The following is a 141,004-nucleotide window of genomic DNA, read 5'->3' as shown; positions in this document are numbered from 1 at the left end:
CCCCCCTCACTCAGCCTCCCCTTGCGCACACAGTGCTCCCCTCACACAGATGAAATCCTCAGCTCACCGTCCCTTACGTAGCCCTCACACAGTGCTCCCACTCACTCAGCTCCCCTTCCCTTACACAGCCCTCGCACAATGCTCCCACTCACTCAGCTCAATTCACCTTCCCTTACACAGCCCTCCCCCCCCCCCCCCCCTCACTCAGCTCCCCCTCATTCGGAACACCCCCACAGCTCTCCCTACTCACTCAGCCACCCCCTCATACAGCTTTCCCCACTCAGTGAGATCTGTCCACACAGCGCTCTCTCCCTCCTCACAAAGATCTCCCCTCCTCACACACATCCAGCTCTTCCACTTAACATTGCTTCCGTCCCCTCCCTTCACACACACACACTAGCCCACCTTAGTTCTCCTCCCCCCTCTCACTGTTGCAGGGGACCGGGGATCAGCCATCAGATGGGGGGCGGATCATCTGCTACTAAGCAGAGCCTGCAGCACATAACCTCCATACTAGGGGTGTGGTGTGGGTGGAGCCACAGGTGTCGCTCTGCCCACACCATGCTTCCTGCCTGGAGGCACTGATCTTTTATGTGCTTAATGGTGCATAGACACTGTCACATGAACGATTTTACCAACGATTGAACGATTTCTAACTGCATTAAAATTAATAGAATCGTCCAAATCTGACTGCAAACACATCCGATGTCAGATATCGTTATCGGACAAGCAGGAACGCACATTGTTTATATGACAAACATGTCACATGTCATATTTTCCTTCAGATATGAACGATTTTTAAAATAGTTATTGCATACCTCCCAACTTTTCATCCTCCCAAGGAGGGATGTGGCCAAAAAGGGGGTGTGGCTTATGCAAAAGGGGTTCAGCCTACTGAAACCAGGCGGAGCCTCGCGGCTTCCCGTTTTCGGCACAATGGGGGCGTGCCCAGCACTGTCCGAGATGCTGGGCAGCCCCTCAGGCTCTCCCTACACGAGTGAACAGATGCCGTGTCTGTTCTCTCCCTGCACACCTGCTGCTCTGCTATGCAGAGCAGCAGTTTGTGCTCTACCCAACTCCCACCCCCCACCGCGGGACACTGCGGCCTGCGGGTGGGACAGAGGGACAGCCCCAGAAAAACGGGACTGTCCTGCCGGATGCAGGACAGTTGGGAGGTATGGTTATTGTACAGATCTGAAGGAGAATATGACCGTGTGTATGCACCATTAGGCTCTGCTCAACAGCAGGTGATCCACCCCCAGTCTGATCTCCGGTACCCTGGATGGAGCAGGAGCTCCACTGGAACCACCCTCACTACTCCCCTGGTAGGGCAACTGCCGATCCGTCGGCAGATGGATAGTGCTATCACCGCCGGCAATTGTGCGGTCCCCGCAGACCGTACAATATGCCGGCTTCCCCCTCCTTCATCTGATTGGGATCGTACATCGCATCCCAGATCAGATGGTTTTGCAGGAAGACCTGGGGATGCGATGTACGACCCTGCAGCACGATATCAGGTACGATATCGTGCCCATACATGGCATGATATAGCACCTATATCGTGCCGTGTATGGGGACCTTTACTCTGCAATATGTAAAGGGGTATAATCAGTGATTCTCAAACGCCGTCCTTGGGACCCCACACAGTTCACATTTTCCAGGTCACCTAGCAGGTGCACAGGTGTATTCATTACTCACTGACACATTTTAAAAGATCTACAGGTGGAGATAATTATTTCACTTGCGATTTTGTGATTATACCTGGAAAACATGCACTGTTTGGGGTCCTGAGGACAGAGTTTGAGAACATGTGTTCTAGATACATTGTCATCTTTGCTGTGCAGACCCACAGGTGCCACTTTTCTTCAAGTTAAGTATTTACTATGAAGTGATGTTATCCCTTGCCACAACAGCATGCTCTGACCTGTTTGGATTTCAGGCCCTAGAAAGGGGTGGAGTTTCAAATGTGCGTTTCTGGGTAGCATTAGATGAGGGGCTTATTTTGTCCTGATTTTGCATGTTTAAATGTTGGGAGTTATGCATCACCCCTACTGTCTATTTAATACCATAGGGCAGAGGTTCTCAAACTCGGTCCTCAGGACCCCACACAGGTCTTTTTTTTTCCAGGTCACCCAGCAGCTGCACAGGTGTATTCATTACTCACTGACACATTTTAAAAGATCCACAGGTGGAGCTAATTATTTCACTTGTGATTCTGTGAGGAGACATGGAAAACATGCACTGTTTGGGGTCCTGAGGCCCGAGTTTGAGAACCTGTGCCATAGGGGGTAATACTGCCCTTAAAATATTAGTCATTAATGCTTGTGTTCCACAAATAAGGGCACATACAAGATGTTCTTTCTTGGAACAAATAAGAAACTTGTGCTGGGTATACACTCAGCTGACCAATGTGCCACTCGAGCAGCCGATTTGTAAGCAATACACACCAATCGGCCACTCAATATGTCTAGCCTGATCTCACAACTAGGGAAGCATTTAAAATTTATAATATGGACCGTGTAAGGCGCAAATAGAATAAGGATATTTATTGGGTCATTTGTAAAGGGTAATAAAAAATTAGGAATTACATATATGTGGTAAAAATAATCCTATTGAAACAAGGATTAAAATTCAAACATAGGAATAATAAAACATTTGTATAGAATGATATTATGTCCCTCTTATATGAGGCCAGAATCCCTATATTAACAATGGTGTACTTGCACCCTTAATAGGTGGATGAGTTAAAACCTAAATGATAGCAATGTTAATTAAAATATTTAAATAGACACTCATCTGCTCATAATGCATAATACACAGTGATTTGGGTAAAAACTGTAAATAGGTGAATATAGTCCATGCCAATTACAGCAAACATAAAATTCATGAAATGCCTTTATACAAATAAGTTGTGGAAAATGGAGTCCACTCTAGTCAATGTCTCATGGGTCCTTGGTGAGTGGAAACACAGAAAAAATATTTTCCCAAAGTCTAAAAAAAAAACGTCGGTCGGTGCATGCACCTCCTATCTCCGTGCCGGTAAAGACAGTGATGTCGGTCTTTGCTGGTGTGTTGTTTCTTGCCTCCTTGCGGTTGCTTTCCGGGTCCTATTAAAGATGTTGGAGACCTATCCCAAGTGGGTCCCGTGATGTAGCAGCCGGGGCGATGGAAGTATTCGGCCGCTGTGGAGGGATGGTTACCAGCGGTGTGCGTGCACGTCTCAGTCACCGTTGGGTTCCCTCTTCCGGGTAGCGTTCTGTGCAGGGGGCGTGGCCTACGCGTTTCGCCCTTCCAATCAGATACGGGCTTCTTCAGGACTGTGTGTCGCAAAATCAGGTACATAAGTACCCAATACAAATCGTCTTGCATATCGGCTTACAGTTCAAGAGCGCACCGGACCACCTATAAACTATCCTAGGCATTTAAAATTGCCTGGCCAATTGTGATGTCTGTGTCGGCGGGTCTCCCGTACACACAGCATTGGCTGTGCTGCAGGGCCGACCTAATATGTCTGTGAACGACTGTGTACACCCCTGCTGATGCACTTGCGATATATATCGTTCATCGATCAAACAAAGGATATAATGCCAAGTGTTATATCATTGTTACAACATGTGTAACATGTTATTGGAGTGTATCTTCTGTAAACAAATATAGGCATGGGTCTGCCTTGTCATACTGGATCATGTTGGGTTACAAGGTGTGGTTTCCCTATCAATTGACACAACATAAAATTAAAATCCATGGGAGCCATCAGTTGTGAACAGTAATGTTTGTAAGGGATGATTTGTATGTAGCATTGAACCTTTACAAAGCTCTCAAACTCTCTCACATAGGGGCATATTCAATAGGCAGCGAGAATAGCAAAAAACCCGCACCTGCAAGGTTTTTCCTGCAGGTGCGGATTTTTTGCTATTCTATTAGGTGCGTGTTTTGTTTTAAAAGAAATGCGCCGGAATGTTTTTATTTACGCACCTCCTGAGCAAGCGCGATTTTTCATAAAATCGCTGATATTAGGAGAAATCACCGTGACTTGCTCTGACACCCCTGAGGACTAAATAAGCAATTGGAAGTATCTAATTAGCTTAATTACTTACTTCTGCAGCGCTGTCTTCTGCATCTTCTTCTTCATCCAGCGTCAGAAGCCGGCTCTTATGCAGCAGCGGTGAGTATGTCAGTGTGTGTGGTGTAAGTGTGTATGAGTGTGGTGTGTCGGTGTCACTGTGGTCCCCCCGGAATGGGCACTGGGAGAACGACATCTCCCAGCAGCCTTTGCCCCTCCCACCATTCCTCGGGACTCCCAGCAGCCCCCTCTCCAGTAAGAAGAGAGAGGGGAAGCCACCGGGAGCCGCGGAGAACCCTGCGCAGGTACGTTTTTTAAAATTAATTTTACACGGCGCAAGGTTTTCGATGATGAAAACCCCACATCCACTATTTTTTTTTAATTGAATCCCGTGGGATTCTGAAATTGAGCACAAGGATTTAGCCTCGCGCCCAATTGAATATGCCCCATAGATGCAAATGTGGCACAGTCTACTCTGGAGCGATCCAAACTAATTACCTGCAGACATCACTGACCACTAGGTCATTCTGATTTGCTTCGTTACAGAACTGTATGTGACAACTGCCCGAAACAAAAATAATTTTGTGAGTTTATTTACGTTAGATTTTGGTGGGGGTTGGTCAATGATGTACTCTGAAGCGAGTGTACAATATCAGTGCATAATAAGGAATGCAGAGTGACTTGTGGTTACACAGTTGTAGTATTGCGTCACAACACACAAAGATTTAGGTTATATGATCCACAGAGCCACTAATCGTTTGTTGTAGACTGCAGACTTCCTATGGCAATAGTGGATATACATATACAGCCTTTTGTGGCTACAGAATTTGAATTGAAACCAGCACACTTGTTTTCATATTCCTATAATATAGGGGTTACTTTATATAAAAAATAAAATAAAAAAAAAATTGTATTTATAAATTATATGGCTATGTATATGTAAATGCAAGTCTTTATTTATTTGCTAATGTCAGAAACACACGGATGTATTCATGAATAACTGCAGAAGTTATAACGTGTAGGCTGCCAGTGGTCTAATTAGTTCCACAGTCGCCACTGCTCTTCTCGTACTTTGGGCTTTCGTGCCAACTGTGGGTTGAACTGAGAATTGTATCGTCTCTTTCGGTCATCCATCTCCTGTTCTGGAGGTTCCTTCTTACCCGACAGTAAAGCTTTGGCACGGGCCTTCTCGGCAGCTTCTCTCTTCAAGCGCTCTTGCCTCAGCTGTTCAATGGATGGTGTGGATGCCCTACATCGAATACAAATAGTAAAGCCAGCATTCATCTTAACAGATTCCCAACATTAAATCTTCAAGGGCAGACATATTCCTTTCTTAGGTTTAAAGTAGGGATGTGCAGGCTCGGTTCTACTCGGTTCCGTTCGGTTTTTTATACCGAATCTTATTGGCTATCCAAAACTCGTGACAGCTGATACCCAATAAGATTCGGTAAAAAAAAACGAACGGAACCGAGTAGAACCGAGCCTGCACATCCCTAGTTTAAAGGTATGCATGGGACGCACATTATTGTCTTCTAAAACATGCACTACCACCTACATCAAATATTTAGCTAACATGCTCTTTTTTTTTTTGTTTGGGAAAAACAGATAAGCACCTGAAACTATGGCCATTGGTAGGTTAACCATCAATGCTACTATTGGTGGTTAACATCGATGATATGAACCATCAATGGTTTCACCCACCAATGTAATCATCCATGCTCAATTACTCACAAGACCAATCAGGTGGGGGTGGAGCTAAGCTCCATGTCCCAGCGCCAAGAAGAAAATAAAATAAAAATTTGGGGCTCTGTACCATTGATCGCAGAAAGACATTGGAGCCCTCATCAATAGTAAAACCATCTGCCATTGTTGGTTAGCCACTGCTGGTCGATGGCTATCTCTACCTGGCGCAGCTTCTGCAAGAGCTTGTGATAGGGAACATAGATTGTAAGCTCCACTGGGGCATGGACTGATGTGAGTGGCCAAATATTCTCTGTAAAGCGCTGCGGAATATGTGTGCGCTATATAAATAACTGGTAATAAATAAAAAATAAAAATAAAATATTTGTCTGTTGATGCTGGTACTACAGCTTAAAGAAACAGGCTCAACTAGAACACATTGGGCCCAGTGCATAGATGGAAGTAAAACGGGTGTACAAATGTGTATATGTGGAGTTGTACACATCTGTGCCTCTAGCCATCATCATCAGTGCGGACTGGCACCTGACCTAGAGGCAAAAGATAAGCCTCCAAACAGGTAGATTATCTGTTACATTCAGGACTGCATAGACCGCATCTGCAGGAACACACCCTCACTGCACTTTGCCTACGTGAGAAAAGCTTATTTGCTCATAAGTGTAGATGCGACAGAAACACGTAATGTACACTCAAACCTTTTTTGTACACAGCTTGTAAAGTATTGTTCACCTCTATTATAAAGCACTTCATGAACAATTGTGCACAGTTTTCTGTTGCGTTGTATTGCACATACCTCCGTTCCTCATTTCTTCTCTCTTTCGTTTTTTTATGTTCATTTCTTTCCGAGTATTTTCTTTTCTCCCCGGTTTTCTTTTGGAGGTATTTCTCCACTTCATTCATAGGATCCAGCTTTCCTTTCAGCTTCTCATCCTTTATAGTATCATCAGCTTCCTTCCTGGTACGGGACGGGGCCTCCTGGTACCAAGGCCGGCAGGTCTGGGCTTCTGATGCACTTTGTCCCAAGTATGTGAGAATTCCTAACGCTTTTTCCTGACGTTCCTGCAGAAAATGAATGTGGTTTTCTAGATCAATATTTCCTGCATACAGCTAACAGGAAAATACAGAATAACAGGTAGCAGAAATTACACCTTTTCTTTTTGCTTCTCTTCCTCATACTCTTTATTTCCTCGGTTGGTCCCTTTGCCTTCCTCCACATCTTGGAAGAAGTTAACATGGCCAGTGTCTTGTCTTACTTCCACCACCGATGTCCTACCGGATGCATCTGGTAATGAGAGCCGAGCCTTTTTACGCAGGAAATCAGTGCGTGCCTGAAATGTAATTGAAAAAAAAAACAAAAAAAACTTACAGCTCTCTATTAAAAAGGAAACCATTACTTTAAGGGGGCAATGCAATTGTTGTAGATGCCCCTGTTGGGCATCTAGATGAAAAGGTGCCCGAAGGAGCAATTCAATTGTTGGTCCATTCAAGTTGCGGGCGAAAGGGGGGAATACACATTTCTTCTTGCAGCCTCCTGAGATGTCGAGAAGAAATGTGTCCAAAGTCCGTTTTTTTGGGCGCCCTAACCACTGCTTTAGACGCGGTGCTTGGCTAAACCCGATGCTTGTAGACGCGATTAATACCAATGGGTGCCCAAATGGTGATGAACATCGAATTGCTCCATCAGGCACCAATTCGTAGAGATGCCGAGCAGGTTACGTCGGCAACATTTCAATCACGGCCTAAGAATATATATATTGGATTATTTTCCCACAGATAGGGTGTTTTATTCCTTAATTACTGTATCCAGCATTTTTAAGTCTCCTGACATTTGTGAACTAATCTTTTGTAAAAGATCACTGGTTCTAATGGACTTTCTTCTCAGAACCCGGAGCCCGAGGAATCAGCTTTATGACAGAAATGTATATGCACTGACTGTTAGTACCGCTTGAACATCTTTAGCACTGACCCGCAGAGAAGCAAGCAGCACTTTGTAAATAAAGGCCTTAGTATTTATACCAAATAATATAAAATGATTGTAAAAATAAATATACTAGTTGGTAGCACACAGTTTTGCAAAAGAGGAAATATGGGCCAAGAGACCGTTTTTTGGACTGTGTGCAGTAAAGCGCATTTCAAATGTCTAAATCTGCATTTTGCAAATGTAGGTATAATGTGAGTAGATGAATGCTACACAAACTGTGGGCCTGATTCAGCAAGCATCGTTATTCTGACAATACGTACGCACTGCAGTTGCTAATAGCAGTGTTATGCAAATGTTAGCAATCGCGATGCGATCACATCCTAACATAAGGACGTAGACTACCCCTTACACCCATCCGTATACCTGGGCAACATAGTGAATAAATGGGAACATCAAGTAACATCGGACCCATACACACAGTTAAGGCAGATCAGACCTCACTCAGGAATTGCTAACTTCAGTGCACGCTATGAGACCTCAGGCTGCGTATGGTATCGCAGTGTATAATTTATGCACGCCCCTGCAACGGCGTCCAAACGCACAGGCACGCCTGCGTTTGCCCGACCACCCCCCGTCACCAGCCACAAATGGCACTTCCTATCAGTCACTGTGCTCTGGGTCTGCGTAGCCTCTGCAAACGCAGTACCCATCGTAAGAGCTAGTTTGCATACGCAGAGCTACAACATCGGCCGAGTGCGTTCTCTCCTGTGCGTTCCTTGCGGAATCAGGCCCTGTGTACGTAGTTGAATTAAATGATGCCAACAGTCACTGCATCACAAAGTTAAAGTACATTCTCACAAGTGTGGATGCACTGGAATTTATCATGCCGTTTTAATCTGCAGTGTGTTTGCCAATGTGTGTTTTTGCTAGTTTTTGCAAGGTAACTTAAATCCCCCTGAAATTAAAGGAAACAAGATTTAATGTAATTGTGAGTGCGGTTTAGCACGGTACACCAAAATGTTAGCGCAGGTCACCCACCCTTCCAAGCCAGGTAACACCTTGATTAGCAATGGATAAAGGGTGAGACAATTCTAAAAACAATGCAGTATATAGTAATGTCCCCAGAGAAGTTCTGCTGGAAGCTTTAAAGGTAAAGCAAAACACATGCTGGGATCAGGTATTATTACTGCCAAGAATTTGTAAGGCTAGGGATTGTCAGATTCGAGAAAAGGGAGCATGACAAAGGGGGGGAGGCCTCAACTAAACCATTTTTATTATTACGTTTTCAGGCCATTTTCTTAACACACTGGCCAACCTGTGGCTCTCCAGCTGTGAAACTACAAGTTCCAGCATATCCTCACACCCACTAGCTGGTAAAGCATGCTGGGACTTGCAGTTTCACAACAGCTGGAGAGCCACAAGTTGGTCAGACATGCCTAACCCTAACTTTCCACTCCCTGCACCCTAAACCTTACATCCCCTCCCCGATGCCTAAACCTAACCCCCCCAGTGCCTAAAGCTAACCTAACCTGGGGGGGAATCGGTATGGGAGGAGTGGCCTGTTAGCCAAAATTACAGATATAAAGACAGTCCTGTTAAACAATGCCCCAACTCTCCCCCCAAAGTACCTGTGAGTGTGTGACTTTGCGCCTGTCTCTTTAAGGAGCATGCGCAGTTCTCACCTCCTGCTCAGCGAGCTCCGCCCTCTTCCTCCGCACCCGCTCCTCCTCCGCGGCCTGGGCCTCGTCCTTCCGCACCCGCGCGACGTTGTCCTTGTTGCGCACGTGCCAGCTCTTCTTGGGCAGAATGTTCATCCTTCTGGCGCAGGATCAGCAGCCCGTCAGTATGTGTGATGCTCCGCCCCTTCTCCGGCCGCAGCGATACTACGGCGTCGTGTATATGACTGCTATATGTGCACAGCGAGTAGGTCTGTCTCTCCGTCTCCTGCTTGTTGTTTACATACAGATGATTTCCTCACTAGCGACGTTCGAGATTGGCTGCGGGTTAGCACGTCATATTAATGCGCCTAGCTCTCGCGATTCGTGCAGATGTCTTATTGAGGTAGAATCACGTGAGGGGAAGTGATCACTTTGAATTCCATGAGCAGCCATTTTTGAAGCTGGAAAGCTGGAGTGTAATGATGATGCTAGCTGGGTTTCTGCCACCAGTAACAGTAACGAGATGCAGTGGGGATACGGGTTCTTGTGTCGGTGATTTGTGTTATACTCGTTTTATTCTACTTTGTGTTCAAATGGATGTCACACATTATCAGTGATAGTGCAGTTGCTAAGACAGTTACAGTCAGCTATATATACTGCATACTCCCGACATGACCCCTTCCAGGAGGGACAAAATACTGTAATCTTGGACTTAATTTATGATTGTCATTACATCACGCCCCATTTCATCGTGCCGATCCACTGGGGATGGTTGTTGCTAGATCCTATTTGGAGAAGGACCTCTGTGACATTGCATGTAACCACGTGACCACTGCAGGAGGACCGGACCACTCCAGTGTTACCATCCATGTGGGCATAGAGGGGGCATAAATTATTTGTCGAGCGCAGTGAGCCCCTGTGCCCGAAGCGTGGCGAGCGTAGCCCGTAGCGTTCTCATCCTTGTACCTCCCCCTTTGATCGCAAGTCACGTCGGTGTGACATCACAGGTGTATTGCAGCACTCTATGGCCATCGAAGGGGTCACCATCGATGGTCTCCACCAATGGTGCCATCAGTGCTTAGCATTGATGGCATGAAACCAACGATGGAAATCATTTAACGATTCAACCATCTGTGGGCATTCCTACTGGGGGCGGCAGACAAATCAGGAATGGGGGTGGGACTGAGCAGCGTTAAACTCCATATACCTGTGCCTGAAATAGAAATAAAATAGTTCTCCACCATTGATGGCAGACAGTGAAGCTATCAGATCTCTGCCATTAATGGTCATTCCGCCTCACCAATGTATGGATTATGCAATTAATTGTAAAATAAATCAAACAATTGTATTGCTTGCTCCATCTTTTTTCATGACAGTGCATAATTCCTAATCTAATTTACACATTGTTTGGTGGTGTTACTTTCCATATAATTATCTTACAGTACTTCGCACACATGTAGAAGGCAGTTTCAGAGTTGAAGGCAACTTTGGGCCTGATTCAGACCCACTCGCAAGCGGCTGTCCGCTCGCAAGTGGGTCGATGGTGTGCACTGCGCATGCGCCAGACGCGACGAGCGAAGGACTTTCCTTCGCTCGTTGTGTCTGATCAAAGGGGGCATGCTGTTGATGTTGATTGACAGCACGCCCCCTTTGGTGGGCGTGCCGGGGGCGTGCCTCCCAGACGGGGGCGTTCCCAAGGGAACGCCTACCGTCAGAAGCTGGCCCACTGACATCACTAGTGATGTCAGTGGGAGTGATTTTGGCTCTGATAGAGCCAAAATCACTGCGGGCCTTGCGGTTGAGAAACTCAACCGCAGACTCCGGCTCGCAGTGGTGATGGTCGCGATGGTCAAGACCATCGCGGCCTTCAACCTGCACGCTCGTATAGGCTGTGGGTGGTGACCCACAGCTATACGAGCGTCCAGGAGGACGCTCCATAATTATGGAGGACGGCCCTCATTCAGAGCGTGCGCTCTGCTCAGAGCGTCCGGCTCTGAATGAGGGCCTTTGTCTTGATCTTGATGATGGGTCTTACGATTTTTGCCAATGCGCATACATCAGAGCCTAGCGCTCATCTACAGGAGAGTCAGAGTAGTACACAACTCAGGGCCTAATTCAGAGATGTACACAAACCTGATGATTTATGTACATCTCCGATGGTGTAAGATCTGCACAGATGCCGCACTGCATGTATGCAGCTATCATTCTGCGAGATCGCTCAGTGAGCTGGAGGCCTCAGCAAGATTGACTGGCTGCAGCCAGTTGGGGGCTCAGCAGGGGCAGCAACAGACCGTGGCCCAGAAAATGGGGTTCCGGTCTATAGATAAACAGCAAAAAGGTTGACAATGTCTAGATATACAGCAGATGTTAGACAGTCAATAGGTCGACAGGGACAATAGGTCGATACACTAAAGGTCGACAGGTACAAAAGGTCAACACAAAAATAGGGTACTGATACGTATTGTATAGTGTGTACAAAGCTTAACACTAAAGATGAGTGAGGAATTCACTCTACTGAAGCCAGTGAAGTCACTGGCTTCAGCACACCCAGAAAACAGGGCCAACGCACCCTCATTTTCTGGGGTGTGGATTAACAGACAGTAAAAAGGTCGACAATGTCTAGATAGATGCCAGATGTTAGACAGTCAATACATCGTGTAGTGTTTACGTCCGACCTATTCACAACGATCGTTCATCGTTTCGTCCCATCTGCTGTTCTGCACAGCAGATGGGACGATGCAATGAATGACGCGGTGCAGTAACATAGAGCATGTAATGATATATAGCGCCGTCGTACACTGGATCATGCAGTGTGTACGGCGCACGCATCACACCGTTGACTCAGTCACACATTGTATAGCTGTACTCAGATGACCGGTGTTCACGCATATGATCCTATCCTGAATCCTCGGAGCCAGCAGCGGAACTCATCATGCCCATAGTCCAGAGGTTCCCAATCTTCTGTCATTACAGTCCAGGTTTTAAGGATATCCATGCTTTAGTCCAGATGGTTAAATCAAATTGACTGATGTACTAATTAAGCCACCTGGGCTCAAGCATGGATATCCTTAAAACTTGGACTGTAATGGCAAAGTTTGGAAGCCTCTGCTATACAAAATAACTGTCTGTATCACTCATCCATTCCATAGCCCTTTATATGTTTTCTTACACAAAGCAACTTACATATAATAAGGGTGCACTAACCTTGTTTAAATCTTAACCAGGGTGGACAAATAATGCAGAATCCAGACGTCTGTCAATCTTATCTAGAAGTCAGCGGGATGTTTTAGGCTGGTGGCCCACTGGTATTTGTTTTGCATTTAAAAACACCAATCTAATCCCATTGCAAATGCAAAAGTGTTTGTTATTTGGTTTTGAACCAGCATTATTATTTGTGTATGTGAGTTTATCTAGTGTCAATCCAGTGATTTTGATGCTTTTAACTTCTCTTGTTTAGAAAACACACCTGAACGCAAGTTAAAACACAAGTTGGTATGCTGACACTGGAAGCAATGGGTCAGACCCATTTCCATGCATTGAACTAGGTGTTAAATATGTTAGCATAAGTGACTCCAGAAAGTTATGTGTACTGGCTACCTGGCTCCTGGGATTTGTTCAGCCCTGAACTAATCTCAGACTGAGGAATGAGTGCAGAAAGTAATAAGGAGAATAATGCGGGATCGGTATGATTTACTGCCAGCCGCATGGCCGGCGGTTCAAATCCCGACAGCGGAAGCCTGGCAGAGGTGTAGATCCCGGTTGCGCTAACAGTAAGTATATACTAACCTACCCCCCCCTAACCCTCCCTTAGGGGTGCCTAACCCTATCCTCCCCTCCAAGTGCCTAACCCTAACCTTTCCCCAAAGTTCCTAACCCCCCTCTAAGTGCCCAAACGTAACCCCCCCTCCCCGCTGCCTAAACATAACCCTCCCGGGGGGCTGCCTGACCCTAAGCCCCCCCAGGAGCCCCTAACCTAACCCTCCCCCCCTGCGGATGTCCGCGCCCAGCTTACCTTCGATCGGGATGCCGGGCTCCCAGCGTAGGTAAAATGACAGGCGTCGGGATTTCGATGCCTGTCATTAGACCCTTGCCGGGATTAGACGGTCGGGATTTAGACCGTCGGCATCCCGACTGCATACCAATAATGCAGCCCGTTGCTTCACAAGTCACACCTGACACTCTAAAGACCTTTTCTGTTGAATCTTCCTATTGCAGAAACTGTACCAAGTTGGATCACAACTAGCATTTCAAACATTTGCAGATTTGTTTGAATATGCATTTAATAAATAATTAGAAATGTGAACAGTTTTGTAGTAAAATTAGCAAATATCTCCATAACTACTTATCATACTTGCCAAATTGTATGTTTGTGGAACCATCCTGGTATCTATGCAAATTAAGTGTATGAAAAATAGACATACTATAGTAATTCCTGGCATTTTTTTCATTGTTGATTATATATGTAGTCAGGATCCCGGCGGTAAGTATTAGGGGTAGGGTTGGGCACTAGGGTTAGACTGCGGGAAGGGGGGGTTTTAGGATTAGGCTGCGGAAGGCGTGGATTAGGGTTAGATTGTTACAGGAGGGGTGGGTTAGGGTTACAATACTTAAATTTGTTGCGATTCTGACCTCCAGATTCCGTACCCATCACATATATTTACACACACACACATATAAACTGCATGTTTGTATGACTTGTATGTTGGCTCGGTAAAGCATGACTCCCAAAATTTACTGTTGGGGAAATGGGGACACCTGCAGGTGCACCACCACCACTCAGGAAGAGGATCCATAACCAACAAAGCTGCAGTGAACAGACCATCTCTTCAAACCTAATTGGGACAACGCTTTCAAATTATAACCATTGGTTGGAGTGGGTACTTATTTCACTGGGTCAGCAAAAATACCATATGTTAAAGAATGGGAATAATGAAAACAGGAGCTTGTTGTTGAAGGCTGCCAGAACAGCCATTTACAATACATATAAATTAGCAAAGCACATGTTGGGATCAGGTATTATTACTGCCAAGGATTTGTAAGGGATTGTCAGATTCCAGAAAAGGGAGCATGACAATTCAACCATTTTATTGTTACGTTTTCAGACTATTTTCTTAACATTCTAGAGAGTAGGCCAGGCCAAGCCAATCTGTGGCTCTCCAGATGTTGTGAAACTACAAGCCCCAGCATAGCCTGCCACCAATCGGCAGGTAAAGCATGCTGGGACTTGTAGTTTCACAACAACTGGAGAGCCACCGGTTGGCCAGGACTGCTCTAGACATAGTATACATACAATATCGGATTACATCGAGCACTCACAGTTCAACTACCTTCGCATCCTTTAGTAGCAGGTGATGTATGCACATATCCAGCATATAAACATAGATAAGAAAAAGCAGGGCATTCACCAGTCTTGCAGTAAAAAAGAAAAGGAGTAGTTTATTCCATAAATATCATCTCACAAAAGATGGGTACACACCGACAGATGTATTGGCCGATCAATTGATCGGCTAATATATCGGGTGCCCCATGGCCACTGTGTACGAGCGATGTCACCGACATATCGCATCAGCTCTGTTGCACAGCCGATGGCAGACATATCTGTCCATCGGGCAGTGTGTACGGCTGGTCTGCCGACCATCCTTTACGCATGCAGCAGAGGCCGCAAGGGAGTGTGGGACACGCAGCCAGAGACAGATGATAAGGAAAAGACAGGGAGCGCTAGTATGTAATGCACTAGTGAACCTAGTAATTGATGGAGTCAAATGAAATCTGAATAAGAAACACATGATTTAATAAAAATTGATCTAAAGATTAATAAACATGATGTTTGTACAATAACTGATAAAAGAACAATTGTATCAACAAAATCAATAAATAATACTCATAAATGAATAATGAAACAAAATGTTGGTAAATAATGTAAGAATAATGGTTACCGTCCTGGTGTGAGCATCTGCTCTAAAATCACAATTCGTCCCTGCTGGGAAAAAATGATGGTGGTGAGTATGTAGAAAAAAAGGGTATACCTGTTTGGCAGCTTGTAACAATGACAAATCACTCAAGATGTATAAGATGATCAGAACAAATGCTGGCAGCTACTATGAGATAATCTTTCTCAATTGGAGCTAATCGTGATGGTGGTGAACAACCGATATCCCACAGGTGTCAGATATACTGCTGTATGCCAACAGTTAGGTGATAACACTGGAAGGCTGCCCCGTGTGTCCAGCAGGCCGCCCGGTGGACCGCGTCTCCCGCAGCGTGTGCATCGTCCGTGCAGATGCCCGGCAAGGTGGAGCGGTCTCCCGCAGCACGTGCACCGTCTGTGCAGATGCCCGGCAAGGTGTAACGGTCTCCAAGGTGCAAGTCCTGCAGTCGGGGGCAACTGCTATTTGTGGCAGGAATGACCGTGGTGTGGGGAAAGTCCAGCCGTGTCTGGCGGTCTCCCGGCACTCGTCTGAGTGCAGTGCTGCCCGAGGTGGCAGCGGAGACCTTGGTGTGTGGGATAGGGATGAATAAGGATTCGTCAATAGAAATGGTCTGGTAGTGAGAGTACTAACGCGTTTCTCGACCTAAAGCACTGGCCGTTTCCTCAGAGGCAATGTGTCTCACTTTGCCAGACCTGAGTTAAAATGACTGAAGGATTGTGCCTGACACCCTGCTGCTCCCTCCTGCAGTGGGGAGTGACTGACTGGACACGTGTTTCACCACAACGGGCTTGTTCACCATACATCCTCGAGAGACAGATGATGGTCATTCAGTGTACATGAACGACCATCTGCAAATATATATGTTCAATGTGCACCCAGCTAAAGTGTAAAAGACAGATGACGTTTCTGTCCTATCTAGAACCTTAATCATGGCAACCCATATCCCAGTATAAACCATACTATACTGGGATACAAAGCGGTGCTTTGGAAATCATAAAATGTAGGTACAGCTCACCTGTTATTTCCTGCTGTAACCAGATGTCCATGCAGGCCGTGACTTTAAGGGACAAGATAGTATTATTAGGTATTTAGGTCACATTAGCCTAAAAGTGGTCCGTAATTCCAATCAACGTTTGAATACAATTAATATGTCTATTGATCGGAACTCATGGAAAGTGTTGTCAGCTAATGACCAAGTTCTGCCAGTGTGTTTGTCATGGGGCAAAAAAAAAAAAAAAATGAACCCCTCCCCATATAATGCAGTGTCTTGTCAGGAGTGCAGATTTGACTCACACACACGCAGAGGGCAATATAACAGTTCAATAGTAATAGCTTGATAATAGAGAATGACGGTAAGGTGATATGTCTTGTCATTAGCATGGTATTACAGGTGTCACTCTGGGCCACCCAGGATTGAGTTTGCCTTTCTCCACCATCTTTCACCTTGCTTTGGAGTCCAGTGGTGGTGGGGAGTCAGGGGCTGCCCTACACAACTGCTAAAGCAGCATAGCTCACCGTGGGCAGAAGTAGGCTATGCAGAGTTGGTCCAGTCATCAGTGGGAGCTATCAGCACAGTCTCTTTCCTCCACATTGGTTGAGCTATGCTTTGTAGCCACTGTGGAAAGCAGGCCTCTGGCCCTCTAATCTACTAGATAACAAAAGCAAGAGAATAGCTGGTGGAGGAGGGTATAAGGGGGCTGCTCTGCACTACTGCTCACACAGCATGACTCCGTTTGAGTATATGCAGAGCAACAGTGATATCATTATAAGGCGCAGGCACAGTCTCCTTCACTTGAATGGAGTAGATGTGTAAGCTGATGTAAATGGTAGCTCCCTGAACCCTCCTATAGGACTCCAAAGCAAGGCAGGCGAGTGGCTTGGTGGGAAGGAATTCAAATATGTGTCAAAAGACTGGGGGGATTGTAGTATGGGTCAAAGGAAGGAGGGGTATTACAATATTTTAAAATGAAAGAGGGTGATTAAAATAAAAGGCAAAGAAAGAAAGAGAGAGAGCGGGAACAGTCTATTTCCCGATTTATTCTTTCTGTAATCAACTGTATTATATTACAGATACATTATTAAACTAGTTTAATTGAAATAACCATCACAATTGTCACAGATATTATTGAGATACTAATTAATATAACGGATACAATAACTCGCAGATATTTAAAAATGTCAGTGTTTTTCCTTCAGTATGAATCCCTCTGTATGAGATGCTCTGTATTGTAAAGAGTGGTATGCTTTCTGTATTGTACAGAGGTCCTAGAATGCTTTCTAAGCTGTATTGTAAAGGTTAAAAGAAATGCTCCCTGTATTATACAGAGATCACTAGAATGTTCTCTATTGTAAATGGGTCACTAGAATGCACTCTCTATTATAGAGCGTGCCTCACTCAGAGGTGTATGTAAACCCAATGGTTTGCGTACATCTCTGATGCTGGGGTGCCTGCGCATAACCCATTCTGAACGGGTCCTGCGTCGTTGTATGCAGTGCCTCTTGAACCACAAATAATTAATTAACCCAAGCGCTGAGCAAAAACAGACAAAATGACCAACAGCCGCTGAAAGATGGCTGCTACCACCATAAAGAAAGAAGAATCTAAAGAGAATCTAATTTTTTTTTACATTTTCTTTTGGTCATACAGGATTTGTTATGTCATTATATTGTCTGTTTTTATTAAATGTATAATTTTTTAATTATTATTTTTAGTTTTATAGTCTCTCACTTTGCAATTTGATAGAATATTATCTATAGGTTTAATAGACTAAGACTAAGCGCTGATGTATATGTTACTCTTTAGATTCCTCTTGAACCACAGCCTGATTGACAGGCTGAGGTCATTTTGGGGGCGGGGGAGGTGACAGTCCCCATTTTTTGGGAGTGCCAAGGCCAGGATCACTTCCTGCCAGCATGCAAAGTTGGTACCTGAAGACAGGTAATAAAGGCAGATAACAGAACTACTGTAATAATGACTCAGAAAAAACTCTTACCGATAATGAACCGGACAGACTGAAAAGCATAGAATCCTATAAAACATCCTAATAATATAATATGAAAGTAAACTAAAGAGTAAAAAGTAAAATTGAGCGACCAACTGTAGAATACCTAACAATGAAAAAGGATTACAGAAAACAACTCAGGGATAACATTTCATTTAGACCCCCAGGTTGAACAGTTTGTAAAGTGTGGATCCAGTTTTGCCAACATCTATATGTTCGGAGTAGAAGAAGAATTATTTTTCTCGGACCCCAATGTTGCTCAATACATCAGTGGTTATTCGAGATATATAGATGACATCTTTCTACTCTGGTCGGGCACTCCAGAAAGTTTTCTTAAGTTTATGACTAATTTGAATAATAAACAACATCCTATTAAATTTACATATGATTACAGTTATAGCACTATCCATTTTCTGGATGTGACTATTTCCCAGAGTGATCTTTATGAGCTCAATACCAGCATGTTTTTTAAACCTACAGACCGCAATACGATATTGCAAGCGGGTAGCCATCACCCTGCAGCTCTAAAATGGGGGACTCCCTTATTCTCAGTTTTTGAGAATCTTGAGAATTTGTAGTGATCGCACAGATGCGATCAACCAAATAGATAATATGTCCTGCAAATTTCTACAGCGTGGCTATCATTACAAGGTTTTGAAAAAGGCAAAAGAGAAGGTTTTGACTATGTCTAGATCACAGGCCCTAGCTACAATAGGACCTAAACTGAACTCAAATAGAGTGGTATGGACTCAACAGTTTACCACTGGCAGTAGTCGATTGATGCACACGGCCCGAGAAATATGGCCTATCGTCGCTAAAGACCCCAAACTTCCAGCTCTACAAGGTGCTACCATCTTAACGTCATACAAAAGGGGCAGAAACATTAAGGACATAGTCGTACACAATGATGTGAGCCATTTCTCTAAAACAACTTCAACACATTTCCTTACTCGCCCTGCATGCAACTACAAATGCATAGGCTGCATTACTTGCAGCTTTTTAGAGACAGGCAATACTTTCTGCCACCCGAGATCAGGCAAAAAATATTCGATCAAATATTCTCTGACTTGCTCTAGCCGTTACGTTGTATACATAGTTAGGTGTCCGTGTGGCCTTCTCTATGTGGGTAAAACCACCAGACAATTGAAGGAGAGAATGGCTTTACACCGTTCTAACATCTGGGCGGCTCTAGAGAGCAGAGAATAGGGCCTATTGTAGCTAGGGACTTTCATCATAATGTCTCTACCATCAAATATAAAATGATCGATTGGGTTCCCCCAAATTTGAGAGGTGGTGACAAGAATCGCAAGCTCCTTCAAAAAGAAGCCTACTGGATCCACACTTTACAAACTGTTCAACCTGGGGGTCTAAATTAAATGTTATCCCTGAGTTGTTTTCTGTAATCCTTTTTCATTGTTAGGTATTCTACAGTTGGTCGCTCAATTTTACTTTTTACTCTTTAGTTTACTTTCATATTATATTATTAGGATGTTTTACAGCACACCATAGTTTGAATGAAACAAAAGCAAATTGTATTGTGCATATAAAAAACAACGGCTTCCAGAGAGTTTCAATACCTTCAGTCACATATTAAAGTGCTTTAAGTGCATAACAGCAATACATTACAGACTGCATTAAGACACACAGAGCCATGGAAGTGTGGATAAAGCCCGACGGCCGTTTCGGTGCTCAGCGGCACCTTCATCACAGGGCACAAAACCAACTGCAGATATTGACCCAAAAGCCACCGAGATATAAAGGGCAAAAAGCCCGCTCAATGTGCAGACTTAATTAGCAGACAACACTCACCTGTCGTTATGCTTCCATGCTGTCTCGTGTCTGCAGCGTCACACTAACCGGAAAACCCGGAAGTGACGCATGCGTGTCACGAACAACACTATTAAGGAAATATACGCTCCAGCAGCCGGAAATAAAATGAAGGCTGCTGAACAGCAAAAGGTTATGGTATTAATCACTAGAAACAATTGAAATCAACCACTGGTTAATATTTTTTGAAAAAAACAGGTGAGTATAGTGATCCAACGAAGCTCTACACACAGCAAAATGAAAACATAAATTTAGTAACTAAATAATCACATAACCCATAAGGAAAATAATAAAAAATAAAAAAAACAAATGAAAAGCAAAAGCAACAAGTGATAAATTACAAAAAACACGTCAAATTAAGTTCTTCATTCAACCCTGCTGGTGCGAGACAGTTAAGGTCATAAATCTAGCGTGCTTCTTTTTGAAGTAATTATTCATGATTGCCTCCACGTTTAAGAGGGGCACTATGATCGATGGGGATAACTTTGAAATCAAGTATATTGTGTCCTTTTGCCACAAAGTGTCTTGCTACTGGAGGAGTATTGACATCACAGGTTATAAAGGCCTTTTTGATTGATGATCTGTGAAGAGCGATCTGCTCTTTTAACATTCTTATAGTCTTGCTGATGTAAATCTGTTTGCAAGGACAAATAATAGCATAGACCACGTATTTACTTTCACAAGTAAGACGATGTTTGATATTAAAGAAATGTCCAGACAAAGGATCACAAAATGTATCGCCAGTAAGCATAAAGCGGCAGTTTATACATCCACTACAGCGGAAAGAGACAGTTTTTAAGGATAACCAATTCTGTTGGATCTTTGTTCCAATATCAGAAGATGTAATTTCATCCTTAATGTTGTTGCTGCATTTAAAGCAGAATAATGGTAATCCATGGGTCAAAACTCCCAAGATTGGGTCCGTTTGGATGATATGCCAATGTTCTTTAAATGCACATTTGATAATATGTGACCCGATGGAGAAGGTACTTGAAAAAATAAATCTCTCTGATTTCTCATTTGTTGTTTTTTTTGTTAACAGCTCTTGTCTAGGACTAAACATTTCTTAATTGCCTCCTGGATATCAGTTTTATCATATCCACATGATAAGAATTTATTCCCCATATCGATCAAAGCTTGAGGTAAATTAGATCAATCCGAGATGATTCTCGTTACTCGGATCATATGGGAATATGGTAATCCAATCTTTAAAGATGCTGGGTGAAAGCTGTCGGCTGCCAGCAGGGTATTTTTACCAGTTGACTTAGTGTAGACAGTCGTAACAAACTGTCCAAGTGAAATTTCAACAGTAACGTCTAAATAATGAATCAACTTATTACTAAAATTTTACGTGAACTTGATATCATCACTGATGCTGTTTAATTCATCAAAAAAATTTAGTAACTGCTCTTGACCCCCGGTCCAAACCAGGAAAACATCATCGATGTATCTCACAAAAAATTAGATAAATAGAGCCAATGGGTGGGACATGATATATTGTTTTTCAAACACGTGCATAAAAATCTTTGCATATGAAGGGGCCATATTTGACTCCATCTCAGTACCATGGCGTTGTAAGAAAAAGGTATTGTCAAATACAAAGTAGTTCTTATGTAAGATCACGTCGATTAATAAAAGCAAATAATCAACAGGTGGACCTACATAATAAGAACTAGATGTACCAATTGTCTTATCGCCTCCAACCCTAAATTGTGAGGTATACTTGTGTATAAGTTAACTATATCGAGTGTAACTAATAAACAATCTGAGGGTGGAGGAGGCAATTTATTAAGTTTATTTAAAAAATCTGTCGTATCTTTAAGATAAAAGTCTGTGTTTTGTACCACTACTTGAAGAAGGAAATCAACATATTGGGATAATGTTTAACATAATGACCCTCTAGATGATATAATGGGTGGGCCTGGGGGGTTATGTAAGGTCTTATGTACCTTAGGCAATATATACATATATGGGACTATTGGGTGTTGTTGAATCAAAAAGCCTGCTGTATTTTCATCTATCCAAGAATTATTTAAACCCATTTGAATAATATTGTCGATTTCGTTCTTGTAGCCAGTGGTAGGATCATGCATAAGTTTTTGATAACAATGGCTATCAGATAACTGCCTGTAAATCTCCTTAAAATAAGAAGATTTATCTAAAATGACAATGCCACCGCCCTTATCAACGGGGGCGGATGACAATGTCATTATTCTTTCTCAAGCTAATAATAGCCTCATTTTGTTCTTTGGAAAGATTGCTAAAGGAGATTTTTTGCCGTTTGATCTTAGTCAAACAATCTCTCCTAACCAATTTCATAAAAGTATCAATGAAGTGATTATTTATAGTTGGAACAAAGGTGCTTTTAGATCTAAAGATGTTAGTATGTGTGTTAGCCATTGTTTTAGAACCAAAATGATATTTGAGTTTTAATTGTCTTTCAAATTTAAAGAGGTCCACCTCCAAAATCAAAAGCCTTCTGTTTAAATGTTTTAACAAAAGACAAACCTTTAGATAATACAGACAATTCGACAGGAGTGGGTTCATAAGTAGACAAATTAAATATAATAATTTCTTTTTGTCCTTCTCCTTCCTTTTGTTTTTACTTTCTTTTAGATTTGATTTTGCTACCTCCCCTTCTGCACGGTTTTCTCCTAAATGTTTGATTTTGCTGCGAGTCGCCACAGGTTCTTTTAAAAAAGGACGTCTGTTGTATGAACTATCAGAATCACTTTGTGACGTCTGTGAGTCAATGTCAGTATAAGACCTATTGACTATTTTTCTTAGGTCCCTGTGGGACTCACCAAGGACGTCAAGTATCATTCCCTAAAACCCATTGATACACTCTATGATCTTTATAATCATCACAGACACGTTTGTATTTGTTCTTTTTAAATGTCAAGAGATCAGCTCTAAAAGAAGATATATTGGTTTCGATTTTATTTAACCAATCAGCGTTAGTGTCTGCCTGTAACACCTGTAAGCCTGTGGTCTCACATGATTTTATTTCACTTTCTAATAATACAATGTCAGCGGTAACCTGTTTAATAACTAAAATCATTAAATCAAAGGAACATTGATTGAGAATCATACACCAGTCCCAACAAAAGTCCTTATTGCTACGTCCGATGGTAGGTTGGTTTCTGATTCTGAAACCTCGAGGAATAAGGTTCTCTTTGTGGTACTGTGAAAGAGTTAATCCATGGAGTGATAATTCTACATGACAGTTTTTCATTTTAATTAAATCATTATATATCTCTTTCGGAGAATCAATATCAAACTCCAATTGTTCAGTGTTCCTGAATAATATGTCAGAAATATCTTTTTCACAGAAGCGCTTGGTTCCTGTCAAATCACAGGAGTCTGGTAACGTATCCATCTTCACAATATAGAATAAGTGATCAAACAATCAAAAACTAATGTCAGTTCAAGCAGTGATCCAATCTCTAGATCAGAGGGCCTGATTCAGAGCCGAACGCTATTTGCGGTCGTTCGTTCTGAAAAAAGGGGTGGCTATTCAAATGAACCGTTCGCTCTTTGCGGTCTGTTCATGCCTCTATGTCTGAATGAGCGAACAAAACTTGCGGTCGTTTTTTTGGAAACTACGCCCCCTGGACGCTCACATCCTACGTCATGTCCGCTATTTATTAGATTAATCGAGTACATCGACCAGCGTATGAACTGCTCACTATTCTTGTGGTTAGTTTTTCCTACCGCAATCATGCGAGCAGTTCTGACTATAAAATAACCCAGTGACGTGGTCAATGACGCTGCTGTATTAATTATGCACACCCATAAAACGCCCGTTTTGACCTTTAAGCACGCCTGCGTTCTGATCTCCACTCCCCGTTTTCAAGCACCTTCCCCTGTTACCACCCACATACGCCTCCTCCTGTCACTCTAAAAATAGCGGGCAATCGCTATTTAGCAAACAAACGATTTTCGGCCGCACTGACTGGTTCGTGCATGCGTATTACGATCCGTACGCATGCGCAGTTGGGCAAACATCACTCGGAACGAACGAGCGGCAGCTTACGAGCGGCTCTGAATAAGGCCCAGAGACCACTGCATCAGAAATAAGGTGCAGATCACTTCTTAAAAAGTTATTATAAGGAAATGCAAGGATCGCACACTCACAGAAAATGGTGAATGGAGGGTGCTTGGTTATAAATATAATGTAGCAGCATATCCAGAATAGGAAAACCAGCACACCATAGTTTGAATGAAAAAAAATAACATTGTATTTTGCATATATAAACAACGGCTTCGAGAAAGTTTCAATACCTGCAGTCACATATTAAAGTGCTTTAAGTGCATAAGAGCAATACATTACAGACTGCATGAAGACACACGGAGCCATGATAGTGTGGATAAAGCCTGATGGCCGTTTCGGTGCTCAGCGGCACCTTCGTCACAGGGCACAAAACCAACTGCAGATATTGACCCAAAAGCCACCGAAATATAAGGGCATATATATGTATATATATATATATATATATATATACACACACACACATTCTTCACCAAAAATACATAGTACAAATAATGTAAAACCAGGGCAGCTGATGAATTTGTGTGTTATACAATATCTAGAAAAAAATGTGCAAATTGACATGTTGTACAAAATTTTCACAAAAGCATAAAACGCACAAACCTACCCTTTAGCAGCTCAGCTCTAACACGGGCCTGATTCAGAGTTGTACGCTAATGCCCTCGCAGCTGCAATCCTGTACGCAGCTGCTGTGTGAAATATGCAATGTGTCTCCAGACACGCAGAGGGCTCTTCTGCTGCAAACAAGGACGCAGTGGCTAATTTATAACCACCCCCAAACGCTGACTACCTGTCACTCACTTTGCGAATGACTCCTCTGTGTGAGCGTTATTGTAAAACAATTGCTGCCCGTGCGCAGTGGCAAACAATCGAACAATCTGCATAAATATCGGCATTGCTTCCACATCTCAATCAGGCCCAAAGACGGAACATCGGTCACAGATCATTTGATTATTGGTCTTCTGAATAACCCTTTGGTCATGCAGAATGGCCGCAGGACCTGAGACGCCGGAGCCATTTTTACTGCATACGGGATCGCAGATGCAGACTGAAATACGCAGCGACACGCCTGCATATTTTTGCCCCTACTCCCTGTTACCTCCCCTAAACGCTCACAGCCTGTTAATCACACTGCAAGTAGAAAGTTGCTGTGAGCAATTCGGTAATGTACCTTGATGCATGCACAGCAGTGTGACTTAGATGCATGCGTAGTTTAGGGATAATCGTTTAACTGCATTAATACTGGCACTGCGTACATCTCTGACTCAGGCCCACTATTGGGAGATCAGGGGGTAAATTTTAAACCAGATTCTACAGTAAACTTCCAATGCAAACATATTAACAACATAATAAAGTGCAGTAAAGCATGGTTTAGGCATTTAAATCACCATTGTCACTGCAGAACAAGGATCACAAAAATGAAAGACAAAAAAAACCAAAACGGCTGCATGATTTTTGCATTGTTTTCTCTCTTTGTTACTTTTATTTATGTTGCTTGTAAATTGTGTTCAATTTAACAATACACGCTAGATAACTATGCCCAGGGGTGGGTTAGGGTTAAAATACCAAATTCTGGGTTTTGACCGCCGGGATCCCGTACCCAACCCGTATAGAGTATCCATGCAGATGCGCAATTGTTGCAAATCACTCATTTTAAAGAGCTGTCCTTTCTTTGTAAAGACATATGTTGCATTTTAATTTTAAATTCACTTTACACTTTATTCCATCTAAGAGTTTAGGGATGGTCTGACCACTGGGTTCTTCCTTTCTAATTATACATTATTAGGCACTGCGGGGGATGGTGTTTCCCATCAGATGGAAATTTGGTTGCAGCCAATAGGGTGAACCCGTGTATAACACAGATAAATGTAGGCTTTAGTGTGACTGGGTCACCGTGAGTGCCTGGCAATGAGGCCTCTACTGTTCTACAATGGAAGGGAAGTTTATATTTTAGTGAAACTACAGCAGCTTTAGCGACTCCAGTGAAAAACATATAGAAGTAGAGTAGAATTAATTACATTTGTTGCAATTTCTCCTCGTATTGTATATTTATGTGTCATTATTTGGGAAGCCATTGCTGGCATTATTACACAATAAAGGCAGAATGCTCTAGGTGCACTTTGATTTGCCACCTCACAATAGCCATGTATGTTGTGCAGGTCAGATTATGTCACCTATGCAAGTGTCCAATCCGCAACATGTATGGCGGTCTCATTGGCTGGCAAATACAGCACAGTTATACACTAAAATAAAACATCTGATTTATAATCACTGTACGTTGTTTGCACAATATATCTCAATATACTGATTTATGATTGGTAACATTCAGTTTTTCAGTATATAATATCCTGTTACATATGTCACAGCATTGTGACTGCATGTGATTCTTTGTGGTTTACTGATATACCCGATTCAGAAATGTCTTCCTGCTTTTTTCCTAGGGACAAGGAGAAGCAGATAATATTAATACTTCAATAAGCATTTAATAATATAACTATTGTGGTTATTTACTAACACAGATCTAACGGCGGGCAATTCATAGCAACCAATCAGCTTTGATCTATCTAGTGCAACGGTGGGCAACAAGAAGAACGCAAGACTTCCCCTGCAATCACCAGTGCTGTGCCCTGCTCTGATTTTTCTGATGTTCCTTATAAAGCAGGGAGGAGAGTGAACCTCACATATACTCTTATTATCTGCTTTATAAGAATGCTGAGAACAAGTCAGAGCTGCTTCCGCATAATATGACCTCCTCGGCTCTATTCCTTTTCTGATTGGATCTGCTGTATGACATCACTGTAGTTTGCAATGTTCTCTGCACCACATGCTCTCTCTTTTCCCTGGTGCTCGCACCAGGATAAGGGCAAATGTTTAGACTAAAGGTCACTAAGTTAGCTTGTGAGTGGGCAAGTTTGAATGTCTTTTAAGAAGGTCTGGGTGGCATGTTGGGAGATGTGAGAGAGTAAGTGAGGGTAAGTGAGGAGGTCTGAGTTGTTTAGGCAGCGGTTGCATGTGAGGGAGATCTGGATTGCTTGTGGGGTCATTTTATGGAGTTTTGGAGCAAATGATGGGCATGAGAGGGCATTATGGGATGATTGATGAAGGTGTCTAGGTTTTTTGGGAGGCTCTTTTTAATTCTTGAAATTAAGGGTAATGTGCAACCCCTTTGAAGGTTGAAAGGCCTTGAAGTAGGGATGGTCATCGGAAGCCCACCATGAAATAACTGGTCTTCCGCCATCTAAACTTTCAATGCAATGGCAACAACCCATCACATCAAAAGAATTTGCTGGAAAAAAATGTCCTATTGTTTGCGAAAGCGCAAAGAAAATGTTTGCGCAATAGCAACCCGCAGTCATTTCCGATGTTAAACAGCTGAATATAGCTGTATTTTAACAGGCCATCGCTTACACACCATTTGATGGCAGCTTCCATCGAAATGCCGCCATCATTTGGTAAAAATACTACCATCAAAAGTTAAAAGTAAAACATTGATGGTTGTAAACCATCGGAAACCTATGTCCATCGCTCTCTTGAAGTATGTCACATTGCCTGTGAGACAATGACTGATAGGATACTAAATATTGACTTGGACTTTATTAATAAATTAACCATTATTTGCTGTTAATGTTCCTGCACAGCCTTTTGTTGCTTATATGTGTTTATATTTTAATGCCATATTTCATGTCTGTCGGGGATGTCCTTTAGTGACGAGTATGTATTTGGAAATGTAATACTTCAATGATGTAAAAGACATTAGGTAGAAGCTCTTAACGGAACTTTCAGAGGGGGAGACATTTATATTCATGGATATAAAGGAGGCTGGAGCAGTATGACACATCAAGAACAGCTCTTCAAAACCCTATACCCAGCTAGTGTAAGGATGGTTGAAGCGTCTTAGCATTTCTAGATGGCATTGTTAAGATGTATTTAAAATGTATATTTTGCCCCCCACATAAAGCCTATGTGGTTATTTTATTTTATTAAAAACAGTAAATACATATCTCTTCATTGTGTAATAAAGCAGAAAAAAAACCATTGTAAGTGCAATATCCTCTTCTTAGGTGCACAGTGGTGGGGAGACATTTTTTACACTACCAGTATGCTTGTTTTATCTGTTTCCTTCCTCTGATAGGAATAATGGCAGGTATACACTAGACGATATGTTGTCCGATTCCGCGGATCAGGCCGACATATCTGGCACATCGTCGAGTGTGTACCCACTATGCTTGCCCTCACTGGCTGACATCGGAGTTGTTCCGACATCCGTGCATGTACAGACGCCGGAATGACCCAGCGATGCCGGCAAGGTCAACGGTGAACAAAATATCGGACGTTCAATCGCCGGATCATGCAAGGTGTATCGCCCGCCTGATATATCGTTCATCGGCACCATAGACTGTCGCATCGGGCCGTCAACAAGTGTGTACCCATCTTAAGGAAGACATCTATAAAAATGATGGGAACAGAAAAGGAAAACTTTAGAACAAAAGGCTAACATAATGCTTTCTCAGTTTTAGTTGTACATTTGACAAAGCAAATGTACTGTATATCTAATGTTCATTAAAGTGTTTATGGTTATAGAGCTAATCATCAGTGTGCCTATCTCAGACTCAATATGTTCTCCTCAGGTCTGGATTAAAGAGGTTAAGTCAATAAAGCATGTGGTGGCCATTGCAACGACATGGAAACTGCAATGGGACCTTATCTGCCTTCCCCCCCATGCCCCTCACGATCCTATCTTGCCCTTGTCTCACAGATTTTTGTATGCAGGCCCCATGACATATAATACTAGCACCTTAGCACAATGCTATTCAGCTATGGAATTTTGTCCTGGAAGTGCTATTGGTGTGAAGACTATTCAAGATAGCTGAGGAACCACAGCCTTGAGAATTGTACAAAATTAATTTATGTTCTCCTAAGGGTATATTTACTAAAGTGCGGGTTTATAGAGGTGGAGACATTGCCCATAGCAACCAATCAGATTCTAGCTATTACCTTCTAAAAGGTGATAGATAAATAATATGTAGAATCTGATTGGTTGCTATGGGCAACATCTCCACTTCTATAAACTAACACTTTAATAAATATACCCCTTAGATTATAATACTATTACCCAAGCATATATAAAATGATGGCCTACACTGAACAACAATCTGGCAGATTAGCAAATGAAAAGACCTTTTTGAATGATTATCTATCAGTGTATGGACATGAAAATCCCCAAAAATGTTGACCTCTTGATTTGATTTTGTAGCATGTTTGATCTGCCTATCCATCTTTCAGCAGATCGTTTTCAAATCGTGCATGTGTATAGTACTCATTAGACATTCATGTACTAGCTACTGAATAGGATTTCTTGTTGACCCCCTGGGGTAACAGTATTTGCAGGTGAACCTTCATATGCAAGTAAGACAGGGGAAACTTACCATGTGCAGTTGGTTTTTCAGAGTTATCACTAGTTTTCTGTATGAGCTTCTCAGTGCCATGAGGTAGAACAAGAAGATGCTTTTGGGCCAGGAATAAGAGAAGACAAATGTTAGGTTATTAAATAGAGGCGTCTGATACACGCTTTGATTTGCATCAAGAACTCACCATGAAAGGAAGAACAGAGGGACAGCAAACGCCTGCGAGCCGATAAACTGAATGAAATTCCTTGCAACCCTCGGGAGGGACTGAACTGAAGTGGTGATAGTATCCCAAATAGACACCTGGCCTCTGAAGGGACCACATGCTTTTGATGGAGTCATACTGTTCAAAAAGGAAAATTAGCATAGCATTAAATATACTGTACAATTGGGAAAATGTTTCTTATGCAACATCAGGACTTTCACATAGAAATATAGGTATGTTAAAAGGTGTAGACAAATTATATATAAATATATATAAACTGCAGAGGAAATGGATGGTTTCCGTGAAACGTGTAGCACTGCAATTGGAGTGTGAGACTCAACAATCTTATTTTGTTTGATACTGTAAAGAAGACTTGCTACATTGTCTATTATTGCAGATCTCTGCAGGATGAGTGCTGTATTTAATTATCTCTCTTCTGGAAAACTGAAATTGTACTGTTTTATTAAAGAATTAATAAATTACATAGAAGTTCAAAACATTCTTATATGCTTTCAGCTCATTTGTATATTGAGTAAGGATTGAACTATCTGGAAATTTAGGTCAGACATTGATCCATTATTCTCCTATTCACGAGCACCACTTTGGTCTAAAAGCCCCCATACATGGTGCGATGGCACCGTGCAAGGCGACAGGGGATCCGTCGTCAGACATATCGGGCGGTCCGCACACATGGTGCGATCGGGTGCCCCCCCCTTGGCTCACCTGCATAGCAATGTATGGAATCGCACATCGCAACCCCTGATCCTATGATCCTGCAGAGAGATCAGGTGGTGCGATGTATGACCCCGCGGGTGTATGGCCGATATCAGGGCCATACACGGTGCGATATAGCAGGTAAATCGCACCAATCAGTTGGATCGCTGGCTTTATCGCCCCGTGTATGGGGATTTTAAGATTTGAACCTTAGAAACATATAAGTGGTTGTTTTACACCAAAGTATCTTTTATCCTAGTCAGCGCTGGAGAATATATATTAGAGATGAGCCGTTCGGTTTTGGCTCAGATCTTCCTGCCAAGTTCTGATGTCAATACAAGGTAAAACTTCATCTTTCATGGACATCACAGCACAGATGTCCATGAAAGATGACATTTTGCCTCGAGGTAATAGATGTAGTAGCAAGGAGTTCCGTGCGAGACTGCCTGATGTGTTAAAGTAGCAATCATTTAAAAGGCAGAACCAGGTTGATTTTTGCCTTTTAAATGATTGCTACTTTAAAACATCGGGCAGTATTGCACGGAACTTGCCTATGCCTGCAGTCTGCAGGCCATTACATTTACCCCATAATATGATTAGTTGCTATGGGCAACACCTCCACTTTTTCCTTTTTGAAAGGTTTGATAAGTTTGAGTTATATATCAGATCACATAATCAAATAAGTCAATCTTAATATGGAATAATGTTCCATTACCAGATGGTGATTCTATTTTATGGGACACACAACTCAAATGGTTTTGAGCTAGAGATGAGCGGTTCAGCTTTACTCGGTTATGTTCAGATCTCAAAAACAGCATCTTATTGGCTATCCAGCTACCACCTGTTTTGGATAGCCAATAAGATAATTCTGAACTTGCGGTGAGTCAAAACCAAACTGCTCATCTCTAGTTTTTAATAAAAGTTACAGTATAATTTAAAGTAATGGTTATTTTATCTAATTCATAGGCATAGGAATTCAACACAGTGTTATTAATGAAGACCAACTCCTGATTAGAGGAACGCAGAGCCTGGAGGATTAAAATAGGTGTTTAAAACTGCAGGTCACAGAGTGCAAAAAAGACATTAGGCTAAGCACAAGAAACATTAGCTTTAATGATGTTTGTCCTGTGGAGTCACAACCCACCAAAGATAATCTCCATTCTATCTAGACAGGTTCCCCATTGAGCCTATATTTAATAAAATAATTTTGTATTGCCAAATTTGAAACTCTTAAAATGTTAATATGTGTATCATTTTCTATAAGTAAATAAAAAAAATATTAGTAGATAATGATTCATTATACACTGGATCCTAAAATAAAGATTTAAAACTCCTAATGAAGAGACCACCTTTTGTTATTCGTCATGTATGACAATATGAAGCATATAATTTAATGTTTGACATTTTTTTCTTTTTGTTTCAAATACTTACGAAAATATACTATACAGGACTGGTACCCAAGATAAACCAAGACCCAGTAGCAGCACCAACAGGAAGAAAAAGTTTGCACTGGATGCTCTGAACGTTCGGTCAGCGGGACGGCAGTTGCTGAAAAGTGTTAGCTGCAGGAATAAAAAACAAAACAAACAAAATGCTATTAATTTTAAAAATTATAGTATAACAAAACGGATATTATATATAAAATGAATGATATTTTTAAGTTATGCTTCACTTTACGGTAGGATGTAAATGGCTTGAAAGCATATTCTGACCTTACCCTCTTCATGTAGAAAATGATGAAGTATTTTATTGTGTTGAGCAGTGGAAGCAACGGACAGAAAAATGTACCGATCCAGCAGACTGTTTGACCGTAGATAATATCCAGAACAAACTGTGGGACCAAAAATTCCTGCTGACCCCATAACTGGATGGGCTTACATGAGCAGTGGTCAACCATCATTCTGCAACAAGATATGAGACAAGATGCCTGATTGGAATGTATTTATAAAGAGAAATGAGCAAATGGGATGTGTGCACAAATATTTCCATCACTGACTGCAACAAATACATACCACGTTATACTTACACTGTACCAATAAGAACTCATAAAGCCCAAAGCGCAGCACAATATATGGAACATGTATCAAGCATTGGAGAGAGATAAAGTATAGTAGTTGGACAAAGTAACCAATCAGCTTCTTACTGTTATTTCATAGACTGTGCTAGATATGGGCGTTAGAAGCTGATTGGTTGCTTTGGACAAATCACTCTCCAACACTTGATACATCTCTCCCTATGCCAGTAAAACCTGCATAGGTTGCTGCAAATTAGAGAAGCTGTCATCAATAATAACTGTGTCAAATATAAATGGCATCTATCAGTAACTATGGAATAGATAGTATGTTGGACAGATTTGGTTAAATTGATTTATCAAAACACGTCAAAACTACAAAGACAGACAGACAAATCTATCAACATTTGGCAATACTAATGCATATGGAAATTATGGTCAAGAGGCGACACTTGTTCTCCATTGCTACTGCATTTCCAACTCTGCAAACCAATATCCTGAACTACATACCATGCCCTAGTATTAAGCTAGGACAATGTGATCAGGGCCGGATTAAGGTCTGTTGGGGCCCCTGGGCAACAAACTTGACGGGGGGCCCTATGAGTGATCCAAATATATATATATATATATATATATATAGGCAGGGGCGGGCGGCACTCGACGACACTCCGCAACCGCAATAATTCACAGCAATACTTTGCTAGTTGATGCCAACGTTTCAGTGTTGTACCACTTTTATCAAATCCTGATAAAAGTGGTACAATACTGAAATGTTGGCATCAACTAGCAAAGTATTGCTGTGCATTATTGTGGTTGCAGAGTCTCGTTGAGTGCCGCCCGCCCCTGCCTTGATACATGTTTACATTGGGAAGGCACCGGAGCATACAGAACCTATACAGTGAGCCGGGACTTTTTTGTTCATATATTTAGATGTATGTGTATATATATATAAAAATATATATATTATATACATATATATATATATATATATACATACACACACATATATACATATATATATATATACACACACACACTATATATATATATAAATATATATCATTTAATATTTTGCCCCCCCAACACCATAACCAGCAGCACCACACATATAAAAAAAAAACATTAATTGACTCACCCTCCCAGGCCAATCACACGGCAGCAGACTCGAGGCAGCAGCTGCAGCTACTGTATACTTTTTCCTCCACTGTCTTCAGATGCGGGCCATGCGGATGTTGAGGGCTGGCGTGGGGCTGCGCAGCGCGACTTTTGATGTCACGCCTGCATTGCTGTGCAGCCCCACCGCGCAGCCTGTCTGCTGGCCGGTGCAGCGCTGCGCTCTGAGCTAGTGCTCAGCGAGTGCTGCCCGGCTGCAGTCACCATAGAAACTATGGTGACTGCCGAGGAGGACCGCAGCAGAGACAGCTAAATGCTATACTCCGCCAGTCTTAGGAGAGGAAGGGCAAGGGCAGTAATGGCAGGGGACAGGGTGTGGGGGCCCCCTATGTGTGGGGGCTCCAGGACGACCGCCCCTGTCGCCCTGCCTATAATCCGTCCCTGAATGTGATTAGTTCAAAAGAGAATCTTGGCAAAACAATGTATTAGTATTGGTGCAGCTGCAGCACAGCATATTACATTCATACAATTTCATCTTCATGGATTAGAGGGTTTATGTACGATTGTTCATTTTTCTCCACTGGATATATCACAGCTATTGATAATTGTGATAATTGCTCTGACCTTCAGAGACAATTCATAATTATAACTGTTATGTTGCTATTGTGCAAAGGACCCTCTTCTTATATATTTCCTATTATATGCTCATTTAGTAAAAAGATGAGAAGATTAAAGTAAACATGCATAAAAGATGCTGCTACTTTACTGTTATTTTGAGTCATCAGTACCATGTAGCCTTCATCAGGTTAAGGGGAGGAAGATTATCATGGTGAAATGAGCCATGCAAATTCCATCGAACAAGCTCACAGAAGATGATATTATACACACACACACACATATATATATATATATATATATATATATATATATATAATATATATATATACACATACATATATATATAGCCAGGTGCATAAATATTGGGACATTGACAGAATTTTCATATTTTGGCCTCTATTCACCACCACAATGGCTTTGAAATGAAACAAACAAGATGTGATTTAACTGCAGACTTTCAGATTTAATTTGAAGGTAATTACATCCAAATCAGGTGAACGGTGTAGGAATTACAACGGTTTCTATATGTGCCTCACACTTTTTAAGGGGCCAAAAGTAATGGGACTATCACCTCAAAAGCTATTTCATGGACAGGTGTGGGCTATTCCCTCGTTATTTCATTATCAATTAAGCAGGTAAAAGGTCTGGAGTTGATTCTAGGTGTGACATTTGCATTTGGAATCAGTTGCTGTCGACTCTCAATATGAGATCCAAAGAGCTGTCACTATCAGTGAAGCAAGCCATCATTAGGCTGAAAAAACAAAACAAACCCATCAGAGAGATAGCAAAAACATTAGGTGTGGCCAAATCAACTGTTTGGAACATTCTTAAAAAGAAAGAACGTACCGGAGAGCTCAGCAACATCAAAAGACCCGGAAGACCACGGAAAACAACTGTGGTGGATGACAGAAGAATTATTTCCCTGGTGAAGACAAAAACCCCTTCACAACAGTTGGCCAAATCAAGAACACTCTCCAGGAGGTAGGTGTATATGTGTCAAAACAATACATAACATAAATACATGTTACTTACAACACATAACGTAAATACATATTAGGATCCTTTTAGATTCTTAGGTCCTATTACTCTTATAAATACACACTAATGCTTATTTTTGAGAAATAATCTCATAATAGAAATTGCTTAAACAACCTGAGATGTGAACATCAAAGGCTCTTATATATGGTATCCTTGCTGTTATATTTTTTCCTCAAAATGGCAAAATCTCACAGTCTTAGCTCTTCCTTAAACAACCTAAGGTGTAAACATTAAAAGGCTCTTATATATGATGATATCCTTGCTGCCTTTTAGAGGATAAACTCCAAAAGACAGATAAACAATAATCTCAGAGCATAGTTTCTTTCTCAAAACGGCAAAATGAAACAGTCTTGGCTCTTAATGATAGTCACAGCTTGTGCTTTAACACCAAAATCACAGGTATTTTTTATATGAGCGTTCATCCAGTTCATATGACCAATTTTGCTCTCAAAAAATGCTTAGTTCTTCAGCTTATCTATTTCAATATACCCATACTCATTTATAGTAAGATTCCATATCATGATAGAGTAGTTCTGAAAAGCACCTGTACGCATATGAAGAGATAATCTGTTTTTAATCACATACCCGTCGGTAGAGGTGATCAATGAGAGTCACCTGCTTCAATACAAGTGATCTACAGGATTTCCTGCATCTGCTGTCAGCTCCCAGAGATTGGAGCTGATGAGAGTACAGAAAGAAAAGTATACAGAGAGGGGATGTGTGCCTCTTATATTAGATATCACCATAAACAGGTTGTAAGATCCAAGGGTGAAATGAATATTCAATATACAGTGTATATATATATGGCAATTTAATAATCTCTTTTATATAGAATAATCATAGCCCTATACATCTGTATAAAGTAACATAACAGCAGCTTCTATATCATGACCTGTTATTCTCTTCTTAATTTTGCTCAATAATCACATTTGTATTTGCACATATGTCATAGGTACAATAATTGATGGTAATAATAGATAATAGGAAAATAAGAAAAGCCTCTTTTCCATGCAAAACCAGCAGAGTCCCTCTCGCATGTGCAACCATTAGGGATTGCAGTGAATGCTAAGTATACAGGGCTGGCTGCCCTACTGGGAGGTAAAGAATTAATAGCCCTCTTTCTGAAGATATGGGGGAGTGAATTTCTGACTCTAGGGTAGCACCACCGGTTAAAATAATTATTATATTTGTTTTAGGGAAATCTGCATCAAAAACATGAACTAATTATAGTTAACAATACTTAAAATACCACGCAGACTTAGCGGGGTAAATACCTGTGCCCAGACCATCCTCTTATATAATACTAAAGTATATGTGTCAAAGTCAACAATCAAGAGAAGACTTCACAAGAGTGAATATAGAGGGTTCACCACAAGATGCAAACCATTGCTGAGCCTCAAAAACAGGAAGACCAGATTAGAGTTTGCCAAACAACATCTAAAAAAGCCATTACAGTTCTGGAACAACATCCTATAGACAAATGAGCCAAAGATCAACTTGTACCAGAGTGATGGGAAGAGAAGAGTATGGAGAAGGAAAGGAACTGCTCATGATCCAAAACATACCATCTCATCAGTGAAGCATGGTGGTGGTAGTGTCATGGTGTGGGCATGTATGGCTGCCAATGGAACTGGTTCCCTTGTATTTATTGATGTGACTGCTGACAAAAGCAGCAGAATGAATTCTGAAGTGTTTCGGGCAATATTATATGCTCATATTCAGTCAAATGCTTCAGAACTCATTGGACGGCGCTTCACAGTGCAGATGGACAATGACCCGAAGCATACTGCAAAAGCAACCAAAGAGTTTTTTAAGGCTAAAAAGTGGAATGTTATGCAATGGCCAAGTCAATCCCCTGACCTGAATCCGATTGAGCGTGCATTTCACTTGATGAAGACAAAACTGAAGGGAAAATGCCCCAAGAACAAGCAGGAACTGAAGAAATTTGCAGTAGAGGCCTGGCAGAGCATCACCAGGGATGAAACCCAGCGTCTGGTGATGTCTATGCGTTCCAGACTTCAGGCTGTAATTGCCTGCAAAGGATTTGCAACAAAGTATTAAAAAGTGAAAGTTAGATTTAGGATTGTTTAGTTTGTCCCATTACTTTTGGCCCCTTAAGACGTGGGAGGCACATATAGAAACCGTTGTAATTCCTACACCGTTCACCTGATTTGGATGTAATTACCCTCAAATTAAATCTGAAAGTCTGCAGTTAAAGCACATCTTGTTTGTTTCATTTCAAAGCCACTGTGGTGGTGAATAGAGGCCAAAATATGAAAATTCTGTCAATGTCCCAATATTTATGCACCTGACTGTATATATATCTATTGTAACATGATGTATAGAAATGAGGACTCCAGACAGGCAGGTACTTGGTAAAGCATACGTGAACATAGGCCTGGACATACAGGCACATAACAGAAAATAAGCAAACAACATAAAAGTAAATGTCTCAGCACTCCTTGTGCTAATGTCTGTGGACCCTCCAGGTGCTGGCACCCTAATGCTAACCACCACCACCAGCCTATCGTCTGGCCAGTTTGTCTGGCATCAGGAGCAATGAGCAACAGGTGTGTGAGATTCTTAAACCTTTCCTGTGCTGCTGACTGCCTGTTGGCTCTGGGTGACCTAGAAAACAAGAAATTCCATATCTCCACTTTGAGCTGTGCAGCCCAGAAAACCCAGAATTCCAAACTTCTGTTGTAACTGCAGAATGTACTGGTCTTGTTTTCCTCTCCCTTGGAGGGAGCTTATCCCACCAGAATGTGGGCAATTCAGAAGAGAGACATCCCCTCTCACCACAATATATTTATATATTTATTCCATAGACAAAAAAGCTTACGGTTTCACATGTCCCATTAAGGATTCTTAGACATGATCTAAAATTTCACAAAACCTACTGAATTTCTGCCACTCAAACCTAAAAAAGCAATGAAATTCCGATCATTAAGGCTGACGCCTTGATGGACATGTTCCTTGCGCAATACAGATATGGTATGCAATCACAGTCTGTGTTTAACTGCAGATTCAGCACTCTGATAGAGTTAGATTGCTGTCACTCACAAAATGGTGGAGTTGCTAATTCACAGAATTGTGTGCTCATTGGAATACACAAATGCAGACTATGCAACTGAGGTCTGAGCAGAAGATGGAGCTGCGCAGATGGGATAAGAGTGGTGTGGACAGGGGGGAGGAGACAGAGCGGTGTAGATGGGCGAGACAGAAAGGCATGGAGAGTGGAAAGATTAAGCAGCACAGATGGGGGGGCAAAGTGATGCAGATGGGTGGGTGTACACATATATACTGTATATATATATATATTTATTTTTTTATTATTTTATTTTTAAAGGAAAAAATCATTTGTAATAAAACATCATTAAATGCAGACTTTTTCTTACTTTCGAGGGAAATCCACCAACAGTATCACTACTAAGACAGTTAGAAAATCAAAGATCATCAGCTTATACATCTCCTGGCCCACACGTGTCTCCCAGCACTGCAAGAGACAAGTTCACAATTAACTAATTGCAGTAGATAATTTCTAAAATAAAGTATTTTTTTTTCTTAACTTGCAACAGAATTAAAGTGTACCTGTAATCTACTCACAGAAAGAGGCAGCCATTTTGTGGAAAGAACAAACATTTATGTGGAACTTATGCTTGATCCCTTGACATTTAGGAAGAGTGCTCTGCTGACCAATGGCAGGGCTGCTTTGTAGGAAAGGGAGCTGGGAGTGGTCCAATCACATCCCTGTGTAACATGATCATGCACCATTCTCGTGAACGTAAATGTTGTCCCAATTACAAAAATCAAAAAGTTGGTAAGTGTGCAATGAGATTCATTGACAAATGTAACCGTCTGAAAACAGGCCTGTGCCATGAGAAAACAGGTACAAGAGGATTGCCTGATGAAGCACAGAGAGGAAGTGCCAGTTATCGTATGTCATGATGAATCTTGTTTTTGCGGATAAACATAATTCAGCTACTCTATTGGGTTGGGTATGAAATACCGGCAGTTGGGATGCCTTCTCTCAAAATGCCAACAGCAGCATCCCGATGCTCAGTATCCCAACAGGGGTCGGGTAAGTATACAGACCCTCCGCCTTTCTCCCCCTAACCCTAACTCTTCCTTCTTGGTGCCTAAACCTAACCCACCCCCCGTGGTGCCTAAACCAACAACTAAGACTTCGATCGGGATGCCGTCTGGCGGGATTCCGGCATCAGTATGTAGGCTGGCGTCTGGATTTAGCCGCCTATATTTAGTCTCGAGTCAGGATTCTGACGCCGGGATTTAAACAGATGGCTTCCCGGTCATCAGTATTATAACTTTATCCCACTCAATTATATGGAACTGGAAGCACCACCAAAGTTATGCAGAATTAGTCTGCTTCCCAGCACTGGGTTCTTTTTGGTCATATCAGAATTTCCTTGCCAAAAACTTTATTTTATCTCAGAAATAACAATGCAATACAAACCAATAAATACAGTTTGTAAAGTTCCTTAGCACAACCTGGCTCGCCAGGTCTCCAGTGTTGCTCTCTTCTCTGCTATTACCACATGTCTGTTTCAAATAGATAGCTATGTTGTTGATGCTCCTTCCCATTCATGATTACTCACATGGAAGTGCCATTAGTGTTACATGTGCCCTGATGGAGCTTCCACACCGTGGGGTCTATGTATGTACTAAGCCTTGGAGAGAGATAAAGTGGGGCGAGAAGAAGTACCAACCAATCAGCTCCCAACTGTCACTTTACAGACTGTGGGGCAGATGTATGAAGCTCTGGGAAGAGATAAAGTGGAGAGTGATGAATGACCAACCAATCAGCTCCACACTGTCATTTTTTAAACACCGCCTGTAACATGACAGTTAGGAGCTGAGTGGTCGGTCGTTTATCACTCTGCACTTTATCACTTTCCAGAGCTTCATACATCTGCCCCTGTGTTTGAAAAATGACAGTTAGCAACTGATTGGTTGGTACTTTATCTCCACCCACGTGATCTATCTCCAATGTTTAGTACAATGTGTGTTTGAAATAAGACGAGAGCAGTTCTGGATCATTGGGGCCATCGTGGGTCCCACCGAATTGCACACCCTAGATATTTTATCATAACTTGGTGAATCCCATGCAAAACTGAATATGTATTTCTTTAAATGTGATGTGTCTGTAATTTTACCTCAGAAATGACTTCTAAAAAGGCTGCATCAAATGTTTGAATTTAATAAATAAAAATATGTAACTCGTTGATAAACATTTTTATTTATCTGAAAATTTTATGGTGTTATGTATTAAGAAATCTGGTTGTAAACTTACGTGGTTGTCTTTATAATTATATCCACAATTTTTGCAGTTTTCGTCTTCTTTATCTCCATTGCAGGTGATATTGTTCCATAGCGAATATAGCAGCATTCCCAGACTGGCCAGGCGGAGGAATACACACCTATTAATAAAGCAACATAAAGTGTGAGGGAGAGTTGAAGGCCAATTTGCCAGACTGCACTATGAACATGGTATCCTGCTTGCATTTATGCAGATGACTAGTAAGGTATAAACAACAGGTGTCTCTAGGTAAAAAGCCTGCACACATTTTAAAGCCTGCACACACAGTCTTGGCCTGCCACTGTAGCCTGCATCTTAAGCATGCCATCTGAAGCATGGAGTTAGAACCGGAGCTGAGTTTTAATACCATCTTTCATCTTTCATCTCTTTCCAGGTAAACTAATGCCATCTTCCATATCTGATGCCTTTCACTGAAAGGATAGTCTGTTTTGAAAGTTTGTTTTCCAACTGTGAGGCTGCATCTTCCCCCACCATTAATAAGCTTGTTGAACAAACTGCTCAAAAACTCCCTCCCCCTGTACCAGCTGACCTAGCCTCTCCTGCAAAAGGGACTCATTTTAAAGCCTGCACACACAGGCTTGGCCTGCCACTGTAGCCTGCATATTAAGCATGCCATCTGAAGCATGGAGTTAGAACCGGAGATTGAACTGGATTTGGACTTTTGACTACTTTCTAACCAAAGTTGAAACAATTTCACGAACACACACGAATGCTGCCACTCCACCTTCATTTACACCCCCCTGAGAATGGGTTCGGCTGCTGTCTCATGCTGCAGCCAAATCGAACTCCACAAACTGCTGGATGCGACAAACCCACACACTCGAGTGAAGGAGGCGCTGTGGCTTTTTGCAGATCACTCTATAATTTTTTAATTTCTGAGTAAGTTTAGCATGGTTTTAACTTAAAATGCGGTCACCATTTATTCTTTTATATTTTTTTTTCTCCACCTGGACGTTATACTTCCGCTACTTGCACACCCTGCCAGATGTAACCTACGCAGTTCGCCCCAGATGGCTGCCTCGGATGGTTCATTCTTGGGCAGGATTAACAAACACGTGGATCTATTCATTCAGTGCATTTCATTTTTCAAATGTTTCAGTCACCCGTAAATCTCATACCCGAACTGCAGCGCTGTTTGCTGTATTTACTAATCCCTGTTTTGTAAAATGTACTTCTACCCCACTGTATGCTATACTGGTGTGCTATACATCCACTGTATGCTATACTGGTGTGCTATACATCCACTGTATGCTATACTGGTGTGCTATACATCCACTGTATGATATACTGGTGTGCTATACATACACTGTATGCTATACTGGTGTGCTATACATACACTGAAGTGCATCCTCCATGGGCAGGATGTACTTCATGTGGATCTATTCACAAATTGTATATCATACTGCCACACGTGTCACTTCTCCCATAAATATGCCTTGGGTCCTTGTATGGTTTATCACCCACAGTGTAACCTTCGTAGTGCGCCCACCATGGCTGCCTCACCTGGTACACTTGTGGATGGGATGAAAAATACATGGACCTGACTATTATGTTGGGACCCTACTCCTAGCATCACTCCTAGTAACCACCCATTTTGTGTCATCTCTTCAAGGCGTAACCTATTCCACCCAGGGTAATCCTACGTAGTGCGCCCAAGACGGCTGCCTCATCTGGTACCTTTGTGGGTGGAATATATAACCCATGGAAGTTATTTCCCAAAATGTCTGCATCAACCCTGCAATATGCTTATTGTACTCTCTAAGTTTCGGTTGATTTTAATTATCTCGGTGTGGTTTTCTATTTTTTGCAACACCAAATACTTGTACAATGTACCATGTTTTCTGATGTCTGTAAAGTAACTTTCAGTCCTATGGGACTAAAAATTATTATTATTATTATTATTATTATTATTATTGTTATTAATAAAACATTGCAGCTTGGGGAATCTACAACAAATACTGCTGCAGTGACACTTTTGACCCATAGATGGTGGAATAGAGCCAAACTGTGGGGCTATGTCGTTGGACAGATCATTCTAAACATTCTGTACAATACAAACCGACTCACTCTGGGAGAAGCTCGGAGAGGAGATGCAACTGACCACTTTGGAGGTGGGGCAGGTCTCTTCACGGCATTAGGCCCCGTTCCCATTGTGTCAAAATGCTACCAATCACTGGTCCGTGTGGAAGGAATGGGGCTAAGGAGCTGATTCAGACCCGCTCACTAGGATGCATTCGCTTGTAGCTGGCCGATATTTGCAATCTGCGCATGCTTATACATCGCAATGCGCGTGCGCAAACCACTGTGAAAGATCGAGAAGTGTTCGATTGCCCAGCATAGACAGCCCAGCTGAATGACTGACAGGAGAGGTCATTTGTGGGTGGTAACAGGGGCAGGCCACTAGAAACGAGGGAGTGGAGGTGTGAATGCAGGCGTGCCTGAGCGTCTCAACGTCGTTGCTGAGGCATGCATAATTAACAGGCAGGGTCATAATACACGTCACCTGGTTGAATTTCACACTGAAGTGATTGCAGTGCTTGTAGCAGCGCTGCGATCACATCTGATGGTGCTCGATGTAGCAATGTTTTCATGTACTTCCAGGAGATAACGTGCGCAAGTGGGCGTCTTATGAATGGCTGGTGGGTGTCTGCATGCACAAAGTGATCACACGCCAAGACATAGGGGGTGTGCTAATGCCTTGCCGTGCGATCGCCTGCCTTGCTGGGCAGGCGCTGGATTTGCATACGCTGGGTGCGAGCGAACGCATCTAGCGAGCGGGTCTGAATAAGCTCCTAAATGCAATTTGCAGTACTTTATCCCTGCACCTTTCTTATGGACTTGTGATTCACGGTTTGATGTCTTAACATTATAATTATTTATTTCTATAGCACTGCCATATTATGCAGCGCTGTACAGGCAACATTCAGTCACCCCCTGACGCTTCGTCCAACGTTCCTGATACACAGACATGCACACTAAGGTTCATTTTGTCAGAAAGATGAGAGATGCATGATTCTGTGCATTTTATATAATCACACAACAGTTTAATTAAACCTATGTCTATGTTTCAACTGCTGGCATTAATCAGCTCTGGTATTCTTATCATGTCAAATATATTTCCAATACTTCAAACGGATGCCTCTGAGGGAACAAGTTCATAACTCCTCACTCACTATTCACTCACACATCACTCATCCCTCATCACTCTCATTACTTACACATCACACTCTGACAAATGGTAATGTACAGGGCCTGATTCAGGGGTGGACGCATTGATGATGCCGGATGCAAGCAGCCAATGTATTTAGTTTGCACATGTGTCCAAGCCGCACAGAGTCCCGTTGGTTATCGCCGCGAGTCGCAGAACAAATTCAAACGCAGAAAGGGGCTATTTCGGTGGGTGTTCCTGGGAGGTAACGGGGCTGGCTAGTCAGATTCGGAGTGTTGCCGCCAGCGACTGCATCTTTTGTTGCAGTTACACTGGCGGCCATGTTCAAATGGACATTCTGTGCCTCCACATGGCTGGTGCAACATTCCACCTATACCTATACGCGAGCAATGGTTTGTCTTATTAAACACAGATCGGCGGATTAGAGCTGCAGCCAGCGGGCATCTCAGCAGCAAACCCTTCAGCTGCAGCATGTCGAAGCCGGATAATTGGCTGAGACAGAATCGGTTTAAAATTAAATCTGCACGACGCCATTTTGCAAATGGCAATAAGACGCCATTTTGCGACTGGCCGTCCAGCGCCATTTTAGCTAATTTCGCACATTATAAGTACATACGGCAATGCTATTATTTAGCGTTGTGCGATTGATTAAACAAATACAGACAGTCACTAAAACATATAAAATGATCAACCCTGCAAAACACGTACCATGGTATACTCCACAAACACGTAGTCGCACAAAACTAACTAGCGTCTTTTCTCAATACCCCAATACTTACACATTGCATACTTACATAAAAAGGTTCCCTAGCATTGAAGTGTAATATTCAAGGTTTATTCAGTATTAGTAATGTTGTGAAATAAATGTTATTTGATATCTAAAGTTTAGTACATAGTAAGCAGACCGTGTTTGGTGTCAATCTAAACCACTGTGTCTTTGCAGATTTCCGGTATCATCGGTGAGTAGATCGCAACATGTGTCTGCAAACTATGGATCATAGAGAATAAAAACATTAAAATGTACCCTGTAATGTAGCCAGCTTAGATTTATTATGCAGCTGGAAAATGGACACAAAGAGCTGTTGGAGGCTGGATTGTGACCATACGAACTGACCTATGAACTATACTGTAACAGAAGAACCAGGAAGAAGAACCAATGGAATCATGCCAAACTGTTCTATTGTATTGCCTATCTCTGTAGGGGTATATATGTGAGCTCTCTGAAACTGGATCTCAGTCTTCTTGCTTTGCTGTTGACGGAGGTTTCATCGGTGATGCCGGGATCTGGGTCCAGAGCGCATGCGTATGTAACGACTGTACCTTGGGTCTGTATAATTTATTTGCGCTAATTGTATTTAGATCACAGCGTGTAACTATCTGTTTTTATGTTGAATAATAACTTTTTGTGCTTTGGAACCACAATCAAAGTCTGAAAGCATTTATTTCTTGTGCAACTCATAATGCTAAGCAGCGACAATATTTTAGAGTGTATAGGTAGGTAGGAATCGATAGGTAGGAATCAATAAGCATTAGCGGAGTAGCGCTGTGCACAAGGACGCAGTTCCAGCTGCAGCTGTTCCACCTCTGAATCAGTCCCTCAGTTTGATTCTGACTTGTATTAATGGACAAGCTATGTGACTATGGGCCAGAATGTTTTACACAAACCTAACGGTTTGTGTAGAACTCTGATGGCGGGTGGAGTGCGCATGCGCCGGAGCTGCAGTGTTACAGTGTACATGTGCTACGTTGCAACTCCGGGCACAGTGTCAGGGAAGCTGCTGCAGCCTGATTGACAGGCTGCAGCCGTTTGGGGGCGGGGAGGGTGGCCATTCCAGAAAATGGGGGCATTATGGTCCTGTGTTTTGGGTGTGCCGAGGCCAGTTTTCTGACACAATTTTACTGGACTCGGCTGTGGAGATCGGATGGCAATTCTGAGTAAACTAAGGTGTATTCAACACCCTAGACAGACCGTTTAGGTTAAACATCTGTGGACAAATTAGGGGTGATGAATGACTTTTGATGGTGGTACAAAAGGGGGTCCCAGCTCATATTGGCAACAGATCTCAGGAGCATTTATTGTGTCAATGAGTTAGCAGAATTATATATAAAGTTATAAACACTTGTTGCGTAGTGCAGAAAACCTGTAGTTAGTGGGGTAGAGAACAAGCGCCTGGTAGTGTAGTAATTTAGGGTTTTATTTACTAAAATTCTGAAAATTAATATGCGTACAGGGTAGTAGCTAATTAATAGCACATCAGCAGAGGTCTTTATCTTCCATACACACGATGTCCTGGGTGATAATTCAGCAACCCCTGCTTGGCCCAGTCTCAGCTCACACCCACAAAAAATGTAAGAAGTCTCCATAGTGCAGTATATTTATAGGTTTTAAACATTTACAGTGCATCTGGAAAGTATTCACAGCTCTTCACTTTTTCCACATTATATGTATTAAAGGCTGTGAGTACTTACAGTATGTACATGTGATTTCTTAGGTTTTTTTTATTTAATTTGTAAAAATTGTAAAAAAAACTTTTTACACGTTGTCATTATGGGGTATTGTATGTAGAATGTTGAGGAAAAAAATAATTTATTCCATTTTGGAATAAGGCTGTAACATAACAAAATGTGGAAAAAGTGAAGCGCTGTGAATACTTTCCGGATGCACTGAAACAAAAGGAGGTGTTAAATTGTTTATCTGAGAAGGTCCGGTCACTGGATATGTCTGGAATTGAAATCTGGGGGGTAATGGGTCCCAAGAAGTCTCATACTGTACCAATGGAATAGGTAGAAGTGGATGCATGAGAAAGTGCAGTAATCTTCTTTACAGGAACAAGCAACAAGCTCCTGTCTGAGCTCTTGTCCCTATGTGTGCTTCCACCTCTGAGATCTAAAGCCCGATAACAAACATGCCCCTTAGTAAGGGCGTTTCTAGAGAGGAGGGGGCCCGTGTGCAGTCTCCGACATGGGCCCCCTCCTCTCTGCCCGGCGGCGCACTGAGCTGTGCGTGGCCAGCGCCGGAGTTATAGACTCTGGGCACTAGAGTGTGCCCAAAGTCTATAGTGCATGCACAGGTCACCGGGAAAATGGCCGCTGCGGCCATTTTCCCTGTACTGCGCATGCGCAACTCCGGAGAGATAAGTAATATTATGGGTGCAGGGTGTGCGGTGCGGGCCCCCCTGGACCCAGGGGCCCGTGTTCCCCTCACACCCTGCACCCATTATAGATACGCCCCTGCCCTTAGTATGACAGCACTAGAAGATAACGTTAGCTTGTGCAGACAGTTGTCAGTAATCTGAAGTATTAGAAAGCACCTATCTACAGACCTGATTAGCGTCAGTCTGATCTCCACACTAAGAAGGTACTTCTCCCACTTGATGCTGATATTGAAGAACATTGGAAGAAGGAAGTTGGCAGCAGTGATGACAATTGATGGTAGATACCCAGTCAGTAGCGCCAAGATAAAGTTATTTTTCACCGATTCCTGTCACATGATACATTGTATAAGTAAACTATTTTCAACAATTTTTAAAATAAAATAAACTATTATATTTTTTTCCAAACAATTTAGCGTGAGAAAAATTCCAAGCACTAGAAATTATATAATGACATAGATGTCAATATTAAACAATAATTTGCAGGGACACTTTACTAATGAGCAGATTATCTGTGAACATCACGCATGATGTTTAGGGGAACAATGGTGAACTACAAGCCCCAGCTTATCATGTTTACTGAACTTATTTTTAGTGGAAAATTTATTTTAAATTCAAATACACATCTTTATACATAAACTAATAAAACCCAGAAAACAAGAATTAATGGTGAGAGTTGCACTATTTATTCAGAATCAGAGCAGCTACACTATGCGCCCGTCATTATTGAAAAATAGGGACATTTCCAGGGATAAATTATTTCTAGGATCATTTTTCAAAGCCTATAGATGTGCCCACATGCACCTATACTCAAATCACGCCAAAACCGCCACATGTGGCTCGCCACGGACTTTGCCACTTAGAAGAGCTGTGCAACTTTTGTTTACAAAATGTGCACCTTAATCTGCAACTTTATAACAATTCCTTTGCAACAAAAATACTGTTCCTAAGTACTTAGGGCAGAGGATCCCAAACGTGGTCCTCAAGGCTCCCCAACAGTTTAGGTTTTGGAGATCTCCATGGTTGAGCATGGGGACCACTTTTGGGAACCTCTGACTTAAAGCCTGATTCAGCTTTGGGAACAGAGTAAGAGAGAGCAAGCAGGGCTAGGGTAGTGCGGCCGGTGCCATCGCACAGGGCACCACAGGTCAGGGGTCGCTGTTTGGGCCTGTCAAATTTCTGTTTATTATCATTATTGCTTGTAGCTTCCTCTTATTTCATCCCCAGCATCTCCTGGCCTCTCCTATCTCTTCCCTGGGCCTTCCCCATGAAGCCATGGCCCTTTTTTGGGTGCATTATGTCCCTTTGAAAAATGAGGGGGGCTCCAATGCTCTTTCTGGCACACGGCACCAAAAAGTCTAATTACGGCTCTGAGAGCAAGTAACTGTGCACCTTGGTAACACCATGCTGCACTGTAGGTGGGACAGATGTAAAATGTGCACAGAGATTTAGATTTGGGAGGGGTGTGTCCATACTGACATCTAATTTGCAGTGTAAAAATAGAGCTATCCAGCATTTGTGGGCTACATGCAAATGCTGACAGTATTTGCCCCAGATGCAAAACAAATAAATGTATGTATTTGCAGCCCTTGCAGTGCTTCATGGTTTGTCCAGGTACACAATTACTTGCTTTATCATACTCTATTCCCAAGTCTGAATCAGGCCCTTAGTACACTATAAGTGAATTTGTATGCAACTAAGACACAAATTCTAAAAGCAAGTATGCAAACATGACAGAGCACCTATGTCGCACCAGTCGTCTCTCGCCATCTGGTGCAAAATGGATATGTGAACGAGGACACATCTGTAGTACTGTAAATAGGGCAACTTTGTCATGTGACTATTATTAAATGTTTTATTTAATATAAGCTTCAGTTCTATAGACAGAAAGTCATATTTTATTGAAAGTTATTGCAGACATTTTTTATGTACTCAAGATGACAAGAATAAAATTCTGCTTCAGGTATAATAGTGATGACATGGCCTGTGCTGAGTGCACTTTTGTTGGGGGTGCCCCATGCTCTTCATCCCTCTATATTAGTGAAAACCAGTTCATATTATGAATCCTAGATAACTTTTTTATTTATTTAGTTAATTATTTATTTATTTATTTAGTTGGTTATTGGTGGTGGTGTGGGGTTATTTTTTATTTTCTATTTAAATAGAAATTAAAATGCCACACATCATTATCATGTTGATAAAAATAATGACTGGTGGCCTCTAGTATGCAATCCTATAAAGATATGCTTCAAGCAGATCTTGATGTGCTTTAAATATTCTTCCTGATGCATTTCGCATACTATCCCATCCTGTACTTATCTACATGAGGCCCATAGTTACCAAAATAATCACAGAGGGCCAGTACTACTTCACCATGCCATAACTTTTTCTGCGAGTTACTTCTCACCTCCTCAAGCAGTTTCTGAGATTCTACTGTAGACACGTAGATGCAGTAGAAAGCCGCCCCGATGAGGCAGACCACAATGAAGTTGAGGAAGATGCGGAGAGTGTAAATCCCAACACGTTGGCACATGGTGCGCTGAGCATGCAGACGCATCATTTTCTCCTCTTCTAGAAGAACCTGGAACAAATACAGTCAGGGGTAGTGAGGGAAAAGACATTGTAGGACTGATGTGTCAGCTGCAAACAAACACCAATGAACTGTGCAGAGGCGCGTTTACTTTAGTTCTAGAACTGATTAAAAGTGTTTGTTTAATATTCCTAACAATTTATAATATAGCCATTTTATTCATTTCTAACTAGTTCCTATACTGTAGCTCTCTATCTGGATACTTTTATAGAGCTAATGCCATGCGGATTCTCTTGGTACTCTGGGCCTGATTCAGAGCCGGACGCTATTTGCGGACGGTCGTTCCAAAAAAGGGGCCGGCTATTTAAATTGAGCGCTCGCTCTTTGCGGTTTGTTGACGCCTCTATGTCTGAGCGAGCGAACGAAAAATGCGCTCGCTATTTTGTAAAGATGCCCCTTTGCCGTTCGCACGTCATCTCCGGTATTTATTAGATTAATCGGGTACATCGAAAGGCATCTGAACTGCTCGCAGTGCTTGTGGTAGGTTTTTCTTACCGCTATCACTGCGAGCAGTTCAGGCTAAAAGACAACAAAGTGACGTGGTCGATGACGCTCCTTTACTAATTATGCACTCCCATTAAACGCCCTTTTGACCGTTAGGCACGCCTGCGTTCGGATCTCCACTCCCCCGTTTTCAAGCACCTTCCCCTGTTACCACTCACAAACGGTACATTCTGTCAATCAAATTAGCAGCCCCTCGCTGTTTTGCGAGTGCATGATTTCCGACCGCAATGACTGGTTTGCGCATGCGCATTACGACCCATACGCATGCGCAGTTATGCGAAGATCGCTCAGAGCGAACGAGCGGCCGCTTACGAGCGGCTCTGAATCAGGCCCTTAGTGTGCATTAAACATTCATACTGCATTATTTGAATATCATATGAGGGTGGTATAATGGTCTATTATGTAATTATAAATTGTCTTTTTTTATATGTGTTTAATAAATGTGCATTATATCTTTTTTACTGGCTACAAGTATCAGGGCCGTATTAAGGTCTGTGTGGGCCCCTGGGCAACAAATATGTGGTGCCCCTATTAAATATGGACGGAATGGGGGTATGCGCAACGGGGACCGTATCGATTATAAGCGTACATTGACAAACAGCGATAAGCTAAGCTTAGCGCCGTTTGTTAAATACTGAAAGGAGGAAATTTAACAATGGCATAACCCCTTTAGCACTGTCTCCCCAGAGAAATCAAACTTCAAGTACACACAAGAAAAAAATACAAATATACACCTACAGGAAAAAAAACACACACATAGGCACCCACATGAAATATTACTCACCAGTTGCACAATCTTACACCGCACATAGGGCCTGATTCAGGTGCCCTAGTGCGCATGCGGAGGGAGCTCCGTCGTGTGCATGCGCGAGACCTGCATAGCAGGAGGCCGCTCCAATTTTAGGTAGGAGGGCCCTGATTCAGAGCAAGCGCTCTTGTCAGAGCGTCCGGCTCTGAATCAGGCCCATAGTGCCCGATTCACATTACACCACATAGTACTAGTGCCCCTTATTCATGTTATGACACACAGTAGTGCCCCTTTTACACAATGCCCACAGTAGTGCCCCTTATACACAATGCTCACAGTAGTAGTGCCCCTAATACACATAATGCCCACAGTAGTGCCCCTTATACACAATGCCCACAGTAGTGCCCCTTATACACAATGCTCACAGTAGTAGGGCCCCTAATACACATAACGCCCACAGTAGTAGTGCCTCTTACACAATGCTCACAGCAGTAGTGCACCTTATGCGATGCCTCCAGTAATGGTGCCCCTTATGCTGTGTCCCCAGTAGTGGTAGTGTCCCTTATGCAGTGTCCCAGTAGTGGTGCCCCTTATGCAGTGCCCCCATTAGTGACAGTGCCCACAGTGATAGTGCCCCTTTTGCAGAGCCCACAGTAGTGGTGCCCCTTATGCAGTGCCCCATATGCAATGCCCCCAGTAGTAATGCCGCTTGTGGTAGTGTATTGTTATGTGCTCACTTTTTTACTGTTTTTTTTTTTATTTTGCTTCTATGGATACTTGAGACTATATATCACATTTTACACTATACCTCTCAACATGACATGATCATAATACCCTTCTTATTACTCTATGTACACATATAGGACACTGCACATCCCAACATAAGCGGACTGCTACATCAGTGATTCCCAAACCTTCTTGAATCTCGTCGCCCGAGAGTATCAGCATTCTGCAGCTCCTGTAGGCCAAAAGTTTCTTATTGAGCATTCAGCAAAAATGATTACATAGTAAGTAATTTGTGCCTATAAGGCTTCTTTAGTGTCAGTTATGTGGTTATGGACAGGGTTGCACTTCTGTTTGACCACAAGCTTGGCAGCCACCAGCACAGGTTCTGTCATTCACATTGACCATAAATAATTTGATTTGGTCCTGGACCACCAACCCATGGCACAACTGGAATTGCCCCACAGCACCCAAAAGAGCCACAGCACGTCGTTTGAGAACCACTGTGGTACATAATTATAATACAAATACATTACCCTCTATACAGACATAGGACGGTACATATCCCAACTTGACCTGGCCACTAGACATGAGCATGTTATAGTTATATCCAATAAATCCCAAATCTTATTAGTTTATTTAATAAGCAGTGGCCTGTAATAGTCGCCACTTCCCAGTATATTTAAGTCACAAATTTAAAAGGACAATGCTTTCAATAGCAAAACACAAGTTGTTTTGCTTTTAAAACCATTGCCCTTTTGAATTACAGGCTTAAACACACCAGGAAGAGGCAGCTTTTCTAATACAACGCTTAGTAAATAAACCCCAAAGAGCACAGAGAATAAGAACAGATAGTGGGCCTGATTCAGCATGGATCGCTATTCAGCTTATACGCACGCAACGCAGTTGCTAATATCAGCGGTGATATGTAAATGTTTGTATTCACATTGCGATCGCAGCCTGACATAAGGACGCCCACTTCCCCTACTCACATCCGTATACTTTGGTAACATCGTGTAACATCGGACACACACGCACAGTTTGGGCAGGTCAGACCTCACTCAGGAATTGCTAACTACAGTGCACGCTATGAGGCCTCAGGCTGCGTATGGTGTCGCAGTGGATAATTCAAGCATGCCCCTGCAACGTCGTACAAACGCACTGGCACGCCTGCGTTCGCCCGACCACCCCCCAGTCAACACCCACAAACGGCACTTCCAGTCAATCACTCTGCCATGCGTCTGTGTAGCCTTTGCGATCGCAGTCCTGATCGCAGTGGCTAGTTCGCGCACTGCTATGCGTACGCCTGCGCAGAAAGCAACAATTGGCCGATTGCATGCGTATATGCAACTGCGTTCCTTGCTGAATCAGGCCCCGTGAGAACTAAATCCAGACGATAAATACACAGAAGGTATCATGTAGCGTTGGATGCACTTTACGTAATAAGTACAGACATAAAATGCTTCCGACAAAAATAAACAAATCTAAGTGTATGCCGAGCTGGATGGAGCCAGTCTGAAACAATAACATATGCACCAGGTTTGCGCTAGGAGTTAAGAGTAGCATACTAACTATTGATGATATTAATGAGTTAATAATAATAAATAGCATATGTGCTTGACTTATGCCAGGAGTAACAAAAGTGTAGAAATGTGCCTTGGCAATGTTAATAGTAAATGGTAAAAGCACATTACTCAATTAATACATATATACATGAGAGAGTTGCATTTAACGGTATGTAGCCTGACTGTGAAATCCCGGCATCGGACTAATGATAGGCGTCTAAATACCGACACCTATCATCAGCCCCACGCCGAAATCCCGACGCCCAGCATACCGAACGTAGGTAAGCCGGGCGTCGGGACCTGTTAGCCACCGGTGAAGGGGGTTAGGTTTAGGGACTCCTGGGAGGACTTAGGGTTAGGCAACCCCCGGTTGGGTTAGGATTGGGCTAGGGGAAGGGGTCAGGCACCCCCCTGGGAGGGTTAGGTTTAGGTTGCGGAGAGGGGAGGTTAGGCTTAGGCACCCCTGGGGGGACGTTAGGGTTAGCAACTAGGGAGGGAGGTTAGGGTTAGGCACCCCTAAGGGAGAGTTAAGGCTAGGGGGGGGGGGGTGAGAGGGGAGGCACCGTCAGGATCTTCATCTGCCGGACTTCCGGCATTGGTATTTCATCCGCCGGGCTTAGGTCCGGCGGTATGTCATACCGATTCCCATTTAACATGTAAAATACAAATAGGTACAGACACAAACACAAAATAAATGTACACATTAAATTGAATTAAATACAAATATCCTCAGTCTTCCACTTTAAAAATCAAGTGGGAATATTATGAAATGTTGCGGTCTGAAGGCAAATATCAGTTAAGTAATGTGATGATTGTTTTGGGACACATGCCAATACTAAACCAATCTGGCTGACGTATAGCCTAATAGGGAGTCCTGACCTTCAGCTCATATTGGATACTCTTCTGTTTTAGCATAACGATTTTCTCATCTTTCATGCAGAAATCCCAGCCTGCAAAGACTTTATCAGTGTAATTGGTCATTGAAACATCCTGTGTTACCAGACTCTGTTTGAAACCCTGAACAGATCTGAAATGAGAAATTGAAAGCATATTGATTGAAATAAGTATCATATTGCTTTTCCTCTCCTAATACAATTAATCCATGCATTATAAAATAAAAAGATCAAAACACAGCTGGGCGCACACCCCTTTAATACATTAGGTCATTGTCTTATTAGCTGGAATGTTGTGATCTGCACCGAACCTACAGGCTACAAGATGTGTCGCCTGCTGTACATAGATCTCACCATCAGTGTTTTCGATAACACTGTAGAGTTTTGTGCCCCCCCCGCCCCCCCCCCAAAAAGAAACATTTAACAGGAAACATTAACTTATATTGGGTACACATTGAGACAACCGATCGGGCAGTAGACCGATCAGCCTTCAGAGCGGCCAATTGGTAAGCTATACATATTTACAAATCGGAGTGTATAGGAAAGGGTCCTAGACTGCACGCCCTGAATATATATATAATGGGAGGTGCTACCTGTTTTACTGTTTGTTTAATATATTTGTATTTTCACTTCTCCATCCTATAGATGCTGCCGTAGCTGCTCTTACCTATCTTACTTTACACTTCACCTTTATCATTAGAGCGATGCCCTGGGGTGGTTCGGCTGAGCTGGTTTGGGGGCATGAGACACCTTCAGCCTGGACTAGCACCCCTCCCTTATTGGTTTAAAGCATGGAGTCTGGCATTGTGAATGCACACTAGTAATAGGCACAATTTAGGTAAGTCCTACAAATTATATACTGTAGTGCAACTTTGGATTGATTTTTGGGGCGTGGGTCCCCTGGATTGCTTTGGTTGGTCTGCTTCAGGGCATCGCATTATAACACATTCTTCCTTTTTTGCACATTTTAACACTTTTACTGTTTGTTTATTATAATTATATTTTCACTTATCCATCCTATATATGCAGCCATAGCTACTCGTACCTATCTTACTTTGCACCTCACCTTTCTCATTAGAGAGATGCCCTGGGGTGGCTCGGCTGCGCTGATTTGGGGGTGTCCTGCACTCTGGATTTGAACCCTAGTATGTTAGGGACCTACCCTACAGAGGTTACCTGGATATGATGGGTAGGCCCATAACCTTGGCCATGATTATGCTAAAAACCTCTATTTATTTATTGAAAAGTTTTATTGCATAATGTATTTATATATAATCAGTCATTTGGAGTTGTGCACCTTTGATTTGTCTTTTTTACAAATTGACCACTCAATGTTTGGGCTGAGATGTCAGCGTTGGCTGTCCCTGCAGCAAGAGTACATGCAGTCGGCAGATCATTACAAAGCTGCCTCTTTGGGTGGCTGACAGAGTACAAGCTCAGTACTGCACCGTCTACTGTACTTGGAGCTCACCGTTCTTGTAAAATGGGCCACATATAGGGCCTCATTCAGAGGCGGTCGGAGGATGCAAGCGGTCGCTCAGAAACTGGGCGGCCGCTTGCATCCTGACCGCCCGCCTCTGTTTTGGTCGTTAGGCTGTGGGTTAACACCCACAGCTCTAACGACCGCTCGGGTGATGGTCGCGATGGTCATAGACCATCGCAACCATCAGGGCTTACGACGAGACCCTAGGGTAGGGTCTCACTTGTCGTAAGCCCCGGAGAGCTTCTGGCTCTGTCAGAGCCGGAAGCTCTCCACTGACATCACTAGTGATGTCAGTGGGGCCTCCCCCAAACGGTAGGCGTTCCCATGGGAACGCCTCCGTTTGGGCTGCCACCCCCCCGGCCCGCCTTCCAAACGGGGCGAGCTGTCAATCAACATCGACAGCTCGACCCCTTTGGAAAGAGACCCGCTACGACCGGCGCTGTCGGTCGTAGCGGGTCTCACGCATGCGCACGAGGGAGCCGGCTCCCTCGTGCGCATGCGCACTGGACAAACATCGAGGCGGCCGTGCGGTCGTAGACCGTACGGCCGCCTCTGAATTAAGCCCATAGTGTAAGGAATGAGTTCCCCTGGCCCAATGTAAGTGTAGTGTATCACATCAGTCATCCATTAGGCAATCGTTTGTTTGGACCCAGGCCCTTTTGTAGGCATCATATAAGACAAGATCGTACGATCTACTGTCCTTACAACATAAATTTTCAAGGCCCTAATGACATCTTATCTTCCTCCATACATACTAACCTAGTGTTAGAATTGCTTTGTCTGGATTTAAATGGAGCTTTGAACATTTGCTTTAAGTAGCATTACAAGTGCTTTGACGTACTGGTGTCTAAATTGTACTGTCTATATAGGCAGTGTTGACCTGTCATATGTATCCCAATGAAAGATTAAGTAATGCGATTTGCAAGATAAAGCTGCCAGTTCTGACACACACTGGGTACTAGGAATAGCCAAAGAAAAATTGTTTCCATGTGATAATCTGTAACACCACTGTATCAAGTAGTTTAAAAGGAGATTGTTCTTAACACTAAATTCAGGTCCCAGGGGACTAGTGTCCCAGGGGACAAATGTGTCACACCCTGAAAAAGGTCTGCGCTTCCAGAATGATTGCTACCAAATGGGAAGGGTAGAAAAATTAGTCTTCAAATATCTCAATTTTAATCTGTTATCTACACTGTCCTCTAAAAAGAGGAGTAAGCGAATTGGGAAAAAGTAGTTGAAAACTCGTTTCTCTTGCACAAACAGAGAATAGTTTACCAAATCTGTCCTGACGCCCCAAACCTGGTAAATGCAAGTTGTCATTTTCATGACCACAGTGCGACTTGGGGCGAAATATTTTTAAACAGAAATATGCGGATGTTGGTAAATGTGTACTGAATAATTTCTGTGCAAGTGGGGTGCCTGTGTGTTGCATACAAGTGACGTTGATGTGATTAAAGTTTATTTTAGTTAAAAAGGATGTACCAATATTAAGTCATACTTAGGCAGCTGTCTCAGGCATCAGGTTCTGGGGGCAAAATGATGTTACAAAAGAATTAGAATTTAGAATTGCTATAAGAGTTGATTCAGGAGTTTTTACCTGATTGATAGCCATGATAATGATGATTACAGTGTTTGTATTCCAAAATGAACATTACTCAATAAAAATGTTTAGTATTTGTATAAGGGGGTGAGAATGGCGTAATTTCAGTTTTGCGCCAGGCTGGTGAATGGCGAGCCTGCTGCTTTTCCTCACCTAACCACAGTCCACAGTAGGCTGAGCAGGAAGTAAATCAGGGTGGTTATGAGATAGGCCAGGGGGATATTGTAGTAGAAGGACGTTAAATTCACAGCTGTGTTCTTGTAGAAGCCGTAAAACATATACGTGAGCTCCATAAAGCCCTAGAAGGATGAACAGAACATTATACATGTAAAATGCATTCAAGTGGAAAAACATAAAGTTGCATGCATGAACTTTGGGGTCTATTTACTAAGCCTTGGATGGAGATACAGTACCAGCCAATCAGAACCTAATTGCCATGTCACAGGCTGTGTTTGAAAAATGACAGCTAGGAGCTGGTTGGTTGGCACTTTATCTCGATCCAAGGCTTAGTAAATAGACCCATTTGTGTCATATAGTGATGCCATTGACCATGGGTATAACTAAACATCTGTGGATGCCATTTACATATTATAAGAGCCCCAGTGTATAACCTAGTTGTGAAAAACTCATATACAAGGGATTGGGCCGTCTCAGCTGCGGGTGCCATAATAACTGTTCACTCTGCTGCTACTATTATTATACTGTACTTTATTTTTCAAGGTGCCACAAAAGTTTCCACAGCGCTGTACAGGGAATATACAAAGTAACAGTAAAGCATGATCTTTCAAAACTACAGTAACTGTACGGTGACACATCTTTGGAACTAGCAAAAAACTTACAAACTAGATAAGAGACGCACAAGAGGCCAGGATTGGGAAACTCACTGTAGCTTGACAGACAAGTGGAGCATACTTGCCAACTTTGAACTCTTTGCTCTTGGTAGAGTTCCTGGAGGGGACATGCAGCTGATCACTGATGGGGTGCGGCCAGGCACTAGTCATGATTAGGCTCCTGAGAATCATGTCATTGTGCCACCATCCTACCCATTTCACTGGGAAATGGGCTTAATGCTGGATGGTGACCTAATAAGCCGGAAGTGCTTGTGAATTCGGGAATACCCCTAGACAGTCCTAGAGAGTAGACAAGTATGAAATGGAGGTAAGTCAGAGGGAGCGAAAGACAGATCAGCACTCAGGGGGAGATGTATCGAGCAATGAAAAGAGTGGAGAAGTGGACCAGTGGAGACGCTGCCCATAGCAACCCACCAACTTCAATAATTTAATAGACTGTACTTGATAAATGCTACCTTGAAGCTGATTGGTTGTTATGGGCAACTTAATTTTTCCATTTTTTTCACTGCTTGATACATCTCCCACTCATTGAGCTTGTACCCAACGATGGGTGACCACACAGAGCCAGAATAGCTGAAAGGGCCTGTGAGACAGAAGCAATGAGCACTGGAAGCAAGGATAGTGCGAGGGACATACCTGAGGATGGAGGGCCTTGCCTATGAGAACTTACATGCATACTCTTACTGCTATGGTAATTATGCCTTTGCATTTGATACACAATATCCGTACACCAATAAGACAGTAACCGCACATCACTATTCTAGGACCTTACTTCTTTCTAACTCCCAGGCTGTGGCTTCCTGAAGGCCTACGTTCCGCTACTCACATCAAGACATAGGGTCTATCTACTAAACCTTGGTTGGAGATAAAGTCAAGGGAGATAAAGTACCAGTCAACCAGCTTCTAACTGTCATTTTTCAAATATAGCCTGTGACATGGCAGTTAGGAGCTGATTGGCTGGTACTTTATCTCCATCCACTTTATCTCCATCCAAGGCTTAGTAAATAGACCCCATAGACTTGTCACATGCAGCCGAGTCTTTAATAACATAACAACTGTCAAATTATGGCAACAGCTACAGACTGAGTATTGCTTATGCTATACCAAGTAAGCATTCACCTAATAAACCTGTAGCTCTCCAGCTACAAGCTCATCCACAGCTAGAGGTCCGAATGATGTCCAGCACAGATCTGTAAGGTACAGCTGTGGAAACTTGTATCAGGCTACCTTTGTGGAACTACAAACCCCAGCCAAAACCTGCTCTTGAGGGTTTATCTAAAAGTTTATTTAGAATGGTGCTGTAGATTGAGCACTAGTACATAAAAGGTATCATTACTCATGACTACTCTATGTCTTCCCATGCCCTGCTGGAATTGAAATATTTAGCTTAAAACTCATACTAATTTAGAACCAGATAGAGATGCACTGATTCTTGGAAAGACGACAAGCAATGTATTTTTTTTATCATGACAACCACTGCCAAAAATTCTTGTTCAGTGCACGCTCCTATTGTTAGTTTGGAAATAAGCATAGTTAGCATATCATTCCTGTTGTAGATGTACAACTTCATTCATGGCTTTTTGTTTTTCTATCACTGTTAGTGTGATCATTCCAACCTGGCACAGTAACAGACAAACAAGTTCCAACCAGCTGTTAGAAATCATTGACATAGAGTATAGGCATTAAAAAGTAAATATCACACATCAAATATACATTCATTAAGATCCACTTAGATGCTCACCGTTCCCATCAGAATGTTCATGATGAAGATGTAGAATCTTTCTAGTCCCTGAGGATTTGGATTGTACATGTAACATCCTATTGCAAAGAAATAATAGCCATTATGGACAATGCATGTGATTGAGGTTACGGGCAAAATTTACTAAGCGGCGGATTCTAAACCCTGGTGGTTTGGCGGCGGTTTTGCTATCCACAGATTTACCAAGGTCAAAACCGCTGCAAAACCACCGTCAAAACAAATTTTAGAATAGAATAGCACAGGGCTGTCATTTAGAAACTGCAGCCAAACTGCCACCAAACCCCCTGGCTTTAGAACCCGCCGTCAAACCGCCGGGGTTTAGAACCCGCTGCTTAGTAAATTTTGCCCTTCATTTTTTAATTTGCTGGAATGTTCTATATCAGGGCCAGATTGAGGTTTATGGGGGCCCTGGGGCAACTAAGATGTGGGGGCCCCCACCAAGCCACACAGAGCCTACCCCCTCAGCCATATGAAGCCTACCCCTATCCCACCCCCGCTGATTACTTACCTTCTGGTTCTGTGTTATGAATGCAGCAGCACAGTCAGCGCAGCTGCATACAGCGCAGAGCAGCTCCTGAGGCCCGACATCAATGATCAGCATCACGGACATGATATGTCACGTGACGCTCATGAGGGAACTCGGGAGCCGCTCTGTCGCCCCCACCCCTTAATCCGGGCCTGTTCTCTATGATTCTAAAACTTCTACTCCACAAGTCCTTATAGCAGAGGTTCCCAAACTCCGCCATTACAGTCCAGGTTTTAAGGATATCCATGTTTGAGCACAGGTGACCTAATTAGTACCTCAGTCAATTTGATTTAACCATCTGGACTCAAGCATGGATATCCTTAAAACCTGGACTGTAATGGTGGACAGTGGCGTAACTAAGGGGAGTCGAGCAGGGCGGGTGTCCTGGGCGCTGTAGGACTGGCGGCGTGGATGGGCGCCGCTGGCACGGTACCAGCCAGCCCTAGTTAGGTATTGTAGCGCCGACCGCAGTGTATGCGGTCAGCACTAAATATTTACACAGGACCGGCGCTAGGCTTCCCTGCGCCCAGCGCCAGTCCTGTGCTGCACAGCCGAGCCCCTTCCCTCCCCCTGAGTGCTTACCCAATAGCGCCAGGAGGAGGTTGGGAAGCGGGCAGGGCTCAGTTTTACACACGCATCGCCGCCAGCGCGGCAGTGATGTGTGTGATAACCAGCAGCCAATGAGAGTCAGACAGACTCTCATTGACTGCTGCAGCACCCACTGCAAAAGCCGGGCTGGAGCTAACTCATGAGCTCCGCCTTCCGGCTCTTGCATTGGATAATGGGAGAGACGTCATGAAGTCTCTCCCATAATGCTGAGCGCGCCAGCCCGGGAGGACTGACAAGCGACGGCGGGAGCAGTGGCCGAAGCATGGGTTCAGGTAAGTGTATTTTTTTCATTTTTTTTTTACTTGTGTGTCTGCACATCAGGGGGGGGGGGAGGGGGGACATTTACTGGGGGTGGGGCACTACTGGGGACTACAACTGGGAGGGGGATACTACTGGGGGCACTGCATACGGGGGACTACTACTGGGGGCACTATATAAAGGGCACTGCATAAGGGGGTACCACTACTGGGGGCACTGCATTGGGGGGACTGCTACTGGGGGCACTATATAAGGGGAACTGCATAAAGGGGACCACTACTGGGGGCACTTCATGGGGGGTGTCACTACATGGTGCACTGCATAAGGGAGACCACTACTGGGGGCACTGAATAAGGGGAACTAATGAGGGGCTGAATAAGAGGGACCACAACTGGGGACATTGCATACTGGGGGTACTGTATAAGGAGCACTACTGGGGTTAAGGTGCATATGGAAAGGAATGTTCAGAGTGACGATAAAGGGGTGTGTGTTATGTTGACACACCCCATTTTTAAGTGACCCGCCCATTTTTTTTGACGCACGCGCCTTCGGCGTGCGCACATAAGGGGGGTGGGCTCCATTTTAACATTTGCACTGTGCTCCAAATACCCTAGTTACGCCACTGATGGTGGACTTTGGGAAATTCTGCTTATAGTCTTCTTTCAAGAGCACAAACACTATGCACTATACAGACCACTGGATCACAGTATTACTATTTTCAGATAAGAACCATTGGAGACAAATACATATCACAGTGATAAGTAGATTTTCCCTTGGCAACTCTGTTGGATCTGCAAATGTAGTAGTGTTGTACAATTCTTTGAAGGCTTCCTTATGCATTTGTGTGATAAATGCAATAAATGGAATAAGCAATGTGGTCACAACACACGTAAGATGCTAATGAGTATGATAACTCAGCCAGACATACAACACTGCCCGCTGCTGACACTGATTCCACGCTCTGACAGGTACACAGCTGTGCCACTGTTCAGAGGAGAGGAGGCTTCGCACTGGTGGAGCCGCTCACTTGCTGAGCCATGACGCTGTGTGGCTATCTGAGAGTCTTTGCTGAAACTGACTGCACTAGCTGCCAAGCCACGTGGAGGACGCCACAGCCCACAAGCAGAACACCAGAGTGTGACTGTCCTGTCCCAGACAGACAGTGATTGAGCGTGAGTCTATTTTTTTTTTTTTTTTTCTGTAGGGGCCAATGTGTGTTTTTTTTCCATGTGAAGCCTATGAGTTTTATTATTTTCCTGTGGGGACCTATGTGTTTGTTTGTTTTTCCTGTCTGGGCTAATGTGTTTTATTATTTCCTGTGGGGGCCATTGTGTTTTATTACTAAGGATTCTGTAAGACCTGATACATATTGGAACACTTTTGAAAAGAGAACCCAAATTTATTTTCCATACCCCCACTTCGATCACTGGTCACATCTAATTAAGTATAAACACTTTAGTGATTTGATGTATATTAATGAGCAAAATAATACAGTCTTTGATACATATTAATAATAAATAGTGGCCTTACATGCTCTTAAGTAGGGCTAACACAGTACTTTTGAATGAATAACAACTCAATGCTATTGAGTAGAAATACATTTTAATTTATCAGTGAAGATGATTATGATCGATTAAAAATAAGCATAATATGCAACTCATTTTTGGGTTTCAACTCATAGTATATGAACATCAACTTATAAGTGTTTCATTTCCTCTTAGAAACTAATACAAAATGCCCATTATTATCAACAAGGGCCCTCATTCAGAGCCACTCGCTATTTGCGGTCGTTCGTTCTAAAACAAGGGGTGGCTATTCAAATGATCCGTTCGCAAATTGCAGTCTGTTCACACCTCTAAGTCTGAACGAGCGAGCAAAACATACGCTCGTTTATTTGTTAAAAACGCCCCCTGGCCGCTCGCACCATACGTCATGTCCGCTATTTATTAGATTAATCGAGTACATCGTACAGCGTATGAACTGCTCGCTATTCTTGTGGTTGGTTTTTTCAACCGCTATTTTGCGAGCAGTTCTGAGTTAAAAAAAACCAAGTGACGTGGTCAATGACGCTGCTGTATTAATTATGCACACCCTTAAAACGCCCGTTTTGACCTTTAAGCACGCCTGCGTTCTGATCTCCACTCCCCGTTTACAAGCACCTTCCCCTGTTACCACCCACATACGCCTCATTCTGTCACTCAAAATAGCAGGCACTCGCTATATATCGTACAAACGATTTTTGTCCGCACTGACTGGTTCGCGCATGCGTACTAAAAACCGTACGCATGCGCAGATGTGTACGAGCGTACGGCCGCTAGCGAGCGGCTCTGAATGAGGGTCAAGGTCATTAAGAACACAAAGGCAATGGGTATACCCCATTATACTATTTTTTACGCTATTTTTTTCTATTGCCAGTTCCTGACCTTGGCTTCTCTGTTTGGTAGTTCTTTGGTTTGGATCTACTTCTTGCATCATCAGACAGGACAAGAGCAGCCCCCAATCCCCCCCCCCAGGGAAATCTGTCATTTCAGTGAACAAGTTGCAGTCTGTGACTGCTTCCCATTGGAAGCACCACCGACCACCTGCCAGTCACGCACAGGACAGGCAGCCCCAGGGGGAGGTGCCTCCTCCCCCTGGGACTGCCAAGCCAGACTGCGATTAGCAGAGAGCGGCTTCCAGTGGAAGTTACTGCTCTGCCTTGCGGGCAGCCTTACACGGCATGTTGGGGTTGCAGTTAATACAGTCCCCAGAAGCCGGTGTTATGCGCATGCGTGGCGCCACCGCCGCTCATGTGCATGAGCCAGTCCCAGCGCCTGCTAGATCCATTGCGCAGGCACCAGGAACCGGCCGGCCAGACCAGCAGCAGCGGCAGCCCCCCCTCAGGGAAGAGGAGGCGCTGCTGGACAGGACACATTTTCAAAGTCTGGTGGGGGGGAAGGGGGCGGGGGTCCAATGTATCATACTTTCTAAAGAGGACAAATAGAGAAATTTCCCATAGCAACAAATAATCTTCTAGCTATCATTTACCTAGTACATTCTATGGTAGACGTCTAGTAGCTGAGCGGTTCATCTGTCCTCTTTAGAAGGTTTGATACATCTTCCCCTAGGTCAGTTAAATTAGTGCCTATCTGCGTCTGGCGGGTCTTATGCTGGATACACACTAGGATGCCGGATCGGTCGGCAGACAAATCCGCCATCCAAGAGGCAGATTGGTAAGCTATACACACTTACCAATTGGCCGTTCTATATGCATTGCCTGACATCACAACTGGGCGGGTATTTACATTTGCCCGCTCAATTATGGTCGCCCGTACATACCGATATATCTGCAATGGCTGTGCTACAGGACCGACCTGACGTGTCTGTGAACTACATCATTTACAGACATACTGGGTGTGCACAACCGCCAATGCACTGGCAATATATATTGATAGAACAAACTATACATCGCCAAGTATATACCCAGCATTACTTTCTGTAATGATCAGTGTAATATAACAAAACAGTATTTCATATTTATTTGTTTACAATAACAAAATAATTTATATAGAAGGAATACAACTAATTAAACATTTAAGCTCATTTCATAAAGAATAGGAAAGACAAATCTTACTTTATCCCTCTTTAGCCATTATGAAACCTATATACTCACCAGATGAGTTAGTACTTAGAAAGGTCTGTTCAAAATTTTGCTTTTCAAATAAAATGTTGGGAATTACAATGAATCCACCAATTAGGAGGAAGGTCCCAAAGTTCATTATCACCAAAAACCGGAGGAAAGTGAAGTAGGACTGGATTCCGGTTCCAAAATGTCCTATAGAGGAACAGAACATGTTAACGAATGACCATTAATGATTCATTTATTTGTATTTAAAAGATTTGCGTATAAAATATAACATGCATTTTTGTTACAATCAGAATTTCATTAAAGGTGATTATGAAAATTACCACAATGTATAATTTTTTAGAACAGCTATCAGGTATATAAAACCAAAACAAGACCCCCATTCTTCTACAAATAAAAATATTTTATTATAATGGTTTGTAAGGCGATAGTGTCCATCCACTTGTAAGTAAGGTGATTATATACTGAAAACTAATTAATAAAAGATATAGGTCCATTTATTCTAAATCACATTTGCAATGCGATCGGGGGCGATATTAGCGCCCATGATCGCATTGCAGAATGCAATTACATTGGCGGGATGTATTATAGAGCACCTGCAGGGAGAGGGGCTCAGAAAAGAGCCCGTCCCAGCGATGTGCTCTAAGTGCTGCCATGGCTGCTGCGAATGCACAGTCCCAATGACCGCACATCCACAGCACCCATTTCCTGGGGAGGGTTCTGGGGCAACCCTTGGCCGGCTGAATCTGCCCATAGGCGGTAGCTGCAGGGGCCAATCTCCGGCATGCTTTTCATTCTGAAAGTTGGTAAATTTGGCAGCATCGCATCCCCCATAGAAACCTATGGGGGACGTGTCCGCCGGTGGGAATGGGGGACCACGGCAGGTATCGGAGATATCTGCTGCAGTCCCTCTGTGATACATCTGGGGGAAACTTAATAATTATGGTTAACTCCAAAAAAAGGGTGTTTCTGGGGATTAAGCCGCAAATATACAATGATAAATGGGGCATATGCTAAGTTTGTAAATAGTTATTATTCCCATTAGACAGAAAAAGTGAATACTGTGCACACAATCCTAATGCCTAGCATATACAAAAAGTGCCCTATTATTAACATTATATATATATATATAGTGCCAGCATATTCCACAGTGCCCATATTACACCACTTCATGCCAACCTACACACAGCAAATATGTAATTTGTACAGCAATGTGTCTATGCCAAGTGATAACCCTAACAGGATGTAATGTGCCATGTTGTAAGCCTAACAAGGTTTCATATGTCATGTATTATGCACACAAGGTAACTGTAATATGGCTCTGTAAATAATTTAAACAAATAAGCTCCGTAAGAAAACAGGCAACGAGGCAGCAAGTATCTTTCCTTGGGTCTTCCCATAGCCAGCCACATTAATAACACGTCTAGCATACACATGCCCCTGTGCTGGGTACAATTCAACTCAGGTTTCCAGGTTAGTATTTCTTTAGAATTCACAATGATTCGTCATTCTAAAATTGGAGCTTGTGATTAGATTGCACATTGAAAACAGAATAGATCATCAATTTTCTCAAACTGTGTTTTTAATATATAAAATAAACCATCCTAGAATTAACCGTATTCATGGGCATAACTAGCATAGGTACAAGGGGTTCAACTGCTATGAGGCATAGAGCTGATGGGGGCCCATTTTCCATGTCAATGTTACATGTGATATACTGTATATTTTTCCCCATCGGGTGGTACATAGGGGCCCTTACAAACTTTTGCTATGGGGCCTTCCAATACTTAGTTACATCCCTGACCGTATTCACTGGGACTAACAAAGAAAAGGCATTTCAAGTGCATCTGTCATCCGTACATGGGATAGCCAGCCATTGTGCGCGACGATCTCAATTTTGTAAGAATGCAGACGATCAACTCATTAGTAAGCAGTGACATTAGTGAGGGTAGAGTGAGTGCAGTTGATGTGCTACATTCATGAATCTGTGACAGCACTAGTTCCTAGTAAATCGTTAGACAGTCCTCTCATGACCCCGCAAAATGGCCTCCGCTGCTGTGTGCTAACACACCAGCCTGACTATGCTTGGCTTGTTCTGCTTCAGTCAGTGACAGGACAACAACTTATCCTTAATATAAAGAGGGTGCTCAGATTTGAGATATATGTATATGATCATTACATGCTTTAGCAACCATACCTCCAATCATTTGCAGAGTGTTTCTCCATAGTATTAGGTGTTGTAGATAGCCAGATACTGTGCTCTTAAACTGTCTCCAAGATCTCTTGTGTTCCTTCCAGGAATCCATTTCTTTTTTCTTTGTAATATTTCTTTCCTTTTTTTTCCTTCACAGACAAGAACAAAAGGTTTTCTTTATTTAAAAATAGTACGATTTCTATAGCTCTTTTCAAGTTCTTTCAAGTAATTGAAATTTTATTTTTTCATGCTGAGTACACACTGGCAGATATATCGCCCGTTCCAAAGAACTAGGGGTACAGACGATATGTCTATGAACTACGTAATTCGCAGACATATTGCATCTGCCCTGCAGCACAGACGATGGCAATATATCGGCCCGTCTGGCTGTGTGTACGGGCAACCCGCCGACCACCCGTATACTGGCTGCAGGGACCTGCCTTTGACTGACAGATCAACTGCGCAGGCAAACTGAAATGCCCGCCCAGTTGTGATGTCAGCACAGATACATTGGCCGAACGATTGGTAAGTGTGTATGCACTTACCAATCATTAGATAGGATGGCAGGTCACCCAAACGGCCAACATGATGGCAAGGTGTGTACCCAGCTCTACAGGGATGTTACTGGGATGTTTTTAGATATCAGTATGCTTAATGCAAGGATGAAGGATCCCATACCACTTTGTCATTGCAACCATATTCCCAGTATAGTGTATCAAGTTTCTTCAGAAAGCTGAACAATTATTTGTATATTTTGTGGCAGTGGGAGCACAACAAAGAGTAGTTTTAAAGCTATATCTAGGTAACAGTTCTAGGATTAGCTTTCAGGGTGAATTTTAGGCCTAGGGTTAAAGTTTGAGGAATATTTTGTTTTAGGCTTTAGGTTAATGTGAGAGGGTGTTTATTATTCACAGAGAGTGACAAAACTCCTTGTGTATGATAATGGTGCTCCAGCCAATCAGCTCCCAACTGTCATCTGTTTGAAAAATTACAGTTGAGAGCTGATTGGCTGGAGCACCATTTATCATATAAAATTAGTTTTATCCCTCATTGTGAGTGATAAAACTCGTTGATATCTCAGGCCCTAGGCTGTCTATTTATGAAGCCTATAACCGTGTGGAAAAGGCTGCACTATGGAGAGAGCATTATTGGAGGAGTGTCTTCTGATCCCTCCCTGCAGTCTGCATACTCCTTCCCTCCTGATTGCGGCAGATGTGTTCTGGAATAACTAATACTTCACCTATTGGAGCAGCTGTCCCAACTTTTTAAAAATATTTTCCAGGGCCCCACTGCCAACATTGATAAGAGGCATATTTATTAAAATAGATTTGCAGGCAATTGTGTTCAGAGGCTTGCCACGTTATTTAAGTAGTGTGGCCATTTATTATGCGGGTACCACTGCAGATATTGGAGATATATGCTGTGGTCCCTCTGTTATTGTCCGCAAAAGCAATTCCCATAGCTGTCTATGGGTTATCCGCAAACGCCAAATTTACAAAAACCCAAAAAACGTAGCTTTTCGGATCTGGGCCCCGGTATCTATCCATTCCCAGAAGTCGATGTACGAGGGTTGTTCAAAAAGTAATGCCTAAATGCTCATAACAATATGCAACATTTATTTGAAACTTTGTCAGTTTGTAATTTAATATGTCTGCTAGATATATATGTATTTTTGTTTAGGTAGTCCAAGAAATACCATGGAATCCAAGATGAAACAAAGAGCAGTCATTGAATTTCTGGAAAAAGAAGGCTGCAGTGCTACAGAAATCCACAGAAGACTGAATAAAGTGTATGGTGAGCGTACAATTGACTACAGCAATGTCAGAAGGTGGATGAAGTGTTTTCAATTGGGAGAATCGTCCGTGTGTGACAAACCTCGTAATGGCAGACCATCAACTGCAGTGACAGCAGAGAACCAACACAAAGTCGATGCCATGATTCAGAAAGACCGTCATGTGACTATCAGAGATACCAGTATCAGTGATGAACTTGAATGTAGCCATGGTACTGTAGAAACACTAATCAATGATTTGGGATAACATAAAGTGTGTGCTAAATGAGTTCCAAAGCAATTAACCAGGGGTCATAAGGCCCAGAGGGTGGAAGTGTGCAATGACCTTTTGACCAACTTTGAAGCCAACCCTGAGATGTTTTTGGAAAATTTAATTACAGGAGATGAGACCTGGGTATTCCTTTATGACCCAGAAACAAAGGCCCAATCAAAAATTGAAACACCCAAGTTCACCTAGGCCAAAAAAGTTTAAATCACAGTGATCCATAAACAAAGTCATGGCCACATTCTTCTGGGACTGCCGAGGTGTTATTCTCATCGATTACTTGGAACCAAGCCAATCAATCAACAGTGATCGATACATTATTACATTTAAGAAGCTGAAAGAAGCCATACGCAAACAAAGGTCAACAATTCGACTGTCAAATGTCATCTTACACCACGACAATGCCAGATCTCACACTTCGATGGCAACATCTGCGCCCATTGCCAAAATAGGGTGGGCAATAATGCCTCATCCACCATACAGTCCTGATTTGTCCCCTTCTGACTTTCATCTGTTTGGACCTCTCAAATACTGTCTCCGGGGTCAACATTTTAAAGACATAGAGGCTGTTAAAAACGCCATACATTCCTGGGTCAAACACCAACCACTGGAAATTTTCCACATTGGATTCACAGCTTGGCTTGAGAGGTGGAGAAAATGTTTGAGCGCAGATGGTGAATTTTTTGATTAGAGTCATTCTGTTACTAAGACTTCAAAGTATTTTACTGCAAATTTTCAAATCTGTACCTATAATAAAATTTGAGTTGTGAGCATTTAGGCATTACTTTTTGAACAACCCTCGTAGTTTAAATCCCGGCACCGGCATCCCGATGGTAAGTAGTAGGGTCAGGGGTACGGTTAGGGTTAGGCACTGGGGGGGTTTAGGTTTATGGTGCGGGGGCAGGGTTAGGTTTAAGCTACATGGGGGGAGGATTAGGTTTAAGCTATGGGGGGAGGGTTAGGTTTAGGATGAGGGGAGGGAGGGTTAGGTTTAGGGGGAGGGTTAGGATATTTACCAACAGGTGTGGGTAGCCTAACCCTGTCGGGATGCCAGCGTCGTGATTCTGACCGCCGGGATCCCGAGAACCAGCATCCCGTACCCAGCCCCCCAGTATAAGGATAGCATAAGCTATCCCTTTACTTCTTACTCTTAGCTCGGATGGTCTCTTACCAGAGCCCGGGTCCTAGCAAGAGAAATCTGTTAAATTCCTTATTAATATAATTTTTTATTGCCGTATAATACGGCAATAAGAAACAATTGACAATATTATTATATTGGCCCCTAAATCTTTATTATTCTTTTTTTATATCTTTGTTTTATTATTTTAACCCAAGGGATCACCTTGATTAAACAAGTGATTGGAAAGAAAACAATTCCTTGGTTGAAAAATAGGATCTTTTGTCTTCATATATTACCAGATGGCTGAGGTCTATTTTAGTGCATCTGATATATATATCTATCAGTGTGTGCCCAGCATCTGATATCTAAAGCTGGGTACACACTGATAGATATATTGCCTATTGAACAGGCGATATATCTATAGTGCATCGCTAGGTGTGTATAGGGGATATATCTGTATACGACGTCATTCACAGACATATCCGACCGGCTGAACCGTTGATCTAGTGTGTCCATGCTTGCCTACCCTCCCGATTTGGCCAGGAGCCTCCCGAATATCTGGTGCTGCTCCCGGGCCCCCGGAAAGGCAGACAAGCCTCCTGGTGGCCGACGACCCATCCGGTCCCCCCCGCAGTAATGATGGGGGGGTGACGCGATTCACGCTGAATCGCATCATCGTGGCCCACCTCCTGCTTCACAATGCCGTTAATTTCACCATTGTGAAGAGGGGGGGCCGGGCCACGATGACTCGATCGCGCGGTCACGCTATCGGCCCTGCTCCAGGTACTTTATCATTGCCCGGCCACGCACCGCTGTATGACATTCAGCTCCCTCCCGGAAGGAGGGAGGGAGCTGTATGTAGGCAAGTATGGTGTGTACCCAGCATAAGTTTCAGCTGAAAAATCTACTGCTAGACCACATGTTATGTTGTTCCCAGGGCTAATGACAATGCTGTGCCAAATAGACAGAAAAGTGTTTATTTTAGCTATAAATGAATTGGTCTGGGGTAGTGGTAGGACATTTATGGCTGTATTTTGTTTGGCAAGGCATGTAGGCACTTGTTATTCATCAACAGTGGGAGAGCCACTTAAGCCTTAGCTTAGCATATGGAATGCAGCTATAAAAAATAAATGACAGGTCTCTAAAGAGAAGGGTTACTTTTGTCTTAGACTGTATGTAATCATTCACATTATTCACCTACTACTCGTACAACACAGCCAAACCGACTGGCCAACAGATCAGCATTTACTGCACAGTCTAACACTGTTGGCGTCTCCCCACATGTGCTGCTAGCTCAGTTGGTTCACAGTAGAAAATCTTACGTGTTTTGTAAGAAGTTAATTACAGCTGGTGGACATTGTGTTCATAAAAGTGACAACCTAAGTACTAACCTCTATTAATGGGACTTGGTCACGGATTCCATAGAAACATTACAGTTCAGAGTTACGAGTTCTCTATAACTAATGGAACTAAAATAGTATAATATAATTATGTATTTCATATGTATGGAATTTTCATAATTTCTATTTATTTAATGCTATGGTAACTTCTCAACTTGTCCATTTAGAGTGTTTGATACATCCCCCTATTTGTGTTGGTTTTTAATGGTTGGAGTAAAAATCTGCTATTTTTGCCATTACATGCAGCAGTTTTCATTTAATATTATTTTGTATTATTACATTGTCAAAATTAGCACCTGGATATTTGTGAGTTTTCATATATTTCCATTTTATCAACAGTGGGATAGCCACAGGTCAGTTAAGCCTGAGCTTAGCATATAGAATACAGCTATAAGACATAATTAGTTTTACGCTATATGTAATCTAGCACATTAAATTATTTCCGTACTGTACAATACAGCAATGCATAATATATTGATGCATCATAAATGCAAAAATAGAAACAAATGGGTTTAACTTGCAAATATCTTTATATACTATCTACCAGAATACATAGAAAATGTTTATTCTCAGAAATTATAAATGCTTCCTTTTAACATATTCCATTGCCATAATTGTAGGTAGATTTCCATGAGGGACCCTGCGGTGGTCGGCACTGGGATTTGGCATCAGAGCCTACCGCCAGTGATGGAGCATTTGCAGATTCCTGAATTTGGTGCCAGCTGTGAGCCAATTGTGGTTCACTGACTGGTGGCCAAATAGAGCTTCCTGCTGTAAGCCAATCACGGCTCGCTGTGTCATATCTCCACCTAATATTAGCTGGCATAAGAGCTAGGAGTTCAGTTTGTCTACGGCGAGAGCAAAAGACGAACCTCTGATGAAGAAGAGTTCCAATAGAAGTGGAAGAGGCCAGAAGATGCCACACTCAAGCAAGAAGACTTTGGGGACAGCAGAAGAAGACTGTCAGCCGACAACTGAGCCTTGAGGACAGTGCTAACTCCTGCTGAAGAAAGAAACTGAGGACCAGAGAGGCTTGCTGTGGGAGCATGCAAAAGAGCTTAACAATGCACCCCACTATAGTCTCTATCTCTGTAACGGGTAGGCACCTGTGGGTCCAATGCACCTACCTTTAACTCCCTAGACCGCCATGTGAATGGGTGATAGGCCCACGTCCCAAAGCTAGAACAGGCACTAGGCCCACTCCCCAAAGCTAGAATGGGCACAAGGGCTGTTGCCCACTTAGATTCAGGCTAGGGGGTATATTTACTAAAGTGCAGGTTTTTTGAAGTGGAGATGTTGCCCATAGCAACTAATCAGATTCTACTTAACATTTATATAGCATCTTATAGAAGATACAGTAATAGTTAGACTCTGATTAGATGCTATGGGTGACATCCCCCCCCCACTTTTAAAAACCCTCACTTTAGTAAATATACCCCTAGGTCGGTAGCTACTATTAGCATTCGGCCATTAGACCCATGGCCACAATTAGGTTCAGGCACTAGGCCTGTGGCGATGAATTCCCCACAAGGGCTGTTTTCCCACCAAAATCCTGTTTTCTTACCAAATATCACCCCTGTTTTTCCTTACTGACAAGGACACTAGGGCCTACAATAATGTAATATAGGGTAATATTCACAGACACTGTACTTCCATTGTGATTGTGTATTTGTGCGTTTGTCTTTTTCTTCGTGTCTCCGTGTAGTATTGGAAAAAGAGAATGTAGAGCTCAGGTTCTTAGTGTACCACACCTGTAAGTTAGGATTGTTCTTTGTTTGTTCCATTAGACCCGTGAGTTTAGGGTTCTGTTTGCTTAGTTAGATAGATTTGTGTGGCGCACAATTAGTTTCAAGTTTTTCTCACAAGGATAGTTGCAGTGGGAAGTTGGAACCTTCTGTATCTGTCTGTCTTTCTTTCCGTCTCATTTCTTTCCGGGCACCAGTGAGCCTTAAACCCCAAGGTAAGGTCTCAGTTTTCACCTAGTGCACAAGCACCCATAGGTGAAAGTCTGGATCTAAGGCCAAAATGCCAATGATTATCTTAACTGTACCCTGATTAGGGATACCTGTAAAAACATAGCATTCCCACTGAATCAAGCAGGGACCTTTCTGATCCCTTGTTTTGTTAATTTGAGGTCCTTTCCGCATCTGTATACCATAATGGGACATCTGAGGTGAGCACCCAAGAGGGACCACCCCTTTTATATAACCAATGAAAGTCACTGTATACCTTTAATTAAGGTGCTGAACACATTATTGCGAGTTCTTCTTCATATATGTAAGATGAGTTATGCTGAGTACATTAATGAACAAAAGGTCCAAGCGCTCCACCTGTTTTAACATGTGTCAGCCAGTAATAAATACACCTGTGCACCAACTTGGAGATCTGGAAAACATGCACTGTTAGTGGTGCACTGCTATAGACCATCAATAGGGTTAATTATTAATATGGTATAATAATACACTATCCAGTACATAAGGAGACCAACATGTACTTATATGTCCAGGGCAGTGCTGGGCTCTTCTGCTGCTCCCCCAGACTCCCGGACTAGCTCCAATGCTCTGGAATGGTGGCCACCAGCAGTGGCTCCTGCCCTCTTACCTGAGGGGGGTTGCCGCTACTGCTGGCTGGTCTGGCCGGTGGCCTCCCAGCGCCTGCGCATTAGACCTGGCAAGCGCCGAGAACTGCGCATAAGCAGCGGTAGCGCAGTGCATGCGCATAACTCTGGCATCTGGGGACTGCATGGACTGCAACCTCGAAAAGCCGTGTAAGGTTGCCCGAAAGGCATAGCAGTGGCTGCCACTGGAAGCCGCTCTCTGCTAATCGCAGCCTGGACTAGTAGTCCATGGGGGAGAAGGCACCTCCCCCTGGGGCTGCCTGTCCTATGCGTGTCTGGCAGGTGGCGCTTCCAATGGGAAGCCACCTCCAGTCACACTGAAGTGGCTAATTTTACTGGGGAGAAGGGGGGGGGGGCTGCAGCCATGCAGTCTCTAGGTAAAATCCACCCCATCTGAAATAAAAACATTCATCTCAGGCAGGATGGCCCTGCAGGATGGCTTACTGTGATTCTGTAAATGGTCCTGTAAATGCTGGAATTATGACACACAATACACTTTGTATGACGCATATTAAAGCTGGTTAAGTACTAATTATGCCCTCTTCATGGACTGCCAACACTCACTCTAAAATCAAGCATTTGGAAACCCCCATCTAGAAACCCTGCGTTTGCCACTGATACATACATTAAACACAACAAACCAAACATAAAAACAGAGAATAGTATTTCTTACTCTAATATTTGTTCATAAGGTTCCGTTTACAAATAGTAGTAAAGGAGCAGGTTGGGTTTTCTGGATCTCCTTGTTAAGTGGCACACACTCCAAATTTACTGGGAAGCTGTGTCTCCAAAGTGCACTCCTAACGGAGTTTACAATGTAACGTAAATACTGATGTCGTCTTTAAAATTCAAATAGAACAACCTTAAGGAGGGAAACAACTGGATAGAGATGTGAGCATTTTAAGTAGGGATGAGCGGGTTTGGATTTCTGAAATCCGAACCCCCCGAGCCCCCCCGATCCGAGTTGTATCCGAGTCAGGCTCGACTTTTCCCGCCTGACTCGGAACTGAAATCGAGGCAAAACATCATCATCCCGCCTTCCGGATCTCGCAGGTTTTGGATTCTATAAAAGGTCCCCGCGTCGGCGCCATTTCTCACTCCGGCTGTGGACAGTGAAGAGGGAGGGTGGGAGCTAGGGCTGGCTGGGCTGTGTTGTGCTGCTGTTGATCATAGGGACTGTGAACTCTCAGTCCATAGGGGCTGACTGGGCTGTGTTGTGCTGCTGTTGTCCATAGGGGCTGGCTGGGCTGTGTTTTGCTGCTGTCATAGGGGCTGGCTGGGATGTGTTGTGCAGTCAGTTGTCCATAGGGGCTGTGTCCACTCCAAAGTCTATAGGGGTTGGCTGGACTGTGTTGTGCAGTGTCCCATAAAGGCTGTAGTCCTAGAGGGGTGCTGTAGTGTTGTCCAGGGGGTGATATGTGCATCAGGGGTGCTCCCCCAAAGTGCACTCCAAACAAAAAATATATATTTTTTTCTGTGTTTGTGAATTGTGTGCACTGTGGCTGCACGTGCATCAACAAAGGAGCAGCGCCAAGCGTGCGCCTGTGTCCCATAAGTAAAGTGTCGGCTGGCTTGTCCGTTAGAGGGTGCTGTAACCCCCAAAGTGCACTCTAAACAAAATAAAAAATTATTTTCTGTGTTTGTGAATTGTGTGCATTCTGGCCGCACGTGCATTAATAAAGTAGCGCCAAGCGTGCGCCTGTGTCATAAGTAAAGGGCCAACTGGCCCGTCTGTTAAAGGGTGCTGTAACCCCCAAAGTGCACTCCAAACAAAATAAAAAAATATTTTCTGTGTTTGTGAATTGTGTGCACTGTGGCTGCATATGCATCAACAAAGGAGCAGGGCCAAGCATGCGCCTGTGTCCCATAAGTCTGTTAAAGGGTGGTGTCACCCCCAAAGTGCACTCCACAAAAAATAAACAATTCTTTTTTTTTCTGTGTTTGTGTGCGAAATGTATGTATGCATCAACACAGCAGCAGCGCCAAGCATGCGCCTGTGTCATAAGTCAAGGGCCGGTTTGGACATCTGGTCCGGACTGAAGGACGTGCCAACAATGTCAATGTCTACTGTCACTGCATATGATACTGTCACCACTGACAGAATGGTGGAGGAATTATTTTCTGTGTATGTGAATTGTGTGCACTGTGGCTGCACGTGCATCAACAAAGGAGCAGCGCCAAGTGTGCGCCTGTGTCATAAGTAAAGGGCCGGATGGCTTGTCCGTTAAAGGGTGCTGTAACCCCCAAAGTGCACTCCAAAAAAAATAAAAAAATCTTCTTTTTTCTGTCTTTGTGAATTGTGTGGGCTGTAGCCGCACCTGCATCCTCAAAGCAGCAGCGACAAGAGTGCGTCTGTCTGTTAAAGGGTGGTGTAACCCCCAAAGTGCACTCCAACAAAAATAAAACATTTTCTTCTGTGTTTGTGAATTGTGTGCACTGTATGTGCATCAACAAAGGAGCAGCGCCAAGCGTGCGCCTGTGTCCCATAAGTCTGTTAAAGGGTGGTGTAACCCCCAAAGTGAACTCCACAAAAAATAAACAATTCTTTTTTTTCTGTGTTTGTGTGCGAAATGTATGCGCAGTAGCCGCACGTGCATCAACACAGCAGCAGCGCCAAGCATGCGCCTGTGTCATAAGTCAAGGGCCGGTTTGGACATCTGGTCCGGACTGAAGGACGTGCCAACAATTTCTGACATGTCTACTGTCACTGCATATGATACTGTAACCATTGATAGAATGGTGGAGGATTACATCGGTGACAGCATCCAAGTAGGCATGTCAGACAGTCCGTACCTGTACTGGCAGGAAAAAGAGGCTATTTGGAGGCCCCTGTACAAACTGGCTCTATTTTACCTGAGTTGCCCCCCTCCAGTGTGTACTCCGAAAGAGTGTTTAGTGCAGCCGGGAACCTTGTCAGCGAAAGGCGTAGGAGGTTGCTTCCACAAAATGTGGAGAAGATGATGTTCATAAAAATGAATTAATCAACTCTTCCAGGGAGACCAGCCTCCAGAACGCACAGAGGGACCTGTGGTGGTGGATTACAGCTGGGACGAATTAATACTCTGTGAGGATGAGGATGTACACAACACGAAGAGGGTGAGGAATCGGTGGATGAGGACGACATCTTGCCTCCGTAGAGCCAGTTTGTGCAGGGACAGAATAATTGCCAGCTTGTTTTGTGGGGGCCCAAACGAACCAATCATTGCAGCCACAGTCGTGTGGCAGACCCGGGCGCTGAAATGATTGGTTTGTTAAAGTGTGCATGTCCTGTTTATACAACATAAGGGTGGGTGGGAGGGCCCAAGGACAATTCCATCTTGCACCTCTTTTTTTTTCTTTGCATTATGTACTGTTTGGGGCCTAGTTTGTCAAACTGCCATCCTGTCTGCCACTGCAGTATCACTCCTAGATGGGCCACGTGTTTGTGCCGCCCACTCGTGTCGCTTAGCATAGTCATCCAGCTACCTCGGTGCAACCTTTTGGACATAAAAACACTATTGTGAGGTGTGAGGTGTTCAGAATAGACTGGAAATGAGTGGAAATTAAGGTTATTGAGGTTAATAATAGCATGGGAGCAGAAAAACCCACAAATTCTGTGAATTTAGCTGTTTTTATGCTTTTTAAAAAAAATAGACAGATCCAAAACACAAAACCCAGAACCCAAAACACGGAAGGGTGGTATTGGCAAAACCAATCCAGATCCAAAACACCCAGATCCAAAACACGAAAAGTGGCCGATGCACACCCCTAATTTTAAGAGAGGAGGGGGCCCATGTGCAGCCTCCGTTTGGGCCCCCTCCTCTCTGTCAGCACACTAAGCGCAGTTGATTCTGGCTTTATGCCAGAAGCTACTGTGTATACACGGGTATCCGGGAAAATAGCGCCTGCGCCTTTTTCCCGGGCACACCTTTTCTGCGCATGTATGGGTCCCAGTGATTTTTTTGCTGCTCTGCAGCGCCGGTCCGGTGACCTGGAGAGCGCCGCATGGCGGCCGATTGGCCGACTTCAGTGGCACTTAGAGATGATGTCATCTCCACGCCTCCACTTCCACGCCGGTGTGAACGGCGCCGACTCGGGAATTTCCGGGGTCGGCGCCGGCTAAATTCCAGGTCTGATCCGGTTTGGAACCCTGTTCCAACCTCCGGGTCAGACCCGAAATTTAAGTATAAAAGTGGTATTAGAGGTGCAGGGAATATTTTATACATGAAGAAGTGGAGGAAAGAGTGTGTTTGTACTAGGGGTGAGCGGGTTCGGATTTCTGAAATCCGAACCCCCCCGAGCCCCCCCTATCTGAGGCCGATCCGAGTCAGGCTCGACTTTTCCCGCCTGACTCGGATCTGAAATCGAGGCAAAATGTCATCATCCCGCCTTCTGGGTCTCGCGGGTTTTGGATCCTATATAAGGTACCCGCGTCGGCGCCATTTTCTCACTCGGCTGTGGACAGTGAAGAGGGAGGGTGGGAGTTAGGACTGGCTGGGCTGTGTAGTGTAGTGCAGTGTAATGTTGTGCTGTGCTGTGCTGCTGTTGTCCATAGGGGCTGTGTCCACTACTTCAAAGTCCATAGGGGCTGGCTGGACTGTGTTGTGCAGTCAGTTGTCCATAGGGGCTGTGTCCACTCCAAAGTCCTGTGCAGTGTCCCAGTCCTAAAGGGGTGCTGTAGTGTTGTCCAGGGGGTGCTCTGTCCGTCAGGGGTGCTCCCCCCAAGTGCTAAAAAAAAATAATATTTTTTCTGTGTTTGTAAATTGTGTGCACTGTGGCTGCACGTGTATCAACAAAAGGAGCAGCGCCAACCATGCGCCTCTGTCCCATAAGTAAAAGGGCGGCTGGCTTGTCCGTTAAAGGGTGCTGTAACCCCCAAAGGGCACACCAAACAAAATAAAATAATATATTTTTTTGTGTTTGTGAATTGTGTGCGCAGTAGCCGCACGTGCATCAACAAAGTAGTGCCAAGCGTGCGCCTGTGTCCCATAAATAAAGGGCCGGCTGGATTGACCGCTAAAGGGTGCTGTAACCCACAAAGGGCACTCCAAACAAAATAAAAAAATATATTTTTTTGTGTTTGTGAATTGTGTGCGCAGTAGCCGCACGTGCATCAACAAAGTAGTGCCAAGCGTGCGCCTGTGTCCCATAAATAAAGGGCCGGCTGGATTGACCGCTAAAGGGTGCTGTAACCCCCAAAGGGCACTCCAAACAAAATCAAAAAATATATTTTTTTGTGTTTGTGAATTGCGTGCACTGTGGCTGCACGTGCATCAACAAAGGAGCAGCGCCAAGCGTGCGCCTGTGTCCCATAAGTAAAAGGCCGGCTGGCTTGTCCGTTAAAGGGTGCTGTAACCCCCAAAGGGCACTCCAAACAAAATAAAATTATTTTTTTTTTTATGTTTGTGAATTGTGTGCGCAGTAGGCGCATGTGCATCAACAAAGGAGCAGCGCCAAGCATGCGCCTGTGTCCCATAAGTAAAGGGCCGGCTGGCTCATTTCTTAAAGGGTGGTGTAACCCACAAAGTGCACTACTCTCCAGCAAAAATGAAAAAATATTTTCTGTGTTTGTGTGCGCCTTAGCCGCACGTATATATCAATATAACATAAATGGAGCACCAAACTTTCTCCGATAAAAATAAAATAGGGAAAGATCAAGAACCACTTCCTCCTAGTGCTGTTGCTGCTGCTGGGAGTTGTTCATCATCCCAGAGAGGAAGTAGGAACACCACTACTTTTACTAAACAATTGACCCTCCAACAGTCCCTAGCGAGGAGGATGAAGTACGACAGCAGTCATCCTGAAGCAAAACGTATAACTGAGGCCTTGACTGCTATGTTGGTGTTAGATGTGCGTCCGGTATCCGCCATTAGTGCAGTGGGATTTAGACAATTGATGGAGGTAGTGTGTCCCCGGTTCCAAATCCCGTCTAGATTCCACCTGCATTCTTAAAGCAGCAGCGACAAGCGTGCGTCTGTCTGTTAAAGGGTGGTGTAACCCTCAAAGTGTGCTCCACAAACAATAAAAAAATTCTTTTTTTTTCTGTCTTTGTGAAATGTGTGGGCTGTAGCCGCACCTGCATCCTTAAAGCAGCAGCGACAAGCGTGCGTCTGTCTGTTAAAGGGTGGTGTAACCCTCAAAGTGCGCTCCACAAACAATAAAAAAAATTCTTCTTTTTTTTTCTGTCTTTGTGAAATGTGTGGGCTGTAGCCGCACCTGCATCCTTAAAGCAGCAGTGACAAGCGTGCGTCTGTCTGTTAAAGGGTGGTGTAACCCTCAAAGTGCACTCCACAAACAATAAAAAAATTCTTCTTTTTTTTTCTGTGAAATGTGTGGGCTGTAGCCGCACCTGCATCCTTAAAGCAGCAGCGACAAGCGTGCGTCTGTCTGTTAAAGGGTGGTGTAACCCTCAAAGTGCACTCCACAAACAATAAAAAAAATCTTTTTTTTTCTGTCTTTGTGAATTGTGTGGGCTGTAGCCGCATCTGCATCCTCAAAGCAGCAGCGACAAGCGTGCGTCTGTCTGTTAAAGGATTACATCGGTGACAGCATCCAAGTAGGCATTTCAGACAGTCCGTATATGTACTGGCAGGAAAAAGAGGCAATTTGGAGGCCCCTGTACAAACTGGCTCTATTTTACCTGAGTTGCCCCCCCTCCAGTGTGCACTCCGAAAGAGTGTTTAGTGCAGCCGGGAACCTTGTCAGCAAAAGGCGTAGGAGGTTGCTTCCACAAAATGTGGAGAAGATGATGCTCATAAAAATGAATTATCAACTCTTCCAGGGAGATCAGCCTCCAGAACATACAAAGGGACCTGTGGTGGTGGATTCCAGCGGGGACGAATTAATACTCTGTGAGGATGAGGATGTACACAACACTGGAGAGGGTGAGGAATCGGTGGATGAGGAGGATGAGGATGACATCTTGCCTCCGTAGAGCCAGTTTGTGCAGGGACAGATTAATTGCCAGCTTGTTTTGTGGGGGCCCAAACGAACCAATCATTTCAGCCACAGTCGTGTGGCAGACCCTGGCGCTGAAATGATTGGTTTGTTAAACTGTGCATGTCCTGTTTATACAACATAAGGGTGGGTGGGAGGGCCGAAGGACAATTCCATCTTGCACCTCTTTTTTTTCTTTGCATTATGTTCTGTTTGGGGCCTAGTTTTTCAAACTGCCATCCTGTCTGCCACTGCAGTGTCACTCCTAGATGGGCCACGTGTTTGTGCCGCCCACTCGTATCTCTTAGCATAGTCATCCAGCTACTTCGGCGCAACCTTTTGGACATAAAAACACTATTGTGAGGTGTGAGGTGTTCAGAATAGACTGGAAATGAGTGGAAATTAAGGTTATTGAGGTTAATAATAGCATAGGAGCAGAAAAACCCACAAATTCTGTGATTTTAGCTGTTTTTATGCTTTTTAAAAAAAAATACAGATCCAAAACACAAATCCCAGAACCCAAAACACGGAAGGGTGGTTTTGGCAAAACCAATCCAGATCCAAAACACGAAGAAAGATCCAGATCCAAAACCAAAACACGAAAAGTGGCCGGTGCACACCCCTAGTTTGTACCAAGTTGATCCTTATAAAATATTTGCATTCTTAGACAGTAAATAAGGAAGCCTATGTATTTACTGAGAAGGAAATCATTGGCTATGCACGTGTAGCTATTCTACTATGAAACAGGTCTACCATGAGTTTCAGTTAACATATAATTGTTTGTTCAATGGCTGAAAGAGATTATCGTCATTGTTCTACTGCAGCAGTAGCTGGGAAGTGAGGAGTTTATTCAGCAAATGCCGGTAATCATCTTGCCTAATGATTTCAATAAAACATGTTCATGGTTTTATATCTATTTATACCAGTTGTATAGGCACTATTTCTGCCCTTGATATTATTATTAAATGTTATTTTTTTTATTATCCCATGTTCAAATAGTTCGATCTATTTTATATTATTTACGTTTTTATATATAAATAGTGGGAAGGATCTTTTATTGTTTATCTGATTGGCAGCACTTTGAAACACACATAGGACACAGCACACTGATGAAGGGAAGCATGAACTGTAATTTATCCATTGTAATGATTTGCATACCCCATATTTGCTTTGGTGATAGTTGTTATGTTACAATGGTGTGCAAACAGTTGGGACAAAGCTTTTTTTTTATTATTTATTTATAAAGCTTAATTTTTGTTCATATACATTTTTGTCACTTAAGTTGTTGTAAGGAGTTTTCTTGCAGTTCCTGTCACTATTAGAAGTCTTCCAAGCACTGTTGAAAAATCAAACAGTAGACAACCAGCTGCTAAGTCTTTTTGCAAAGCTGGGTACATGTTTAAACGACCAGTTCGCCATCCAAGCGGGTGATTTGTAAGCTATACACACTTACCATTTGGTCGCTCGATATGTCCTGTCTGACATCACAACTGGGCGGGCATTTAAATTTGCCCGGCCAGTTGTGATGTCGGTGTCAGCCATACACACATGCAGATTCACTGATGTATCTTCCGGATATAATCGGCATTGTCTGTGCTGCAGGGTCGGACCTGATATGTCTCTGAACGACGTTGTTGCACTCGCGATATATCGTTCGTCTATCGAACAAAAGATAGATCGACAAGTGTGTACCCAGCTTAAGTCCTGGCTCATTTTCTCTAGATAAATAACACAGTTACAGCGCCGTCGGCCTGGCGTCCGGCTGCAAAGCTGCAGAAATCACTGGGAAAATGGCCACTGTGGCCATTTTCCGGTGATTTTCGCATGCACAGTAGAGATGTCCCGGGAACGCTGCGTAGGAGCCATGTTCCCGGAGACCTGCGCATGTGCAGCAGACTGGCACAATGTTAGAGTCTACTGCACTGCCAAAGAGGAGGGGGCCCGATCGAAGACTGCACACAAGCCCCCTCCTCTCTTACACCACCTGTGATTTACATCAATGTTTCGGTGACACAGAGCGGATTTCACTGTGAGTTTTAAGCAGCACTCAAGCTGGCTTAGCAATTTGCCGGATTTATGAGTCCATGTAACCTATCCTCAATACTTAAAACTACATATTTAAAACTAAAAGCTAACCATTGGCAGATTTTACCTAGAGACTGTAGAGGTGCAGCCCCACCACCTCCCCACAATAAAATCCATCATCCACAGAAATCCCCAGTCTGTGCACTGGTTTCACATCGGAAGCCCTTTCTTCTGGTAATCACCAGCCGGACTGTCAGCCCCAAGGGGAGGTGTTTTGTCCCCCTGGGACTACCAGTCCGGATGGCCATTAGCAGAAGCACTTCCAATGTGCAGTGGCTTTGGCTGCTAGAACGCCAGTGTGGCCTGGCTTCTAGGGGCTGCAGCCGATTCCGTCCCTGGAAGCCAGGTTTTCTATGCCTGCATGGTTTTTTATCTTCCTCCCTGGCTAGATTTTCTAGTGCAGCAGATAATTATGGAGTCCGGGTTAGTGCTGATCTGAGCTGCAGCCCGGGCAGCTCCCTGGACTGAAAATGGTAGTAGCCGCCATTGGTGCCAACTGAAAAAGCAGTAAAAGAAAACGAACTTCTCATAAGATTTCAATGAAATCCTACTAATTTGTTCCAAAAATCTTGGAAACTGTATCAAAATGTTATAAAAATGTGGGTAGGGGCAATCAGTGCGGTCTCCTCCACCTGTAACCTGCCCATTAATGTTGTATAGCAGCACAGCCGCATTGGCACATCTATCAGTGAGGGAGAGGAGACTGCTACTGCCCAGTGGCCACGCTGAGCAGCAGCACTCTCCTCTCTCTCACTGCCTGATGTGCTGCTGCGGCTGTGCTGCTATAAAGCAGCAACATGCCCAACCAGCCCAAGTAAGCAACAGCCCATTTCCCCTCTCGGCACCTTTGCTGCCAGAATCACTGCCACTGATCTCATGCAATAAACAGTCTCTCTGGCTGCTTCATTTATCATAGCCATGTTACCAGCTGTCTCTTCACATCTAAAATGAAATCCTGCCATAGTAGTACAATAGTATTCATATCCAGCCAGAGCCAAGAAAAAACTGCTTAACATCACAATTTTCAAGTGCAAAATGGGTATATGGCATAAAATAAAAAGTTCTTAAGATAAAAAAAAACTTAAACAGTGGGAGTACTGTGATCTGCACACTACAGTATGTGCACAGGCTGCATGTACATGGCCATTGCCTCTGCCTACAAAATGGCTGCCTCTACTATGTGTAGACAACAGGTGCTGTTTAAATGACTGGACATAAGGGGAGATGAATCAAACCTTCTAAAGAGTGGGAAGTGGACAAGTGCAGAAGTATTCTATAGCAACCAATCAGCTTCTAGCTAACATTTATCAAGCACATTCTATAAAATGATCGCTAGAAGCTGATTGGTTGCTATGGGTAACTTCTCTACTCGTTAGAAGGTTTGATACATTTCTCCCTAAGGGGCCTTATTTATAAACAATGTTTATCATATGCAACGAGTGATAAAACTTGTTGCGTATATTAACTGGTAATAAATAATGGTGCTCCAGCCAATCAGCTCGCAACTGTCATCTGTGTGAAAAATTCCATCCCAAGACCTGAGAGACTACATAATTAACAAAAGTTCTATTCCACCAAAACCATGGCTGCCATTTATTTCTTTTTATTCTTTTTAAGCAATTATATCAAATAAGGCTACAGAATAAGACATAACATACATAATTGTATAGCACAGTGTGAAAACTCTAAAACTAGTAGAGTCCATACAGGAGATACAAAGGGTTGGGGTGAACAACTTGAAGTTTCTAATCTGAGAATAAGGATAGTCTAGTAACATCAACACTATGGGATACACTTTGTGCTGTCATCTATTTAATTATGAATATGAAATCATTTTTAACAGGTTAAATAAGTTTACCTTATATTCCTTTTCTGCTGCATTGGGCAGATAAGTTCTTTCATGGGCCTGTCATCTTCTAGCCACTCATCCACCCAGTTGTCTACAAGGGCAGTTCCTCCTCTAGACTGAATGCCGTCTGTCCATGTTTGGTCTTCATTGCCTCGGTAACGGAGCGCCGATTGAGGCGGTTCATGGACCCCCCACCTCATTTCTGCCAAATACATACAAATGTTTGTGTTTAACCTTCTTTAATTCATAATAGGATACATAATGGTAACAGTTTTCACAACTTGAGTTGCTACCACAAACAGCGAACAACACAAAGAACAAAATATGCAAGAGACTGATTAGAACCAATCTAACATTTGCTATCATTGCCTTACTTGCACTAGATCTATTAAAGCTAATTGCTTATTGGCTGTTGTGGATTACTGCACAAATGCAATTGTCAGTATAACCTCCAATGTCACTTGCCCATTTGAGCAGTAATAACAGATTACTGATTCAGGAGGGAATGTCTTCATCACCATAGTGTGACTGGTGTGCAGGGGGGAACGGCTACTGAATCATAATAACTGGCTAACCCTGCCTTACTTATCATTACTGTGTAAGTGAGGTTTGGTTTCTTGGGCCACACAATCCTGCATGAGCATATAACATCTGGGCCATAGACTGGCAGCAATCTCCTTGATATGTTTTTTTTTTTTTTTTTTTTAAATGGTGTTTTAGCTTGCCGTCTGATTCAGCAAGCAACGCACAGGGTAGCTCAAAATCCAGAGTGTGACTAGTGAAGGGAAAACATAGGAAAATAAAAGTAAATAAGAGTTTAGCTCACAAAGAGCAACATATATAAACAATGCAAATAAGCGCAGAAGGAGCAAAAAAAAACAGTTGTCCCCATACCAGAAAGATGATAAAGTTCAGCAATGACATGTCAGCGTGACTGCACACTACCCAGCTCCCATATCCAGAGATTCATTTGCAGTTTGTGGGACACACAGAGTGAATCCGGATCCCCCCTATGTGCATTCCAATGCTGAACTTTATAATCTGTCTGGTACAGGTACAACTATATTATTGTCTTGCTCTCTCAGAACTTTTTTTTTTTAATAAACAATTTTTGTATTTATTGACATAAACAATACACAATATAGTGCGAACACCATTATAGATTAGGGAAAAACCCCATATACAAAATACACTGAAAATGACACTATGAAAGGTGAGAACAATACAGAATAACTGTAATATAAGATAACAATACGAATTTGCGCATTTTATGTAAATCCAAAGTAAAGGAAAAGGAAAAGAATAAAGAATAAAATGAAAAGAAATTAATTAAAATAAAATAACCCCTCCCCCCCGCTGGCCATAGCTGTAATAGATGCTAACCCATTCAATATAAACACTTCAATTAGAAATACCCTTCAAAAAGTAAATGGGTTTAGTCTTAGTCTAATCTTAGTCTTAGGGGTATATTTACTAAAGTGTGGGTTTTTAGAAGTGGAGATGTTGCCCATAACAACCAATCAGATTCTACTTAACATTTATCTAGCACCTAGAAGATAATAGCTAGAATCTGATTGGTTGCTATGGGCAACATCTCCACTTCTAAAAACCCACACTTTAGTAAATACACCTCTTAGTCTCCAACTCTCCCTCTCCCCTCACATCATAAACACTGAACTTATTTTTATATATGTTGCTCTTTCTGAGCTAAGGTCTTATTTATTTTTATTTTCATAATTTGCTCTATTTTAAACCATTTTATCGGCTAATTTCAACCTATATCTAGATTACTTACATTTAGATATATTAGCACTATATAACTATGGATTTTTTTTAAAGTATCACACTATGTTGTTCTAAGTGTCGGTGTGTTTATTCAAAACTACCTACTTCCCAATTTTGCTATGCGGTGATTGCATTGTTCCAAACCTAACTCCCCATCTATAATTATTGAATACAAATTAGGGATGTGCAGGCTCGGATAGGTTCGAATTTGCATGCAGAGTTCAGATGTTTCCCTCCAAAAATCGGGTGTCAGAAAGAGGCAAAACATCATCTTTCATGGACAAACATAATCTTCCATGGACTTTTGTCCAGGAATGATGATGTTTGTCCATGAAAGATGACGTTTTGCCTCTTTCTGAGACCCGATTTTTGGAGGGAAAAATCCGAACTCAGCATGCAAATTCGAACCTATCCGAGCCTGCACATTCCTAGTACAAATAATACGGTAAGAATTGCATACCTATAACAAGGGGAGTTTGATTCTGCAGTTAGTCAGTACTGCAAATATGGGGCTGTCCCTGCAATTCAATCAGTTGGTAACTATCCAATTGTGTCTAATGCTAGATGACCCATTAGTGTTTCTCATGGGTCAATCTCGCTATTAATGACACCTAACGAATAAACCATGCTTTCAACTGAAAATAGAGTTATCTAAAGCAGTGGTTCCCAAACTGCGCCTAGTGGTACCCTGGGGTGCCTCGGGACACTTGCAGGGGTGCCTCATATTGGTGGTCCAGCACCAAATCAAATTATTTATGGTCAATGTAATGTAAATATGCGGACAAAAAGGAAGCGCAAACCTGTCCACCACCACATAACTGAGCCTAAGAATGACAGGTAAGCACAATTTACTTTACTACATTTTTCCTGAATTTCTCAATAACAAACCTTTGGCTTAGGGGTGCCTTGAAAACAATCTGATACTCTAGGGTGCCATGGTTCAAAAATATTTGGGAACCACTGACCTAAAGAAAGGATGACTGAAGCCTTTTACACGGGCTGTTGTTACCAATGTGTGTAACATGCACAGAAGCTGTGACGGGGACGATTACCACTTATTTTGTGTGCTGCAAAGAAATGCTATGCCAGGATGTAGAATAAAATTGTATAAAGATATAAAATAGCACACTACTTTTAATTAAGGGTGTACTGAGCTCATATTGATATTAATGGTATTTTGTTCCAGACAAGACAGATTGCCTGATTCAGAAGTACGCGCAGATACAGCTGCGTCTTATTCCGGAACAGCATCTGCGCCTTTATGTTAATGCCACAATAGATTTTCAGCCTGAGACAACCACTGGCTGCGGCGCTAATCCATCACCGTACGTATTAAGACGCACCATCTTTGTACCATTGGTCACAACGATGATTGCGCCAGTCCTGTGGCAGGTGCAATTTCGCCATCTGAACTTGGCCTCCTGCGTCAGTGCAACTGTGTCTTTTGCCGCAGTCGCTGTCACTATCGCAACCGCGTCTGGATAGCCATCCCTCTGTTACCTACTAGGAACGACCACTGAAAGTCACTCTATGTGCAATTTTGATCTGCGACTTAGAGCTGATACCATCGGCACACATACGCAGTGTGACTCGGACGCAAGCGCAGATGGAAAACATCGGCCTCTTGCGCATGATGTCACCACTGTCTACACCTTGTAATCAGGCCCAGAACGTGGCTAACGGGATCCAAGAAGACTGTTTATTATTATTATCCTATATTTATATGGTGCCACAAGGGTTCCGCAGCGCCTTACAATGTACATAGACAAATGAGCACACATGATTTATACATTGCTGCATAACACTTAAATAAGCAGCATGGTGTCAGTAACCAAGGGTTGGGTGCTGTTGTAAATGAAAGTATAATTAAGTGAAGGAGAAGCACATGAGGGAAGAGTGCCCTGCTCGTGAGAGCTTACATTCTAAAGGGGAGGGGGCAGACAAACAGTGGTGACTGGATAGTGGATACAAGGGTCACAGTAATAGAACATCTATGGAAAGGTTAGCCTAAACTTAAGAGAAACTTGTTTACAGAAACTCTCTCATCTCCAATATATTTAAACTATATACATAACATGTTATATCTAGAATATTTCAGTACGTCTTGTGTTGTTTTCATCAGTAAATATAAAAAGCTACTAACCAGTATCCAGGGGGTGAATGTGAGGATCTCTTGTCTCATCTTCAACATGATGCATCTTGGAAAAAAAAACCAGTAATGGTTAGTTGAGCTCTTTTTCCCTGTACAGAAAGTTGCAAACAAGGAAGTTCTTCTTGAAGTAATTTGTTAACTGCTGCCTGTTAATGATTTGTTGCTGGTATTTATGTATCTTATAATACAGGAGTGGCCCGTGAGTGACACAATCACTTGGGGATACAAGCAATCAGGCTGGGATGACAGTTATTGGAGGAGAGTGAGGTTGGGCACGTTGTATTCTAATGCAAATAGAATCCACACGGTGACAGAGTCACAACATCTATACAATAAACCCTGCAGTTTGGATTAAAAAGAAACTACGTTTTTCCAAATTAAATTATTCTTAATTAACAGACTATATAACTCAAATGTTATTTGTTTATGCAGTCCACATGTGTTATTTACTTATAAGGTATTTTGCCAAATGGAGGTATATTTTACACTTCTATATTTAACAAGTTGCCATAATTTTACCACAAAATTTTTTTTATATACTGTACATAAAAATTCAACTGATTGGTCATATATTCATACATAAAACAAATATATTTTTTTAACATTACAAAATAATTAATTTGCAGGATCATAGTAATTAATAGTGTAACCCCCCCCAGGAATAATCCCAAAACTAAAAAGGGGATAACACAGCCTTTTTTTACTCTCTCAGGAATACCAAGGGTTAATGTGGCTTCCAGGCAATACAATGTTGCCACTTACCTTGCATGTTACCTGCAGCTGATTGGGTCCCCTAAGGGCGGGAAGCCCAGATTTAGAATGTTACCCTGGATTTGTAGAAGGGATATATACAGCTGCTGCATAGGCTGGGAGGTGTGCAGATCCAGCATGGAGTGTATCAGCAAGGAGTGCTTGGAAGAAGAGTTTGTGTGAAGCATTGGCCGGTGTGTGCAGCCACGGCAGCAGCTCAGCGTGAAGTCCGTACTTTCCGCATCAGCAGTGAGTGAAGTGTCCGCAGCCGAACCAAGGACTCGGGAGACAGAGTGTCAGCCGCTTGCACCCGGAACAACAGCACAGCAGCACTATCCCTGCGGCGGGAAACCTGCGGAAGTGGCCGAAGCAGCCCTGAGACCCGCTGGGTAGCGGTAGTCCAGGCAACTGCTGGGAAGACCGGCATCCGCCCGTCCCGTGAAGCTGCAAACAGGAGCCATACAACGACCGTCTGTGGACTTGGGTAAGACAATCACCCCTCTGCTTGTGATCACCCCTGCTGCCAAGGGACATCCCCCCATAGTTGTAAAACACTGGGCTGGGAGAAGCAGCAGTGACCTTACATTACAGCCTGATAATTACCAAGCAATCTTACATAGGATTAAAGGCTAACATTCCATTTCTGCAGTAGTGACTCTGATTAAATATTACAGCAAGGTATCTAGTTCTTTTTATAATACTACAGTAGTGACTGACCAAATACAAGAATAATCTATCTATATATATATATATATATATATATATATATATATATATATATGAATCCATAGTGTTCTGGAAAGTGCAATTCACTTTCATTATAAACGCTTATTAATGGATCCTCCACTTCCTTTGTTTTTGTATGATCAGTGAAGATTCAAGAGACATTTTTTTACTACTGGACTCAACATTCAGCTTCTTGATAAACGTTTCTGTGAGATATGCACAGTAGGTTATAAATGCACTTATACTATAAGGTATACTGTAATCATTTAATGTGTTGTGATGTTTGTAGGAAATATTTAACTGAGGTTATTTGCTTTACATATGAAGTATTGATAAGCTCTTTTATGTACATTTCCTAATGTCTGAAAAGTGATTGCTACTGTGATTTACTGTGCCTTATTCTTGAATGAGAAGATATTTGTTTACCCCATAATCTTATTTGCACTACTGATCTTTGATGCAAGGATGTATGTATATGTTTTGTACTGAAACTAACAGAGTGTAATTGAATAATGTTGAAATCTGCATATTAACAAAATAGAGTATACAGTTGCTGATTCTTACAGACAAACATCTTCTTCAAATAAACCAGCTTTCAATGAAGGCATCTGTTAAAAATATCTTTAGTGTAGTCCCACCTTCTTTACCTCTCTGAACCGTACCTTAGAACCTGTGCTGGGTGGAAAAATTCAATTACCAGGTACAGTGAGAACATTACTGTTTGAAATTACTCTGACACCGTTTACCTGGGTATCACAATAGCTGTAAATAATACCAACACGGCCGGTTCTGGGAGATGCAGTCGGCAAATTTGTGCCCCCCTCGTTTGTTGGCAAACATCTGTTCAAATCTAAAACCTGGGGGACAAGATATATGCCCATCTCCCCTCATCCCCATCACAGGGACCAATTCCCTGGGGTCCAAAAATCTGTATCCACTTCTCCAAGTAATCACAACTTGTAACCATGTAGCCAGAATCACTTATCCAAGTACCGACTACCCAGTAGCCATATCCATACCTCAGTGTGTGCACTGCCACAGAGTAGTGGTCGCATTAGGCATGGTCACACTAGATGGGGGCGTGTCAAGCACTTCTAAACCTCTGCGCCATCCACAGCTTCCTTCAAGTCGATTAAAAGCACCCCATTAGTGGGATGTATCTCCTGTCCACAAATTGGGGCAAAATACCTTTGAAGCACCTTGGTGCTTGGATTTGAGTAATGTAGTTGCTCACCTCATCAGTCTATACACTTTGATAGCTGGGTTAGTTACACATTCATAAAATAAAATACAAATCGCATGAGGAAAATCACTTACGGGTTCAGCATTGTGCTAAGACTGGATCACTTTGGCTAGTATAACCATACCATACACAGGCTTGCTGGACCTCTGTTCTGGGGGTGCATCAGCATTGTGCCAGAAGTTAGTGCAGGGACAAGTCTATTGTTTTAACGAAGATATCCAATTTCTTCTACACAATAAACTGTACATATCAAGTATCAAGCATGTAAAACAAACCTTAACTCAGATAAATACAATACTTCTGAGGCATGAAAAACTACTTGTTCCAGCACATAGCTAAATCAATCAGGGATGTTTACAGGTGCCTGAATTCCCCTTCAAACCCATATTAAAGGGGGAGATGTATCAAACTTCTATAGAGTGGACGTTGAGAAATTACCCATAGGAACCAATCGGCTTCTTAATATAATTTTATAGAATGTATTTGATCAATTCTAGCTAGCAGCTGACAATATCTCCATTTCTCCAGTCTTTAGAAGGTTTGATACATTTCCCCCTCAAACATTAATGAAGACAGTGGTACTGTCATTTCTATCACTGACTCCTTTTGGATGACCAGTGCGATTTGAAGGTATTTTAGAGTAAGAAGTCTGCTTATATACAGTACACTGTATATAGTATATTCACAGTATGAATATTTTGACAAGAGGCAGATCTGTAATTACTTCTATCAAAAAACATGGAATAGGTTTATTTACCCCCAAACAGTCCAAAATTAAATTAATAGCATTCTCATTTCATAAATAGGCCTTATTTTACCCAGCTTGGTCTCTCATTAAAGTATATAAATCATCCCAACATTAAATTATTAGTCCCATCACAAATTAATAGGCACTATTATGACTCCAACATTAAATAGCCCCCACTACCACAATCTTCCCATTAAAGGAGTAGCCCCCACCAGTAAAGGAATAGAACCTAACCCCATTACATCTTTAAATTAATAGAACGTCTCCAGTTACATTGTGGCTGATCGTGCCACAAATAAGTGCAAGCATCGCGCCATGCGATTCCCCGGAACTGCATACGCTATGGTATACAACTGTGATCGCACCATGCATTCCTATGGAGGCGTGGATGCGTATGCAATGCACGTATTGTCTCACGCTATGCGTGGCGTGATTTACCACGCCAGCGGCAAGAATATAGCTGGGCATATACCTCACATATTACCGTCTTCCATTCAGAATCCTGGGCTGTGTACTGAAGAAAGTAGACGCTTGTCAAGCTCCCTTGAAGTCTGTACACATGGGATGGTACCTACGTGTCAGGAGTAGCGTTGCCCTTCGTGTGACTTGCTGAGATTACAGGGAAGTCATCACCCATTTCGGGGTGAGAGAGGGGCTACAAGGGGGATGCTATCACATGCAGCGAGAGGAGGACACAGTGAGATACACATGCTGAGGGGGAGATAGAAAGAGGGACTCGCATGCTACAGGGGAGACAAATGAAGAGACTGTCACACACTAGGGAGTCCAGTTCCTATGACAGACCAACTGCATCACAGAATGTGCATAGATCTGGCACAGTCCTAACACTTAGCATGAGCCCCAAATGACATGATCAGTTTAATGCACACATAGGTGCCCTTCTACATGGTCCGCTGTCTACTGTGTTACTGTGAGTATGGGTGTACAATCTGTGCACTACAATAAATCTAGACTTAAGTCTCACTGCCTGATCTGCCTCATATAATGATCCCGCTGGTGTCTGGTATTATTCAGCTTCTGTATATCACAAATAGTACACTAGTACTCACATATCAACACTTCCCTTTTGTATAGCAAACACATTTCGTCTTCAGTAAGAGCTTTTTAAAGCTAAAACCTTGATCATACAGCTGGAAATAACCTCAAAACTAAATCTCTGAAACACACTCACGAAAACTCATATAAGCAGGGGATTAGCGAGGGTGGTTCCAGTGGAGCATGTGCTCCGGGTGCCAAAATGGACAGAGGGCGCCATCCAGGGTTCCGGAATTCATGTGGCGCTGCACAGTGTGATGGCCACCTGTTATTTTTATCTCTGTTTGTTTGCTCTATATCCTAAATAAATTATGAATCTGAGATCTGTTTCTACATTTCATGCTCCCTCAAGCAGCACAGATTGCCTCCCCTCCGGTCCTCCCTCCTCTGTGATCATCTTCTGTCACCTCCCCTTTCCTGTCAGTGATTACATTCACTTCTCACCTCTTTAATTCCCTCCCCTCTCTACCCTGTGATCAGCTCATTGCACTTGTACACGCCTTTCTTATTGGCTTCTGTCACCACCCCTCTCCTCTCCTTTTTTTATTGGCTTCTGTCACTGGCCCTCTGTGATTGGTCCTTTGCCCCTCCCCTCTCCTTTCATATTGGCTTCTGTCACCTCCCCTCTCTGACCGGCATTTTCCTCTCCCCTCTCTTCTTTGATCCCCTCCCTCCTTCTCACCTCATTCTGTGCTTCAATGGACTTAATAGTTACACATCTGAGGTAAAATCCTAAACTTGAATAATAAGGTGTGAGTTTAAAAAAAGTCACTGCTTTGCTAAAGTAATGGACGTGTTCCCAGGCATAACAAAGTGTTATTTGAAAGTTTAAAAAATATATATATATATATTAGGAGACATGTAATAATAATAATGGTGGTAAACAGAACATGTTTAGTAGTACTCACATTAATATAGGTGCAATGTATATTTGTGAAGTAGTAGCATAGCTGAAAAGGGAGCTTCTCATAAGTGTTCACACTCCAGTGAAAGCTGCTTGGGGAAGTGATTGCAGTAATAAGCTGTGCACCCTGTGGAATCTCACTCCTGCACATGTATTCTGTCAGTTTAAGTTAAATGACTCAGAATATATAATACAATTCCCTCTGTTGACTAATAACAATGACTCAAAGGAGATAAAAGTCAGATCCTAGGTGCTATACATAAATATAGCAGTGCCAAAGGAGCTACTCCTTTAATGTCAGATCACCAAAGCATTCTATTCCCCCAATGGGACCTCAATGCCCAGCGTGATACTGCCACTGTTTGCTGTTTTTCTCTTCACTTCAGTATTCCCCTACAGGCTGGCCATACCCCACTGGCACAGTTCAGGGGGAAGGGGGGGGCACTATGACGTGCACTTTCTCCAGGCACCATGGTATCGTGCTACTCCTCTGCATATAAGCATACAGGGCGAGATGCATGACGCACCGCATTCAGGATGTGATGCATCCCGCCGCTAATCGCATTCATGCTGGAGTTAATTACACGGTGTGCATGAAGAAAACGCAAAGGAATGCTCTCGGTAAGAGTGGTCCTCTACGAATGAGGGACTTCTGGGTCTGTGACCCAGAAGTCCCTCCAGCGTCCCTCTGAAGAAGGACACATGCCACTTGGGGTGCTGGGAGGTATCTGATTGGATCCGGGGAGTCCGCAAATAGAAGCCCATAGGCCTCTATTGGGCAACGCCATCTGAAGATGGCGTTGTCTACCGCAAAAAAAAAACCAGAATGTATCGCATTCCGGGGCTTCATGCAGCCCCTGAACACCCGCAAATTATCCATCTATACCGGGCGTATTTTAATCTTCCTTTTCTTATTGTACATTTTCTATGACAGAACGCCCCCATGCCGCCCTCTACGCATCAGTAAGTTTCTGGAGACAATCGTAAGTAGCAGTCATCATAAATCTGCATGGAAGTATATGCATTGACACACAGTTCTGAGCATGGGCAGGGCAAATTTGTGTTCCACAAATTGTACTAGTAGTAATACTCAATCTGCATGAGCCCCTAAATGACTACACCTTTATTTAAGCAATAGATAATATATAACATTTTATTATTATATATTTGTAAATACATTAAAAGGAGTACAGTTTGCCTATTGCACCCTGTAACTATCTTGGATACAGATTTCACTTAAAGGTATTTTCAATGTATTGCTTTGTACATTCTCTTCTGTAACTTAATAAATAGCATAAATACACTTTTTTTCCCAAGTGTCTGTGCTTATTATATTATTAGGAACAGCTGTTTTTTCTTTTTCTTTTCCTGATACTGATTCAACTGTGTCCAATTCAGAGAACACGGCATACTGTAGCTGCATTGTATCGCAGGTCATACTAAATACACAAGTCTGTTTCATGACACAAGTACTTGGCTGCAAAAACACAGAAGGCAGCCAGTGAGATAAAGCAATGTATTATTTAGTGAATGTAGGAAGTATCCAATATCATAAATCCTTTAGGGACAAAGGGCCCGATTCAGCACGGATCACAAGTCTGCAATCCGCTCGCTGCGAAAATATGCAAATGAATGTGATCGCAGTGCAATCGCAGCACTATACCAAGACGCCCACTTCCCATTACATACATCCGCAAGTCAGCGAAAACATTGGTAACATCGGACCCGTACACACAGTTGTGGTTGAGCTGACTCCGACTCGCAAACTGCAAAACTTCCTTTTGACAAAACCCCTGTAAGAGGGGAGAAACGCGAGTACCATCTGCGGAGGGTGAGCATTTCGGCCAGTTTCATTTTCTCTAATATGGGTGGATTGATTACATGTATCAAGAATATGTTGTCGTTTGTTTTTAAATTTTAAGTGTACATATTTTTTAATCATTTATATTTTGACTGCAGTCAATTAATTATTTAGAAATTCATCAATAAATTATTTGTAACAGCACATTGGTATTGGTGTAATATACTGTATATTTATTTTTATGGCTTTCATATCCTAGCGCAGACTCTTTAAACAATTCTTTTTCTGTGTATCCAATTTTTTGGGGTCAGCAGCTGTGGATGTATGAGACTTTTTTCACTCAGCTAATTAACGCACCTGGTTTTCTATATTAAGTAATTGTTCTATGATGCCTCAATAAAAAGTTGTTATTATTAATAATAATAAAAAATACCACTTGCTGTGTCTTTAGATCCACCATCCATTACACCAGCAAAACTTGAACCAGCCCAATGGTAGGTGCATAATCTCTCTCAGAGTATGGCCTCCAATGTGAGCGACCAGTTCAGTGACACGCCCATAACACGCCCATAAAATGGACCACCTTCATGCTTCTGAACAGCCACCGCCAATGAACCACCAGCATTTCCAATACACTTGGGATACTGTGACTCTCAATCAGTACTGTGACTCTGTGCACACACACCGTAGGACGCATGCTCAGTGTGACTATTTAGCAAATGAGATGTATGCGCAGTACAAATAAAAACACAGGCAAGTCTGGCCAGCCGCTGACCCCTTCGGACCACCCCACGACTACTACACAAACCTCCGCAGCAAGGGGCACGATGACATGATTCGCGTTGAATCGCATCATCAAGATCCCGCCCCCCCTGCTTCACAATGCTGGTAATGACAATCGCGTGATCACGCCCTCCCGCCCCGAATACCAATTAATATCCCCAGCCGCTCCCCGCCCTGCACCGGATGGAGCAGCCAGAATGTCGGCAAGCATGTGCTGCAAGTGCCAACCTGCACGCTTCTCGTTATGGTGCAATTAGCATATGCTTCCAGTTGCAGCTGTGTTATTAACTGCTAACTATTACTAAAGGTCGGGGCTAATGTAACCTAATTTATTGTTGATCCCCAATCAGTCTAGAAATTACAACACACCATGGCATGTTCTATACGGCGGCGGTTTCTATTAAAATCACTTTGGATTATAAACTATTCTATTCATAGTCAGTATGGTGTTATAATAGAAACAACATTCAATTGGCGTCATAGAAACAGACCACTGTGGATTAGATGCTATTCTATTCATTTACTTGTGCAATTCTGTTTGTTATAGAAAGTGCCATTCAAGTGACATAATAGAAACAGACAGCGGCTACTTTCACTTGGTGGGTGTGTGAGGCGTGTAAGTGGAGAAGGAGAAAGTAGTAGAACAATATACAATGATCGCTAATTGTGTTTTTTTTTTTTTTTTTTTAAGTTGTCTTGTTTCCTGTGTGTGTTGTGATTGGTTGTGTGTTTTTATTTTAGGTTTTATATTTATGTTTGTGTGTTTCTGTTAAAGACCAGTCATGTCTGCTGAGAGGCATCATAATCCTCCATAGCCCAATTGGATGATAATTCTGTCAATCAATCTTGCCTGTCAAAGGGGGTGACTCAGTAGTGGACGGAATTACAAAGCTGCATGCAAGCAGCTTTGCAATTCCGTCTTTGCAAATATGTAAATGCAGCAAGAGATGTCTGACACACCCCTGCTGCATTTGCAATCCCAGCACTGCGACCGAGGTCGCAGGCTGGAATAACCATCGTAATCATCGGTCGCGATGGTGGACGGTGCAGGCCGGCTGGCCGGCTTGCGAGGCCAGGAAACTGTCTGCGGATGCAGATCCTAGCCTTGCCACTCCAGTAAAATGGGGGCAACACCCCCCCATTTCCGGGAACGCCGGCCATCCCTGCACAGCCCCTTAAATGTCTCTCCCTGTTAATCAGGCAAAAGCAGAGCAAGGTCTGCATGCCATACACTTAGGACCTGTTCTGCACATGAGCAGAACTGGTCCTACACATGTGCAGATTTACGATAATTGGGAATCTGCGTTCAGCATTGCACGCTGCTGAATCAGCCCAAAATCAATTACTTTACCTGCTGTTTCAGCAATCACATTTGTCTGAGTCTAGTCATATTTTTGTGTGGGTTTACCAGCGTTTTTCAAAACCACTGCTTTATAGATCTGGGGTTTCTGTTCTATTCTATTCTTTCCACAGTCTAAACATCAATGGTACTTTGATATCCAATTCTATTCTAAAGTGTGCTTTCTTGACGGTTTTGCGGTGGTTTTGGTTTTAGTAAAATTCTGCAAATTGGCATAATATATTTTACAATGCAATGCACTACACAAATGTTATTCAAAAAAAAGAAACAAAAAAACAAGCAGTATTACCATTACCTAATACCTCTAGAACACTAGTGCACAGCTTCTGTAACAATTACAGAGCAGACACCATAATTACTGCACATTAGGAGTAGACTGCTGTGTAATGGGGGCTCTGTGTCTATGTCTCCAATGCGTTTCATCCTTGAAAAAGTGCGGTGAACCGCATGAAACGCGTTGGTGACTTAGGGCCTGATTCAGACCCACTCGCGAGCGGCTGTCCGCTCGCAAGTGGGTCGATGTTATGCACTGAGCATGCGCACGACGGAGGGAGCTCCGTCGTGCGCATGCGCCAGACGCGACGAGCGAAGGAAAGTCCTTCGCTCGTTGTGTCCGATCAAAGGGGGCGTGCTGTCAATGTTGATTGACAGCACGCCCCCTTTGGTGGGCGTGCCGGGGGCGTGCCTCCCTGACGGGGGCGTTCCCATGGGAAAGCCTCCCGTCAGAAGCCGGCCCACTGACATCACTAGTGATGTCAGTGGGAGTGATTTTGGCTCTGATAGAGCCAAAATCACTCCGGAGCTTGCGGTTGAAAACCTCAACCGCAGGCTCCGGCTCGCAATTTCGATGGTCGCGATGGTCTCGACCATCGCGGCCATCACAAAGCACACTCGTATAGCCTGTGGGTGGTGAGGATTTAGTGGCATGAGAGCATTCCTTACAATACCCAGGGTAGGTGCACCCTCACTCCTGTTTTCATGGAGCTGAGGTTTGCTTTTGTGAAATGTGATTATTGAAATGAGAAAGAGAATGATAAATTCTCACCAGAAGGGTGCAGGAGCATTAATACTGTCAAAGCATATCTCGCAACAGTCCCAATGTGGGCAGGACAGTCCAGATTAAAGGGGACCATCTCCCTGATTCAGGAACATTTATTTATTACCAGTTATTTATATAGCGCACACATATTCCGCAGCGCTTTACAGAGAATATTTGTCCATTCATATCAGTCCCTGCCCCATTGGAGCTTACAATCTATGGCCCTCATTCAGAGCCGCTCGCTAGCGGCAGTACGCTCGTTCCGAGCGATGTTCGCACATCTGCGCATGCGTACGGTTTTTAGTACGCATGCGCAAACCAGTCAGTGCGGCTGAAAATCGTTGGTACGCAATATAGCGAGGGCCTGCTATTTTGAGTGACAGAATGAGGCGTATGTGGGTGGTAACAGGGGAAGGTGCTTGAAAACGGGGAGTGGAGATCCGAACGCAGGCGTGCTTAAAGGTCAAAACGGGCGTTTTAAGGGAGTGCATAATTAATACAGCAGTGTCATTGACCACGTCACTTGGTTTTTTTTAACTCAGAACTGCTCGCAAAATAGCGGTTGAAAACACCAACTACAAGAATAGCGAGCAGTTCATACGCTGTACGATGTACTCGATTAATCTAATAAATAGCGGACATGACGTATGGTGCGTGCGGCCAGGGGGCGTTTTTATCAAATAAACGAGCGTATGTTTTGCTCGCTCGTTCAGACTTAGAGGTGTGAACAGACTGCAATGTGCGAACGGATCATTTGAATAGCCACCCCTTGTTTTTGAACGAACGACCGTAAATAGCGAACGGCTCTGAATCAGGCCCTATATTCCATACCACATACACACACATATATTTTTGGAATGTGGGAGGAAACCCACGTAAGCACAGGGAGAATATACAAACTCTACACAGTTAGGGCAGTAGTGGGGATTCCAAGCCAGACCTCAGTGCTGTGAGGCAGCAATGCTAACCATTACACCTTACTGAAACGTCGAAAAGCATTGGTGAAAGGGCACAGGGCCCCTGATTGACTTGCAGACCTATCACCCACTTCAGGTAATATTATTTTGTTACATCTTTTTCTTGTTTATCAGTTACCTGGCATTTTATGTACAGTGTTTTTTAACCTCTTAAGTGATAATAAAACTGTTGGATCGTTTCCTGATCGGCTCCTGACTATACATTTTAACACTGTTCTACCTTCCTCGGTCCACATGGGGTATGAGGAATAGAGAGAAAAAGCAATCAGGAGTATAAAGGAAAGTGACCAGAATAATCAACGATACCTGTATGGACATGTCACCTCGCTCTTTTGTGCGAGTTGGGGTACGCCCATCTTTTTGTTCCCTATTACCCACTTCATGAGGGTGAAAGTATTGATTGTATGATTGCTGGTAAGGATAAGGAAATTGTTGTTAAAGATACCTTTATATGAGGAAACCATAACGCAACTACGTGAGTACGGTATGATTACCTGTTATTCCACATAAAGGGGAAGGATCAAGCTATTTACATCCCATTACATCAGGGGATTAGAAGTCGAATACCCTGTTGTGAAATACCATACCATTGGTTCTCTCATTTGATTTCTTCTCTCCTCCATATTTTGAAAGAACATTGGACAGAAGAAGACGACCTATTGGAAGGAAGCACAGTTTTTCATATGGACAGGTTTTTCAACAGACCCGATTAAGATGAAAGATTTTCTGTGATATTGGAACTCTGACCCCCGATGTGGTATTATTGGACTATTTATCTGTGATAGACTACTCTTTACGATGTATTACTGTATATTGTTTCTTATGGTAGTGCGCAGTAGTGGGTTTTGTTCATTTCTTTTAACTTTTAACTATTACAAGCAAAGTAATTAAAAGTATTTCATAAAAAAAAAAAAAAAAAAAAAACGGAGGATGAAGAAACATTTGAGGTAATCAAAAACATATGACTCTTTATGCTACGTGCACCTTTTAAAACACACGCGCAGGATCAAATACAAATTAATGTATATTTGTTGGGCCTCTTGTAAAAACACAAATTGCTTTAAAATGGAAAGAGAATAATTCAGTTTTAAAAGCATCAAACTCCTAAACAATACATAAGAAATACACAAAGTTCTGGAACAATACTTTGATGAAATATGGGATACAATGTATTATAAGTACCTCCACATTACACATTGGGTAAAGGGCACATAAAACCACCAATGCCTTACACCAGCCACTTGCATGGCTTTTGAATCAGTTGTCCAGCAGTAAATCCAGAGGGGTAACTATATATTGATATCTTTCTTCACTGCCTGTTATGACTAGTAAATCTGTATTAATACAATGGGAGACATAACTTTGATGCAGCTCCATCTCAAGCAGTAGGAATGTAATAAGTATCATGTCGTTTCGCATCTTGACATGTACGAACCACGCCGAGATGCATATTAAACTTCTTAATAGGCTTTATCCTACCCCTGCTAGATAATATTTTATGTAACTAGCTTCCTCAAAGTTTTGCTGGATGCAATGCAATTAGGTGGGGGAGAAGTATTCTGTGTTTTCTTGGGTTGCCCTTTATACATTTTTGATGGAGGTTTTGAAGTTGATTTCTTCAGTCTTGAAAATCCCCATGCCCCCTAACCCAGTACTGGCCTTGTTACATTGGTATCCTCTTTCGGTCCGATCATTATGTATCGGGTCATATTTTACTAGCGGCTCGGGCTGCTATAGTCCAAAATTTTAGACCCCCCCCTTTTCCATTGCTAAAGAAATCTCCAAAGTTGAAACTGGAATCGATAAATGCCCCATACTCAAGTCTGGCCTCATTAACAATTATGAAATGGTTTCCGTAGCATTTACATGTAACTGAGGGAGATGGCGCACTGGCCTCTTGATTGCAGCATAGTTTTCCTCCCCCTCATAACCTAATACAGAGAGCATGTGAATGACAACCATATAATACAGAGATCATGTGAATGACAACCATATAATACAGAGAGAGCATGTTAATGACCGCAATATAATACAGAGAGCATGTGAATGACCAGCATATAATACAGAGAGCACTGAACGCCACATAATACAGAGAGTATGTGATTGACCGCCACATAATACAGAGAGCACGGACCACCAGATAATACAGCAAGCATGAGAGAGCATGTTAATGACCGCCATATAATACAGAGAGCATGTGAATGACCAGCATATAATACATAGAGCACTCACCACCACATAATGCAGAGAGCATGTGAATGACCACCATATAATACAGAGATCATGTGAATGACCACCATATAATAGATAGCATGTGATTGACTGTTATATGATACGGACAGCATGTGAATGATCACCTTATAATACAGAGAGCATGTGAAGGACCCCTATACAACAGAGATAACATTGTGTGGCAGTCTCAAAACTTATCTTATCATCCTATAAAAAATTCCCTCCTAAAAAATCATTAACTACTTCAGGATGATCATGCCCCATTCACCGTAACTGACCACCCCCCATATAAACAGCCCCTTAGCAACATCAGTAATTCAATTCATTACTGTACCTCCCTCTGTCTAAAAAAATAACCCTTTCATGTTAATAAACGCCTCAAAAAGGTTTAATCCATTCACCTTAGATCACACTCATAATAAAACCCATACACAACTTACACCCCTTTACTATAAACTTTCCACATCTATACCATTATTACCCCCTCCCTCCTTCTCGCAGTGCCACTTACCTGTTGCTGTTCTGTTCTCACTAGGGATGGCCACTAATGGTTAACCACCATCGATGGTTAACCATCAATTGTCGATGATTTTGCGATTGATGGTTCTACACTGTCGATTGGTCAAAGCAATGCAATGTTTTTTTTTCCTCATGTGTCAAGACACGGAGCATAGCTACGCCCCTTGACACAACCCGCGAAGCCCCGTCCCCATTCTGTGATTGGCCCGCTACCTGGCAAATATTAACGCAGGGATGACCATCACTGGATGAAACCATCGATGGTTATCCCACCGTTGGCCATCTTTGGTTCTAACTGTAAATCTCTCATGACGATACTGCTGCCGATCTCCACGTGTCAGAGGAGCATGTGATGGGATCTCTGATTGGAGGAGCCCATCACATGCTCCTCTGACCCCTCTGCTGAGTTTAAGTAATGCAGTGCCCCATCCTCTGCATGTAGCTGCCGGTCCCCATTAGCCCTTGGCTCTGGCCGCCCAGGCGGCTGTCAGACGGGCTCCCTAGCCACATGGTATGTGGCTGCTGGGCTTCGGCTCCTAGTCAGTGTTCTATAGTGAGGACACACTCATTGAGTGTTGACGGCAGGCAGGTGCTGGACCCCCTTATGACCATCGAGCCCTAGGTACCGACCTATACCACCTTGCAGGTAAACCAATTCTGTCTTCAGCCATCGGTCAAGCACATTGGAGCAGATGCAGGGTTGAATGCCAGTCAGCTGTAATTGCTCCCAGATTGCAAACATAAAATAAAATTGTGTATATTTGCCCACATTCATAACCGCAGTCATTATCAGTGTGCACTTGCACAAGCTCCATCCCTGGTGTGAAAGTTCCATCTGAAAGCAGGAGGAATTACATATACACACAACTCTGTTCAGCCCGCACTTCTGTCGTCATGCCATCTCTCTGAGCCTATATCAACCCAGTTATGCTCTTACAGTTGCAAGATGTATGATGTGGTGGCTAATGGCCTTTAAATGCCTGGACCTGCATCACCTATTTATTGCAGTGAAGCAGGTCCAGACACCGTCCGCATGTATTATCTCTCTGTTTGCCAAAGATGGAGAGTGTTAAATCACCTGACGATTTGCGCTCTCCTTCTTTTGACTGTCAGTGTCCTTTGGCTGCGTCTGACTGCGCATGTATCGGCTATTTTCACCTAGCGGCACATGCTGCTTTGTTAAAAAAAAAACCAACAACTTTATTATACCCTCAAAAATACAGCCAAGTACGGACTGAGCAGTGAGGAGACTGCTGCAGCGCCAGTCTGAGCTGATAAAATCGTTACAGGTAAATTTCGGAATGGTCATTATCTTGAAGATAGGAGCGCCGATAATGACCAGGGTGCATAGTGTTATTATGCACACATGAACACATTAATACATGGGTGAGAAAAGGTAACGACAGCTGCATGAAGCATCCAACGAACCCTCCTGTCACTCACACTGCGGCCCGTGCTATTCTTCCTGGCACTGGTGGCCCCATCCCCTCGGATTGATGTCACATGTTCAGGGCCGGTGCCCGCATAGGGTGGAAAGGTACGACACGGAGTGTTGATGAAAAAAAAAATAGAACTCATACATTCAATGCTGCAAAAATAAAGACCTGCAATTGACAGATTTCAAAATACATTGTTTATTGTTTTTTTTTTATATCAAAATGACAAATATGCAAAACAAAATAAAACATGGTAATGTCTTAAACCCCCAAAGAGATTCAAAGTATTACTTGAAATGTCACAGCAAAATATCCAGAGTTCAGCCCTGGCTTTCCTTCTCTGACCAGCCCTGCACAGGATGACGGGACAGTGCACAAAGCAAACTCATACAGGCACAAATCTCAACAAGCATTAAATAAAAGAAAAACACAAAGAACTGTTCATTCATCAGGAAAATGCACAATATTGTTGTGCAAAGAATACACTTTGCTTGCATATAATTAGGTCTTTGGTGGGAGCTGTAATAATGCTGGGTAAATACTTTAGGAGTAATGGAATTGCCTTGGATAAACACTCCTAAAAATATATCTTCTGCACACTGTACCAACATCTGAAAAGTGACAACGTTATGGTTTTGCAGTGATATGATATTTAAAATAGAATTTTCTGTCCTGTACATTTCACTATATTTGTACTTTGGTGTGTAATGATTGCACTGGGAACCACCACCATTTGCATCAAGATACGTTCAACAGGGACCTCTGCTGGTCAGATGCTGTAATAATACCGGTGAATAATGTAAGGTTGAAAAATCCCTTTAAATTTAGCAAGGCAAATGACAGTCATGGATAGCCTATGAGTAGCCAACCAAATCAGCTGATAATTGTCTGACATAACAAGGAAGGAGGACCAGAGACCGCTCCCTGAGTGATTGCAAGCTGTATAGTTATAATGTTCTTCCTTCCAACCGCACTTACTGTAACAAAATAGTCACAAATGTAAAATACAATGGCACTCACAGTAACGTGTCTCCCAGCCCTAACGCTGCATGTTTTCAGCCTATACTTAAAGCGAAAGGGAATGAAGGACCTGATTTAGAGGTGGTCTCAGTGTCTATGTTTGCGCAATTCATCGATTATTTTGGTGTACAAAAGTCCTGGAAACTCCCACTGCACATGCGTACCACTGACTGTACCACTGAGATCTCTGGCGGGTATGCGATCAGCTGGCATCGAAAAGCCATGGCTGTTCCTGGTAGGTGGCCTGAAGTGAACACAAAGTCTTATGTGCGTATCAGTGACCGCAACTGCATTCCCAAATACAAAGCCGAGGCCACGTTTAGAGAGAGTTCAGAAAGACGGTGCGCCAGCCTTAGGGCGCCATAATTATCGCTATGGTGAGTCCATGGTGGAGTGTTTGAGTCCACCGTGGATTTGCACTGTCCAGGGACATTTAAAGTTGGCCTCTCAGGGATTGCAATGTCCGGCGCTCACAAGTACACAAGGGGAAGGGCTGAGACTAGCATTTGCATATAATTGGCAGCCATGCCGGCCCGAAGACTGGACCTGAGAAATAATGTTGTTCAGCATCATAAGCAACACTTACACAAGTAACTGGCAAAGTGACAATTCTCTGAGAAGAAATGTCGTCCTGTAAGAGCAGGTGGTGTATAGAATACTGTCTTAGGCCATATTATGGCTGAACAATCATTCATAACAATGCAGCCTATCAATTCACTAGGAACTAATGACATCACTTCCTCAGCAATAACACTAGCTACTAGAGCTACACATAGGGAGGAATTAAATTACACCCGGGTGAAAAAGGGAGGTAGCCATTCAATTAGGCTCCTTTTTCACCAGATACCTTTGTTAACGCCTGTTAAATTGAAGATGTAAACAGGTGTTAACGGATGTTGCCACACAGATCCATGCAAAGTTCACCGATTCATGTGTTAACAGGGTTGCGGCATCCGTTAACTAACTAGTTTTTGACAATTTTTTTTTCCACTGCTTTTGTTGCACTTCGGGGCTAATGAAATAGATCCGGGGGAACAAATAGCACTCGGTAAATTAACGCGGCTAATTAAATTCCCCCATAGGCTGAATATTGGTTCATCTCACAAAAATGGCTTCACCCACGGTGTGCGCCTATAGGGCACAACAAACACTATAAGACATAGCAGATAATGTACATGTATTACACAAAGCTGAGGAACCTGGTCAATCATACATGAAATGACTTTGCCTGGTTGCAGGGAAACCCACAATTGAAAAGGTTTTCAGAAAGCTGCTTTTCTATTGGTAAAATGCCTGTAGGGGTTGCTCTTATTTGTGCTTTCGGGGAGGTTTTGTAACTAAATTTTCTCTATATATAGTGTTGGCAAAAGTTATGAAACATACAAAAATAGAGTAAATTATAACTACTAATGCAATCCAATCTTTAACACCTTTTAAAATTAAATAAACTATGAATATAAATTATGTCTTAATAACAGAGATTAATAGGAAGCTTTATTCTCTTATGGGGCGCACACACTAGACGATTTTTATGAATGATATGAACAATATCATTATCGTTCATATCGTCCAGTGTGTATGCACTGAACGACCAACGATGCGCGCTCCCTCGGGTTAACGATATCCCCAGTTGGCTAAACATGCAGCTCAATCTTGGGATATCGTTAATGACGTCATGCTGCCGAATGCAGCATGGCTCCCCCTCCCCCGCTATCATGGCAGATATTGGCAAGTGTGTACACACTTGCCAATGTTGGCACCCCTGCCGGGTCCTGCTTCAGACTATAGAGTCACATACACACATTGTCTAGTGTCTACGCGACTTTACACTTTAAAACTTCCTTTAAATTCAAACATACAGTATGACTATAAAATAATTATTTTATTAAGTTTGGCAAATAACAGTCCTAGAGATAAAGATGAGTACTTTAAATATTGGTGCAAGGACAATGTGGCATTGCTCACAACAACCAATCAGATGCTTGCTTTCAATTTTCTAACTTGCAATTCATAAAACAGCTAGCATCTGATTGGCCTCTAGGTCCAACACTAATCAGTCTTTGAGCTTGTACCACAGGAGAAGGAAGCCCTTCCAATATTCTTGCTTGAGGCTGAATCTCTATTCTATTCAATTGTGCCTGGGAGCAACCAGCCCTAAGTATAAGGTAATGGACAAGGTGGGTCTTGGGGAGGCACCCCATGTTTTGTTTATGGAGGGGGCAGTGTGAAAAAGAAGAGTATTTGTCCTGAACTAGACACCCATTTTAAATGATTTTTTTTTTGATAATAATCTTATTTAGACTCAGCAGCAGCAGCAAACAAAGCCCTTGCAAATGACCGTTAAACAATGGAGAGAGAAAGTGGAGAGAGATAAAGGGGTCTATTTACTAAGGGGAGAAAAGGGGGAAAAACGCTAAAGGCAGAGAAAATCCCTGTACATACCGCAGGCTTGCCTACCCTCCCGATTTGGCCGGGAGCCTCCCAATTTTCGGGTGCCGCTCCCGGCCCCCCGGAAAGGCAGGCAAGCCTCCCGGGAGCTTGCGACCCTCCCAACCTCCCCCCTGAAAAAAACGGAAACCCCCGCAGCGGGGGGCCCGGTGACGCGATTCGCGCATAATCACGTCATCGTGGCCCCACCCCCTGCTTCACAATGCTGAAAATAACAGCATTGTGAAGAGGGGGCGGAGTCACGATGACGCGATTGTGCGTTCCCGTCCCCAGTGTGCCACCAAATGGCCGTCCCCACCCCCGGCTCCGCCCCGGCCCCTGCTATTAGCCGACAATCAGCTCCCTCCCGGAAGGCTGTAGCTGATTGTCGGCAAGTATGACATACCGCTTCTCAGTATGTACTAAAGGGATTTTGCAGCCTGCCAACGCTAAGTGCAGCCTACAATATCACACTGCACCTGGGGCACTTAGCGCTGCCATAAACACCAATGGCAGCGCTAAGTGTCCCAGGTATTACTAAGAGGAGATGTCACTTACCGTCTGCTGACTTCTCCAGCGCTGATATCGCCTCCTGTAGCTGCCGGTATCTGCTTCTCCTCACTGGAGAAGCAGGACTTCAGCTGTGTCAGGTTGGCCGTTTTTAAATAAAGTTTGTTAAAAAAAAAAAAAAGTCACTGATGCAGCTGCCGGCCAGAGATGGTGAGTCACAGAGGGCTTTCAGGGGAGAGGGGTCTCAGTTGTTACCGCCGAGGGGGTAACTGCTGCGTTAGCCAGCTCCTGCTTCACAGCGGTAGCAGGCGAAGCAGGAGTGGCATTAACACAGCGTCTTCGTAAATAGACCCCAAAGTTTCAAACAGATTCTAACTGTCATTTTACAGACTGGGGGGGTCTACATACTAAGGGGTCTATTTACTAAGCAGTGTTAGGAGACAGAGTGAAAAGTGATAAGGTGCCAGCCAATCAGCTCCCAACTGTCATTTTTCAAACACAGCCTGTGAGATGATAGTTGGGAGCTGATTGGCTGGCACCTTATCACTTTTTACTGTGTCTCCTAACACTGCTTAGTAACTAGACCCCTAAGCCTTGCAGAGAGATAAAGTGGACGGAGATAAAGTACCAACCAATAAGCTCCTAACTGTCATTTTTCAAACACATCCTGTAAAGTGACAGTTAAAGTACCGTCCAGTCAGCTTCTATCTCCATCCACTTTATCTCTCTCCAAGGCTTAGTACATAGAAACCTGGGTTTGAAAAATGACAGAAGCTGATGAAAGACGCTTTGTATCTCAGTCTGCAACTGTGCCAATTACCAAACCTGTTCCCAAGTGACAAAGACGACTTTGTACGGTCACTCAATGCAAAACCACTAGAAACTGAATTTTTAAACACAAAAAGATAAAAAGTAAGATATGTGACATTTGAGAAAGAGCATCTATGGCAACTTTACCTATCTAAGCATATTATCCCAAAAAATCTGTAGCACACATGCACTGGAAGATCACAAGTATGTGCACATGACTGTGGCTGAAACAGAAGTATAAAGACAGATCAGAAGCCTATGGGAGACCCTTAGGCGGCAAATAGGCCGAGAGCGTCACCGGTTGCAAGGAGAGGAGACTTGGTTCCTGGGAAACAGAACTCCCTATTTCTAGTATATAAAATGAAAAACGTCTTTAACAGTCCGGTATTTAAAGCACAAAACATGTCCGATTCATAACATCCAGTTTAGCACAAGCACAGGAGCTCTATGGCTTGCTGAGACATCCATGTAAACGTCACACTGGGCAGGGGCCTTGCGTCTAGTTGCAGCCTATTCATCCCTTAATTCCCTCTTTTTCGTCTTTGCTCTTCCTGGGCCCCCGAGGAGCCATCATTGCCAGCACCCTGCCTAAGATGAGGAAGAACACAGCCAGCATGTGAATAGAGAAATAAATGGAGCGCCAATATCGTACAGTGTCGGAGAAGGTGAGCAGGACAAATCCCATACACATGTAGTCATAGGCTCTCATTTTGAAGAACCAGTGCACCCAATCAAACACCAGCTTGCCGGAATCGGAAAGATGACGCCTCAAGCCTGCATCCATCGTCCCTTCTGATGCCAGGCACAACGGGATGGTCAGGAAGCTCAGATAATAACCAGGGTGGACTCCATGCCAGTAAGCACTGATCAGCATTGTCCAACCACTCCTAAATAGAGAGGAGGACAGAGAGGGTGAGGGGTAGAGAGAGAGAGAGGAAAAGTTAATATCTTACCACTAGCTATACAGCAGAGGTGCCTGTCAAAGATTGTTCATTCTTCGTCCACGGGAGGACATTTCAGCACATAAAACTTACCCAAACACAAAGGACTTGATGGGGGAGTTCTTGTATATGTACTGTGCCAGCCACCACTGTACACTCATGTTCCAGCAGCGCATCCCATCCTTCACCTTCACACAAAAATCTGCTCCATAGCAATCAATGTTCTTTATTGTCTCGTAGTCGTATTCTATATTCACCTTGGATCCGTCAGCACGTCTACAAAGATTAACAATAGACAATATGTAAGAAGAAATCTATATCTGTAGGTCAGTGGTGTGAAAGTGGATTCATCACAATGATGTCTTTACATTCATCTTGTTGACTCTATGGCAATGATTAAAAAAGCCTTAAACAATGATTTATTTTGCTTCTCCTGTCAAATCACTGTTCCTGCTGAAAATATATTTGGCGAGGATGACGGTTGGCTCATTCTGCCCCAGTCCTTTTACATAGAATGCTGGTGCCATTAATGTCTGGAGAGGGGAATATGGCATATGTATGATGGAGTGTATGCATGTATAGAAGAATAACAGCTACAGAGATGAATGAGCTTTACTGTGATATAGAGACACATCTTAGTAACTACAGAAAAACAAAAAACTGCGGCTCCATCAATTATTCTCCACTTTAAATTGGCATTCGTGCTGCTCTTTTAAAGTAAAACTCACTCTGCATGGTTAGCTGTCATTTACATTTGTTATTTGAGTATTAAATGATGCAGATTCAGTTTGAAACAACTGGTATGTTAGTTTAGTTTTTATTTTCTGGTTAGTACCAGTATTCACAAGAATGAAAAGATCCAGGGTCTGATTCACTAAGGAACGCTATTGCAATCGCAGCTCTGTAATTGCACGCAGGTCTGCTGCGAAAATATGCCAATTGCTATCGCAATGCCGTCGCACTGCCAGCATAGTGACGCCCACTTCCTACCACTATATCACATCCGTACTACCTCGCAATCCTGCGCATACATAGAGTACCATCGGCCCGTCTCGCAGAATTACAGCAGCCCTGACCCTACTTAGAAATTGCTAACCTCGTTGTACGTAGTAAGCACTCAAGCTGCGTATGTCGTCGCAATGGCTAATTTAGGCACACCCGTGTAACGGCGTTCAAACGGACAGGCACGTTCTCCAACCACTCCTCCGTCACCACCCCCAAATGCTGGCTACCTGTCATTCACTCTGCGATAGCTTACCGTGCTCTGCGTAGTCGCAGTGCGATCGCAGTGTAGCCTTCGCAAACTGCGATGCATACGCAGCACGCAACAAATCGGCCAACCGCGTGCACAGTTGCGATCCTTAATGAAACAGGCCCCCGGTTCGGGAAATGTGCAGTGGCACAGAGGAATGTGATTCTGCATAATCTGAGCTGCCCAGTGGCAAACGCAGGATTTCTAGAGGGGGGTTTCCAAATGCCTGATTTTAGAGTGAGTGTGGCCAGTCCATGAAGAGGGCATAATTAGCACTTATCCAGCTTTAATATGTTACATACAAAGTATATTGTGTTGCATAATTCCAGCATATACAGGACCAGCGATCACAGTATGCCTTTAGATGCGGCAGTAGGGCCATCCTGTCTGAGCAGAATGTTTTTTTTTCAGATGTGAGCTCCATTCCAGAGCATTGGAGCAAGCCCAGGAGTCTGGGGTAGCAGCAGAAGAAGCTAGCACTGCCCTGGACATTATATTATATATATATATATATATATATATATATACACACACACACACATACACACACACATATTGGTCTCCTTATGTACTCGATAGTGTATTATTATACAGTATTAATAATTAACCCTATTGATGGTCTATAACAGTGCACCCCTAACAGTGCATGTTTTCCACATCTCCTAGTTAGTGCACAGGTATATTTATTACTGGCTGACACATTTTAAAAGATCCACAGGTGTTGCTAATCATTTCATTTGTGATACTGAGAAGAACATGCAGCACTAGTAACATTGTATTATATTACTATTTCTATTGTCATGGTGTGTGCTCGGGAGGGGGTTTCCAGGTAGACGAAAACCCCCCCTGCGTTTTACTGCCATTAGGCCATGTGACCGCACCTCAGATATACAATGCGAGTACAGTACGCTGCATCTTTACCTAGCCGATGGGGTGTTTAACGTGTGTGCAGAGAGAACATTGGATTTCATGATTTTGGATTTGTGGTTGCACGAGACCGATCACCAGTAAAACCTGACAGTGCGGGCTCAGCGGGATTTAGTCAATAGGTCAACATTTACAATGTCAATACCACAACGCAGAGATTGTTAATATATTGACAGGCAACATTTCTCAAAATGTCGACATGTGAAATGTCATCATTGCCAGAATGTCGACAATAGTGTTAGGCTACGGGCGGGAGAGTTAGGCACTAGGGGAAGGTTAGGGTTAGGCACTGGAGGGAGAGTTAGGGGAGAAATATTCAACGGAACGCTGGAGGCCTGATAGGAAGTGACAGTCACATGGCCAGGACCCAGAAGCCGCGCAAGCCTTCAGGAGCTGGTATCTGACCGCTGGGGAACCAGGGATGATATGTCGACATTCTAACAGGTCAGCAATTCATCAGTGTATACATGATGAATGTTGACAGTATGACCATGCTGACATTCTCATTTCAACACGATGAATGTGGACACAACATACCACACCCCGTTTCAGTGTAGCTCATACAATGCAGCATTTGAGGTATGCATTACAAGTACCACTGCTGATCTACAATGCAGAGCATTTAACAATGAACAGAAACAGGCGTGTTTTTTCACTCCCAAGTTTCCTCTGAGATGAAGCTGTGAACATTACCTCTCTAGTGGAGCATATTCCACAGTTGGTCCCCCACCAGAACGAGACTTGGCTGCGATGGGATAGGCGCCAAAAGCCGCAGCAATACAGCCGCATTCCGCAAATATCCAGGCCACGTAAAACCGCATGCGGAAAACGAAGAATATGGGAACCATGTAGAAGAGGCGATACAGGAAGGTGCAATCATAGAACTCGTCCGTCTTAACATAATCCAGAGGGAAGTAATGTGAAACGATGAGAAACAGAACACCGAAAACTGGAGCTGGCTTCAGCCGAGTCACCATGGGCTTCCAGCTTGGGATGTCCTGAGAGCCGATTTGGTGTAGCCAGTCGTTGTAGGTCTTATACCGATAGAATGGGCCTAGAGAGTAAACAGCCGTTACTATTATCATATCATTGAATAAATATTTTGCAGGAAGATTTTGTTTGAAAAAAAAAAAAAATCAGATAGTGTAGATCAGAGCAGGAAATGGCGCCATAAACGAATGTGGCCCTTTGATGTTTTGCCTCCACAGACAAAGCTGCCATGAAGTGGATGGATTGGAGAAGGAAGAGCAGTCTTTGGTTTTGTATTCAGGGAAAATACTGGCTGCTGTTGCATGTAGACCACACACACATTGGACAGCTTTAATTTTACACCGCCAATTAGAGCTAAGCTAGGACGCACCCCCTCCCTGCACATTCACCTGCTTAGACTATGCATATTTTAATTTAATTTTTTTTTTTTTTAAACAAAAACCTTAGCTGTAGAGTTCAGGTGGGTAAAGTTTTCTAAAACTGCACCCGTTTCCAATAAGCAATGTATGCAGCCACTTTTTGGGCAGAATGAATACCCATGGGAATGTATCATATCACCTCACTGGAGACAAGCACCATCCCCCATGTCAGCTCATGACAAATATTCCTGAGTCACACGCACAAGCGCACACAGCAGCGCCTATTGGTAGTCGCCAGTTCGTAACTTTTTGCAACTACCGCAACAAACTCCTTCCCTTGTGTACATCCATGCAGGTGTATGTGCTATGTCTGTTATGCCCACTTTTAGCGTTCGTAGACCATCGGTGCGATCTTATACGCTGCCATCGGTCCCAACATCAAAACTTGCACTAGCCCTATGGCAGATGCAGTTCCTCCATCTCACCATGGCCGCATTGACACACCTGCAACATTCCCATAACACGCCCACTGAACGGGCCAGTTACTGCCCAGGTACGTCCGTCACTTTCCCACAACATTTATGATACAGTCTGTCACAATATCAGCAGCACCTTTGTCTGCACACTCTGTGTAACGCACGCGCAGTTGCAAACGAAAAACAAAAAACCCCAACTATGTGAATATCGTCATTCTGTACAGTTTGCGTGCGGCTCAGAATCAGGCCCAAATAGGTAAATTGGTTATTATGTAGTAATGAGGTTAGCAGGGAGACTGTGTTACGGTCAGCTGTTCTGTATAATGTATAATATATAATATTTATATATATATACACAGGACAGCACTCAGTAGACTCCTTTGTGTCATTTAAGCCTAATTGCCATCTTTGATAATATTGCTTTTGACACCAGCGATGTTAATTGTCTATTATTGTAACATAGGGCCTGATTCAGACCCACTCGCGAGCGGCTGTCCGCTCGCCAGTGGGTCAATGGTCTGCACTGAGCATGCGCACGACGGAGGGAGCTCCGTCGTGCGCATGCGCCAGACGCGACGAGCGAATGACTTTCCTTCGCTCGTTGTGTCTGATCAAAGGGGGCGTGCTGTCGATGTTGATTGACAGCACGCCCCCTTTGGTGGGCGTGCCTCCCTGACAGGGGCGTTCCCAAGGGAACGCCTACCGTCAGAAGCCGGCCCACTGACATCACTAGTGATGTCAGTGGGAGTGATTTTGGCTCGCGGTCATCAAACTGCACGCTCGTATAGGCTGTGGGTGGTGACCCACAGCTATACAAGCGTCCGGGAGGACGCTCCATAATTATGGAGGGCGGCCCTCATTCAGAGCGTGCGCTCTGCTCAGAGCGTACGGCTCTGAATGAGGGCCATAGACTTATCCTTCATTATTTATGTTCTGATTTTAATTTATGTTTTTGTAACATGTTTGTACGTGTATTGTTATTTATTTATGAGTGTTGGTTGCTTAGCGACCAAGTCTGCTATACACATGTGCAGACTTAGGGCCTGATTCAGAGCCGGACGCTATTTGCAGACGCTCGTTCAGAAAAAGGGGCTGGCTATTTAAATTGAGCGCTCGCTCTTTGCGGTCTGTTGACGCCTCTATGTCTGAGCGAGCGTCCGAAACATGCGCTCGTTATTTTGTAAAGACACCCCTTGGCCGCTCTCATCATACGTCATCTCCGCTATTTATTAGATTAATCGAGTACATCGAAAGGCGTATGAACTGCTCGCTATTCTTGTGATAGCATTTTCCTACCGCAATCATGCGAGCAGTTCAGGCTAAAAGACAACCAAGTGACGTGGTCGATGACGCTGCTTTGTTAATTATGCACACCCTTAAAACGCCCATTTTGACCGTTTGGCACGCCTGCGTTCGCATCTCCATTCCCCGTTTTCAAGCACCTTCCCCTGTTACCACCCACAACACCTCATCCTGTCACTCAAATTAGCAGGCATTCACTATTTTGCGAGCACACGATTTCCGACCGCACTGACTGACTGGCGCATGCGCATTACAACCCGATGTGCGAACATCGCTCGGAGCGAACGAGCGACCGCTTACGAGCGGCTCTGAATCAGGCCCTTAGGTTGATGATGTCACACTGCTGAAACTAGCGTGTGCTGTGGGCATTTGTTTGTAAGAGGTATTATATTGTTAGCAATAATGAGTGCTTAGCGACCAGGTCTATTACACACACGCGCAGTCTCAGGTTGATGATGTCACACTCCCGCGACTACAACGCGTGGTGTGGGCGTTTGTTTGCCGGAGGTCTGCAGGTGAGTGCAATTCTTTGATCATTTGTGGCTATATATGTTTATTTTTATCATTCTGTTATTGTAACCTGTTGTCCCTGACAAAGGGGGGAGACCCCAAAACGTTGGAAATAAAGGACCGTTTTAAATGACATAAAGGAGTCTGAGTGCCGTCCTGTATACATTTGCTATAGTATGACTGGATAAGTCTGGAATGGCACCTTAGCAAGTGTTTCTTCATTCCTCCTTTGGAGAGTGCCGGGTTGCAGTATTGAGATAAATATATATTTATTATAATGCCAGTGCCCCGGAAGGGGACGATGCAGAGGAAGTATTTGGGATTGAATAGTGGGCCTGATTCAGACCCGGTCGCAAGTGCTCGCAACCGGGTCAATGGTGGCCCAGAGCGCATGTGGACAGATTCCGGCTCTGTTAGAGCTGAAATCTCTCTGGGGCTTGCGGCAACGAGACCCTACCACAAGGGTCTCGTCGCAAGCCCGATGGTCTTGACCATCGCGACCATCATCATGGCCGCTCGCTATAGCTGTGGGTGATCACCCACAGCTATGCGAGAGGCCAGGAGGCCATTCTTAAAAAAAAAAAAAAAAAAAAAAAAAAGACCGGCCCTGATTCAGAGAGAGCGCTCTGTCAGAGCGACCGGCTCTGAATCAGGGCCAGTTTCCATACTGAACTTTTCTGGACCTGAGCTACAAAATGACAGAAAGGGTTTCCCCCCTCCCCCAATATTATTCTTATTGGCTGTCTGGGCAATAGCTCATGACTTACAACATTTGACTGGTGCTGTGGTGGGGGGGGCATGGCATCGCTAGCAAAACTAACGATATCCCCGTATTAAGCTGCATGTTCTGACGACTAGGTATATCATTAACAATCCATGGGAGCACACATCGTCCGCTGTTTACTGCATACACACCGAACGATATATCGTTCAACGATATCGTTATCGTTCACAATAGTCGTCCAGTGTGCATGCGGCTTAAGAGAGACAGATTTTGAGATCAGAGTAAATTAGTTTGGACTACAGTACATGAGTTGTAAGGTCATAAACCGTAATTCTACAAATGAAACAGTAGGGAACATGTGGATGAGATGGCCTACCTCCCACAACCACACCAGCACAACCTTCCAGCAGAACAGTCACATTTCATGCATTTAATCAGGAGTCAGATATAGGCCAGCTAATGCCACTTTTAATTACAATTACATATTTGTGTCTTGCAGGGGGTCAGGCACAGTGTTGATTGAAGGGATGCAGCAATGAGCCAGTGGCTGCACAACCCTAAGCAAAACTTGGGTTTTTTCTTATAACTATGGCAAATAGAGTCCACTGCTGACTCCAAAAGTATCCAGTTTTCAAGCCTTAACAAGCTGCATGGATCATGTTATGTTATCAGCTGCACTTCATGGGTACAATATGAAATGGTATCCTACCCTTTATTGTTTTTTTCCAAAATAAATTCACTTTATGCTAGCCATTCTATCTTTATGGATTAAAATGTACATACCGGTCATAAGCCCAATGTAGCAATAACTGTACAAGAAAACTTCAATCAGACTTGGGATCTTGGCAATTGTACCAATGGACGAGTGATTTGAAAAGGACGCCACGTCCTGTTTTTTGGCTCGGCTAAATTCTTGCACCTCATTTGCGTAGCTCACAAGCTGGAATACACAAACAGAGATGGTCAATTACTTACTGTAAGACATGACTTAAAGATTACATAAATAAATGATAATTATGAAGTCCCTGCAGGCTAACCTACAAACTATCCCCCAGTGTGGAGGCTGACACGAAATATAAAAAATACTGACCTCAGGCCTGCGGTGCTTGTGCCTCACAGCCAGACATTTTCCAGCTGAATGTCATCCACAGTAAGCTACATGCCACCTGTACTCGCCATACACTAACACACAGTACAGACCCACCCTGCTCCATGTGAACTCCCCAACTCTCCGTGGTACTGACGATCGGTCTCCTGCTACTGCAACCTCCTTTGAAGATCCCAATGCTTTCTTGTAGACATAATTTGGCCAAAGCTCTAGCCACAATAGCTCAATAGTGATTACCCGACTAGGAATAAGCATGTGGGAGTCAGTGCCAGGCTTTGGTAGGGTAGTAGATATATATATACTGCCTCACCATTTTCCTATAGAGTAGAATAGCCCTACAGTCACCATTAGCCTTTTACTTAGATCAACTCATGACTGAAAGCACCGTGGTGGATCTCAAAGAATGGAGGTGTCGCAGAGACCAGGCTATTCCTTGTCTTGTTGGGAGATAACAAAGAGCAAGGATGAGGTTTGTGTGTTGCTGTATGGGATGTACGGGCTCAGCATTAAGTGAAGGAGCATGCAATGGGGGGGGGGGGGTCTGTGTAATATGCCTGCACATGAGGGTTGTATGTTTCTCTCACTTTGAGAAAGCCTCCTAATGTGACACTCCTTAGTGATCTCTTCCTTTGGACCACAAAGCACCATTCCAGGCACAGCAGCATCTACAGCAGAACAGCAGCCCGGGCTTCCCCACAGTAATTACCTGGAAGAGATGGCTTCGGATACGATCAAGTTTTACTTTACTGTGTATACACTTTTGACCTCACTGTGGAAGATCTCAAGCATTTACGGTCGCTTCACCTACCATAGAAGCAAATAGCTTGGGAATCCATCTAACACCTAACGTGATGCTCTATGTATTCCAAGTGATAACTTTTCAATTATCCCAGAGACAGAAAGGGATCACCGTGGTGTTATCTTGTTTAATGCTTTATTTTGTTTTCCACTCTTATTAAATATGGTGTTATTACTGTTGAGCCGGATCATCTACCTTTTTTTACAATATTTGGTTTGGATATCTTTATAGAATTTTCAGTGCCAATTTTTGTCTGTATTTATTGTAGGTCTCTCTGTATCAACTGCTAGTATAGATGTCCCATTGCCAGGTTTACCAGCCACATCTGGTTTCCAGGCAGAGGTAGATGCACCTTGGTGAGAAATCAAGTCACTTTTCATAGTTATCTATAATTTAGTAAGAAAAACATGATGGGTTCATAGCTATACAGAATTGGAGGGGATTTTTAGCTAAATTATTTCAACAGGATCAAACATTCAATATATGTTTTGCAATGCCTAGCTTGTAGTAGTACAGGAGTGTGTTTACAGTAAATACGTAACTAAATGCTGTATAGCTGTTCGGCTGCAGGACCAGGGGCAAACGCAGGAATTTTAAAGGGAGGGGGGGTTTCCCAACGGTTGATTTAAAAAAAAAAAAAAAAAAACAACTACATATATATTTTTCCACTTTTGCCACTTCATACAGTGGAGACTCCAGGCTGCATGCTGGTACCCAGGTCATATTGTAACTCCAGCAGCACAAACAGAGATGGTGACTATCTGTGACTCCAACCAGGAGGGTTTTACAGCACATAAATAAACAACAAAGCAATTATATTCCCCAATCATTCCTTTCCCTGTCACACATAGCAGCAGCACACACAGCAGCACACACCGTGTCACACACAGCAGCACACACCGTGTCACACACTGGAAGCACACACACAGCAGCACACACACCTTGTCACACATAGCAGCAGCACACACACCCTGCCAATCACACCACCCTGTCACACACACCACCCTGTCAGTCACACACAGCAGCAGCACACACACCTCTCTATACTGTGAAGTACAAATGCCTACTTCCTGCATCCAATGGGTTAATCATCACGTGTCAGTTTGCCGGCAGAACGGGACTCTGGAGGAGTGTTGGGGTGAGGAATGCAGGCTGCCGCTGCCTGTGTTACTACTTCAGACACAGGAACACACACTACTGCACTTTTGAATTTGCCGCGTTTAGCTCCCCGGGCTGTAAATTCTCTGACATCCACCTCTGGCACCGTACGCATGAACCCAATTACACTGTTTATAAAGAGCGGTGCCAGGGTTTTTAATCTGCCAGAATGCCACCTGAAACCCTAGAACACCCTGTACCTTTCTGATGGTGTCATCCTTTCTTTTACTCCAGTCCTTTCCGGCTATATGTGCTGCCTGTCACTCCGTTGGGGTGCCATTTTAGACCACCCCCTCTGTATGATGTTGCCCTGGTGCACTACACAGTGCCTATGACATCCAAGGTGAAGTGCACCTTCCTCGGGGCTACTCCACTGCATCCCCATAGGGAGGTTTCACCGTTCTCAATCAACGTGTCCTCCTCTAATCTGCGGCTAGCTGCGGATTTCCTTCGAGGCTGCTTGGTGATCCTCTATTTCCCACGCTACCTCTGGTAGGACTGCAGTCAGTGTCTGGGCAGCTCCGCTAGTGGTGGGTGGCCTGTGACTGCTGCAGAGACAGAGACAAGGTTGTCTCTGTCACTGGAAAAAAAAATTTGGTCCATCAGGGGGGGTTTCTGGGTACTCAGAAACACCACCTGCGTGCGCTACTCACAGATGTGTCTCACTGCAGATTTTAAGTGACCCCCCCACGCTTCCCAAGATCTCCTTTAATTGAGCGTTATTTTTGTAGCATGATCCAGCTGTACATGGGACATATGCTAAAACTGCATAACCTCTGTATAACACTTATAGACTTCATTACACTAGCAATAACGCTCTGTGATAATACTACATGTGACTTCAGGGCACTATCATATGCAGCATGCCGACCATCTGCAACCGCTGGTCCCCCATTAAATTGGCTAGTATTTGACTGTTAAAGGATATCTACAGTGTTCTGCAATTGTTGGCTATACCCCAGTGTCCCCCGTGGATGAAGGAGAAAGTATCTTGCAGCTACTGGCATCATGAATATCACAAGTTAATCAAACCATTGCACTGTGGATTAAAACTAACACAAAGGCGACCAGAAGGGTCTTCATAGAAACTGCTGTTTGAGTGGCCTATTTATCATAGAGGAACGAGACCCAAATCCAGTAAAAATGGGTGTTTGTACCGGAGATTGGGCTTTTCCATATTTAGCCCCTAAGTTATCACAGAGCTTCGCCAGCGATAGCCTTTGCTCTCCACCAAAAGCATGGGGACAACCTGTACCACCGCAATCCTCTGATCTCTAGTGCCATCGCAGGGTGACAAAAGTAGCAGCAAAAGAGGGGGAAAAAAAAATTAATAAAACATTTATTTAAAGTTAGTTTCAAGTTTTTTTCTATTTTTTTTTCTTTATGGAGTCTACTAATAGCCTGAAACCAGGCTTCCGCCCCAGTGCACACCTGTGCCATGGAATGCCCAGCAGGACACCGACTGGCCAGCATAAAGACCTTTTATTATCGATGCTGGCCAGTATCAATGGGGGGGGGGGGGAAGGAGCATTACCCAGCTGACCCAGCAACCTCTTAATAATAAATAGTGGCAACAGAAGACTGTCATGGACAGCAAAGATCTATTTATCAAAAGCAGTGATAGAAGAGATCAAGTAGAAGTGTCTACAGTTCTCGTGCTGCAAAAACTGTTGGTATACACAAAAGCAGTCTATAGTGATCTGTCTATACAAACAGACAAGGTAGTCAGTCAGACTTTCTCAGAACAGGTCCATGCATGAAGGGACATGCTGTCATGTCAGCCCAAATGCAGAAAGGGGCCCACTGGCCCACCACAGTGTCATCACCACATTCCTGTGCCACCGTTGTGTCATCAACACATTCCTGTGCCACCGTGTCATCACCACATTCCTGTGCCACCGCCAGCATTCCTTCACAAGCCTTAATAGAGACCGATTGCTCTAATCTCTAGTTACCTTGTCTGATAGAAGAGACTTTGACCTGGCTCCCATCCCAGTAGAGTCTTGTTACGTGTTATTGTAGATCTCCTTTCTAGCTAGCTAAGTATACAATAGAGGTTTGTAGTGTGACAGCAGCTAGAGTATGGTGATACTGATCATTTCAGATAAAATGGTTCATCTGGGAGCAGTACAAACAATCTCCGTGAATAGTTAGGAGGAAGAACTACTCACATCTTTGAGATTATACATTATATTATTGTACACCATTGGATCTTTTTAAAATAAAAGAATCAACTTAACATTCTAAAATAACTAATAATACTATATTATAATTAATAATATTGTGGATCCCATTAGAATATCGACATTTTCCTCAAAAAATAAATAACAATAACACTATTTTGTTTATTGGGGAACATGTTATCAAGTCATTAAAAATAAAAAATCAACTGTAGTAATGATATTGAGATATTGTCCAAATTTTCTGATATCTTTTGAACTCTAGTGGTGATATACACATATTAAAATGGCCTTTGCATGGCATATAGAGGCAGCTTGGAAGTAAAATAAGGAAAGTAGACTAGCTCTGGTCCCATTCAGCCATCTTTGAATAGCCCTCCCTGATTATGTCACACCCCCTGCACTACCTGCCTTAAGGTAGTACATCTGACCGGTATTTCCGCGATCCTGCGACGCGATCGGAAATGCCGATCTGCCAAGTGGAAATGCCGGCCAACATCGATGGTCAGCGATCCGTCGCAGGATCGCTGAAATATTACATGTTAAATGTCCCCGATATGACGATCGCGATAATTTTTTGATTGCGATTGGCAAAATCAAACATGTTGCATTTCTGCGATGCTGGGTTGCCACATCGCGGCAATCCATCGCTGATGGATGGGCCCCATTATGCCTGTGTAGTGTAAACGATCTCCTATTTTTGCATTGGACATAACAATTTGCCTACAGACAACAGCTTGTGTATAGCACATGCAGTAATCAGCGGTTCATGATCTGAACTCACCTTCAGAGTTAAAAGCAGCTGCACTGCATTAGTGAACGGGGTGGGTGCAGGAAGGTCAAAATAAGTCACTGTGCGGAAGAAGAGCAGGTAGGTGAAGGTCCAACCCAGTACCAAGAAGTGGCAGGATCTGAAAGCATTGGGGAAGGCACAGATAGAGAAATACATGATGAGTTGTGCAAACACTTCCTTTACACTTCCACATAAACCACAGCATTAACTATAAATAATACATGGCATCAATATAAGCTATTTATACTAACTAGCATGCTCATTATAGAATGCCACAGGAAACAGATTTCAGGATACAATCTGAATTTGGCACAGAGGACCTGATGCAGTGTCCCCAAGTGCACATGCAGCCCATTAGTATATGTGTTTAGTAGTTCTATCTAGGGTTGTACGTCACTCAAATCTGTACCCAATATAGGACTTTGCACCAGCTCTGGGTATCTGAAATAATAGTATTGCAGTCATTCAGAGAAGGAGTTTCAGGGCCTGATTCAGACGCGTCTGCATCAGTTTTTCCATGCTGCTTTTTTTCTAAATAGCAGCTGAAGGGAATCAAACTAATATTACACCTACACAGTGCCTGAAGGGTGAGTTTCTAAAGGTGCTTATCCACTACACAATGAAAGAACGAATGACCGATATGTCGTTCAGTGCAGGCACCCTCCCTCATCCCCGAGCATGTAGAACCTGATGATATGTCAGGTTGGGCAGTATGTTCAGGCGATGACAGATGCCGACCAGCGGGTGCGCACATCGCTGGTCGTTGCCAGCATATTCACTGCACGATTAATGAACAATAACGATGTCGTAATCGTTCAATCGTCCCTTTATACCGTGTAGTGGATATGCGCCTTTAGAAACACTATTTACCTTTCAGTACTTAGCACAAAAATAAACAAAGCTTAACATCCCAAATGAATTAAACAATTATCCAGGCAAGACATCAGAAACAACACTATTTGCATCCCCGTGCATTCCAGAATTATTTGTACCTGGGAGACATTTTTACGATGATCCATGTGCAGAGGATGGTGATAGCGGAATGGAGGGTGTGGATGTTACAAGTCACCAGAGTAAGCAGCAGTCCCACAGCCGCCCCTCCTAATTGTTTCACACGTGGACCTGGAAAGAGAAAGATACATGTGGCCCCTTAATAATCATAATACAAAACCACATGTTCGTGACATTATATACACACACACAATTTGTAAAGGTCCTGGTGCCATCCTGGATGTTTCCAAAAAAACAACCAAATGCATAAACAAGGAATCACTCAGACACAGTTATCAAGAGTGATTTTTGATCTACAAGACCCGTGAGTGCTGCCTTTTCTCATAATATATATATATCAGCAGAACGGGCGGCACTCATTGCAATAATGTAAACAGGAGACCAATTACGCCAACGTTTCAATGTCTTTATCCAAACATTTTCCTGAGGAAAATGTTTGGATAAAGACATTGAAACGTTGGCATAATTGGTCTCCTGTCTACATTATTGCAAAGAGTGCCGCCCGTTCTGCTGATACATATCGTAATTCATCCATCTGGAAGTTTTATGTGAAGACACCTGCACTTTTGAATACATTGGTTGGAGAGGAGTGCTGCTAGAGTGATTTGTATATATAAGCCATCGCTGCAGATCCTCCCGAAAAGCCGTTTCAATTACCCTGGTAGTAGGATACCGCATCATGATTACAAGTCAATTTTCATTTGATATTACTCTGCTTATGTTATTTGTAATGTGAAATCTTATAATAGACTTTATAATATGATTTTGTACAAGTTGTTATGTTTGTTTGGGGTAATCTGGCACGCCATATGAACTTATTTGAACAGTTCAGATGGTTCATGTTCAGAACTTTAGGAACTGTACAAGAAAATAGATTTATTTTATATGAGGCAATGTCTAGCAGAACATAGCAGGAATGCTAATCCAGGGGACGTCTATCCTTGCTCTAAACTGCGACTCATTAGATTCCATCACCCATCATGAAAATTAACAATGCATTAAATCCAGTGTTTTATTGGTCATATATTTTTATGCTACCAAAAAGAATGAAACTTACCTGCATTCTTGAAGAAATAACCAACCGGTACAGAACACAGCAATATAGCCAGATAGGTTAATTCATCAGGGGACATGGTCGCTCCCCTAGCAACGGAATACATAAAGAGATAAGGTTACTCTCTATCCTAGAATTTTGGATTTTACCAAGCTGGCACGAAGATCATCAAGCTATATACAGTGGCCCAGTAGGGCCTAGCATGTTACCTGACTATACCAGAGAGGCATATATTGGCATTGCATGGCATCAGATTCTATTCCCGCTGTGGATTGTTATATACAGTTGTTTATAGTTGGGCCTGATACAGTATATAACCTCTGTGGTCTCTAACACTCATAATCAGACTGACAGCAAGTATACAGTAAGCTTGTGAGGCTCACAGCAGCATTTATGTATTTGGAGGCTTGTTCTTGTTGGCCAACCAATGGATTTACTCTGTAGTCACTGATGCCACTACTGAAGAGGAAGAGACTGTGGTATGAGTCTGTAGTGTCTTCAGCGGTAGGATCAGTATAATCGTGCTGTGAAATAGTGATCATTAGTGCTTAATAGTAACACCGGGTGTACTTGACCGTAGGAATTGTGATCCCTAGTCCACATGATGTGCACAGTACATTCACATACATGAAGAGAGCACAATCAGGGCATAGTAAGTGCCATGCGTGCAGAGTTGTGCTCAGGGCTGGATTTAAGGGTCAGGTCACCCAGGGCACAACTGTAATGACCAATCCCCAATTTTGTTACCGTACTTTCATTGTTTGTTTATAAGCACTTATTTGCAGATTGGTAGTTTAATATAACATAATAATCATAATAATAAGAATAATAAATCATAATAATAATAAAATGAGCCATGTGCTATGACCAATTATTTTATTTGTAATTATACATGCATTTTTACTGATTAGGGCAGCTTGCAGAGGCAGCCTGCACATGTCCTATTTGTCCGCACCCCATTCAAGATGGTGTATGTTGCAGTACAGTGGTAATATTTTCTAGTTACTGGCAAATTTAGGACTGACAGTGATGCCGCATATCCACTAGGCGATTAAAATGAATGACTGAACTATAACGATGTTGTTATCGTTCAATTGCTCATTAATCAGTCACAAATCGAGCATTAAAATGTCGAAAATGTGCATTCCCGCTGGTCGTTTTTTACATCAATCATCGCCTGAACATGTCGGTCAATATGCCGTTAACGACAGATTGGGCATGTTCTGGGATGAGGGAGGGTGCCTGTACTGAACGGCATATCGTTCAGTGTAGGCATTACAGGGGATGAGGAATAAATGTACGATTACAATGTTGTCATCGTACTGTCGTTCCTCAATCTGCTAGTGGATACATACCTTAATAAAATAAGTGTCCAAGTGCCATCCCCAGACATGTGCCTAATGGGGTATTCACCACTGGTTGTTGTTTACTGTAGTCAGCTTGCACTTTGTACAGGGCTACACAATGGGGTCCATTCAATTAGGTGCGAGTTTGCTTCATGAAACTTGAAAACTTTGCGATAATGCATGTTCCCAGGAAACGGGCATCCAATTAGACATGCCAATTCGTGCCACTCACGATGAGGTTGTGTGAATATTGGCAACAAGCGAACTGGGAGAAGAGCATGAAAAAGCAGGGAAACTGTACTGAATCCCCAAAAAGTGACAACTCAGATAGCAGGACCATATAGAAGGCTGGTAGTGGCCATAACAAAACTACTGGAGGCTCTTAAATGGTGTCAAATGGCTGTTTATTGGGCCATTCCATTAAATGTCCCATACATGACACTGTAAAAAAACAAATCTGTATCTGTGTAACTTTTGAGTTGTTGACATGTTAAGTTATTCTGTAACTCTCTCTCTCATAGGTTTTATAAATATAAAAAACACAGGCTCTTATTACAAAGAGTTGAGCGGAATTATCGATAAGAAGTTTCCTTTATGTCTCGTACATGACATGGAATGGCCCTCTTACACTTTTTAATAATGGTTGAAAGATGATAGGAAAAAATTATCAATTTAAAGTCTTTCTATCATATTGGGATACAGGAAAATGCTTGTACAGTGATTTTGCAGTATTTGTATACTTTTGTAAAAAGTCAGATTAAAGGCTTTCAACTCCCATTTGCAAGTTCAAAAACCCCTCTCCCATCAATACAACACCTCCACATGCCCGTCCCACATCATTTACACCCCCACATACCTGTCCCACAGATCATTTACACCTCCGCGTGCCCGTCCCACATCACTTGCACCTCCGCGTGCCCGACACCACATCACTTGCACCTCCGCGTGCCCGACACCACATCACTTGCACCTCCGCGTGCCCGACACCACATCACTTGCACCTCCGCGTGCCCGACACCACATCACTTGCACCTCCGCGCGCCCGTCCCACATCACTTGCACCTCCGCGTGCCTGTCCCACATGCAGGGGCGTAGAGAGCCACGCGGGGCCCTGGTAAAGAGGGGGTGTGGTCTAATTTCAGAAGGCGTGGCCACGCCCCCTTGTGAGCCCCTCAGCCCGGAGCGCAGCCAGTGGGGGGCACAATCAGTGTGATCGCTCCCCCCTTCAGGCATAGGAGATTGCTTGCGGCTGCTACTTAGCAGCCGCAAGCAATCTCCCGCTGCAGCCCAGCACTGCTGCTGCATAGGGAGGGAGGGAGTGAGGGGGGGGGGGCGGCACCAGACCTGGGCCCCCGCCAGGCCCCTCTGGAAGCCCGGGCAAACTGTACCGCTCCCCCCCCTCTCGGCGCCCCTGCCCACATCACGTACACCTCCGCGTGCCCGTCCCACATCATTTACACCTCCATGTGCCCGTCCCACATCATTTACACCTCCATGTGCCCGTCCCACATCATTTACACCTCCATGTGCCCGTCCCACATCATTTACACCTCCATGTGCCCGTCCCACATCATTTACACCTCCATGTGCCCATCCCACATCATTTACACCTCCATGTGCCTGTCCCACATCATTTAGCCATTATTGAGCTTTTTAGAGAAATTCACCTGAAAAATGACATGTCTTTATTAGCAAATTATACTATTTAAACCCCTGCAAGTGCATTATTATTCAATGGGAGGGGTGTACCAGAGGTTCTTCATTGTGAACCGACATGTTTTCCCTTAAGATAAAGATTTCCCTAACTTCTCACCTGCACAAAAAAAAAAAAATCACAAATTTCCCCTGAAAATGCAATGTGAGTTCGCAACTGAGATTCACTTTATGAGTTTGTGGCGAGAACAGCTCGCAGGACCCAACTAACACTACAACGAAATTCCCCCAAATATATCTGATCATATATAAATATAGATAACACTATAAAGGAAAACACTGGTGCTTTATAAATGTGATATAGATAAAGCTAGTAAATGGTTTCAGATATTTAATGGATGTTTAAAAGATGGCTGTATAGGAAAACACCTACGCTAGTACTACTCTAGCTATTGCAACTTGCTGTGACATGCTCCCATGTGTGTTTTTCTATATAGGCAGAAGTGCTACATTACATAAATGCAACAAATGCATGAAGTGCCACAGATTGTAATGATGATGAGTCAATGAAAAGAACTGCCAGCATTCACCTTACCTTAGGATCGGTGCTTAGACAGCTGAACTGATGCAGACTGCTTGTTATATGAGGAACCATTCATCAGTGATACAATGTAACAAGGAAACGTACAGACGTTCCCCCTCTGTCCCTGGGATGTCAGTCTCTTCCTAGTGACCTCATCCGCCCCACCCCTCACACTCAGTGATGATTGGAGGATGCTTTACAGTCCTGCATGCTGATTGGCTACACGCATGTCACTCAGCTTATATGGGAAGGAAGCAATGACTTGTGCGTATTACATGCTGCACTTAACTATTTCAGGGTTCTTCTCATCGCGTTTACAATCTGGATCAATTATTATATGGTTTCTCTTCTTGCTTTGCTACTTTGTACTGGTTACAGATTGATGGCTGAACTCTTTGTAAATAGGCTTAAATCACTTTGTTGTAGTTTGGGGCAAAATGTGCACAGTGCAAATATTTGCTGTCCTGTAGCAAACTCTGCAAAATAAATAGTTTTAAATACTCATGCAGAAAAAATTAAAAGATTGTATGCCTCATACCTATAGGTGTATTGACACCTTGGGGGTGGTGGTGGATACATGTACAGCCCCCCCCCCACCTGTCAGAATCCCGGCATCGGCATCCCGACTGCCAGCATTCCAACGATAAGTACTGCGGTTAGGGGGAGGGTTAGGGGTTAGGCACTAAGGGGTGGAGGGTTAGGTTTAGGGTGCGGGGAGGGGAGGTTAGGTTCAGGCACTGAGGAGGGAGGGTTAGGGGTAGGGAGAGAGGGAGGGTTAGAATACTGACCGACAAGTGACGGTATCCTAGCCTTGTCAGGATGTCGGTGTTAGGATCCTGACCGCCGGCATCCTGTACCCAACCCCACTGGTCCATTATACAGCCTGGTCAAGACGTGATTTATCAAGCACGCACCACAGAACCGTGTCAGCATGCTCAGTTCATCAGGATTGTGTTATGCTCATTAGGGATGGACATCGAATGGTGGACGGGCTTCGTCATTGAATGTTCCAATGCAATAGTAGTTAACCATTGCATCAAAAGCATTCGATCCATAGCGATGTTCACGCATGCACAATGAGTGTACAGCAATATCCCACAGTGTGAGATATTCTGGGGGCAGAACTGAGGGTGGTTTTGGTGGCGGGACAAAGAACTGGGTCCAGTCTTGCAGCTGCTACACCTCATCTAGTGATAGTCCGACCTCAGTGATGCCATGGCCACGGAATATAGTGACATAGCCAGACTCAAGACAATTACAACATAGTGGCTGCTGCAGGGGCAACGGCTGTGCTCTGATTGGTTCTCACTGTCTCAGAGGGCCAATCAGAGCTAGCAATGTGCTCTGTTTACTAGCAGCAGCTTGGGAGAGGGGAGGGACCAGTACAGTCACTTCTGAGAGACAGACTTCAATGGATGATGCCCCACTGATGCAGAGACCGGCAGCCGATAAGAAGCCAGGTGCAGCGCAGCTCTCTGCATTTAAAAGTAAGGGAACCATCGGAACATCATCAAATCATTACCATTCAATGGAGGCCTACATCGGAATGCTGCCATCAAATGGTAAAAACACTGCCATCACAGGAAAAAATATTGCTTGTTGCAAACTATCGCAATTTGATGTCCATCAATAATGCACATATGATCTGACGAAACTCATATACAGGGAGTTAGGGTTAGTAGTGTGGCATTTTGTATACTTTTCTTATTGCACGTCTTTTTGCAGCCGCAAGTCTGACTTGCGAACGTGTATGACTAGGGAGCTGGAGTGGGCGTGTATGTGGTGAGCTGGGCGGAGGGTATTGGGGCGGTTTTTACGTAGCTTTGATTTGGGCACCTAGAAACATTGAACCAACCCTGGTGACTGCATAGATGCATGCAACTCATAGAGGTGAAGAATCACAACTACTTCCATGCAATCAATGCAGCCAATTTACGTGCAACTCAGAACCAGCCACATAATGTGGATCAGGGTGTTTGTAGGAATTTAGGGCCTGATTCAGAGCCGCTCGTAAGCGGCCGCTCGTTCGCTCCGAGCGATGTTTGCCCAACTGCGCATGCGTACGGATCGTTATACGCATGCGCGAACCAGTCAGTGCGGTCGAAATTCATGTGCTCGCAAAATAGCGAATGCCTGAAAATTTGAGAGACAGAAAGAGGCGTATGTGGGTGGTATCAGGGGAAGGTGCTTGAAAACGGGGAGTGGAGATCCGAACGCAGGCTTGCTTAAAGGTCAAAACGGGCGTTTTATGGGTGTGCATAATTAAAACAGCAGCGTCATTGACCACGTCACTGGGGTATTTTATAGCCAGAACTGCTTGCAAGATTGTGGTAGCAAAAACCAACCACAAGAATAGCGAGCAGTTCATACGCTGGTAGATGTACTCGATTAATCTAATAAATAGCGGACATGACGTAGGATGTGAGCGGCCAGGAGGCGTATTTATCCAAAAAACGACCGCAAGTTTTGTTCGCTCGTTCAGACCTAGAGCCGTGAACAGAACGCAAAGAGCGAACGGTTCATTTGAATAACCACCCCTATTTTCTGGACGAGCGAGCGCTAATTGCGTCCGGCTCTGAATCAGGCCCGTAGTGTAGATCCGGCTTTTTGTTGGTATCTGGCTTTTTTTGTGACTCCAGAGTAAGTCCGACTATTTGTGTGGACTCGGGTGTGTTGGAATTTAATGTGGATCCCGTTTTTGGTGTTAATATAGGGTGGATCCGGCAGCATGGGGCTTTTACCCAGATCCTTGGAAGATGCCCCCACTAATAAGAAGAGATAGTGGAAAATTACTTTTCCAACTATAATTCAGATGGATTGATAAACTAAAGGCGCATATCCACTACACAATATAAATAGATGAACGATAACGACATAGTTATCTTTAATTAACCGTGCAGTGAATATGTCACAACGACCAGCGATGCGCGCTCCCGCTGGTCGTTCAGGCATCTGTCATCGCCTGAACATACTGCCTGACCTGACGATACCATCAGGTCATGTTTGGGGATGAGGGAGGGTGCCTGCACTGAACCACATATCGTTCAGTGTGGGCACAATTTACACTGCACAGTATAGCGAACGATAATTATGTCATTATCCTTCAGTCATTCATTAGACATGTAGTGGATATTAAGGATTAGCGGGTTCGGATTTCTGAAATCCAACCCCCCCCCGAGCCCCCCCGATCCGAGCCGGGAACCGAGTCCGGCTCAGGTTTTCCCGCCTGACTCGGAACTGAAATCGAGGCAAAACGTCATCATCCTGCCTTCCGGATCTCGCAGGTTTTGGATTTTATAAAAGGTCCCTGCGTCGGCTCCATTTCTCACTCCGGCTGTGGACAGTGAAGAGGGAGGGTGGGAGTTAGGGCTGGCTGGGCTGTGTTTGCTGATGTTTTCCATAGGGACTGGCTGGGCTGTGTTGTGCTGCTGTCATAGGGGCTGGCTGGGCTCTGTTGTGCAGTCAGTTGTCCATAGGGGCTGTGTCCACTCCAAAGTCTATAGGGGCTGGCTGGACTGTGTTGTGCAGTGTCCCATAAAGGTTGTAGTCCTAAAGGGGTGGAGTAGTGTTGTCCAGGGGGTGATCTGTCCATCAGGGGTTGCTCCCCCAAAGTGCACTCCAAAAAAAATAATATATTTTTTTCTGTGTTTGTGAATTGTGTGCGTAGTAGCCGCACGTGCATCAACAAAGTAGCACCAAGTGTGTGCCTGTGTCATAAGTAAAGGGCCGGCTGGCTTGTCCGTTAAAGGGTGCTGTAACCCCCAAAGTGCACTCCAAAAACAAACAAACTTCTGTTTGTGAATTGTGTGCGCAGTAGCCGCACGTGCATCAACAAAGTAGTGGCAAGCGTGCGTCTGTGTCATAAATCAAGGGCCGGCTGGCTTGTCTGTTAAAGGGTGCTGTAACACCCAAAGTGCACTCCAAAAAAAAAAAAGTATTTATTTTTTTGTGTTTGTGAATTGTGTGCGCTGTAGCCGCATGTGCATCAACAAAGTAGTGCCAAGCGTGCGCCTGTGTCATAAGTAAAGGGCCGGCTGGCTTGTACGTTAAAGGGTGCTGTAACCCCCAAAGTGCACTCCAAACAAATAAAAAAATAATTTTTTTCTGTGTTTGTGAATTGTGGGCCTGAATCAGAGCCGGACGCTCTGAACGAGCGCCCGCTCTGAATCAGGGCGTTTTTGTTTTTTTTGTGCGTCCTCCTGGACGCTCGCATAGCTGTGGGTTACCACCCACAGCTTATGTGAGCGTCCATGATGATGGTTGCGATGGTCAAGACCATCATGACCATCGGGCTTGCGACGAGACCCTTGCGGTAGGGTCTCGTTGCCGCAAGCCCTGGAGTGATTTTGGCTCTATCAGAGCCAAAATCACTCCCACTGACATAACTAGTGATGTCAGTGGGGCCGGACCCAGACGGTAGGCGTTCCCATGGGAACGCCTCCATCTGGGCAGCCACGCCCTGGCACGCCCACCAAAGGGGGCGTGCTGTCACTCACCATCGACAGCACGCCCCCTTTGGTGCGAGACCCCGAGCGACGGCTTCCCCGTCACTCGCCGGGTCTCGCGCATGCCTACGACGGAGCTCCCTCCGTCATGCGCATGCGCACTTGGGCACCATAGACCCGCTTGCGAGCGTACAGCGCTCGTGAGCGGTTCTGAATGAGACCCTGTGTGCGCTGTAGCTGCACGTGCATCAACAAAGTAGCGCCAAGCGTGCGCCTGTGTCATAAGTAAAGGGCCAGCTGGCTTGACAGTTAAAGGGTGCTGTAACCTACAAAGAGAACTCCAAACAAAATAAAAAATGATTTTCTGTGTTTGTGAATTGTGTTCACTGTGGCTGCACGTGCATCAACAAAGGAGCAGCGCCAAGTAAAGGGCCGGCTGGCTCATCTCTTAAAGGGTGGTGTAAGCCCCCAAAGTGCACTCCAAGAAAAATTAAAAATGATTTTCTGTGTTCGTGAATTGTGTGCACTGTGGCTGCACGTGCATCAACAAAGGAGCAGCGCCAAGCGTGCACCTGTGTCCCATAAGTCAAGGGCCGGCTGGCTCATCTCTTAAAGGGTGATGTAACCCCCAAAGTGCACTCCAACAAAAATAAAAAATAATTTTGTGTTTGTGAATTGTGGGCCTGATTCAGACCCGCTCGCGAACGCTGTGCGCTCGCAAGCGGGTCGATGGTGGCCCAGTGCGCATGTGCACGATGGAGCCGGCTCCGTCGTGCGCATGTGCGAGACCCGGATAGCGACGGGCAAACCGTCACTCCGGGTCTCGTACCAAAGGGAGCGTGCTGTCGATGTTGAGTGACAGCACGCCCCCTTTGGTGGGCGGGACGGGGGAGTGGCTGCCCAAACGGAGGCGTACCCATGTGAACGCCTCCGTTTGGGGGCTGCCCCACTAACATCACGAATGATGTCAGTGGGAGAGATTTCGGCTCTGTGAGAGCCGAAATCTCTGGGGCTTGCGGCAACGAGACCCTACCACAAGGGTCTCGTTGCAAGCCCGATGGTCGCGATGGTCTTGACCATTGCGACCATCTTCCTGGCCACTCGCTATAGCTGTGGGTGGTCACCCACAGCTATGCGAGCAGCCAGGAGGCCGCTCTAAAAACCAGAAGGCCAGCCCTGATTCTGTCAGAGCGTCCGGCTCTGAATCAGGGCCAGTGTGCACTGTGGTTGCACATGCATCATCAAAGGAGCAGCGCCAAGCGTGCGCCTGTGTCCCATAAGTAAAGGGCCGGCTGGCTCATCTCTTAAAGGGTGGTGTAACCCCCAAAGTGCACTCCAACAAAAATAAAAAATTATTTTCTGTGTTTGTGAATTGTGTGCACTGTGGCTGCACGTGCATCAACAAAGGAGCAGCGCCAAGCATGCGCCTGTGTCCCATAAGTCTGTTAAAGGGTGGTGTAACCCCCAAAGTGCGCTCCACAAAAAATAAACAATTCTTTTTTGTCTGTGCTTGTGTGCGAAATGTATGCGCAGTAGCCGCATGTGCATCAAAAAAGGAGCAGCGCCAAGCGTGCACCTGTGTCCCATAAGTCTGTTAAAGGGTGGTGTAACCCCCAAAGTGTGCTACACAAAAAATAAACAATTCTTTTGTTTCTGTGTTTGTGTGCGAAATGTATGCGCAGTAGCCGCACGTGCATCAACAAAGGAGCAGCTCCAAGTGTGCGCCTGTGTCATAAGTCAAGGGCCGGTTTGGACATCTGGTCCGGACTGAAGGACATGCCAACAATTTCTGACATGTCTACTGTCACTGCATATGATACTGTCACCACTGACAGAATGGTGGAGGATTACATTGGTGACAGCATCCAAGTAGGGATGTCAGACAGTCCGTACCTGTACTGGCAGGAAAAAGAGGGAATTTGGAGGCCCCTGTATAAACTGGCTCTATTTTACCTGAGTTGCCCCTCCTCCAGTGTGTACTCAGAAACAGTGTTTAGTGCAGCCGGGAACCTTGTCAGCGAAAGACGTAGGAGGTTGCTTCCACAAAATTTGGAGAAGATGATGTTCATAAAAATGAATTATCAACTCTTCCAGGGAGACCAGCCTCCAGAACGTACAGAGGGACCTGTGGTGGTGGATTCCAGTGGGGACGAATTAATACTCTGTGAGGATGAGGATGTACACAACACTGAAGAGGGTGAAGAATCGGTGGATGAGGAGGATGAGGACGACATCTTGCCTCCGTAGAGCCAGTTTGTGCATGGACAGATTAATTGCCAGCTTGTTTTGTGGGGACCCAAACGAACCAATCATTTCAGCCACAGTCGTGTTCCAGACCCTGGCGCTGAAATGATTGGTTTGTTAAAGTGTGCATGTCCTGTTTATACAACATAAGGGTGGGTGGGAGGGCCAAAGGACAATTCCATCTTGCACCTCTTTTTTTCTTTGCATTATGTACTGTTTGGGGCCTAGTTTTTCAAACTGCCATCCTGTCTGCCACTGCAGTGTCACTCCTAGATGGACCACGTGTTTGTGACGCCCACTCGTGTCGCTTAGCATAGTCATCCAGCTACCTCGGTGCAACCTTTTGGAGTAAAAACAATATTGTGAGGTGTTCAGTGTTCAGAATAGACTGGAAATGAGTGGAGATTAATGTTATTGAGGTTAATAATAGCATAGGAGCAGAAAAACCCACAAATTCTGTGATTTGAGCTGTTTTTATGCTATTTAAAAAAAAAATACAGATCCAAAACACCAAACCCAGAACCCAAAACACGGAAGGGTGGTTTTGGCAAAACCAATCCAGATCCAAAACACGATGAAAGATCCAGATCCAAAACCAAAACACGAAAAGTGTCTGTTGCAAACCCTTAGTGGATATGCACCTTTAAAATACACTGTTTTTATTTATTTAGTTGAGGATTTATCAATCTTGTAGAGGGATCAAGTACCAACCAATCAACGTCTGTCATTTTACAGGCTGTCCTAGAAAATGACAGAAGCTGATTGGTTGGTACTTATCTCTCTTGTAGATATGATACATCTCCCCATGTTTTATTTATTTTTTCTCACTTTATTAGCCTGTTTTAAACAAATCACATGAGTCTTCTATTTCTCAACTCATTATTTCCCATTATGCCTCTAGATACACCTATAGCAGTGGCAAACACAGGATTATGAAACGGGGGTTACCAAATACTGATTGAGGTATATATATGTAGACAAAGGAAAGACCGGCACTCCAGCTCCTTTATGCTGACGGCCGGGGTGCTGACTCCATCATAGCAGGCAGAGGCAAGTCGTGATAGCAAATAAACAGATTAAGAAGTAGCACTGCACGGACTTCACAGCAACAATGTATACTGTATGCAACGTTTCGGATTTAATACAATGGCTTGACGAAAGATTGTATTAAATCTGCAACGTTGCATACAGTATACATTGTTGCTGTGAAGTCCGTGCAGTGCTACTTCTTAATCTGTCTATATATATATTTATATATAATCCAAACCCCCCCGAGCCCCCAGGATCCGAGGCCGATCTGAGTCAGGCTCGACTTTTTCCGCCTGACTCGGATCTGAAATCGAGGCAAAACATCATCATCCCGCCTTCCGAGTCTCACGGGTTTTGGATCCTATATAAGGTACCCACGTCGGCGCCATTTTCTCACTCGGCTGTGGACAGTGAAGAGGGAGGGTGGGAGTTAGTGCTGGCTGGGCTGTGTAGTGCAGTGTAGTGTTGTGCTGTGCTGTGCTGTGCTGCTGTTGTCCATAGGGACTGTGTCCACTCCTCCAAAGTCCATAGGGGCTGGCTGTGTTGTGCTGTGCTGCTATTGTCCATAGGGGCTGTGTCCACTCCTCCAAAGTCCATAGGGGCTGGCTGGACTGTGTTGTGCAGTCAGTTCTCCATAGGGGCTGTGTCCACTCCAAAGTCCTGTGCAGTGTCCCAGTCCTAAAGGGGTGCTGTAGTGTTGTCCAGGGAGTGCTCTGTCCATCAGGGGTGCTCCCCCCAAGTGCTAAAAAATAAATATTTTTTCTGTGTTTGTGAATTGTGTGCGCAGTAGCCGCACGTGCATCAACAAAGTAGCGCCAAGCGTGCGTCTGTATCATAAGTAAAGGGCCGGCTGGCTCGTCCGTTAAAGGGTACTGTAACCCCCAAAGTGCACTCCAAATAATTATAATATATATATTTTTTCTGTGTTTGTGAATTGTGTACGCAGTAGCCGCACATGCATCAACAAAGTAGCGCCAAGCGTGCGCCTGTGTCATAAGTAAAGGGCCGGCTGGCTTGACCGTTAAAAGGTGCTGTAACCCCCAAAGTGCACTCCAAACCAAATAAAAAAATATTTTCTGGGTTTGTGAATTGTGTGCACTGTGGCCGCACGGTTATCAACAAAGTAGCGCCAAGTGTGCCCCTGTGTCATACGTAAAGGGCTGGATGGCTTGACCGTTAAAGGGTGCTGTAACCCCCAAAGTGCACTCCAAACAAAATAAAAAATAATTTTCTGTGTTTGTGTATTGTGTGCACTGTGGCTGCACGTGCATCAACAAAGGAGCAGCGCCAAGCGTGCGCCTGTGTCCCATAAGTAAAGGGCCGGCTGGCTTGTCCGTAAAGGGTGCCGTAACCCCCAAGGTGCACTCCAAAAAAAATAAAAAACTATATTTTTTTGTGTTTGTGAATTGTGTGCGCAGTAGCCGCACGTGCATCAACAAAGTAGCGCCAAGCCTGTGCCTGTGTCATAATTAAAGGGCTGGCTGACTCGTCTGTTAAAGGGTGGTGTAACTCCCAAAGTGCACTCCAAACAAAATAAAAAAATATTTTCTGTGTTTGTGAATTGTGTGCACTGTACGTGCATCCTCAATGCGGCAGCGCCAAGCGTGCGTCTGTCTGTTAAAGGGTGGTGTAACCCTCAAAGTGCGCTCCACAAAAAATAAAAAATTCTTCTTTTTGTTTTCTGTCTTTGTGAATTGTGTGGGCTGTAGCCGCACCTGCATCCTCAAAGCAGCAGCGACAAGCATGCATCTGTCTGTTAAAGGGTGGTGTAACCCTCAAAGTGCGCTCCACAAAAAATAAAAAAATTTTTTTTTTCTGTCTTTGTGAATTGTGTGGGCTGTAGCAACACCTGCATCCTCAAAGCAGCATCGATAAGCATGCGTCTGTCTGTTAAAGGGTGGTGTAACCCTCAAAGTGCGCTCTACACAAAATAAAAAATTATTTTCTGTGTTTGTGAATTGTGTGCACTGTGGCTGCATGTGCATCAACAAAGGAGCAGTGCCAAGCGTGCGCCTGTGTCCCATAAGTAAAGGGCCGGCTGGCTTGTCCGTTAAAGGGTGCTGTAACCCCCAAAGTGCACTCCCAAAAAAATAAAAAACTATATTTTTTTGTGTTTGTGAATTGTGTGCGCAGTAGCCGCACGTGCATCAACAAAGTAGCGCCAAGCGTGCGCCTGTGTCATAAGTGAAGGGCTGGCTGGCTTGACCGTTAAAGGGTGCTGTAACCCCCAAAGTGCACTCCAAACAAAATAAAAAATAATTTTTTGTGTTTGTGAATTGTGTGCGCAGTAGCCGCACATGAATCAACAAAGTAGCGCCAAGCATGTGCCTGTGTCATAAGTAAAGGGCTGGTTGGCTCGTCTGTTAAAGGGTGGTGTAACCCCCAAAGTGCACTCCAAACAAAATAAAAAATTATTTTCTGTGTTTGTGAATTGTGTGCACTGTGGCTGCACGTGCATCAACAAAGGAGCAGCGCCAAGCGTGCGCCTGTGTCCCATAAGTAAAGGGCTGGTTGGCTCATCTGTTAAAGGGTTGTGTAACTCCCAAAGTGCACTCCAAACAAAATAAAAAAATATTTTCTGTGTTTGTGAATTGTGTGCACTGTACGTGCATCCTCAAAGCAGCAGCGCCAAGCGTGCATCTGTTTGTTAAAGGGTGGTGTAACCCTCAAAGTGCACTCCACAAAAAATAAAAAATTCTTTTTTTTCTGTCTTTGTGAATTGTGTGGGCTGTAGCCACACCTGCATCCTCAAAGCAGCAGCTCGAAGCGTGCGTCTGTCTGTTAAAGGGTGGTTTAACCCTCAAAGTGCGCTACACAAAAAATAAAAAATTCTTTTTTTTCTGTCTTTGTGAATTGTGTGGGCTGTAGCCGCACCTGCATCCTCAAAGCAGCAGCAACAAGCGTGCGTCTGTCTGTTAAAGGGTGGTGTAACCCTCAAAGCGCACTCCACAAAAAATAAAAAATTCTTTTTTTTTTCTGTCTTTGTCAATTGTGTGGGCTGTAGCCGCACCTGCATCCTCAAAGCAGCAGCGACAAGCGTGCGTCTGTCTGTTAAAGGGTGGTGTAACCCTCAAAGTGCGCTCCACAAAAAATATAAAATTCTTTTTTTTTTCTGTCTTTGTGAATTGTGTGGTCTGTAGCCGCACCTGCATCCTCAAAGCAGCAGTGACAAGCGTGCGTCTGTCTGTTAAAGGGTGGTGTAACCCTCAAAGTTCGCTACACAAAAAATAAAAAATTCTTCTTTTTTTTCTGTCTTTGTGAATTGTGTGGGCTGTAGCCGCACCTGCATCCTCAAAGCAGCAGCAACAAGCGTGCGTCTGTCTGTTAAAGGGTGGTGTAACCCTCAAAGTGCGCTCCACAAAAATAAAAAAATTCCTTTTTTTTCTGTCTTTGTGAATTGTGTGGGCTGTAGCCGCACCTGCATCCTCAAAGCAGCAGCGACAAGCGTGCGTCTGTCTGTTAAAGGGTGGTGTAACCCTCAGAGTTCGCTCCACAAAAAATAAAAAATTCATTGTTTTCTGTCTTTGTGAATTGTGTGGGCTGTAGCCGCACCTGCATCCTCAAAGCAGCAGCGACAAGTGTGTGTCTGTCTGTTAAAGGGTGGTGTAACCCTCAAAGTGCACTCCACAAAAAATAAAAAATTCTTTTTTTTTTCTGTCTTTGTGAATTGTGTGGGCTGTAGCCACACCTGCATCCTCAAAGCAGCAGCTCGAAGCGTGCGTCTGTCTGTTAAAGGGTGGTTTAACCCTCAAAGTTCGCTCCACAAAAAATGAAAAATTCTTCTTTTTTTCCTGTCTTTGTGAATTGTGTGGGCTGTAGCCGCACCTGCATCCTCAAAGCAGCAGCGACAAGCGTGCATCTGTCTGTTAAAGGGTGGTGTAACCCTCAGAGTTTGCTCCACAAAAAAAAAAAAATTCATTTTTTTCTGTCTTTGTGAATTGTGTGGGCTGTAGCCGCACCTGCATCCTCAAAGCAGCAGCGACAAGCGTGCATCTGTCTGTTAAAGGGTGGTGTAACCCTCAAAGTGCGCTCCACAAAAAATATAAAATTCTTTTTTTTTTCTGTCTTTGTGAATTGTGTGGTCTGTAGCCGCACCTGCATCCTCAAAGCAGCAGTGACAAGCGTGCGTCTGTCTGTTAAAGGGTGGTGTAACCCTCAAAGTTCGCTACACAAAAAATAAAAAATTCTTCTTTTTTTTCTGTCTTTGTGAATTGTGTGGGCTGTAGCCGCACCTGCATCCTCAAAGCAGCAGCAACAAGCGTGCGTCTGTCTGTTAAAGGGTGGTGTAACCCTCAAAGTGCGCTCCACAAAAATAAAAAAATTCCTTTTTTTTCTGTCTTTGTGAATTGTGTGGGCTGTAGCCGCACCTGCATCCTCAAAGCAGCAGCGACAAGCGTGCGTCTGTCTGTTAAAGGGTGGTGTAACCCTCAGAGTTCGCTCCACAAAAAATAAAAAATTCATTGTTTTCTGTCTTTGTGAATTGTGTGGGCTGTAGCCGCACCTGCATCCTCAAAGCAGCAGCGACAAGTGTGTGTCTGTCTGTTAAAGGGTGGTGTAACCCTCAAAGTGCACTCCACAAAAAATAAAAAATTCTTTTTTTTTTCTGTCTTTGTGAATTGTGTGGGCTGTAGCCACACCTGCATCCTCAAAGCAGCAGCTCGAAGCGTGCGTCTGTCTGTTAAAGGGTGGTTTAACCCTCAAAGTTCGCTCCACAAAAAATGAAAAATTCTTCTTTTTTTCCTGTCTTTGTGAATTGTGTGGGCTGTAGCCGCACCTGCATCCTCAAAGCAGCAGCGACAAGCGTGCATCTGTCTGTTAAAGGGTGGTGTAACCCTCAGAGTTTGCTCCACAAAAAAAAAAAAATTCATTTTTTTCTGTCTTTGTGAATTGTGTGGGCTGTAGCCGCACCTGCATCCTCAAAGCAGCAGCGACAAGCGTGCATCTGTCTGTTAAAGGGT

The 141,004-nt window shown here is 43.6% G+C and overlaps 3 protein-coding genes across 5 annotated transcripts; all 3 read right to left on the bottom strand.

The window, feature by feature from the left end:
• Window positions 1-2,520: 2,520 nt before the first annotated feature.
• Window positions 2,521-9,716, bottom strand: LENG1 (leukocyte receptor cluster member 1). Its single transcript, XM_088450998.1, has 4 exons — window positions 9,365-9,716; window positions 6,910-7,089; window positions 6,555-6,820; window positions 2,521-5,312 (listed from the first exon to the last, which is right to left on the bottom strand). The coding sequence occupies exons 1-4, from the start codon at window positions 9,494-9,496 to the stop codon at window positions 5,102-5,104; spliced, it is 789 nt and encodes a 262-aa protein (XP_088307124.1). The 5' UTR covers window positions 9,497-9,716; the 3' UTR covers window positions 2,521-5,101.
• Window positions 9,717-23,998: 14,282 nt separating this feature from the next.
• Window positions 23,999-93,568, bottom strand: TMC4 (transmembrane channel like 4). Of its 2 annotated transcripts, XM_088450996.1 has the most exons (17): window positions 93,481-93,568; window positions 88,813-88,867; window positions 84,894-85,086; window positions 66,845-66,990; window positions 64,675-64,836; window positions 59,612-59,688; window positions 57,173-57,318; window positions 53,923-54,070; window positions 49,321-49,494; window positions 47,085-47,242; window positions 40,566-40,692; window positions 38,653-38,750; window positions 32,192-32,375; window positions 31,906-32,036; window positions 29,743-29,898; window positions 29,577-29,655; window positions 23,999-26,587 (listed from the first exon to the last, which is right to left on the bottom strand). In XM_088450996.1, exons 2-17 carry the CDS (start codon window positions 88,865-88,867, stop codon window positions 26,546-26,548), a joined length of 2,076 nt encoding a protein of 691 aa, XP_088307122.1. In that variant the 5' UTR covers window positions 93,481-93,568; the 3' UTR covers window positions 23,999-26,545. The 2 variants fall into 2 exon arrangements, with proteins under 2 accessions (XP_088307122.1, XP_088307121.1); XM_088450995.1 differs by lacking the exon at window positions 93,481-93,568 and having other exon boundaries at window positions 88,813-88,954.
• Window positions 93,569-108,924: 15,356 nt separating this feature from the next.
• On the bottom strand, window positions 108,925-128,483 carry MBOAT7 (membrane bound acylglycerophosphatidylinositol O-acyltransferase MBOAT7). Of its 2 annotated transcripts, none has more exons than XM_088450993.1 (8): window positions 128,336-128,483; window positions 124,750-124,835; window positions 123,674-123,803; window positions 122,673-122,799; window positions 117,427-117,583; window positions 112,976-113,336; window positions 110,197-110,379; window positions 108,925-110,049 (listed from the first exon to the last, which is right to left on the bottom strand). In XM_088450993.1, exons 1-8 carry the CDS (start codon window positions 128,398-128,400, stop codon window positions 109,677-109,679), a joined length of 1,482 nt encoding a protein of 493 aa, XP_088307119.1. In that variant the 5' UTR covers window positions 128,401-128,483; the 3' UTR covers window positions 108,925-109,676. The 2 variants fall into 2 exon arrangements, with proteins under 2 accessions (XP_088307119.1, XP_088307120.1); XM_088450994.1 differs by having other exon boundaries at window positions 128,341-128,446.
• Window positions 128,484-141,004: the final 12,521 nt, after the last annotated feature.

This window comes from Taudactylus pleione, unplaced genomic scaffold (assembly GCF_031769625.1).
Source record: "Taudactylus pleione unplaced genomic scaffold, aTauple2 ptg000535l, whole genome shotgun sequence".
In the NCBI taxonomy this organism is placed as follows: Eukaryota; Metazoa; Chordata; class Amphibia; order Anura; family Myobatrachidae; genus Taudactylus; species Taudactylus pleione.
The sequence above is the reverse complement of the archived record's forward strand: the minus strand, read 5'-3'. Positions and strand labels throughout refer to the sequence as shown.

What these genes read in the sequence shown, in the direction of transcription:
- TMC4 (XM_088450996.1), bottom strand. Translation starts at nt 88,867, where the DNA reads ATGCATCATGTTGAAGATGAGACAAGAGATCCTCACATTCACCCCCTG. An exon ending in CAGCAGAAAAGGAATATAAG is followed by an intron (nt 66,991 to 84,893) that starts GTAAACTTATTT and finishes TTGTCTGTGAAG; the next exon opens with GAAAAAAAAGGAAAGAAATA. An exon ending in TCTAAGTACTAACTCATCTG is followed by an intron (nt 59,689 to 64,674) that starts GTGAGTATATAG and finishes TCTTTGCAATAG; the next exon opens with GATGTTACATGTACAATCCA.
- MBOAT7 (XM_088450993.1), bottom strand. Translation starts at nt 128,400, where the DNA reads ATGGTTCCTCATATAACAAGCAGTCTGCATCAGTTCAGCTGTCTAAGC. An exon ending in AGCACCGATCCTAAGGTAAG is followed by an intron (nt 124,836 to 128,335) that starts GTGAATGCTGGC and finishes TTCCGTTGCTAG; the next exon opens with GGGAGCGACCATGTCCCCTG. An exon ending in ATCGTAAAAATGTCTCCCAG is followed by an intron (nt 122,800 to 123,673) that starts GTACAAATAATT and finishes CAATGCTTTCAG; the next exon opens with ATCCTGCCACTTCTTGGTAC.
- LENG1 (XM_088450998.1), bottom strand. Translation starts at nt 9,496, where the DNA reads ATGAACATTCTGCCCAAGAAGAGCTGGCACGTGCGCAACAAGGACAAC. An exon ending in AAGAGAAGCAAAAAGAAAAG is followed by an intron (nt 6,821 to 6,909) that starts GTGTAATTTCTG and finishes CATTTTCTGCAG; the next exon opens with GAACGTCAGGAAAAAGCGTT. An exon ending in AGAAGAAATGAGGAACGGAG is followed by an intron (nt 5,313 to 6,554) that starts GTATGTGCAATA and finishes TATTCGATGTAG; the next exon opens with GGCATCCACACCATCCATTG.